The 138,173-nt window shown below is 47.6% G+C and overlaps 1 protein-coding gene, 3 long non-coding RNA genes, 1 other non-coding gene and 1 pseudogene across 5 annotated transcripts; 2 read left to right on the forward strand and 4 right to left on the reverse strand.

The window, feature by feature from the left end:
- Positions 1–10,029: 10,029 nt before the first annotated feature.
- ZNF703 (zinc finger protein 703) lies at positions 10,030–15,106 on the reverse strand. The gene is made up of 2 exons (XM_059156151.1): positions 13,982–15,106; positions 10,030–12,965 (listed from the first exon to the last, which is right to left on the reverse strand). The coding sequence occupies exons 1-2, from the start codon at positions 14,222–14,224 to the stop codon at positions 11,436–11,438; spliced, it is 1,773 nt and encodes a 590-aa protein (XP_059012134.1). The 5' UTR covers positions 14,225–15,106; the 3' UTR covers positions 10,030–11,435.
- A 7,564-nt stretch (positions 15,107–22,670) lies between these two features.
- On the reverse strand, positions 22,671–29,758 carry LOC131820553 (uncharacterized). The gene is made up of 3 exons (XR_009349690.1): positions 29,587–29,758; positions 24,981–25,264; positions 22,671–22,858 (listed from the first exon to the last, which is right to left on the reverse strand). It is a non-coding gene; the product is annotated as an uncharacterized LOC131820553 (long non-coding RNA).
- LOC131820552 (uncharacterized) lies at positions 28,567–68,875 on the forward strand. Its single transcript, XR_009349689.1, has 5 exons — positions 28,567–29,171; positions 32,785–32,867; positions 66,088–66,283; positions 67,391–67,475; positions 68,387–68,875. It is a non-coding gene; the product is annotated as an uncharacterized LOC131820552 (long non-coding RNA).
- LOC131820550 (glyceraldehyde-3-phosphate dehydrogenase-like) lies at positions 34,723–35,433 on the reverse strand (annotated as a pseudogene).
- A 27,445-nt stretch (positions 68,876–96,320) lies between the features above and the next one.
- LOC131820639 (uncharacterized) lies at positions 96,321–113,620 on the forward strand. Its single transcript, XR_009349733.1, has 2 exons — positions 96,321–96,510; positions 113,322–113,620. It is a non-coding gene; the product is annotated as an uncharacterized LOC131820639 (long non-coding RNA).
- An 8,578-nt stretch (positions 113,621–122,198) lies between these two features.
- On the reverse strand, positions 122,199–122,333 carry LOC131820703 (U4 spliceosomal RNA). Its single transcript, XR_009349741.1, has one exon. It is a non-coding gene; the product is annotated as a U4 spliceosomal RNA (small nuclear RNA).
- Positions 122,334–138,173: the final 15,840 nt, after the last annotated feature.

Here is a 138,173-nt window from a genome sequence, read left to right on the forward strand (position 1 = left end):
GGTAGGACACAGAGGACGGTGATGTGAGGTTAGCAAAGGGTGCAAAGGCGGTTGCCTCCGAGAACATTTCTCCAACCCTCCCGGAGAAGGGGACGGGGGTCAGGGAAGACAGGTGAGTCTCAGGAAGGGGATGGATGTGAAGCCTCCACCTGTCACTGCGACCACCTCTGTGCTCCGGTCCCTGATGCTGTCGCTGGGGCCAGGAAGGTGGGCCCTGGGGGTAGGGGCGCCCAGGGCAGGTGGTTGTAGTGGGATGAGCAGGACCAGCATATGGGATGAATATTTCCATTTCCAACCTTGAACTGGATTGTGCGGAGTCTCCTTTCCCCGCACCGCAGCCCCTTCACTGTGCTTACCTGTGTTCTGTCCATGCTGAGGCTGTTGTGCCTCCTCTTCGGGGGGTGGGGTTGCTGGGCTCCAAACCCCTGTGCTGCTGGTGGTCCCTGAAGCTCTGACTCCCTTAAGCCAAACTTGCCTTCATGCTCCCTGCCGATGGAAGGCCACGGAAGTCCGCAGGTGTGAGCTGGGGGGACATCCTCCCGCACAGGCCGGCTTTGGGCTTTGCTCAGGCCTCCCCACTGGCCTCAAAGACCTCTCCCCTTCTTCCTCTGGGTGCCCCGTGAATGGACGAATCCTTCCAGCTCCCAGGGTGCTCGGGGCGCCCAGCCCTTCTGTGAGTCGCCTTCATGGGTTGATGTCAGACCTTGTTTCACATTATCCGTACGTGTTTGTATGGCTTTCCCTACTAGACAGTAAACACTTTGATGGGAGGGGCCCCGTCCTACCCTTCTTCTGTCCTTTGGTAGCGCTTAGCACAGGTAACAGGTTCTCAGGAAATACTTCCCCAAGCACGAGCGCACTGCAAAGTTCAGGTGTGACCGTCAGGAGGTGAGCCTGGGATCAGGGGATTTAAAGTTCTTTTACAACCTGTAGTCTTTAGAGGAGGGGGCTTGAAGTTGGCTTGGCCTACCCTGCCCCCTACCCATGTGGAGCGTCTGGGAGATTTAGAGAGAGTCCCCCTTCGATGCTGACGCAGCCAGGCCAGGTGTCAAGACCTTGCTTGCTCTCGTACAGGGCACCAGCCTCACGAGGGTACGTGGAGGCCCTTGTGGCTGGAGTACAGGTTTGGGGAGTCGGAAAGACTTGGTAGGGCTCTTGCTTCTAGGGCTTATTGGCTTTGTGACCTTGGACAAAGTGTGTTCAATAATAGACTCACCGCAGAGAATTGCTGCCACAGGTAAATGTAGAAGGTGTTTAGCACAGTGTCTGGCACACAGTGAGCACTCCACCAGTGATGGAGAAGGAGAGGGCCATGTCGGGTCCCTGTGGCCAAGACTGTTTTCCTTTCAACGGAGAGCACGTACAGCTCATCAAACAGCACTGGTCTGCCAGGGACCATTGATCATTATCACGTTCAGTCAATCCTTACCTTTCTTAAGTTTCCCAGATGAAAGCATTCCTGGAGTCCGACACATGGGAGGTCCTTGCCCTTCTCGTAACGAGGGCTCATTCATTCGCTGCCTCAGTGCTCCAGTAGGTGGTTCTTTGCAAGCCACCTGGTGGAGATCTCAGGACTATGAAGTAGGCAGAAGGTCACAAACCTCTTTGAACTTCAAGGTCTCATAGCTCTGAGAGGCCCGTCCTACCTGGGGCCAGGCCACATTGTCCGGCAGGAGCACTCCATCCCTGGAGGCCCCTGTTTCCTGTGGGTTCGAGTGCACACTTTCTCCAGGTCAACAGGGCTCAGTGGGTTTGGAAGGAGTTTTCCGTTTGTTGGGGCCCGAGGAAGCAGGGTGGAGGTGAGCTGGAGGGAGGGAGCGGAGAGTTGGGCCTTACTCACGTGTGGCCGCGGGCAGTCGTGCATGCTTCCATCTCAAGCACAGACTTAGTTTCCCCCTATGTAAAAAGGGCACGGGGAGGGCAGGATGGAAGCTGGTCGGTGCTCCCAGGCAGCATCCGCGTGGCAACCCCCCTCCAGCTCTTCTCTCCTTCCGGGCATGAGGGGATGGTCAATGTCCTCCTGTCCTCGCATTTAGGAGGGACTGGGTGATTGGTTCTAGCCAGAGGAATATGAACAGATAAACAGAAGGAACATATGCCAATTGGACCTGAAACATGTAATTGTACAAGATTCTTCAGCTCTTCCCCTGCCATGACTGAGGATGTTCCTTCATTAGTCATTGGGCCCCACTAATTATGTGGGACCCCGTGATGATTTCTGATGTGTCACCTTGGTTAGACGGTCCCTGCTTATCTAACAAAATATGAATCTCAGTGCTTCTGTGAAGGAATTTTGCAGATACAATGGCAGATCCTAATCAGTCGACTTTAAGTACATCAAAAGGGAGGTTGTCTGGGGGGTGGGGTGGGTGGGCCTGACCTAATCAGGCAAGCCCTTTAGCAGAGGGCCTAGGCTGTCCCTGAATTTAGAGACTCCAGAGGGCTTGTGTCAGTAGTTTCAGCCTTGAGTTTCCCTGCCTGCCTGACAGACTTCCAGCTTCCTGAGTTAGCGACCCCAGTTGCATAAGCCAGTGCTTCACAGTAAATGTCTTCCTATACTACTGGTTTTGCTCCTCTGCTCAAACCCTGATTGATACAGAGATCTTTGGCAATGATGGAGGTGAAGGAGAAAGGAGAACTAAACCTTTGTTGTGCTACAAGCCCCTGAGATTTTGGCCTTTGTTACTTCAGCATAATTTGGCCTATACCGACCATCACAACAATATTAACAGAGCTAGCTCTTGGTCCGTCTTATATTTTAGCTGACGCATCTGTCTCCTCCCGGAATGAAGGATCCTTGAGGCAAGGCCCATGTCTCTTTCATCTTTCTAGACCCCAGAGAAGACCACAGTTCCCAGAATGCAGTGGGGACTCTGTAATGTGTCCCCAGTGAGTCATATCCCCGACACTGAGCAGCATCTGGGCCTGGAAGGGCACCCAGCACAGTCCCAACCCATGCAGGTACACTGGCCCAAATGTTCTGATGGGACAGATCCTTATCGTCTATCCATCTGTAGCATCTAGCCTCCCTTTGAAACAGTCTGAAGCCATTGGCTTAGGGCAAAATGTTATAATCAGAACCGTGTTCGAATCCTGGTTCCACAGCTCTTGAATTGTGAGACTGTCAGCTATTTGTTTAACCTCTCCAAATCTTGTTTTTCTCAGCAAAGGGAACTGGGGGTTCCCTTTGTAACTATTAAATGCCCAGCATATATGGGGTGCCTGGGTGGCTCAGTGGGTTAAGCCTCTGCCTTCGGCTCAGGTCATGATCTCGGCGTCCTGGGATCAAGCCTTGCACTGGGCTCTCTGCTCAGCAGGGACCCTGCTTCCCCCTGCCCCCTGCCTGCCTCTCTGCCTACTTGTGATCCCTGTCTGTCAAATGAATAAATAAAATCTTAAAAAAAAAATGCCCAGCATATATCATTATATTTAACCGTGCTACGGCACACTCAAAATGATGATCCTTGAGAAACCCTAGGTGGGCCTGGCCTATTGCTTCTGCATATTTGTTTAGCGGTCCTTATAATTAAAATGGTCAAAGATAAAAAGGAAGAGCATAATCACACCCTTTCCTTATGGACTGGGTAAAAACCTGTAACTCTCACTATGCACAGGCACTCATTTATAGGTACACAGACCCAGGAGCGCAAATGGGACACAGGGAATGGGCACTGATGTTTTCCAAATTACTGTTCTCATTCCAAAACCTGGCTCTGATTTAAACTCAGGAAGAATCATTTTATCTTATGTTCCAAAGAGCTGTGGCGATACTGAGTGCCCACTCAGAGGGAAAGCTCCCTCTCCACCCCTCCGTGGTTGGACTTTTATCTACTTATCAATTACTCTCTTGCCAGTTCCATCTTCCAAAAGCAATCGGCTGTAGGTTATGAAACATGCGATTCTTTTCATAGTTCTTGGTTTAACCTCAGAGGATTCTTCACATTATCTTTTTTTTTTTTTTTTAAAAGATTTTATTTATTTATTTGACAGAGAGAGATCACAAGTAGGCAGAGAGGCAGGCAGAGAGAGAGAGAGAGAGAGAGGAGGAAGCAGGCTCCCTGCCGAGCAGAGAGCCCGATGCAGGGCTCGATGCCAGGACCCTGAGATCATGACCTGAGCCGAAGGCAGAGGCTTAAGCCACTGAGCCACCCAGGCGCCCCCTTCACATTATCTTAAATAATAATTTCTGACCCACTTAAGCACCCAGGCAGCCTTTGAAATACCTGCATCACCAGAACCTCAGCATCTCCTCAAATTAAAAAAACAAAACCAAAAACATATTTTCATAATTCATTTTGTTGGAGTCCCTTCTCTGGGTGAAAAGTTCACAAGACAATATTTTTCTTCTGTACAGACCACCTGCCCCTCCTCCCCCAATCTGTGAGGTAAAGTCCCAAAGTTTCTTTTCCTGGATCTTTCACACTCCCTGTCCTGATAGGAACTTCAGAATTGTATTTGACTGGGGATCAGGGACAGAGAAACTCATGGAATATTCCAGTTAGAAACGGCTTCAAGATTATGGGGCCTGACTGCTTTATTTCAGACATAGAAAAACAGACACAGATTAAGTGACTTGCTCAAAGTGACACAGCAATTAAGTTTCAGAGCTAGAAGAAAACAGAAGAAGACACTCCCATGTCTATGGTCTTTCTACCAGATATGCAAGGACTAGACTTTCTGAAGTTTCCCGGACAGCCCTAAATAAAGTTCACCAAATTCTTCTTCTACCGTTTGGCTCTATTTTGAAGTTTATAAAATACTGTCAGATATAAAGTTTCTCTCAGCCAATAGGTTCAACTTCTTTCCTCCTCTCCCTCCTTCTTTTCCTCCCTCTTCTTTCTTCTTCCTTCCCCTTCTCCTCCCCCTCCTCCCCCTCCTTCTATTTTTAAAGATTTTCTTTATTTATTTTAGAGAGGGGAGAGAGAGAAAGAGAGAGAGAGAGAGAGAGAGGGAGAGGGAGAAGCAGGCTCTGTACTCAGCGCAGGGCTTGATCCAGGACCCCGAGATCACGACCCAAGCTGAAATCAAGATTTGGACGCTTAATGGACAGGGCCATGCAGGCACCCCTCACCTTCTTTTCTAAGAGAACGTTTTCCCAGTTCATCTGTGATCCAAATCCACTGACAGCTTTTCCTGTTCTAGGACGTGTTAATAATGCTGGTGATATATCACCACCCTGGGAAAACCTGGAAAGGCACTTCATTTAGGAAGAAGTACAAACCCTTTTCATGCTTGGAATGTTCTGTGGGAGATGCAAGTCAACGAGGGAGAAAGAGGCTGGAAGGAAATTCAGATGTGCTGTACACAGTGTGAGCGAAGCCTATTCCTTGGTCGGCTTTAGAAATGGAAATTACCGGCTCAGGGGCTCAAGTTCCAGCTCTTCTACCCCTATGGACAGGAGCTTCATCCATCTTCCAACCTTCAAAAAAAGAAGGGCCTGGAAGAATTGGGGAGCCTCCCAACTGATGGGAGCGCTCATGGCAGGTCCCCCTACATCAGCCCCAGTGGTCTCCCTCTTCAGCAACTGCAGCCTGCCCAACTGATCTTCCCAATTAGCACTGGTTTACATCCTGTCCTATTCTCTGCTGCCTGCACGGTTCGACTCTGCCTTTATTAGATCAGCATAAATGCGGTTATATGTAATGCTATCTTGTTCCCTGTCTCATGGGTGTGTCCTGTCTCCCCCAACTAAATCAGATGAGAATTTCGTCGGAGTTTTCTCCTGTGTCTCGTGGCATCCAGCGTTGTGCTGGGCACATAACAGGAATCCTGCAAATTCTGTGGCCTTCGATGACCCACTGCCCGGAAGTATAAGTCCTCAAATACTGGGATTCTAGTGCCAAGCTGCCATTTCTCTATTTTTGTCATCAGATACGTCATTTGTCAAAACAGTAAATGCACAGGTGGAAAGAAGTAGATATCACTCGACCTCTTTTGAAAAGCTGAAATCAACCTCTGGGCTCTATCAGTTTCCCACAAAGCCGCCCCGGCCTCACTCCCACCCCAGGACCTGGGCATAGGTGTGTGTGCAGGTAAGGGAGAGGGGAGGGCTTTGCCTCCTTTCTCTGTTTTAGGCCTGGCTGCACCCCTCCTCTCTGCAGCTCAGACCCAGTGGCCGACAGCTGGTCTGGGGAGCACTGGCGGAGGAAATGTGAGCATGCTGAGTGTCACAATAGGACAGGCTTTGTCCAGGGTCCATGGCACGTCTCCATTGACCTTGGAACCCAGTGACTGGGGACAACTGAGGGAAGGCAGCTTCCTTCCCTCTCCAGGCTGCAGGTTTTTAATGTCTCCTTTGTTGGCTTGGGCCCCTGGAGACTGCCCTGAAGGGAGAGACTCGAGGCTGTTCCCTCCCTCCTGGACAAAATGGTGCATGCTTTTCCTGTTTAAACAGGGCCCGGTTGTGGAGAGCCCTGACTCCGCACACACCAAGGCCCGGCAACGGCTGCAATAAATCAATAGGAAAATAGAAGCTGCCAGTTAGACTAAACAAGTGCATTTGCAAAGACGGCTAGCCCTCATTAATCACTCTGACAGTCCTAAAAACACATTTCCCCTTTAATGACTGTATTTGGATAATCAGTGCTTTTTCCTCCTCAGTCAGAGTTTGAGTAACAGACAGCTGGTGTTATTACAGCCATTGGGGAGGGAGGGCTGGGATTAGGGTCTACGCAGAGCCATCCACTGGAGGTCTCCTCCAACAGGGTTGGCTGCAAAGCCGTTGTTACACAATAATGAGGGGGAGCTCTGTGCTCCCATTGAATGCTCCTGGGCAGCCATGTGCGAGTTCCCCCCAAACCTTGACACCCACCTGCATTATGTGAACACAAAAGCCTCATGTTGGGTTTTATGAGCGTTGGCAGATTGAACCCGGGCTGGGCGGCAGGGAGGGCTTTCTCGAACGGCGAGGTAAGAAGATGGGTCGATGTGATTTGGCTTTGTTTCCTTTAGGTGACTTTGGCTTTCCGGAGAAAGTTTGAAACCCAGCACATTCCTCTTTATAAATGATGTAACACATTAATGCAGAGCACATTATGAAGATGGTAATTCAAACCCATAGTGCTCCAAATTAAACCATACATTATCGGATGCACTCAACCATCTATTTTGCAGAAAGACAGGATGAATGAAATCAAATCAAACAGAAAACTGGAGAGCAGCTTCCCCTACAAAATGATTAATAAAGTGCAGAGCCTCAGGATTATTGCAAGACGAATTCCACAGTCACCCAGACATACATCAGGCAGGAGTTAGCTCTGAGAGACACCTCACAGTGTGCTGGGGAGGGCCCAGGGGCAGTTACGGCAGCCCCACGCCTCCTCCTTGGGCTACAGATTTCTCAAGAGGTGGGTTTTGGGGGGGAGGCAACTGGTAAGTTAAAAACCCAGTACCATGCTGTTTTGTTTGTGTCAAACCTGGGTCTGAGAGTGAGCCCCTTCCCCTCCCTGTCTCCCTCCCTTCCTTCCACGGCTGCCCGCGGGGCCACAAAAATAACCAGGCGAGAGGTGTAAAAATCGGACCTGGAGCCAGGAACGTCCAGTGTCTCAAGTTGCAGCTCTGAGCTTCCACCCTTCCTGGTGCCTTGGGAACACAGGCCCCGTTTCTGGCGCCTGGGAGAGATTAGGAGGAAAGGGGAGGGGGAGGGCTAGGAAGAGAAGGAGGTGGTGAAATAGAAGGTGGAGGTGATTCTCAAAGAAAAGAGTTGCTGGATGAATTAATTATGCAAATAAGCAGTCAGTGGGGAGTATTATCTCTATTAAAACAGCAACTTTGTTTAATGAGAATTTAGCTATTGAAAGTAACCAACTGCCCACCAGCTAATTAAACGTTTCTTAGGAACTGGCACCCATTTCTGGTGAGGAGGGCTGACATTTCAGGGTGAGAACTGGGACACTCCAAACTCCCTTGGTTGCCCTTTGATGTCACAATGGTAGCTGGGGACAGCCCATCCCTACTAGGCAAAGGGCCTCCTTCCCAGTCTGCAAAGGCCACCAATACACTTTCTGGGGGAACTCAATAGCCTGAGGGGTTTCTAAGCCGCGGGTGAGCCAAGCAGCTCTATAAATGTGACTTTTGCTATACAGAGAGTTCAATCTTGGAGACTGCGAATCTATTCCTTTCTCTATCCCAACAAGAGAAACTCAGCTAGGGAGGTCTGAAGACAGCCAAGTTTAAGATAGAGAAAAGTTTAAGTCTTCCTGCAGAGGGAGCACTTTTCAGCAGTTTTAGCAAGGATTAAAAAAAAAAAAAAAAAGAGAAGGACTTGAGGGGAAGGCAGGATGGGAAATAACCAAAAAAGCAAAGAAAAACGATAGAAGATAGAAAAGAAGAAAGAAGAAAGAAGAAAGAAGAAAGAAGAAAGAAGAAGAAGAAAAACCAAAGCAACTCGTAACATTTCAGGCCTTTTAAACATTGGGGCCAATTCGAACCTGAAGAACATTGAGAATGATGATTCCCCAGGAACACCCTGACATGGTCCCAGGGCTGCTTCTCCAGCCCATTCTCCTGCCCTTCTCCCTGACTCCCCCTGCGGCCCCCACGTGCCCAAAGACACCAGCAGCCCAGGTCCCGACCCTGGGACACACGTAAGTTCTTCTGGCGGTCAGCACTGATATTTTCTGCAGAAGCCGCCTGAGGTTCTCTTGACTAATGAAGGAATTTGGGCCAGAAACAAAGATATAGTGGCAAAACTTCAAAAACCCCTAATCCAACTCCCCTACAAAAGCATCTGACATTGAGGTTTTGTCAAGTCCCCAGACCCTCCCTGATTCTCCAGGGGAGTGTGGTGTGGCCTCAAACCACCGGGCGGGGCGGAGAGCGCATCCCTCCCACCCGCCCTTCCGCACTTGACCTCGGATCTACCCACGTTTCAGAGACGCGCGGTTCGCGGAGCACCAATTGCCCTGTAAGTCGCAATCCTCACAGAAAAAGCCAAGTAAAACAGCAGCACAACAACAGATCCGGAAGCGGCACGGGGCGGACACCGAGGAGAGCCGCCAGGAGGAGGCGAGGGAGCCCACTGTGAAGTGCGCCCAACAGGTGGCCTGGAGTGTCCCAGGCGCTGGAGGCCGAGAGCCCCTGCGGCCTAGCCCGGTGCGCCCCGAAGCCCGCGGCCTTGGCCGCTCACCGCCCAAGGTGGACGTGCAGGAGGTCGGTCCTCTCTTCTGGGCGCGCCGAACCCCCGCGCCTTGGGGAGGTGCTCGGCCCTGGTCCCAGCTTCCTGATAAACGGCGCCCCATCCTCAGGAGGGTGGAGGCCCGAGGATGCCCAAGCTGGGTCAGCCGTGTGAGCTCAAGACAACAGGGCCCGAGAGTGGCTTCAAAGTCCCGAGTAATCACCGCGCCTTCTCAGCAAAACCCAAACCCTGTCCAGAGAAGTCTCTGTCGGCGCAAATGGCCGGGGTCGACAACCCAGCGCTGGCCATGGGGAGCTCCCAAGCCTTGCAAAGCACCAGTCTCAGCAGGGGCATTTACTCTTTGTTGTCAAGGTGTATGAAAGGCAGTCGAGAAAAGGAAATTACTCGCCTTTCGAGTGGAAAGCGCAGAAGGCGTCGTCGGGGCTGGCGCTCGTCACTCGTCTTTCTGCCACTAGGTGGCGCCAGAGGCACGTCGACTTTGCATACCTGCGAGGCTCCCGGGAAGGTGCTGCCGGCAGTACGAGCCCCGCGCCCTGGTTCCTTTCTCAGACCCTAGTACCTCTAGGCCCAGAGGAAAAACCGCATTTACACACTCCCTCCACCCTGTCCCCAGGAAATGTCAAGGACTTCGAAGGGAGCCTAGGAGCTAAATAACCGTTGGGGGGGGGGGGGAACCATAAAGGCGGTTTTATGTTATTTGTAATGCGTTGGCAGAAGTTTTGTGTTTTTTTCCTACCCCCATCCCCACCCCCCTTCTTGAGGAAGGCATTAAACTCGACCTTGAACGGAAATCTCAGAAGGAAACCATAAGGTATTTAAACAAGAATAAAAGAAGGACATCTCAGGTGTCTGGAAATGGGACAGTGGGTAGGCAAGAGAAAGACACCACGGTGTGAATATAGCCAAGTATTCCATTTATTAACAAAATAAGTCTTACCAAGGGAGAGCTCTATCCATCCCAAACAGGCCCCACAGCCCCCCCCCCCCCCCCCCCGCACTGCTGCACAAGACCAGGAGGGAGGGAAGGTGTGGGGAGAAGACCCAGGGGTCGGAGTCTTCCATCCCAGTCACTGAGGGAGCCCACGGAAGCCGATGGCCAACTTTGGGGATTCTGTTGGGTCAGGCCTGGGAGGGGGTGATGGGGCTACTGTGATCCGTGTACTCCCGGGCTCCCCAACTGTCCCCCAATGGAGCTACCGAGGTTGTACTGCCCTCTGATATTGCCACTGGTCTGCTTTGGAGGGATCTAGCAAGAATCACTGACCATACCCTTACCACCAGGGGACCACTGCCCCCCACGCCCAAAGGAGAATAAAACAGGACTACCAATGCACTTTGCAAAATATTAAGAGCAAAGTTTCACCAGCAGGGCCTCCTAGGACTTTTAACTGAGTGAGAGAAGCCCTACAGGTCCCCCACCAGCAGGCCGTGTGACTACCGGGTGTTTGGGGCCATGAGAAGTCTGGAAGGTAGAAAGGCTGTCAGAGGCCGCTTGGGTCTCTCACAGGGGAGCCTGCTGGTGGGGTCAGGGCTCTTAGTGCTTACAGCAAGACAGAGGAGCAAGGCTCTAATTTTGGGGGCCAGGGTGCAGACCAAGGACCCCAGAAGAAGAGGGTTGCAGGGGACGAGTCACAGAGCAGAGTTCTGGGTCAACAGAACACAAGACCTCTTGCCACCAAGGCGGATCCCTGCATCCCCGCAAACGAGTTACAAAAAATATCTCCTCTCTGTTAATTGTACAAAGGATAAAACAGAATCTCAAATGTAAGGAAACAAGAAGAAATGAAGGGGAAAGAGGGGGAAAAGAGAAGGGGGAAATGTAGTCTTAACGGTTAGGAAGCATGCAAGAAACTCCCCAGGAAGGGAAAACAAATAGAAGAACCCCAGAACCCCAACTCTCCCTCCTCCCCCTAAAACCAAACCAATCAAAAAAAGAAAGAAAAAAAAAAAAAAAAGAAAAAGAAAAAGGAAAAAAAGAACCTTACATCTAAGAAAAAGAACAAAAATAAAGGAAGAGGGGTGGGAAACATGTAGTTACTTGTGTGATTAATATTATTATTTGGGGAACACAGACTTTTTGCATACCATTGACTCGTGTGGGCCGTTAATGCACTTATATTCCCAGCTTGTAAGCTAACATTATAGTAAATAAATACACAGTCCGGTGGGGAGGGTCTGGGCCGGGGGGGATCCTGGCAGGGACAAGCAGAAGTGGAGGTTGCGGCGGCGGTGAGGGGGGAACAGGGTTGGGGGGGTAGGGAGAAAGGAGAAGAGGGTTGGGTAGGAGCAAGAGCTGTAGTTACTGGTATCCCAGTGCGGAGGCTGAGGCTAGTCTCTGTCCGTACAGCGCATACGGTGAGTAGTAGGGTCCGGCTGTGGGGAGGGAGGGCACGGCCAGGCCCCCGGCTGTGGATAAGTGGCTCTTGCCATAGGGGTGGTACCGGCTTAGCCCCAAAGTGTGTGGACTCCGCAATGACAGCGACCCGGGGCTTCCCGGGGCGGTGGGCGGGGGGAGGTGCAGGTGGCAGGAGGCTGCCGCTGCGGCGGCTGCGGCGGCGCTTCCCAGGCCCGAAGCCCCGGGGTAGGCGGCCAGAAGTTTCTCCGCGCCCGGCAGGGCCGTGTGAGTCCGTAGGTGGCTGAGCAGCTCCTCCGAGGTGGCGAAGCGCTTGTCACACGGCCCGCTGGCCGCCACCCAGTTGCAGCTGTGCGGCAGCGGTTCGTTCTGCAGCATGAAGCCGTAGGTGTAGAGCGGGTGGCCGGGAAGCGCGGCCTGGGCGGCGCTGGACGAGAGCGCAGCGGGCTGCAGCGGGTGCCCGGGGTATACCAGCGGGTATCCCCCCGCCTTCAGGCTGGGCCCTGCGGGGTCATGCGCGCTGCAAGTGGAGCAGCTGGAGCCACCGAGGTGCGAGGCGCTGTGGTAACCTCCCAGGCAGTAGGGGTCGCGGCATAATCCCTGCAGGAACGAGGGCGGGGAGGCCCCGGTGAGCGGGCTGGAGCTGGGGGGCTTGCCCGGTGGCAGGCCCAGGCCCCCCGACAGCTGGCCTCCTACGAGGCCGGACTTGCTAGGATCCAGGCCAGGCACGAACTGGGATGGGTAGCCGGCGTAAGCGCCCACGATGGAGCCGTGGTAGCCGATGCTGGAGGGTGGCAGCGGGAACACGGAGTGGCCCGGTTTGTAGGGGGACACCGGTGCCACGTGGCCGGCCCCCACCAGCGCCGAGGGCGGCTCGGACTTGCGCCCGGAGGACCCAGCCTCCGCGCCACCCCCATGGGCGCTGGGCTCCCCACCGCTGCCTCGGCTCACCGCCGCAGCCTCCGGGCTGGGCTTGGGCTCCTGGTCTTTCTTGTCCAGGTCCCCGCCGCCACCCCCACCGCCGTTCTTGCAGTCAGAGTGGTGCGGGGAGCCGCCCCGGGAGCCACCAGGCGACGACGACGACGACGCAGAGACCGGTGCTCCATGCGGGGGAAAGGGTGTGCAGGCGGCGCTGGGGACCCTGAAGCCCGCCTTGTCTCCCGGAGACAGGGAGGATGAGGAAGAGGTGGAGGACACCGAGGAGGATCCGCTGTCTTTACGGGAGTCGGCGCCGCCGGTGCCCTTGGAGTAGGGCTTGAAGCTGGACTTGTCCTCTGCAGGGGAGTCCCCCAGCTGCTTGAGGGCCGCAGACGCGGAGGCAGCTCCCGCGGCGGTGCGGCCAGGGTCCTTTTCGGCTCCCAGCCCGTTGGCCGCCGCTGCTACCGAGTTGAGCTTGGACGAGGGCGGTGGGTCTGGCTTGCCGATCTGCGAGCAAGTCTGGGCCAGCAGCGCCAATGGACTCTTCTTGGCGTCCAGCTGTGGGAGACAGCGGCAACGGAAGGGAGAAGGGGGTGAGACCACCAAACCGACGGAGCAAGCGGGGTGTCTGGGGAGCCGGGTGGGCACGGGGTCTCCCGGCGGCGGTGCGACGGGGCGGGAAGGCCTGGGGGAGAGGGTCTGAGAGCAAGGCCCTCAGAGAGCAAGGCGGGAGGGGCGGCGCAGTAGTGTGGAACTGCGCTCGCAGAGCCCGAGTGGGATCCCTCATTCCACTGGGTCCCAGAGTGCGGCACAGGCCTGGGCAAATGGGGCAGTGGAAGCTGTCCACCAGAGGCCGCCGCGGGTGCAGGTGACCCGTCTGGAGTCGGGGCTGGGGGAGGGGCTGTGATCGCCCCCTACCTTCTAATCTCCCCCTCCCCTGTGTCCAGGAGAAAACTTATTACTTCAGTTTGGGGAACTTCGCTTGGGACGGGTTTCTGGCGGTGGCGCCGCGAGGTAGGAGCCGGGAGAAACGCATTCGAAAGCCAGGGCGGCCGCGGGCGCTCTCCTAGTGGCCCCTCCCCCCCGGGGAGGGCACCCAGGGCGGTGGGAGGAAGAAAGACCTGGGATCGGGAGTGCCGGGGCGTAGAGCGCTCTAACCGGATGGGACAGAGGCGGAGTGGGACGGGGGCGATCCGGACCCAAAGAGCCCACACCGGTGTGTGTGTTGGGGGGCGGGGGCAAGAAAGGCCCAGGAGAGATCGTCTCTCCTCTGGAAACTGGGTGTCAGAGGAAAAGTAAAGGACCCAGTGGAGACTCCCAAGAGCAAACCCAATCCGAGAGAAAACACGTAGTTCCGAAAGGCGAGTGTGGAAGGCGAACCTTCCACGGAAAAGCCTGAGGAGAACCCGGTGGTCTCCGATCCCTGTTCCCTCGGTTCCTCCTCACCCGGTCCACCGGCGCGGCCAGACCTGGGCGTCGCACCGAGCCCCGGGACGCAGGGAGTGGGGCCGCGGGCCCGGCAGTGGTGGGCGGAATGGGGCCGGCGCTGGGCGGGCAGCGACCAGGAGACTGACCTCAATGGGGCTGACGGGAGTGGAGGACAGCGGCTGCAGGTACTCCGGGTGCAGGAGGTGGCCGGTGTGAGCGCTCAGCATCTTCAGGACCCTGATAGGGAGCCGGTTCGCCTGGCGCAGGGGGTCCGCCGGGGGCAAGAGGGACACCGCCGCCGGCACCGCCGGCCTCTTCCCACCGCCGCCGCTGCCGCTGCCGCTGCTTTCGGGTGTCCTTGGGTTAGATCCAGCGGGCGAATCGCTCATTTGGAGGAGGCAGCGCCACTGGGGGGGCGGGGAGGGAGGGGGAGCACCGGGGAGGCGAGCTCCCGGGGCGGGTGGGCTCGCTCCGCAGCGTCGAGCGCGGTGCAGCAGTCGCTGCGCCTCCACCCCTCCTCCACCGACGCCGCCGCCGCCGCCGCCGCTAGTCCCGGCGAGCAACACAAAAACCTTCGCCTTCTCGGAGCCGCACGTCAAATAGCCGCGATCGGCAGCCACACTTCAAAGGGATCGCCGCGCCCGCCCAATCGCAGCTCTCGCCGGGACCCCGGGGCGGGGAGAGCGGCGGGCGGAGGCCGGCGCCGCCGGTGGGAGGGGAGAGCCTTAAAGGGGCCTCGCCCGCGCGCCGCCGCCGCCTCGGCCTCCACCACCCGCCGTACTCCTCCCCTCCCCCCAGCTGGGCCGCCCTTGCCCCGGGGTCCCATAGAGGACGGGACTTGCCCCGGACCCTGGGCTCCGCGCCCTATCCCCCGCTGGCTTTCCTCTCTCCCCTCTCATTTCACGCCGCCGGAGGTGGTGCTGGCCGGGTCAGTCACCCGCCAGCCGAGTGTGCCTGGGGTGGGGCGGATGGGGGGGTAGGGGCGCGAGGCGCTGGCTCTGCTGCTGCGGAGTCCCAGCCTCTCCTGGAGGCCGCCTGGGGGCGGGCCACGCCTCCAGAGCGCCAACCTAGCTCGGGCCCTGCTCCGGCTCTGCTCCCGTCCAGCTTTCTTTCCCTAATTGGCTTCTCCCTGGTGTGCTCACGTGGAAGCGCCCGAGCCTTGGAGGCGTCCACGGCTCTCGGGACGCGGCGTTGCCGCTCCAACTATTTTGAGCCTGTTCTGTCCGAAGCCTGCAAGTTTGAGGACTCCCTTCCGGGGTGAGATGGTCGCGACGTAGCGCGGTGTCCCAAGCTGTGCCCACCGCCCGGATGCGCCTGGCGCGCGCTGCCTGCGCATTGATTTATAGGTTCGGTCTTGGGTGTGTTTCAGGTTTCTTACAGTGTCTGTTTAGAGGAGCGCGGTTGCCTCCCTGCAGCGCGCCTTTGAGGGGGGCGTAGCCAGGATCACTGGAGAGGCCAGTATACCCGGGCGCGGGGGTTGGGGGGAATCTCTACGTGCTGCGCGTGGATACAAACTCCAGAGATGCGCCTTTCCATTCCCATCTTTTCTTCTGGTGGGGGGAAATGCACTAGCTTTTCCCAGGGAAATTTTGGAATAAAAACTTTTTGTTAAAAACAACAATACCCCCCCCCCCCCCCACACACACACCTTTTAGATTAAGTGTGTATTGCCGGTTGCGCGCTTGGCAGAGATTTTACATAGTCATAAGTACTGACATTAAAGTTCCCGGTTGGCGGATCGTCAGAAGGTGAAGCTGGTCCTTTGTGCGCCGGCCTCTAGGGAGACCACTTTTCCGTGCTCTCAGCGGCCAGTGGAGGCGCGCTGGTGTCATTGCCTGCCTCCCAGTACCACTTTCCCAGACCCAATCCATCACACTGATTGTCAGGCCTGTCACTTGGGGCCTATTGCTCCGGGACTACCCATCCCTGACTCTGCCGCGTTGATCTACGCCTTGAAACAACATGAGAACCCGAGATGGGGATAGGTGATTTCAAAGGGGTTCTCCAAACGGAAAGAAATAACCATCACGGAAATAACAAATAGCAATCCCGTACATTTATCATGCTCACTAAAGGAGACAGCAGGCACCATTCCCAGGCCATATCAATCATACACTAAACTAAATGTACTCCCTGCATCTTTGCTGGGTTTTTTGGGTACTATGCATAGACCTCTTAGAAATTACACAGGCTCTGCCTACCCCAGTCTTAATCCTGGTAAAGCCAGGTTGAAACCAATGCTAAGGGATGACAGGGAGGCTGGGAGGTGTCTTCCATATTGCAGCAAGAGGGGTACAAGAGAGGGGGTAATCCCATCTATGTGGTGGTCTCTATGCCCCTCCTTCTCGTGCCAGCCTCCGTGCTTTCTGACTTTGCTGCTACTGCCAGCACCACATTTGAAAGTCCATTGCAGGGCTCCTGCGAGCTACAAGCCTATTTGGCCTTGGGGAAATTGCTTCCTAGACAGAGAACAGAAGAAAGCCTTATGGACTGGGAAAGTGTGGGCCTCTATAGGCACCCTGGAGAAGGACTAGCCGGGAAGAGAGGAGACCCAAGAGGCAGAGAGAGATGAAAGACTCCTTCTTGATTATTGTAACCAGCCCAGCTGTGAGAGCCAACCAAAAAAATCCTTCCAGGACCCAAGCAGATGTGTGTTAGGGATGATTAATGGGAAATCAGCTGGGAACAAAGAGGAGGGGAGAGAGAAGAGGAATTTGGAAGGAAAAGAGGGGTAGGAGGCAACAGAGAGGAGAGAGGGGAGATGAAGAGAGGGTGACAGAATATTTAGAGGAAAAGAGAAGAAAAAGATAATGATTGATTGAAAGAAAAGGAGAAAGGAGGGGATGATGGTAGAATGGGCAGGCTCTGGATAGAAGGTAAGCAATTTGCCTCGGTAGTATTATATTGTCCTTACACACACACACACCCACTCACCCACCCACACACCCACATTCTTAGCTCACAGCAGTGATCACCGATAGGAACAGTGGAAGCCTTGACTGCACTGAGGCCAGAACAGGCCTCTTTCCCCTCTCCTGGAAAGTGCCAGTAAGGGAATGGGACACCTTTCCTTTCAGGGTGCTGGTGAGAGCAGCAGCGCTCTTCTGGCTGAATCCATCCAATGGCCTTAGGAGAAAAGATGGGATACCAGACTTAGCCAGGCCAGAGGCCTGATTAAACCACGACTAGACGACGATTACAATTGCTATTCGACATTCACTTAGCTGAAGCGCTAACCTATAGAGTCCTAACTGGGGCCCTCCTCCCCGTGGCGCAGAGCAAGGTCAGTGTTCAGAGGAATGGCTTGCCACCTGGGAGAGAATAAGGATCAGTATTCAGCTGGGCCGTATTTACTGCAGGTTAGTGGCGCGCAGAGCATGGCGCTGTACGGATGAGGTTGAAAAGCCCACGCAAGATGTTGTACAGGGCGTACGGCCCATGGCCTGGCCTTGCAGAAAAGTGGCAGATATGGGGCGCCTGGGTGTCTCAGCGGTTAAGTATCTGCCTTCAGCTCAGGTCAGGGTCCCAGGGTCCTAGGATTGAGCCCCGCATCCGGCTCCCTGCTCTGTGGGGAGCCTGCGTCTTCCTCTTCCTCTGCCTGTTGCTCTTCCTGCTTGTGCTCTCTCTCTCTCTCTCTCAAATAAATAAATAAATAAAAAGAAAAGTGGCAGATGTGTGGTTAAGGAGCCTCCCTCTCTCTAGGACCTGCTCAGCTTGCTCTGGGTGCAAGCAGCCCCATTAAGACAGGACAGAGTGGAGGCTGCTGGAGGATGCCCTGTGCCATTCCATGTGTCAGACACTCCACAAGCCTTAGGTGTTCTTCTCTCCCATTTCCAGCTGAAGAGAGTGAGGCTGGAGAGGTTAGTCCCTTCCCCAAGTCCTTGACTGGTGAGTGGTGGAGTGGTTGCATGGAATCAGGTCTCTCAGAACCAGGCCTTTGAAACCATGCTGTTCCGGTGGGTCTGGGCCCAGACAAGTCAACCTCCCTTCCATTTTCCCCATGTGTGAGGTATAAGAATGACCTCCAAGGGTCAGGAGGCTGGAAGCAGACAATGTGTGTTCACATGTTCAGCCCTTGGTGCAAGGGGAGTCCCAGGTCGGTGAGGGCTGTGATACGTGCATCCTGCATCCGTGGGGCTGGCGTCCCAAGACCAGTCATGGCAGTAACAGCGTCCGGAGCCACTCAGCACTGGGGACCGCCCGCCCTCAAGACCCAATCTGTCGGGGCACCTGGGTGGCTCAGTGGGTTAGGCCGCTGCCTTTGGCTCAGGTCATGATCTCAGGGTCCTGGGATCGAGTCCCGCATCGGGCTCTCTGCTCAGCAGGGAGCCTGCTTCCCTCTCTCTCTCTCTGCCTGCCTCTCCGACTACTTGTGATTTCTCTCTGTCAAATAAATAAATAAAATCTAAAAAAAAAAAAAATACCCAATCTGTCCCCAGATTCCACCAGAAATGAGAGTATCCCTCACCCCAGCCTCCAGTCAAAATGAGTCTCTTTAAAAGAAATGCCCCCCTAATCCCCCCAAGCCCTCCGGAAAATCCTTTAGGAAATGCTGAATATTTATAGGTTTTTTTTCACTACTTGCATTTACATAAAATTCGCCACCCAGGAGAAAATGCCTGAGTCAGGCTGAGAGCTGGAGGTGGTGGATTTGTTGTGTGGGGTTAATGTGGAGTTTTCAGTCCTCGCAGAAGCAGAATTGCCTGAATGATCGCCTCTCTCTGCATAACACTCAAACCCTAATGGCAACAACATGAAATAATATCTCACTGGGTAACTATTTACATTTTTTTTTTTTTTTTTTTTTACAAGCTATAAGAACTCTGAAAAGTCTGCCTCACAGAGAACTTGGTTTTCCTCCCTGGCGCTTAATATCTTTCAGCGGCTGGCAATTACTGCCTTGGCCAGGAGCCCTGATTTAGAGCACCGCGCTCAGGGCCCTGGGAGGCCACTTCCTTTGCCTGCCCCATCCCTATCCCCAGCTTCAGACACAGCCCGGGCCGGAAAGGGCCCGAGGGGCAAGAACAGCTAGCCTGGCAGGGAGCCTGCGCGACCAGCTCCCTCCTCTGCGCTCTCCCGTCATCCCGTGTCCTATAATTACACTTATCACTCAGTATCTGCCCTCCTTTGTTTACTTGTCCATTGCTCCCATTGGACTGTGACTGCTTCTCATTGTCCGCTGCCTCTTTGTATTCTTAACCGCTTAGCAATAGCTTCCCGGGAGCCAGGGCCAAGAGCCAAGCACTGCGCTGCAAGCACTTTCCGCTTAATCCTAATCCTTACAGAAGCTTGCAGAGATGGGTCCTCTCTTACCCCATTTCGTGGCCAAGGACGTGGCAGTTCAGTCACTTGCCCAAAGTCCCAGCTCCTGAGACGTGGGCCTGGGATGTGAATCTAGGACGTCTGAGTGTCGTAAGTAATGTTTGTTGCTGAATAAAGGAGAATTTTACCTGTCATTGGCATCCCAAGAAGGTTCAAGGTGGATAACTTGGTGTTTTTCAAAAACGTCAACTGTATAAACATATGAAAGGATTGTTCCCCAAATCTGTGTCTCCGTGTTCATCCTTCCTCCAACCCCTCCACCTGCCCCCCCATGCACCCCCCCCCCCCCCACAGCAATTTTCTGAGTTATTTTGGGCAGGTGTTTTCATCCCTTTGGACACTGGGAGTTTTATGGGGGAGCCTGAAGTCACAGAGTGAATTGCTGGCAGAGCCCCCTCCCCCCTCAACCCCGTTCTCCTATCAGGGTCCGTTGCAGTGTAGAGGGGAGGTAACTCCTTTTGATAAAAGAAAGAGGAATTAACTGCTTTTCCTCCCTCTAGAATTTCCTTTGGAGATGTGGTGGGAAGGAATGGACGAAAGGAAATGCAGGCAGGAGCTTATCTTCAAGCCCTGGTGTTTGATCCCGGTCCTTGAGCAGGGTGCTTTGAAGAAGTGGTTTCATTTATCTCCTATCAGCCCCAGGGAGATAGGAGAGCTGGCCTGGGAGAGCTGTGGGAGTCCCTGTGCTTCCGATGCTCTTCCCCTCTCCTCTGCCCTGCCCCTTACGCCCCATACATCAGCCTCAGCCCTGGGTATTACCCCTTGACTTCATCGTTCCTTTGGGCCTTCAAATTCTTTAGGCATTCCTCTTCAATTGCAAATACTGCTGGGAGGAATCCTATGTTAATAGTCAGCCAATGTCTCAGTTATGATTAGCAGACACGGAGAGTGTCACCCAGGGCGATAATAACATTTCCTGATCACTTAGTGTGTGCCAGACGCTGTTCTGAGCTCCTTGCATGTGATAACTAATTTAGGTGGGCACCTATCGTGCCTGTGTGAAAGGTGAGGTGCCTCTGAGGCCCAGAGCTGTGAAGTAACTTGTCCAAGGTACATAGCTAGAACTTGGCAGAAGCAGGATTCGAACCCAACTAATTGTTTCCTGAGCCAGTCAACTGTGTGCAGGACTGAGGGAGCTCTAGCTGTGAGAAGCTGTAAACAAATGACTTAAATTGTTTTCCAGAGCACTGGTCTTCTCAATCAGGATTTCCCTTTCATCCCTAGGAAGGACAAGATGGTGGAGAAGAAGTGGAGGCAGAGGAAGAAGTGAGGGGAACATTCATTTAATTAATGAAACTGGATTGAATTAATTCATTCAATGACTGTTTTATTGACCACTTGGTAGGCACAGGCCTGAGGTGATCCCAAGGTGGGTGAGGACCAGAGCAAGCCAGCAGGCACATTCCACAGCTGCTGAAAGGCAGGGCAGCCCTTTATTCCTTTGAAGTGAAGGATCTGTATGCTTCTTTTGCAGATCAAAAAAAAAAAAAAAAAAAAAAAAAAGTCAGGAGGGCTAAACTTTAATTCTGCTTAGTGGCCTGTAGTATAGTTACCCACTGTTCTTAAGTGCATTTACTCAAAGTCAAATTGAGATCCACTAACATTTACTGAGCACCCTGTTGGCGTCAGTATAAACCATGGGAGGTGTGTTCAGGCTCTGTCTCTCCTTTAGGTATAGGGGAGTCCTGAAGGAGAGTGAAGGTCCTTGAAAGGGAAGGGGGGACTTTGTCTGCCCCCACGTCCTGCCCCTATACACTGAGCTTCCACGAGCTGGAACCTGTGTGCACCCCAGTCCCTCCAGAAGACCTCCCTTGGTAAGGGGCAGACTGAGAATGAAGTTTCTCTGATTCCCCCCTCCTGGCAGGTAAGCCTTTAAACTTGCCAAAAGCACACACCTCTCTGGGCTGGGCTTGCCACGGGCTGGCCTGTGCTGCTTCAGACTCATTTCAACGCAGCTGATTAGAGAAAAAGAGGAGAGCTGCTCCAGCAGTGGCTCAGTGATCACTGGTTGTATTCGATGAAACCAAATTCCAAGATGTCAGAACAATTTCAAGGAGTGTTTGTTTCCGTGGCTTTCTGCCAGCCTCTGCTCAGAGAAGGAAACCGAAGAGGCCAGGTCCCCACCGAGTCCTTGGCCAGCCAGAAGTATCCAACTCTAGCTGTCCGTTCAGAGTGGGGATTTACGTAATGAACTGCCTCTGAACGTGCTTTAAATTACTTTTTATTTTGTTGAAAAATTGTATTCATTTATTTATGACAAAGTGCATTCCCATGGCGCCAAATTCCAAAGCTATGAGAATGTACAGTGAAAATACCTCCCTCCTGCCAGCTCTTTTCTCTCCCCAGTGCACTGGGGCTGTGAGTTTATGGCCCATCTTTCCAGAGATCTTTCGTATATATATTAGCATATACGTGTATATTCTTTCTTTCTTTGATACACAGATAGTGACATATTAAAAAATCATTCTGCATTTGCTTTAAAAAAATATGTGTTGGAGATTGCCTCATATCTATTTATTTTTTAGTTTCTTGACTTTGTTACACAGATGTGTCACAGTTTATGTGACTGGTCCCCTCCTGGTGGACATTGGGATGCTTTTTCGTCTTGCTGATGCTGTGATTTACCAGATACGTGTATAAGGGTATATATAGGGTATATATCATTTTCTGTGTGGGCTAATAGATTATAGGGTGATATTCTTAGGAGCACATGGGCAAAAACTCTATGTGTTCAAAACAAACTCCCTTTAAGATGGTTGGGAGGAGGTACTTGGGGTGAACTAGAAGTTCCCCCAGGAAACCTGGGGGACACCTCTGGGACCTTCTGGTCACATTCATTTGGAGAACTTGAAAGATGGAAATGAAAAACAAAACAAAAAACAAAACAAATAAAACACGCATGCTTCTCATGACCCTGGCTTCACCCCTTCCAACCTTCTCCCTCATTTAGTAGGAAAAAAGGAGGAGAAGAATATTCAAGTCTGGCTTAAAAGAGTCCAAGATATTGGCAAGTACATCTTTTAATAAAGCCAACTTTCCAGTCAGTGAGCCCCAATAAGAACTCTGTAGCATCTACACTTTACTGGTTTATGCTCACTGAAAGGCAAAGGTTTGTGTCAAAGACAATGCATGAAATGGTTTTGGTAGCATTAAGTCAAGGTTCATCGCCAGACCCAACCAGAAGGAGGCTTGTGAAGGATTGCAAGACATCGAATTATGAAATCAACACTTACTGTTAGTCACGTGCTCACCAAGATAGTTTTCATTTTATTTTTATTTTTGAAGAGGTATTACCTGTAAAATTCAAAGGTACGAAACATCACGCGTGTGTGATTTCTCAACAAGGCTTGCAGCTTTGCTTTGCCAAGACTCCCAGCAGGAGCTGTACTCCGGTCCTCTCACTTCTGGTCCTAGGCCTGGGCCTCTGAGTCAAAAGCTCACTTTTCCTTCGTAACCTTGACCCTGGGAAGGTTGACCCTTGACCCATTCCCTGGCAATGGGAAGAACCAGGCAGAGTGTTGATAAGCTCTTGGAATCAGGATGGATTTACATTCCAGGATGTCTAAAGTAAAATTCTAACATCTTGAAGAACTTTCCTCAGGCATCCCGAAGCAACTCTCACATGTCTCCCAGGGCCTGTCATTGATAAGTTCAACACAACCGCTTTCTGCCAGGCTGTGTTCGTTTTTCTCATTAATTTCCTTAAATTAAGGAAAAAAAAAAAGAACAAATGATTGAGTAAAACAAAAAACAAGCAAACAACGCAGACAGCCACAACCAGAAAAACCACAGTAGTTCAAAACCATGACGGTGTCGTTTTCCTGTTGTTCATTCCTGTCCTGAGGCAGGCCTGAAGGGGCTCTCAGGGGTCCCTCCCCTCTCTCAAAGCTGGGTGAAATTTTCACCACTGCAGTAAAAATGCATGATGACAATCATATTTGTGACAGGAGACATGTTTTAAAACAGTTGTTTTAAAACAACTGACAGAGTTGCAAGATGGAAAACGACAAGAAAGTGCGATTTTTTTTTTGGAGGGGGTGGGGCGGGCGGATAGGATGCTGGCAAAGGAGACCGGTATTTTCCTTATTAAAAGTTGGAATTCATCCTTTATTTCTGGAGTGAGTCAAGAAAAGCCTCAAGGAAGAAAACTGGGGTAGGGACATTGCATAAGGACAGGACTCGGAGGCCTGGACCATTGGGCTTGCTTGGGCTTGCCCTTGACCTGCTTCTTATTGGGCTTTCCAAAGACACAGTGCTGGTGCCATATGCAAGGGTACAGGCAGTGTAGGGGCCAGGAGAGAGCCAAGTTGTGCTCCCCAGCCCTACCTCTCCCTGTGTGATGTCTCCAATCAACTCAACAGGTGTCTGTGAAGCCCCAAGATCCCCACCCTGGACATGATGCTTGGCGGTCCCAGCAGAGGATCCAAGTCGGATACCCTTCAAATGGGGAGAGAACAGTATGGGCTTTTGTACAGACGGCTCTTTTCCTGTGGGTTTAGGGAAGAGAAATAAAATGTTCTCGCCTTTGTTTTAGGAGAAACCTCTTTCCTACGGCCAACGCGGGAAACTGTGATCTCCTTCTTACAGCTGTCCCTCCCTACACGTTTGGAGCAAGAATCACAGAAGCTGAGACCTTACCAGGGTTGATTCTGACCCTACAGGAGAGGAGAAACAGAGAGCAAACATGAAGAGCAAAGAAGGGAAAGTAGGGAGAAGTTCATTCTGACTTGGAAGAGAAAGTACTTACTGCCCTCACTGTAAGAGTGAATTTTAAGGAAGTCTCTGGAGCTGAAGACAGGACTCAGGGCATGGAAAGGAATTGAAATACTCCAGGCACATCTTTTTGGAAGTTTTTTTGGGGTTTGTTTTTGGTTTTGCTTGGGGCCTACATGAGATGGGGAGCATTGAGGAGAAGAAGCTAAGTGTACTGAAGGATCTTTAACTCTTTCCTTCCTTGGTTTTTGGACCTGATCATGTTGACCTGGGATCCACTGGCTTTATTCAACCAGTTTTCCCTTTTTAGACTGGCAGTGATACAGGCCAGAAACCTGCTCATACCCGGTGGTAGGGCTGGGCTGCCTCTTGACCCTTCCGCCCAGACCTGGGCAGGATGCACAATTAAAAAAAAAACATTGACCACTTCTTCCTTGGGGACACTGATGCAGACCTTCTTAGAATACACTCACCACCTTAACCACTGTGCAAGCAAAGCAGGATATTGGTTTCTTCAACCCCGATGTGTTTTGCCAAATCAGAGTGTTAATACCCCTTCCTCCTGCTCTCTGTATGAATTGGATTACTTAAAGCATCTTTTCAGAGACGTCAGCAGTTTAATAGAAGCAATAAGTCAGGGCTGCCCTTGTGTTTTATTTTTCTGCCAGTATTTAGTTAATTAAAGAATGCAAATTAAAACACCTTAATTTATATAATATCAATACCAACGCCTTAAAACATTTGGCATAACTGCTCTGGCACGTCCCTTACATAAACTCTTCAGAGCAGTGCTAATAAAAATGAAAAAAGGTTGTAAATCAAATTTAATTTATTCATCTTTTGTTTGGTACTAAAGCATATGCCAAACTCGTTATTTATGAGCGTGTCATAATAATAGGCATTTTTGTTGGTTGCAAATGACCAAAAAGGTTTCTCCCAGGGATGTGTGTTTTAATTGTCTCTAGGTGCAGCTGTTTTCTGGGCTCTGATCTCTAAGATTTATAATCTTACACCCCTATCTTCAGAAAACTAAAATAGATTTAGATATTGAAAAACATAACGAGCCTAAAAACATGGCAACATCCACTCACAAAGACACCTGCCACCTACCGTATGTAGATAGACGTATGCGCCATCCGCCATCACCCGCCCTATGGAGGACGGATCTTCAGGTGAGATAAAAGGTTGGTGATTTATATCCGATTTCTTAAATATTCCATTAAGAGGATTATCTCCCAGGAGGCTCAGATACAGACAGCGTCGGAAGGGATTTGGTGCGCAGCTGCTTTCTTGGAAGCCTTGGAGATGAACTACACGTACATGAATGGATCGCTGAACAACCATTTTCGTCTTTCCCCGTCTTTGTTGATATATTCTTTCTTTATCTGGTAGATCTGAGCATAGAATACATTTTATTCAATCTTGGAGGAAGAACAGTAGGCTCCATTCAGGGGTACTGAAGGATGGCGTGTTCTCCCTGCTTCCCGTGGCAAAGCTCCCCGTGCCCTGTGCAGGCGTCCTTCTCAAACTGCCTTGCTCACCCAGCTTTTGATGTGGGAGAGTTGAGAGAAGTTTTGGAAAAGCCCTCTCCACCCAGATCCCATCCTTTAAAATCCAAGCAAATTCACAAATATGACTCTCTAGCCAGCCCCTGGCCTCCCGACTTGGGAAGCAAAACCTCAGTATGATACTATACCCTATTGTATCCATTATCTTTTAACGGGAGTATTATGAGCTGGACAGAAGAGGTAGAATACTGGGGTTCCTCATGTGGGGAAATGGTGGGCACAAGTGGCCAAGTGGCATCTTTTTTGGGACCGAGGCAGGCGGTACCAAGGAGAGCCAGAGAATGTCCTAGAAAAGTTCACTGCCTCCAGCCCCCAGAACTTCCCAAGATCCTCTGCCTTTCCACTCTGTAGTTCTCGTTGGGCTATGGGAAAAAAGTCTGGTGTGACAGCTACCCCAGGTGTAGGGGCCTGCTGAGCTCTGACCTGCACTGGGACACCTAGCATCAGATTCTCTCTGGGGTAGCACTGGAGGGAGCACTGTGGGCAGTCCCTCAGGGTGTCCACATATACATTCCCACGTGCAGTCGTGGCCATATGCCCTCTCACTTTTTCTTGCTGCATGTCATCTTTAAAAGCTGATCATGACCTTTATATTTATTTATACCCCCCTACCGCCATAAAAGATATGAGGTCGCTTACAATTCAAATCGCAGATACAGTAGAACCTGAAGCCATTAACAGAAAAGTAACAAGATCGGAGCCAAGTACAAAGGAGGAGGGGGAGGAAGAAGCAGAGTTATTATACCAGAGGGGGAAGAAATTTAGATTAAGGAAAGCTAATGCAATTGAGAACAAAACCCAGCTCCTAACTCCCGGGGAGCGTGGTGGGCGACTGCCAGCTATTGTAATAACTGTAGATTACTGCACCTCAAAGGCAGGTTTTAAATGCCTGCCATGCCTGCGGAGGGTTCATTGCCCTGCGAGCTCAGTCAAGCTCCTTTAGCAATCCGAATCTCTGTTTCCTCGTCTGTAAAAAAGTGAGGACTAACTCACTCATCATGGGGCTTTTGTTAGAATACATTTCAACAAGAGCAGTAGCTTTCACTTAGATAGCTACTCTTCTAAGTGTTTTTATTTTCATTTAATTTTCTTTATTTGAGAGAGAGAGAGAGAGAGAGAGCATGAGCAAGGAGGAGAGGCAGAGGGAGACTGGGACACCCTACTGAGCAGGGAGTCCAACGTGGGGGGGTGGTGGTGGGGGTAGGGGGGTGGGGTAGGGTCTTGATCCTAGGACTCTGGGATCATGACCTGAGTCAAAGGCAGATGCTTAACTGACTGAGCCACCCACACGCCCCTCTAAGGGTTTTATGTAGACATTTTAAACACTTTTAAACATCTCTGACATTGATAAAAAGCATTGTGTCACAGATTGTTTCACAGCCTTTTCTTCTTTCCTTGTGAGATCTAAAACTCTAGTGCATTGTGGATTAGATGACATAGGTTATTAACCCGTTCAGCCTTCACAATAACTTCACCAGGTAGGTGCTCTTTTTATCCCATTTTACAGATGAGGAAACGGAGGCATGCAAAATGGAAATGACCTCTCTGAAGGCTGTGTGGCTGGCAAGCAGTGGGGCTGGGAATGTGATCCCAGGCTATCTGACTTCACCCAGACACTATACTGCCTTTCGATAACCCTTTCAGCAACAAGAGTTTCTGCAACATTTCAGCGTTGGTCACGGGGGATATAAGATGAGAAGATGCATACTTGTCCCTGGACTCCAGGGAGGACACCGACATGTAAACAGACCACGTCTTGTGGTATTCAGTCCATCAGTGGAAATCCGTCCAAGGCATAGAAGCCAGAAAGGGAAAGATGATTAGTTTCTCTGAAGCCTCTGTCCCAGGGCTCAGCTCTGTAGTAGCAACTACCCTTCCAGCAGGTCAGGAGAAACATGTGTTTTGTTGGCTTTGAGATGATAGGCAATGGACAACTTGAGGGAATGTGTTTGAGTAGAGAACACAATGCACAGGGGCTTCGCCTATGACCATTTCATACACGGATGCTGGAGGAGAGCTGGGGCAGCAGGTCTTAACGGCGCATCATGGTCTCAGGGAGCCTTGGAAGTGTCTTTTGGGGCAGAGACTAAGGGACACATTTGGCCTCCCAAAGGTAGGTGGGATGCTCTGTCCTTGGACACCCAGACCAGGAGGGTGGAGGGCCAGGGGAGGGCCCGAAAAGAGAAAACAAGGGAGGGAAACAAGATTAACCACTTACCTGGAGTAAGAAAAAGCAGCTTCAAAAGGAATGGGAGACAATAGTCTCTGGGATGCAGTGATATGCGGTGAAGGAAGGAGCTGATTTGGAGGGAGTTTGGGACATGGTTTATGTCTTAATGTCCCTGAATTTGGGATGCGATTTTGTCTCTTGGGAGCACATTATCCTTTGAGTCTCAGTTTTATCATCTGTCTAAATGGGCAAAAGGACAGCACACTTATTACCTCACACAGTTAAAAGACCAATTAATATAATAGAGGCGAAAGTGTGTTCCAAACTAAATAGTGTTATGCAAATGTGAGTTATTATTGTTGTCTTTCTAGTTATTATTGTTGTCTTTTCTAGTTATTATTGTTGTCTTTCTTGCTCTCTCATTTCCTTCCTGGCTATTTGAGCTGGGACGGGTCACTACAGGGGGAAGAAGAAGAAAACGCAGGGGAGGGACCTTGCCCACAGTCTTGGGCAGTCACTAAAGCGGCTTGACTTAGAACTTGAAGCTGGAGCCTCCCTCAAGGGGTCCCACAGAACCACCCCGCCCAGGGAGGACGCTTGGAGGCCCCACCCTTAGAGGTCAGGGACTCCGCCCCCTGGGTGGGTGGGGTCCCAGCCTCCGCGACTCCCGGGTCCCCCTGTCCTGGACGCCAGCCCGGGCGCAGCAGGTGAGCAGACGTCACCGGAGAGTCCTGGGCGCGTCCTCCTCCTCGCCCAAGTCAAGTTCAGCAGCCAGGAAATCAGAACTTAACTACACAAAGCAAACAAACAAAACCAAAACAAATCCATTCTGACAGAACTTTCCCGATAAAGGACATTTCCTAATATTCCAAGCAGAGTGTTATGAAAGCCTCTTCTGGACCAAAGGAGAACGGGCTGGAAGTCCCGCTGGACCTTAGTCACGGAGGTCTGTGGCCCCTGCCCCTTCCCTGGAGGCCTGGCCTCCCAGGCCGAGGGTGCCCCGATCTGAAGGCGCGACAGGGGCAGCAGGGTGGCTGTCCGGGGACGGGACGGACCGGGTCACAGGCCACTCCGGGGACCGCAGACGCCGACTCCACCTTTTTCGGCCTTTCCCGAGAGGGGGCGAGGAAGGAGGAAGTGGGCGGAGGAAGGAGCAGGGTGCGGGGAGGCGGGAAGGGCCGAGCGGAGCGCGGGTTTGGGAAGGGGGAGGAAGTGAGGCGAGGGCGGAGGAGGTGGGAGCCGGGCGGCCCGGCGAGGGGCGGGGAGAGCCGGGCGGCCACCCGCGGCTCCCGGCCCTCGCCCTCCCGCGAGCCGCGCGGCCTGCCGAGCCGGGCCTGCCCCCCTTGGCAGCAGACAAAAGGCCATTTCTGAGTTACACCGAAAATGTGTTACTTTGCCAGAGGGCCGGGCCGGGTCCGCGGGGCCCAATCGCGGGCCGAGCCGAGCGTCCGCGGAGGGGGGCTGTCAGTCACCGGGCACCCTCGGTGCAAGGGGCCCCTTGTCAACTTCCCCTGCCTTTGAAGTGACTGGGATGGAGGTGCTCAATTAAAAGCCCATCAGTCTGTAAGTAAATCAACGCCTATCAGGCTTGTCACATCAAACAAACGATTATTACCCCAGCCCGCCCACCCCATTAATCTGGCTGCTCCTTCTTGACGGCTCAGGGTCAGGGCCCCGTAAATCCTGTCCTGGATTGCCGCCACCTGGATCGGGATGAAAGCGCCCGGCGCGGCGAGCCGCGCGCTCCGGCATTTCCCCGCCGCCCCGGGAGCGCGGGCGAGGCTGGGCGCTCCGGGTCCGGGGCCCCGAGGGGGGTGGGGAAGAGGTCTGCGGCGGGACGGACACGCCGAGATAGATCCACCGGGTGACCACGGCGCCCAGAAGTGGGGAGAGAGAGAGAGCCTGAGACGACAGGCTAAGATAGAAGTCACTGGATGGAGAGGCCCATGTGGTTGAGACAGGTGCCATAAAAACTCACCCAGAATGCTAAGAACGAATAGACGCCTTTAGAAGAGCGGGAGGTGTACTGGATGGCATTTCTGAGACACTGGGTTCTGAGTCTCAGGGAGTGAGCTGTTCCCCCAGCTCTCCTCTCATTCCCCCTGCTCCCGCACCCGCCCCGCCCCAAGTCACTTAGCGAAGGGAATGGTGGTGGGGAGGGGGGGGGGTGCAGAAGCTCAGGGGTTTTGCTAAGCGATGCCCTGGATCAGACATCAAAATACGTGCTGGTCAGAACTTGGTCTTTTGCAGTAAAAGGATATGAACGAACAAACTGGGCCGTAGTCTCCGGTTCTGATCACTCTTCTGAGCAAGTCGCTGAGAAACAATTTGTTCCAGAGCATTTCTGTTAGACTCTGTGGCTTGTTTTGTGGATTCTTTGGGCTCTGAGATCAAACTCTGGCATGCCCCCTCACTGCAGACCAGAAGGGATAGATGGGGTAGGGGGAAGAGGAGATGAAACAGATGTGTTGGGGGCTAGAAGGAGGAGCTGGGTAGGAGGTGAAGAGCGGGGAGGAGTCAGGAAGAAGGTCAAGCTTCCCACCCAGGAGAACAAGGCCTGCTTTTTCAAGGGCAGGAAAGAACAGTCTTTTCCTCAAATGGCTGTTCCAGAGCTACCCCAAGGCATAGCTCACTCTGAATGGTGATGTTTCATATTTAAGAAGGGCCATCACAGGCTTTCCCCATTGATAGAATGATATGCCAAAGAAATCAAGAAATGGAAGTGGAGCAGGAAAGACTGAAGAAGAGAACTTCCCCGATCCTATCATGGAGCTTGACGTCCAGCCTAGGCGACTTCTAACTAGACAAAGAAAATTCTGGAGAATGAAACAGGACCTCAACAGACACTATATACAAAAATCACTAAATGGATTAAAGATTGAAGACCTGAAACCTTAAAGCTCCTAGAAGAGAATGTAGGGAGTATGCTCCATGACCTACATTTTTTTTTTTTTATTTGACACCAAAAGTAAAGGCAATAAAAACTAAAATAAGCAAAGGGACTACATCAAACTAAAAAGCTTCTGCACAGCAAAGGGAACCACTAGTGAAACGAAAGGGCTCTCTACTGAATGGGAGAAAATATTTGCAAATCATTTATCTGATAAGAAGTTAATATCCAAAATGTATAAAGAATTCAGACAGCTTTATCACACACACACATACACACACACCCCACACCAAACCAACAACAACAATAAAAAATCCCAAACTATCCAATTAAAAAATTGGCAGAGGAACTGAATAGATATTTTTCCAAAGAAGACAAACAAATGGACAAGGGGTACACGAAAAGATGCTCGGTGTCACTAATCATCAGGGAAAAAAAAATCAAAACCACCATGAGAGATAACACCACACTCTTGTTAGAATGGCCATCATCAGAAAAGACAAGAGATCACAAGTACTGGTGAGGATGTAGAGAAAAGGGAGGTCTTGTGCACTGCTGGTGGGAATGTAAATTGGTGCAGCAAATGTGGAAAATACTCTGGAGGTTCCTCAAAAATTAAAAATAGAACTGCCAGGGGATCCAGCAATGCCACTTTTGGGCATGTATCCAATGGAAATAAAAACAGGATCACCAAGAAATGCCTATACTCTCCTGTTTATTGCAGTATTATTCGCAGTAACCAAGATGTAGAAACAACTTAAGGGACCATCAGTGGATGAATGGGTAAAGATGTAATTGATGTGTGTGTGTGTGTGTGTGTGTGTGTGTGTGTGTGTGTGTGTAGTGGAATATGATTTAACCATGAGAAAGAAGGAAATCCTGCCATTTGGGACACCATGGATGGATCTTGGGGGCATTATGCTAGGTGAAAAAAATGACCGAGAAGACAAATAATGTATGATGTCATGTATATGTGTAATCTAAAAAAAAATTGAATTCATAAAAACAGACTAGAATGGTGATTACCAGGGGCTGGTAGAGTTGAGGAATTGGAGAGATAGTTGACCAATGTTGGTCAAAGAGTATAAACTTCTGGTTATAAGATGATTATAAGATGAGTAAGTTTTAAGGATCTAATTTATGTCATATTAAAATGCTATTAGTTAACTATTGTTAATACAGTTAGTTAAAACACTATATTGTATGTCTGAAGTTTGCTAAGAGAGTTAATCTTAAATGTTCTCGCCCCAAAAGAAATGGTCGTGCTAGGGCAAGATGGAGGTGTCAGCTCTCAATATGGTGATATATGTTGCATTTTACAATAGATGAATCTATCACCTTAAACTTAAACAATGTTGTATGTTAATTATATCTCAACCAAGCAGGGAAACAAAAAATCTGAAAGACATTCAAGCCATGTACATTCATCGTCATCGTCTCTAGGATGGTGTAATAAGAATAGTTTGCTGCAATTCCTGCACAGGCCACCACCACCACTGCCATGTGGTTGGATCAGTGTGAAGGGTTTTCTCTCAAGCCAGCCACCCATCACTCCATTATAAACTCATTCATCCCATCATCAAGACCCAGCAGCATGTATTCCTTATTCCTCTGAGCTGATGGACATGTCGACCCATCCAGAGTGGGAGACCTTTCACAGAGATGAGGAATGGTTTACAGCTACTTTACAATGTGGGAGAATGATTTATCCTTCATATTTTCATTCATTCAACCAACATTTACAGATATTTAATATTTACAACTTAGAGGTTCTTTAAGCCCTGGAGATACAGCGGCAAATATGATGGGCAAGGTCTTTTTAAAGATTTTATTTATTTATTTGACAGAGAGAGAGCACAACCTGGGGAAGCAGAGGCAGAAGGAGAGGGAGAAGCAGATTCTCCACTGAGTGGGGATTCTGATGTGGGGCTCAATCCTAGGACTCTGAGATCAAGACCTGTGCTAAAGGCAGACACTTAACCGCCTGAGCCACCCAGGTGCCCCTTTTATTTATATTTTTAAAATATTTTATTTATTTATTTGACAGATAGAGATCACAAGTAGGCAGAGAGGCAGGCAGGCAGAGAAAGAGGAGGAAGCAGGCTCCCTGCTGAGCAGAGAGCCTGATGTGGGGCTCCATCCCAGGACCCTGGGATCATGACCTGAGCTGAAAGCAGAGGCTTTAACCCACTGAGCCACCCAGGCTCCTCTATGTGGAAGCTTTTATAAAGAACTGGGGTGTTTGACCTAATTTTTATTTATTTATTATGCATTCACTGATTACAGGGATATTTGCTAAGCACCTACTATGTCTAAGTAATGGGAGGCAAGGAAGAATCAGAAATGAATCCTATCATCCTGGAGGAGAGGTAAGATACACATCATGAATAAATCACATGCATCGTTTAAAGTGGTAGGGGTCATAAGCCAGAAAAGGACAGGAGAGAGTTCACAGAGAAAAGGTAATTTATCCGAGTTACTTCTTTCTTAGTGAAGGTCTGAAATTAGGAAACATGGTAACAGTTCAATCATGGCAACCTTTAAATCTATTCTGTAATGTAGTGCCATGTGGGCTTAATGTTTATTGTTATTGTTATTGGCGGTAATGACACTGTAATTCATTGTCGTTGTAATTATGGACACATCACAACACCCCTCTCTCTGAGGCAGGTATTATAAAACTCTGGAACTCGATTTCAGGCCTTGTCAGGAGTCGGGTATGGTTGAGAACTTCCAGAAATCAGGGATGTGCCTCTTATAAGAAGAGGCAGAGCAGTGCAGGGGTGAAACAAACAGGCTCTAAACCAGAGGGCAATTCAAAACCAGCCTTCAGAGGCTGACTCTCAGGCTTGCCTGCTGTGAGGCCATGGGCAAATCACTTGAACTCCCTGTGTGTGTTACCCCATCTGTTCATTTGAGGTGATAACAGTACTGGCTTCATAGGGTTATGTGACAATTAGATGCATGTAATGCATTCACAACAGTGCCCAACAGACAGTATATACTCAGTGATGCCCACCATTCTTAGTGCTCTACCCCAGACAGAGGGACCTCTTGAAAGTACAACCAGCACCATTATATTAATGCATTGTTTTCCTGTATTTAAATATCACTGAAAATAATTTATATTAATTTTACTTTAAAAATTCTTCCTGAGTTTAGCACATGGGTTTAAATTGTTTGAATAATTTGTTTTTACTAAAAGATTTTTTTTTCATGTTTAATGTGATATTTGATATATACAGAAGGGTATTTTATGCATCAGGAATGTAAACTTTAAGTGTCTGTATACTTCTTCCTTATCCCCTTCCATGGGCTCTCCTTCAGAAGTGGCCACTCTCCTGAATTTTGTGTTTATTATCCCTTTGCTTTTTAAAAAACTAAAAAAATTAAAGTGTAACATAAAAAAGAATAAAATGCACAAATCTTAAGTGCATAGCTTGACTGATTTTTACAAAAGTATACACTTATGTAACCATACCTAGATCAAGATATGGCATATGATTAGTATTCTAGAAGCTTCCCTTGTATCCCTTCCCAGTCAATTCTCTCCCTATTCTCCCTGCAAAGTAACCACTGTTTTGACTTATATCACCATAGACAAGTTTCGGAATTATTAAGTATGTATTCTCATGTCTGCCTTCTTTCAGTCAGCATTATCTTTGTAAGATTCATCCATGATGTTATACGTGTTAGTAGTTCATTTCTTTTTCATGGTTGAGTGGTATTACATCATATTTACTCATTTGTTCTTGTGTGTGTGTGTGTGTGTGTGTGTGTGTGTGTGTGTGTGTTGGCTGGGTACAGTATACTTTATTGATGGTACAAGATAAGATAGGGCTCCCCAAACACTTCCCCTTCTTTAGGGGGTCTGGGATGGGAACTGTGTAGAGGTTGGGAAATACTCAGTGTGTTGGGGGATGAGTTGGGGCAAGGGCTCCCCAGCAGCTCTCTTCCTCTTGCTCTAACTAGGGCTGGTGGTCCAGTGGGGGGCTCTTACTTCTTGGAGCCATGAGGACCATAAGGTCTACCACCGAACTGCTATAGTCAAATTCATTGTCATACCAGGAAAAGAGCTTACAATTGAAGACAATGCCAGCCCTGGCATCGAAGGTGGAAGAGTGGGTATCACTATTACAGTTTCAGGAGATGACCCGGTGTAGCCCAGGATCCCTGCTTTCCCACCTTCTTGATGTCATCATATTTGGCAACTCTCTCCAGGCATTAGGTCAGATCCATAACTGACACTTTGGGGGCAGGGACACAGAAGATCATGCCAGTGAGCTTCCAGTTCAGCTTGGGGTGAACTTAGCCTTGATTGCACCAGTAGAAGCAGGGATGATGTTCTGGGCATCCTCTTGGCTATCACACCACACTTTTCCAGAGGGACTGTTCATGGTCTTCTGGGTGGCAGTTATGGCATAGGCTGTGGTCACAAGTCCCTCCACAATGCCTAAGTTGTCATGGATGACCTTGGCCAGAAGGCTAAGCAGTTGGTGGTGTAGGAGGCATTGCTGACTATCTTGAGGGAGTTGTCATACTTCTCATGGTTCATGGCCATCACAAACATGGGGATATCAGCAGAAGGTCAGAGATGATGACTTCTTGATCCCACCTTCAAGTGAGCCCTAGACTTCTCCATGGTGGTGAAGATCCCAGAGGACTCCACAACATACTCAGCATTAGCATTACTCCCTTTGGTGTTGGTGGGGTCTTGTTCCTGGAAGATGGAGATGGGCTTTCCATGGATGGAGATGACAAATTTCCTGACAATACTACTGAATTTGCTATGGGTGGAATCCTACCAACACAGGTAGATCATGTAGTTTGGGTCAATGAAGGGGTCACTGATGGTGTCAATATCCAGTTTGCCAGGGTTAAAAGCATCCCTGGTGACCTAATATGGCCAAATCTGTTGACTCGGACCTTCACCATTGTGTATCGGGGGATGTGGCTGGCACTACACCAAAAGTGGCTGTCTGCCACATGGGGAGAAGCAGAGAGCCCCTTCATTCTACTGTTAATGGACATTTGTGTTGGGTATAATAGGAGTGTAATTGTTGTGTTTAGGGTATGTACATGTTATAATAAATACTTCTAAAGAATTTTCCAAAGTGGTTGTACCAATTCACATGTCCACCAACAGTGTGTAAGAATTCTAGTTCCTCCATATCTATCCTTGACAACACTTAATATTGTTAGTTAAAATTTTTTTAGGCATTCTGGTGGGTATAGTGGGTTGTTTCTCTATATCTATTTTATTGAATCCAACAATTTTTGATGTTATTTTTATTTCCATTCATTTGAGGGTATTTTCTAATCTCCATATGTATTGCAAATATCTATTCCATTCTACAATTTGCCTTTTTTCTTTATTAATGGTATTTTGTTGTTGTTGGCTAGAAGCTTGATATTTTAATGTAGGTTTTTTTTTACATTGACTTATGGGTCAGTTAGAAAATTATATTCTTTAATTTCTAAACATCTAGAGATTTTATAGTTATCTCTCTGTTTTGGATCTCTTGTTTGATTTCAGTGTTATCAGAGAATATACTCTGAATGATGTCTATCCTTCAAAATATACTCTAAGACCATGTTAAAATCTCCAACCATACTTGTAAATATCTATGATCTGTCAGTTTTTGCTTTATATATTTTGAAGCTATGTTGTTATGTGTGCACAAATTTTTTAAAAAAGATTTTATTTATTTATTTGACAGACAGAGATTACAAGTAGGCAGAGAGGCAAGCAGAGAGAAAGAGGAGGAAGCAGGCTCCCTGCTCAGCAAGAGAGCCTGATATGGGGCTCGATCCCAGGATCCCGGGCATCAGGGCCTGAGCTGAAGGCAGAGGCTTTAACCTATTGAGCCACCCAGGTGCCCCATGTGTACACACATTTAATACTGCTATATTTTTCTCTTGAACCAACCACTTTATTATTAGGAAATGTAAATTAATAAAATTGCTTGCTTTAAAGTTTACTTTGTCTGATAGTTGTCTAGATACAACATTTTTCTTTTGAATAATCTCTGCTTGGTGTATCTTTTTCCATCCATCCTTTTAGTTTTAGCATTTTCCAGTTATCTGCTACTATATAACAAAACACCCCAAAACAGTGGCATAAACCAACAACTCAGAGATGTTATGGGTCAGGAATTTGCACAGAGCTTAGCAGAGATGCCTTATCTCTGTTCTACAATGTCTGGAATTGTGATTGGAAAGACTTAAATGGTTGGGAGCTAGAGTCATCTGGAGATTTTTCACACACACACACACACACACACACACACACACACACACATCTTGTACTTGGACCAGGCTAACTGGAGACTGAGCTCAGCTAGGAGTGTTGCTGGAGTGTCTGCCCATGCCCCTTCTCTGTAACTCAGGCTTTTTTATAGCACGTAAGGCTCAGGGTAGTAAGGCTCTTACAAAGAGGGCTCAGAGCTCCAAGAGCAAATGCTTCATCAAACAAGGCATAAGTTGCCCAGCCTTTATGACCTGCCCTTGAAAAAAAGTGTTACTTCTGCCATATACTATTGGCTGAAGGAATCAAAAACCTGTTCAAATAAGGGAGGGGTGTTAAACCCCCACCTTTAATGAGGAGAATCAAAGGATTTGTGGCTATGTTTTAAACCTTCCACATAGCTTTTCATTCTGTAATCTTATGTTTAAGATGTATTGCTGTACAGGAATACCTCATTTCATTACTTTTCACTTTATTGCACTTTGCAGATATTACATTTTTTATAGATTGAAGGTTCATGGCAACCTTGTGATGAGCAAGCCTATCAGTGACATTTTTTTTTCCAACAGCATTTGCTCACTTTGTGTTTTGTGTCACATTTTGGTAATTCTCAAAATATTTTAAACTTTATCATTATCATTAGATATATTTTTATAGTGATCTATGACCCCTGAAATCCCAGATGATGGTAAGCAATTTTTGCAATAAAGCATTTTTTAAAATTATGCACTTTTTAAAAGATAATGCTATTGTATATTTAATAGACTACAGCATAGTGTAGACAACTTTTATATGTACTGGGAAAGCCAAAAATTCATCCGACTTGTTTTATTGCAATATTTGCTTTATTGTGGTGGTCTAGAACCAAATCCTCAATGTCTCTGAGGTATGCCTGTAACATACAGTTGGATTTTATTTATTTTTATCCAGTCTCACAATCCTTGTCTTTTAATTGGGGAATTTGGTCCATTTATATTTAAAGTAACTACTGGCAGCAAGGTTTAAACCTATCATTTTACTATTTACCTTATATTTGTTCCATTGTTTGTTAATTTTGTTCTCTTTTCTTTCCTTTGGCTTAATGAGGTATTTAAAAAAATCATTTCCCTACTCTATTAGATTGTTATTTGTACATTCTTTTATTATTCATTAGTGATTACCCCAGAGATTGCATCATGTATGATTGTTTTGTTATAACCTATCTTAAATGAACACGTCTATCACTTCTATCACTTCCTGGACAGTGCAATAACCTTATAACACTTTATTGTTTATTTTATTATTTTTAAAAGATTTTATTTACTTATTTGGCAGAGAGAGACACAGCAAGGGAGGGAACACAAGCAGGGGGAGTGGGAGAGGGAGAAGCAGGCTTCCTGCCAAGCAGGGAGCCCGATGTGGGCCTTGATGCAAGGCTTGATTCCCAGGACCCTGGGATCATGACCTGAGCCAAAGGCAGATGCTTAATGACTGAGCCACCCAGGCACCCCAACGTTATAACACTTTAACTCTATTTACTCTCCTTTTTTTTTTTTGTGGTATTGTTAACACATATTTAATTCCCCATATACTTTGAGCTCCACAGATATTAGTATTATTGTTTTATACAGTGAATATTAATTTAGATTTATCCATAAATTTTACCAAAAGTTGCTGTTCTCTCTTCTTGCGTTACTGTGTTTCCATCTGGAAGCATTTATCTTCTGCCCGAAAAAATCATTTTAGTGTTTCTTCTAATGCAGATATGCTAATGATAAATTATCTCAGTTTTTGTTTATCTAAAAATTTTTTATTTTGTCCTTTATTATGTCCTCATATGTGAAAGATATTTACACTGAGTATAGAGTTTTAGGTTAGCAATTGCTTTCTTGCAGTAATTTAAACATTTCCTTTAACTGTCTTATCATTTCCATTTTTTCTATTGCTTAGTTGTCAGTTTATTTTGTTCTTTAAAAAAAAATATGTGTCCTCTCCCCCTCCCTGGCTACTTTTAAGATTTTTCTCTTTAGCTTTGTTTTTTAGCAGTATTTCTGTGACTATCTAAACATGGTTTTCCTTGTATTAATCTTGCTTTGGTTTTGTAGAAGTTCTTTATTCTATGGCTTGATGTTTTCATCATTTTTTGAAAATTCTCAGCCAGTATTTCTTTGAAAACTGCTTCTATCCCATTATCTCTCTCCTCTCCAGCTGGGACTCCAGTGATAAATATACTGGATGTATTTAGCATGTGCTTAGACCTCTTATGCTCTCCCCTCACCCCTCATTTTTTCATTCCTTTTCCTCTATGCTTTATTATCCTCTCTTTGGAAATATCTAATCTGCTCTTGAACCCCTCTGTTAATTCTTAATTTCAATAATTTTATTGGTTTATTTCTAGGATTTCCATTTGACTCTTCCCTTAACAGATTCAGTTCTTTGGTAAAATTTGCTATCTTTTTCTTTATTTTCTTGAATATATCAATCATAGTTTCTTTAAAGTCACTATCTGATAACTCTAATTAATATGGATCACTGTTTTTTCTGTTATTTGGTTTTTCCCCTCTGGATTTTGAATCACTTGACACTATTTCTTGGCATTCTCGGTAATTATATTTCTAAGATTCAAGTAGCTGTTGCAAGTAGCTGTAATTCATGTATTTTTACTAATTTATAGTATTATAGTGTGACTTGACCACAGAATTGACCATTGTCTTGTTGATGGTCATGTGCTTAGTAGAGTAATTAAAAAATATCACTCATTCTAAGCTTCTTGAAATATTTAAAATTAATTTTAAATAAATTAAAATAAATTAATTAAAATTAATTTAAAATAATTAATTCTGTAGTTACTTTGAGTCTTAGAGAGCAAGCCAGTACAGTGTGTTTGGACCACACTGGCAATGGATGATTTCAATGATGCAAGTACTAGAATGTGCTGTGATGATGATTTTTCTATTATGGTCTTACTCTGTATCCCCAAAGAAGTCCATTAACTTTTCAGAGCTGTTTGTTTGCAGTTGCTTTGGCCATGTGGGTGGATAGTTGGCTTCACAAGCGGACACAAAAATCTGGAGCTGGACTGGATCAGTTCATTCTCAGTGGAGTGAAATGGAGGGAGCATGATAAGACCAGATTTATTTAGTCATTCTCTTGAAGAAGTCCTGAATAGAATTGGAATAAAAACTCAGGAAGCTGGTGCCTGTTCATGATTCCAGTCTCATGGGAAAACGTTCCAGCTCCAAAGCACATGTTCGTCATCTGAAGTCCTTGAAATAATTATTCAGAGTGCCCCTGGGTGTTTTGTTGGAGCATGGGCATATATAGTGGAAGCAGTGTGAGGAAATGGAAAGAATGTAAACTGCATTCACACTGACTTAGGTTTGAATCTTGGCTTTGACACCTATTATATTTTTACAAAAATGTCTATTTAACTCTTCATCTTCACTTTTCTCATCTGTAAGGTGGACACGCAGGACATGCTAGTACCTTCCTAACTAGATTCTAGGGAAGATTACATGCCAACTTGTATGAAAGATGCCCAAGATAATATCTGGTGATATTGGGTGTTCAATCAAAGATTGCTTTGTGGGCACCTGGGTGGCTCAGTGGGTTAAGCCTCTGCCTTTGGCCCAGGTCATGATCTCAGGGTCCTGGGATCCAGTCCCGCATCGGGCTCTCTGCTCGGCAGGGAGCCTGCTTCCTCCCCTCTCTCTCTTTGCCTGCCTCTCTGCCTACTTGTGATTTCTGTCAAATAAATAAATAAAATCTTAAAAAAGATAGCTTTGTGTCATTGGCATCACTGTCATCCTCATTATTATTACCACCACCATAATAAGGAAAGCTCTGGAAATGAGCATGGCTCTGGGCCTCACAGGAAGTCCTAACATCTTTGCTGTTATGCTCTTCAGTGTGGCAAGTTTGTGCCCCTGTATAAGTTCCTAAGTTATTGCTGTTTTCCAGGCACTGGCCATTACATCGGACTTTTTCTTCAAAGAGGGAAGGAGAAATGTTCTAACTAATTAGAAATGGGGTAGTCGGATTTAGGGCAAGACCTACTATAATGATTAGTCAAAAGTCTATGGAGTGACAATCAATTTGAAGGGAAGACAGGTTATATAGCAATCTGCACCAGGGAATCCACACATAGCAAAAGATTTTTATCAGTGCTACGGGGCTTAAAGCTGTCACTGAATTCAGCTGACTTTTAAATACACTGACAGCTGACATACACATAGGCTAAGAAGAGAACAAGTTTAGGAGCCAATCAGATCCTGGGGAGATAAACTAATGATGTGCCATCAGCTTGGTTTTGTGTTCCAGTTGAAGTTAGAGGTTCACAGAGCAAGGTCTCATCAATCAGATTTTAACATAACTTTTGTTCATTTGTCGGGTTGTTTATTTATGAAACATTATTTATGAATATCTCCCATGGGCCCAGAACACTATGTGAGGTGCTCTGGGGGATATAGAAAGGTGTCTGTCTGTCTATGTATCTATCTATCATCATCTATTTATCATTTATGTATCTATCTATGTACCTATCTATCATCTATTCTCCTGCAAAGGGGCTTTGAGTTTGGCGAGTTCCTTTATATGGTTTATATATGTGGAGGTAGCATTAAAACACAGATTAAAGTGGGGAGGTCACTAGGTCATAAGTGATGTGCCAGTTAATTTCAGGGGAGTTCAGAAGAGGAAGAGAACACTTCCAGTAGGTAGATGGTGTAAATCCTCTTGGCTATTCCTGCTGCTCCACTCTCTAACTTCTCCATGTCATTGCCACCCTAGTAATTCTAAAACACTACTTTCAGCCTGTTCAGCTTTTTCTTAAAACCCTTAAATGATTTTCTATTTCCCACTGAATAAATTTCAAAGTTTCTTTCAGATTGTTTTATTATCTCTAGTTCTGCAGATGTAATTTCTTCCCTCTTTTTTGGGATGGGTTTGGCAGTGTGGGGTTTGCTTGCTCTGTTTTTGGCCTTCCTCATATATTCTGTGATTTTGGTCTGAGTGCATCTTTCCTTGGGGATGTTGTTGGTGAGAATTTTTTTCCTTTTGGTGTCTTGGGTTGTGTGATCATCCTGTGCTTGCCTCTGCCTGGCCCCAAGAGTTTCTGTACTGAGCTATGAATGAATTAGGGTTTTTACCTCAAAGGGCTTCCACACATGGCCTTGGAACTATATTCTAAGCTGATAAACATTCTAATTTCTGGTTATGGCTAGCCTAAGCTTTATTGGTTCTTGGATTCATGTACAGAGCCAAGCTCATGCCGGTGAGGTTATGGGGCTTTTGATCTTGACTTAACATCAAGATCCCAGCCCCCATGGTTTGTGCTTTATTGAAGTACTACAAGCTTTATGTGGATCACTTTCTAAATCTGTATCTTTAGCCCTAACTTGACCCCTGACCAAACTCCAGAGTTATAGTCTCCTATACCCAACTGCCCATTTGTCAACTCTATTTGGTTATCTTATGGCCATGTTAACGTGGTCAAAACAGGACTATGGATTTGTTAATATACATATATGTTAAACACATCACCGTGGGATATATATGAATAAATATGTATTTTTTTTAAAGATTTTATTTATTTATTTGACAGAGAGAGATCACAAGTAGGCAGAGAGGCAGGCAGAGAGAGAGAGGAGGAAGCAGGCTCCCAGCTGAGCAGAGAGCCTGATGCAGGACTCGATCCCAGCACCCTGAGACCATGACCTGAGCCGAAGGCAGCGGCTTAACCCACTGAGCCACCCTGGCGCCCTGAATAAATATGTATTAAATGCCTATTATATACAGTCACTTTAGTGGCTGTTATCTCGTTTATGTCATTGTCTGTATGCATTATAGGTAAATGTATGACACAACATATATATATATAGAGAGAGCATAGTTATCTTGATAACTGAGATATGCTTTGCAACATTCTCAAGATTTATAAGTATATGCTTTTTAGATAACAGCAGTCCTACCACTAAGTGCCTCCCTTTTCATGAGTGCACAGTTCTGCTTTTCTTACTGGGATGAGGAGCAGCTCTCAGGTTTCCTTCCTGCTTGAGTTTGAAACAGTGTGGTCCACCCACTAACTATGTACATCAGGATTGCTGGAGTTCTTGTTAGAAAGATTGCTTTTTGGACTCTCTGAAGCTAAAAGTAAAAACATACTTTTAACAAGTTCTACTTATTCTTAAGTGCACTGTGGTTGAGGACCACAGCCCAACTCCCTTTTCTCCTTTGGCAATTCATCTAAAATATTTCTAGAAGAGACTGTTCCAGGGAGCCCAGAAAAGAGGCAGCTGAATCACAGCCATTCCTTTCCACACAGAAGATGCCATGAAAGCCAGGGGGACTTGGTTTGGCCACATTTACTGCCAGGTACATCTTGCTGAGTGGTAATATTGGACTCTCCACTTGAACTTTCCAGAACTACAATCACTACTTTAAAAAAGTTCTCAGCACTTTTCATCTTATTGGTCAAAACACATAAATGTGAGCAGAGGATGACACCTAGATATCATTATGGCTTGACCAACTGTCCTGGTTTGCCTGAGACTGAGAGGTTTGATGGGATCCATGAGTTTTAGTGGATGAGTTGGTCATCCTCACAAATATGTCTTCTGGGTCAGTTTATGAGTGGAAACTAAATGCTTCAGGAAATAATAGAATTGACTAGTATGGGATGAAATATATTTGGGGATTAGTCAGATTTGTGGTGCAGGATTGAACGGTTCATGATGTTGAAGAACGGGCAGTTTCTCTCAACCTTCAATAAAGGCTTTGTATCCACCATGTTGTATGGTGTGGGCATGTTTCTTCCAATTCATGCTGAGATTGAGAATAGTGGTGACAACACAGTTGGAGTGAGGAAATTTGTTTCTTAGCTCTGAAAGCAGGCTGCCCTTTCTGACCTAACAATGGGTTGTTACGTGCCTTGTTGTATGTCCCTAAGGTGTTGTGAGAGCAAATAAAGTGAACAATTTGTTAGGGGGAGGGGGACGTGGTGGGTATCGCTTCCCATTCTCTGATCAGAAGTTGTGATCAGATCTGGTGGCTGCTGTCTCTGCTCTTCCTTTTAACATGCTCTCCAGTTCAGATGACTTACCATTAAGCAAGGAGATCAGTGCCCAGTGTCTACAAACTTTTAAAGATTTTTTGAAATGATGAGAAAAAATTTTTTCAGTTGAAGAAAATGTTTTTATATATAATATAAATACATTGGTTTTTATAGCAATGTAGTCATAATATATAATTTTAATATAAACATCCAAATATTCATTTACTATATTAACATATATAATTAATATATTAATATATAACAATACATAACAATATATTAATATATAATAATAAATACATTAATTTTATAGCAATGTAGCAATAAAATATAACTTTAAATTATATAAAATAATTTATACATTCTATATCATATTATTAATTAATAACAATTATAATTATAAACATATTTATAATTATACAATATAATATGTTTAAAATTATAATCAATATATATTATATTTATGACAAATATAATTTATATTTATAATATATAAGTATTATTATAGAATATATCATATATTTAAAATTATAATTCTAAAATAATTACTAATTATATAAATGATATAATATACTATTATATAAAATTCATAAAATAAAAATTTAAACTATTAAACTATTAAGATGTACATTTAAATGTTTTTTTAAAAAGATTTTATTTATTTATTTGACAGAGAGAGATCACAAGTAGGCAGAGAGACAAGCCGAGAGAGAGAGGGGGAAGCAGGCTCCCTGCTCCCTGTTGCGGGCCTCGATCCCAGGATCCTGAGATCATGACCTGAGCTGAAGGTAGAGGCTTAACCACTGAGCCACCCAGGCACCCCTAACTTTTTTTTAATAGAGGAAAGGGCCCATGAAGGCAAAGCATGTAGGTCCCACAGAAGCCATAATGTGGCCCTACTTCTCAGGGTGGCAGCTATTTGCCACTGACTCCTGAGCAAAGGAAAAAGCCTTGGGAGTCACCTACCTCTGAAACGGGGCTGGGCTGAGGGGAGAACCATGGAGGGCATGTACAGATATGGATCTGTGGGAGAAGAACAGGTGACTGTGGGGGACACAAGACATGGGAACTGTCTAGAAAATGAAGGGTTTGCAGAGGGGAATGCTGGTTGGATTCACTTCTAGACTAACTAGACGAGGGAAGTGAGTTCTGGGTGGAGGTTCCATGATGCGGTTTCCCAGTGTACTGTGGCAGGCGTTCACCAGTATCCCCCACTCTCCTCCTCCTTCGACAGTAAACCCCTGTGCTGCACTGGATAATATGCTCCAGAAAGAGACGTCCTCGTCCTAACTCCTGGTGCCTGTGAATGTGCCCCTCTTTGCAAATAGCATCTTAGCAGTATAATCTCACATTACGATAACTGGTGTCTCTATACACCGGAAAGGAAAGGAAGGTTTGCATCCTGAAACACAAAGGCTGTGTGACCATGGTGTCAGAAATTGGAGAGATGCAGTCAAAGGCAAGAACACTAAGGGTTGTCAGCTGCCACCGGAAGCTGGGGGAGCAGGATGGGGGTGTTTCTCCCTCAGAACCTCCAGAACCAGTTCTGCCAACATCTGGATTTTGGACTTCTGGCTTCTTGAACCATAAAAGAATAAATCTCTGTTTATATCACTCAGTTTGTGGTACTGTATGATGGCAGCCCTAGGAAACCCAATATATCCCCCAAATTGTGCTACCCACATGGCCACTCACAGTAAGACTACAACTCCCAGCCTCCCTTGCAGCTAGGTGTTGCTGTTCCTTATGACTTGGTTCTAGTCATTGGGATGTGAACTCCAGTAATGTGCACAGCTTTCTAGCTGTACCTTTAAACACCAGGGTAATCTGGTGCCTTGCCTTGCTCTTTTCCTTTTCTTCTGGCTGGAATGTACTCAGAATGGAAGAGCCACAGTAGTCAGCTGAAATTACAAAATGGAAACTACATGTTGAGTCTGTGAGGACCATGTGCTTGAAGGACCTGGAGTCCTGATATGACGGCTCTGCCTTCCTGTCCCGGATTATTTACACTTCGCTCCTTAGGTGTGGAGGAAATGAGCTATCATGTGTGAACCACCATTAGTTTGACTTTTACTATAGCCATTGAATGTTTTCTCTGAGGAATACAGTTCTCTTTAGTCCAGAGTCTTTCTTTATTGCTGCCCCTGTCAGATACCGATATTTGAAAAGGACATCTGGCCTTATTGTCAATAGGACCAATGTTTTGAGGTTTTCTTTTTTTTTTCCTTCCTTCCTTCCTGATGATGGGAACAGATTGCATTTAGTTGCTTCTCCCAACCCCCAGACATAGCTCCTCCATCCATTGGGACACATGTATGCGTGGGTCGGACCAGGAGGAAGATTGTTGCCAGGAAAAATCTCCTTATGGGGCTTGAATATGCAGTCTTGACCTCATCATCGGGAGCTGGCTTTCCCTCAGCAGATTCCTAGCCGGATTTGGCGGCTCTGGCACCCCCTAATCCTGGTTCTTATCAGAACCTAGCCAGGCAGGGGAATAAGGTGACCCTTTGCTGCTTCCAGTAACCAGGTCTTTTTTCCTGGGAGCAGAAATGCCTGTTACCATGCTAATCTTGGTGTGTCTGTTTGGGTTTCTTAAGAATGGTTCCTTTCTATTTCTGCATGGGAAGTGCTGGCAAAGCTTCTCAGGGTAAGACCTGTGCCATGTGTGCGTGCACATAGGGTGGTGAACAGCAGATGCGTTCACCCTTTCCTCGGTGGTTTCTTTGTGGCAATGGCACTCTTTTATTCCCAAAACAATCCTGAAAGGTAAGAATTATTCTCCATATCTTACCCATGCCTAAGCCGGTACACGCATAGCTTGAGCACCTGCGAGCAGCAGAGTTCAAACCTAGTTTCTACATTTGCTTTCGATGAACTTTTCCATATAAACGAATCACACCATTTGTTATGACTGTAAAGCACAATGGGAGAGTAGAAATTCTGTCAATGTTTGCCTCATCTGATTATGGAACTGGCCACTCTGGAAATACAAGCAGAAGAATTATCTTTGGGGACCTGTGTTACTTTGGTTTTCCTTTGTACAGTTTATTTCTGCCTCCTTGCTCTTCCTCATCTTCTTGCACACTTAAGAGTGACAATAGCAACCAAGCACCCCTGGTTATGTTAGAGAAGGTGGATTTCCAGACTGATGAAGCTGGTGAAAGTTTTTGTTTCAACCCATTGACTGTGTTTATCATTTGTTTCCTTGTTTTCCAGTATGTCCGTTCTTTCATTAATAGCGCTGATTTTGAAACATTCTAGACTTTTATTTTTAATTAATTAATTAGTTAATTAAAAAATAATATCCATCAGTTGTTAATTAGATTTCTGGAGCTTCCTGCTGGAAAGAGTCTGAGACCAGACCCAGGCTAGGAGAGGAGAGAGTGTCTTGATCCACTCTTTTTTTTTTTTTTTTAAAGATTTTATTTATTTATTTGCTACAGAGAGAGAGAGGACAAGCAAGGGGAGCAGCCGGCAGAGGGAGAGGGAGAAACAGGCTCCCCGCTCAGCTGGAAGCCAGATGTGTGACTCGATCCTAGGACTCCAGGATCAAGATCTGAGCCGAAGGCAGATGCTTAAACAACTGAGCCACCCAGGCATCCCTCTAGGCTCTTTTTATCAGGAAAAATCGTATTTGCATTAGCATGAATTTCATTACACAAAAACTTGCATTTGCATGTGGACCAAGTAAAAAAGGAATTTTTTTTAGTAGCATTAATTTTCAAGTTAAAAATTAACAAAGAATAGTATTGGAGTGTACTGCCATCTTCTTGTTTCCCTATAATTAAAAATATGTAATATAATTGTGATGAAATTTTGGATTTTATGTCATATAAGCACATGAGTGTGTTTGTGTAGATGGGTTTATCTGTGGGCTCCCACATACATACCCACATGTACACACATTCACTTTCGGCTCCCCTCTTTTCCTCTGATCACTTTATGGTGCAGACTCCTCTCTTCTTCCTTCTTCAGGTTGCTAATGGGCAGTGGGAGAGTGAGGAGAAGCACTATCCCTCTCTCTGGGGCTGACCTCACTTTGCACCAGTGTTTTGATGTCCCAAGGGGAGCTTGAGAAACAGCACCTGGAAGTTTCAAAGGGCGATGTTGCCCTTCAAGTTCGCATTGAATGAAGAGGAACTCTGACTCCGCCCTACGTCTTCTTGATGCCTCAGGACATGGCAGCCCTCAAAGCCTGTAGTTCTTCCTTCTGGGTATCATTAGGTACTAGAGGGGACAATTTGATCTTTTTTATTTTGCCTCCCTCACCCTGGCAACCCCTCCTTGCTCACGTTCAGAATTTTAGAACAAAGTGAATAAAGCTCTTTGGGAAATATATTATGTGTTGGGAAGAATGACTAACACTTTTTTTTTTTTTTAAAACAGGGTTATGGAGGCACAATTTACATACCATAAAATTTATTCATTTTTAAGCGTAGAGTTGAATGAGTTCAGCAAACTTATATAGTTGTACAACCATCCCTATGCTCAGTTTTGGAACATTTTCATCACACAAAGTCTCCTGGTGCCCAGCTTAAAGTCAGCCTCCTCAGTCACCTGTAGGCTCAGTCAACCACTGATCTACTTTGTTTCTATAGATTTTTCCTCATTAGAAATATCATGTAAATGGGATCACATAACGTTTAGCCTGATTTTTTTGAGATTCACCCATGTTGTTTCAGGTAACAGTGCTTTGTTCCTTTTCATTGCTGAATAGAACTATTCCATTTTACAGCTATACTACATGACATTTATCCTTTCATTGGTTGATGGTTGGTTGGTACATGAGTATTCCAATGTCTGTTCGAGTTCTTGCTTTCACTTGTTTTGGGTATATACCTAGAAGTGGAAATGCTGGGTCACATATAATTATGAGTTTAATTTTTTTGAGGAATGGCCATACCATTTTCTGTAGCAGTGCACCATTTTACATAACCACCAGCAACGCACAGAGGTTCCAGTTTCCCTCTGTCCATGCCAACACTTGCTATTTTCTGTTTTTTAAAAAACTTGTATTTTATAATAGCCATCAAATGGGTGTAGAGCAGTATCTCATTGTGTTTGATTTGCTGATTAGTGATGTTGGGCATCTTTTCATGTGCTTATTGACCATTTGTAGATCTTCTTTGGAGAAGTGACTATTCAAGTCCTTTGCCCAGTTTTGAATTGGGTTTGTTTGTTGAGTTGTAGGAATCGCTTCTCGGCCTTTTGGCTAAGATCAAATGTTGAGTTGTAGGAGCTCTTTCTATATATTATGAATATCAATCTCTTATCAAATGTATGATTTGGTAATATTTTCTCCCCTTCTGTAAGTTCTCTTTTCACTCTGTTGATAGTGTGTATTGAGGCACAAAAGTTTTAATTATGAATGAATTAAATTTATCTATTTTTCCTTTAGTTGCTTGTGTTTTTGGTGCCATAGCCAAGGAAATGTTGCCAGATCCAATGCCATGAAGATTTCCCTCTATATTTTCTTCTAAGAGTTTTATAGATTTAGCCCTTTTGTTTAGGTTGTTGATCTGTTCTGAGTTAATTTTTGTATATGGCATAAGGTTTAACTGCATTAATTTGCATATGGATATCCAGATTTCCCATCAATGTTTGGTGGACTGTTGAATGGTTTTGGCATCTTTGTCAAAAATCATTGACCGTGTATGGTAGGGTTTATTTCTGGGCTCTGAATCCTGTTCTATTGGTCTGTATGTCTACTTTTATGTTAGTGCCACCCTGTTTTGATTGCCATAGCTTTGTAGTATGTGACAAAATCAGAATGTGTGAGAGACCTCCTCCAACATTGTTCTTCTTTTTCAAAATTGTTTTGGTTATTTTGGGTCCTCTGAGGTGCCATGTGAATTTTAGGATAGATTTTTCCATTTCAGCAAAAACATTGTTGGGATTTTGATAGAGATTGTGCTGAATCTGTAGAACACTTTGAGCAGTATTGATCTCTTATTATGTCTTCTAGTCCACGAACAGGGATGTCTTTATATTTTTGTGTCTTCTTTTTTTTTAATTAAAATTTTTTTTAAAGTAATCTCTACACTCAACATGGGACTTGAACGCACAACCCTGAGATCAAGAGTTGCATGCTCTACTGAGTGAGCCAGCAGGTGCCCCTATATTTTCTTTAATTTCTTTAAGAATGTTCTATAGCTTTCAGTATACAAGTCCTTTGCCTCCTTGGTTAAATTTATTCCTAAGTATTTTACTCTTTTTAATGTTATTGTAAACAAAATTGTTTTCTTAGTTTCTTATTTGGATTGTTCATTGTTAGTGTATGGATGTGCAACCGAGTTTTTTGTTCACCTTGTAATTTTAAGGTCTTGATCCACTATCATTTGACATCTAAAATTTCTTTTGAGAAGTCAGATACATTTTGATTCCCATTTCTTTATATGCACTTGCTCCCTTCATTTCCCACCCTGACCCATGGAATTTTTATGGATTATTTCTGTATCTTGGATGTTCTGAAATTTCACAATGGTGTTCCTTGATGTGGATCTCCCCGCTCCCCCATTCACTACACTAGTCACTCAGAGTATCCTCATGTCCTTTGGTTCTGGGAAATTTTATTTAATTTTTCCACGAATAATTTTCTTCCTATAAATGTTTCTCTTCTATATTTATTAAATTCTTATTATTTGGATTTTCATCCAGATATTCATATGTTTTCCATCTCTCTTTTGTACTCTATTGTCGTTTAGTTTTAATTTATAGGAGATTTCCTTAACTTTTAATTTTAGTTCTTTTGAATAATGTTATTTTGGTTCTCAATTTTAATTTCCAAGAGTTCTTTCTTATTTTCAAGCGGGGCCTTTCGAATAGCATGTTACTTTTGCTTTATGGTTGAAAAATCATCTCTCTTGAGGATATTATTGTTTGGTCTACTTTTTTCCCCAGATTCTTTCACTCATGTTTGTGTTTGATTGTATCTTCTTTGAGAAGGATTTCCTTAAGGCTCTGATGATCCTTGGCTCTGTTCACACTTAAGTGGAGGCTGTTTGTGAGGAGGGGGTGGGACTTCACTGGGGAGGGTGCAGATCAGGTTGCCATGACCCTTTGCACCACATCGCTCCGGTGTTGGTATGTGGGGGGTCTTTTTTCCCTACTGGAGAAGTGTCATTTAGTCTCCTGCTTCAGAGTTCTGTTGGTGTGTGTCCGGGTGTCCTTGATGGCTTACCTTGTAGAAACTGCAGCAAAGGGTGGAGGGTCTTTTGTCTCACCAGATAAGAAGTAGACGTTCACCTAATTCCCCTATTTTTACTCTGTCCCTAGCCCCTGTCCTTTGATGACCCCATCTTCCTGAATTCAGACCACTTTGGTGAAATTGTTCTTTTTTTAGAGAAAAAAATCCTGGTTTTCTTGAGTATAGGGAAGCTAGATAGATGCTTGACTGCTTGTGCTGGCGAGGACTCATGGGACGTCCATTGGATCCTAATACAGACTTCCAAGGGCTTCTCTTCTTCCTGCCTTGGTTCTCATATCCATGGGTTTGTTGGGTGAAAGCTTGCACATGCCACCTCATTTGGAACATCTCGGCTTTGTATTTCATATCTGGTGAGGCAAGTCTTCTCCCACACTTCTGAATTTACTTGGCTCTTCTCAGACATTAATTTTTTTTATAGAGATATATTTTTTTAAAAAAATCACCAAGTATTTCTATGGAATTGTACAAATCCATGCCTATTTTAGGATAATTTAATTTAGTTTCTCAAATAATCCTGTTGGGATTCTTTTTTTTTTTTTTTTTTTAAGATTTTTATTTATTTATTTGACAGAAATCACAAGTAGTCGGAGAGGCAGGCAGAGAGAGAGAGAGAGAGAGAGAGAGAAGCAGGCTCCCTGCCGAGCAGAGAGCCGGATGCGGGACTCGATCCCAGGACTCTGAGATCATGACCTGAGCCAAAGGCAGAGGCTTTAACCCACTGAGCCACCCAGGCGCCCCCTGTTGGGATTCTAATTGAATTCCTATTCATTCCTGCATCTCTAGTGCCCTCATACAGGGCCTGGATCATGTTAGGCTTTCAGAAAACCTCTGTTAAATAGAAATAAACCTCCGATCCCTGTGCCGACGCGTTCCCTATTATACCCTCCGTCTGATCTGTGTTCAGATCGCAGAGCCAGCTGGTAGCAGAAGCAGAAGAACTCAGGTGTCGTAATTCACCACTCTGTACTTTTTATACCATACTTGTCCCTGTAAAACAATTCTTAGCAGTTATACACAGTCGGGCATAAGGGCCATGCCAGTGTGAATGGAAGATGATAAAGTCATGGAAGTCAAAGTGTTTTAAAATCCCAAAGAAATATCTCTGCCTGGGTCAATCTGTCCTACTCCTAGAACAAGCTCCCATGTGGGAGGGCAGGACAGGCAGGTGACACCTCTGGGTCAGATGGGTACAGTTGTGGTGGGGCAGAGGGAATATTATCAAGCTTATTTATGTTTTCCCATAGGAAGAGCCATATTTCAATGGCATGAATATGAGTGCGAAAGTAGAATGGTTTATCTGCCACGTCTGATCCATGTGGAGTTTCAGTAATAAAGTTTATTAGTGCCCCTGATTTAATATGACACATTTCCAGTGCAAATTACTCTGAGATCATCATGTTCATAAAATAGGACAGAAATCTTTTAAGTGTGAGCATAAGTTCTGAATTAATTTAATAACCCAGTCTGGAAAAAGGCATGTGGTTTAAAGCATAACATTATGCACTGAGCTCTTACGTTTCTCTTCCACTCCCCCCATGCCACTTTTGAGAAGCCTTTGTTCATGTCTCAGGTCATCTGGCCTCTTGTCAGATCTCAGGGTTTTACTTTTCAAGGAGGTTTGAAAAAGGACGTGTTAGTGGGGCCAAAGCAAGAGGGTCCGTTCCTCCTTACGTTGGGGGCTCTTGAGCACAGCTGGTTTTATTTCTTAATAGTTCCTGCCCCCAGGGGGTGGACAGGGACCAATGTGAAAGCAGTGCTTCGTCTCTATGATTTACACCCTTAAGTGGGCTGGGAGGTGGGTGGGAGAGTGAGCAGGGCACAGACGTGACACTGGAGAGCTACAGTGGTGGGGAGCATGAACACACTCCCCCGTCTTTCCAGATGGGAAAAAAATCACAGCAACAGGGCTCATGCCCCAATCCTCGAATGCTCATAAAAACACTGCAGGTTGTGAAACATGAGTCATGGTTCTATTTATCTTGTGGCAGGGTACAAAACCAAGTGAACAAACATAATTTTCATCAAGATAGAAAATAGTAACGAAGACAAAGTATGAGCTCTTCGGTGTAGCTCAACCAACATTAGGCTTTCCATCTTGTGCACAGACCTGGGACCACCACGCCAAAGAAATCTGGAACCCGCCCTCCCTACTTCTGCTCCAATCTTTTAGGGCTTGGGATGGACTCTTGGCTCACCAACTAACTCACTTCTTGGGTGATCCTACCTTTTTGTGGGATTTTAGGATCCCCCTTTGTCCTGTCTGGATAGGCTGAGACACAGGACCAAAGGCACCCTGAGTCATCCTTAGACATGCCCTGGCGTAGTCCTCTTGTTTGTTTCCTACTTTGGCATCCAGATGGTGACTGGAAGGGCCACCTGAGGGCCTGGCGATCAGGCCTCTTTCTGACCGTGGTGCTTCCAGCCCTGAAACAGAGCAACACGCTCTAAGCAGGTTAGCCTCTCAGAGGTGGCTTCCCCGCACCTCAGAAGAGAGGCCGTCCCGCCACCTGAATTTTGCCCAAGAGGCTCCATGGAAGGAAATGTTCTTATTTAAGGTTCTCCTCATCACCTGCAGAAATTGCCAACAGCAGGAGTTCTAGCGGGTTTAGCAAGAGACCGCACATCATTCCTACCGGGGAGAAGCTGGAAGAACGACAATAGCCCCCTTCCACAAGACAGAGATGTTGGACGGACTTCCCTGGCCGAGGAAACCACGCTCCACCACCTACGCACCTGAAAGGCCATGGTGCTGAGCCACGGCACTCTCTATGCCTCCGCCCCTGTGAACCCCCTGCTTGGCTGCTTTCTGCCTATTTCCAAAGAGTTCCCTCCTTCAGAGAGTAGTTGAAGTGCCACCTGCCCCATAAACATTTCTCGAGAAAGCAGCCAGCAAGAATGCCTTTCATTGGTCTCCCAGCATAGTTATTAACTTAACATATGGCATTTGGCCCTCGGTGATATTCCGATTAGCTCTTATCCTGTGTGTCGTTTTGTTCTTACTATTTCCTGCCATAAGTCCTGTCTGACCAGCCTGGCTCTAAATGCCAAGCCCCATTGGGGGGCTCACAGTGCTGGGGAGGGACTGAATTCACGGGAGATGATCAAGGTCTGGTTGTGGGGTGAGAATTCTGGCTAGGGAAGTGCCAATCTTCTTGAGAAATGGGGTGTCCCTTCAGCTGGGTAGGGGCTGAGGAGCCTGGAAACAAGGAAGCGCTCTCCTGTGTTTCCCCACGCACACCTTTGCGCCCTCCACCCTGCGGAGAAACTGACCAGCACCCATTCCTTTCTCTTCTCAGGACCCCTGGCCTCCGGCCTTTTCTCCTGGCTTCCTTCTGCAACAGCACTTGGATCCCCCATGTCTTTTGTGTCAAAAACCTAAATCCTAAATCCAAAAATCAGTGCCAGGGCATCTTTTCCCTGATGCCAAAAGCTCCTTAAAGTTGCTCCATAAATATTTTTCATAATTCAATTGAGTGCCAGACTGAGAGCTGGCAGTAGGGTATCATCTCTACCTGGTGGGTGAGGCAGACACAGAAGCAGTGGCAATACCACGTGACAAGCAGGACAGTGGAAATGAGTGCAGGGGGCAGAGGTGGTCCAGAAGAGGGGTAGTGGACTCTTTCTGGAGTCAGTGTGGGCGGGGGCTGGTCAGGGAAGACTTCACAAGGAAGTGGCCGATGTTTAGGTTCTGAAGAACAGCCCGGGTTCACCAGGGAGATGGCCAGGTGGGGAGGAAAAAGGTATTCCAGGCGAGGAGGACCGGGCACGGGGTTGGGAGGGGGATCCTGTGTGGTTCAGGGCTGCCGTAGCATCGGGTATGGGGAGACATGGCAAGTGAGGGAGCTGGATCACAAGAGGTTTTTATACCAACAAGTGTGGGGTCTATAATTGTAGGACATGGGGAGGTCTTTGAGGGTTTAAGGAGAATTATGGCAGCAAGGTTGTGGAAAACTGTAAGGGAGTAGGGACCCACAAGAGAAGAAAAGGAAGAATTTCAAAAAGGAGTCATATGGCAGCAGCAAACATTTAAAGAAGGTCAGGTAACCCGAGGAACCAGGGTCCTATCCGTGGGTGTGACAGTGAGGAGATTCTGGTGTTCTCCAGGGGAACAGTTTCCATGGACAGGTAGGGGCCGAGGCAGCTGGTGGTGGACTGAGGGGTGACTGGGGGGCAGCGCAGGGAGGGCACCTGGTAAGACCAACTTGAGCTACGGGATGGTAGCTAGAGACCGCCATGGTGCTCTAGCACCATGGTGCTGGGAAAGTTTCATGGGCTGGGTCTCTATCTGCTCCCCCTCTGGAGGTCACCTGCTGCGCCCCAGTACCTGTCACAGCATCAGACGCATAAGAGATACTCAGTGATGGTGGGAAGAACGACGAAACGCCCCCCGTGCACATTTCCTGGAAAAGGCTCACGGATTCGCTCACTGAGGGTTCTTCGCTGTCTAGGGGCGTTCTGGGAAGCCGTTGAAGTCATGAGCTCTGTTCCCAATCACATGCTTTCCTGAAGTACGGAAGGCAGACAGCCAGGGTGTCAACACCTTGGGTCACACTGCATAGTGCAAAGCCTAATTTGACTTTCAGGCTGATGTCAACGTTTTGTTACCTTGCTGAGAAGCCCAGCTGGAAGACCACATTAATTCACATTTGCCTGTGCTCCAGCCCTGCGGTCCGGCTCACAGCCTCCGAGCAGACCTTGAGGGAGGCATTTCCGGGACGGAGGAAACCCCCTTCCTGGTATGCAGGAGTCTGGGTGCGCTCTCAGGGCTGCCTGGGAGAAGTTCCTCCAGCTCGCCTTATAGAGTAAACCCACTCAGAATCAGAGACCCAACCGTGAAAGGAAGAGCCTCTCTCCACCTGCCTTTCTCTCACCGTGAGGTGATGGCGTACTGATGAGGACAGCATGGATGTGGGCTCCCCCGCTTAAGAACCGCCCCTTCTCAGAGTTAAGATCATTTTCCATATAGGGGTGGACACGTTCGCCCAGACCAGCATGTGGGGGCACAGGATTCCTGCCAAGCTGGTCTCAGGGAGAGCTCACTGGGCTCAGTCGCCGGGACACCAACCTCGGTCCAGGGACACGGAAGAGCCCTCCTGAGAAGGCATGCACGTTTCTAGCCCTTGGCTCCCTACCTGTGAACTTTGCGTGGACCTGGGTGACAGGGAAGGAAGTGGAGTAAACAAGCGTGCTGTCGCCCACGCCCGCCCCTCTCTCCAGCGTCCCCACCTTGGTTTTGATGGCTGCCCTCCCTCTCCTGTCCCTCGAACACTGTCCTCCTGGCCTTGTCTCTTCTCTCCCGCTTCTCTTCCTGCTCTGTCCTGCCAGCGGCACAGACAGCTGCTTCTTTTGTGTCTCCTGGCCTAGCTTTGTTATTTTTATTCCCATCATTTTGTTTTAAAAGATTTTATTTATTTGACAGACAGAGATCACAAGAAGGCAGAGAGGCAGGCAGAGAGACAGAGAGGAGGAAGCAGGCTCCCCACTGAGCAGAGAGCCCGATGTGGGTCTCGATCCCAGGACCCTGGGACCATGACCTGAGCCGAAGGCAGAGGCTTTAAACCACTGAGCCACCCAGGTGCCCTATTCCCATCATTTTTTTATGCATCTGCCTCTATCCCTGAGCTGTGAGTTCCTCCCAGCGAGGCTCTGGGTCCTATTTAACTCAGCAGGCTCTGCGTCCAGCAGCGTGCCTGGGGCCCAGTAGGCTCGCTGACTAGACGGATGGATTTATAAACATTCCACTGCTACCATTCTTCAAGGCCCATCTCACTTTTTTTTTTTTTTTTAAACTTTGTTTTAGGGGCACCTGGGTGGCTCAGTGGGTTAAAGCCTCTGCCTTTGGCTCAGGTCATGATCCCAGGGTCGTGGGATCGAGCCCCATATTGGGCTCTCTGCTCAGCGGGGAGCCTGCTTCTTCCTCTCTCTATACCTACTTGTGATCTCTGTCAAAAAAAAAAAAAAACAAACTTTGTTTTATTTTTTTAGTGTTTTTAAGATTCATTTATTTATTTTAGAAAAAGAGAGTGCGAGTTGGGGAGAAAGGTTGAGGGTGAGAGAGAATTTCAAGCAGATTCCCACTGAGCACAGAGCTGGACGTGGGGCTTGATCTCACGACCTTGAGATCATGTTTTGAGCTGAAACCAAGAGTCCCTCACTTAACCGACTGAGCCACCAGGCACCCCATGGCCCACCTCACTTTCTGTGGCCTCTTGGACAATTTCCTCCAGACCAGTGATCTCTCCATTCTTACCATTTATTCAACAAACATTTATTGAGCATCTAATGTCATATTTGATGCTATGAATAAATTTGACTAGATTTCTGCCCTCAAGAAATTTTATGAATAGTTGAGAATAGAGGCAGGTTAATCAGCAGTTAAGTGAGATAGATGCTGTTACAGAGAAACAGTCACAGAATAATAAAGGCCGTTTTTAATAACCTTTGAAAATTTATTTTAGTGAAGGTTTTATCACTTTGGTGCTAGAATAAAATTTTAATGGAGCTGAATGTAAAACCCTGAATTTGCTATTCTGTTGCATCATAGATTAAACGTATTTTTTCTAAATTAGAAAATAATATGCTCATTATAGAAATTCAGAAAAACATAAAAGTATAAAGGAGAAATAAAATTATTAACCTACACTCAGAGATAACTACTGTTAACCTTTTGGTGTATATTCTTCCAGACTATTTATCATCTCTCTATAACTGTCCTTTTTTTTTTTTTTAAAAACAAAACATTAAACTGGCATCCTGAAAGTTTCAGTCTTCTTTTCCTCTTTTATTATGAACACTTTATCATGAAATATTATGAAAAATATGATTATCACTAACTATGCAATATGACTGTGCCTGATTAAAATGAAAACTATTCTTATAACTCTGGCTTTTAGACTGTTTTCAATTTCTCTTTATGATAATTAACAGGAAAATCTTTGTACAAAGTCATGCGTTATTTACTTGTTTTTTTTTTTTTTCCTTTTGGGGTATTCATCTTTTTCCTATTGATTGTATAAAGCCCCTTTACATATTAAGAGCATCTGTCTTCTGACATAGGTATTAAAAAATATATTTCCTGTTTGTCTTTTTTCTTTTAATTTTGTTTAGTATCCAGCTAAACAAAGCCAGATCTTTGAGGACTTTGACTCTCTCATTGGAGAAAAGAGGAAACTAAAACCAACATATTTAAGTGATTCTCAAATGACCCTTAGGGTTGGGAGCAGAGCTTGCCTAGAACCCAGGGCTCTGGGTTCTCAACGCTTCCTTCAGGAATGCACCCCTGAGACTGGATGTCACTGTTCTTTGCTTTCCAGTGGTGCCATCTGTGTTGGATTTGCCTTCCTATATGGAGGGCAGGCATTGTGTCTTAACCTGTTCTCTCCCCCATCTGGTTCCCACCCAACTTGCTTTCCATTACTTAGCTCAATTGCTAGTGATTTGGTAGTTGTTTAGTACATCTCTGTGTTAATACACGGGCTTTTAAAATGTTTTTTATTTATTTGAGAGCAAGAGTATGAGTGGGAGGGGCAGAGAGAGGGAGAGAGGATCTGAAGCAGATTCAGTGCTGAGCTCGAGCCCAACATGGGACTCGATTTCATGACCCTGAGATCATGACTTGAGGTTGAAACCAAGAGTCAGCTGCCCAAGTGATTGCCTCACCCAAGTGTCCCCAGTACACTGTTTTTTTTTTTTTTTAATATTTTATTTATTTATTTGAGAGAGACAGCAAGAGAGAGCATGAGCGAGGAGAAGGTCAGAGGGAGAAGCAGACTCCCTGTGGAGCTGGGAGCCCGATGCGGGACTCCATCCCGGGACTCCAGGATCATGACCTGAGCCCAAGGCAGTCGTCCAACCAACTGAGCCACCCAGGCGTCCCCCTGATTTTTAAAGAGTTACCAATAATAATAAAGGTATCTCTGATGCTCACAACAAATCCGTGAACAAGGCAAGACCAGCCTCACCAGCCCTGTTTTTTAGAGGAGGAAGCTGAGGACCAGAGAATTTAAGGAACTTGTTCAAGATCTTACAGCTGGACGATAGCAGAACCAGTTCTTTTGGCTTGAAACCCCTCCTTCTCTCTGCCATACTGAGCTTCTCTCCCATAGGCTCCCTTGCTCCTGCCCTACGTGGGACAAAAGGCTGGCTGTTGTTTTTGATGCTCGGATGGGTTGAAGAGGTAAAAGCTGGAGGCCCACTGGTCACCCCTGTCCATACAGGGAACCAGGATCATGGAGCTAGGTGTCGACTGAGTTTCCATATTGAAAAATCTGAAACCCATAAAGAGGAGCCAACTTCATGGATATAAAACCTTCATTTTATTATTTATTTTTTAAAAAAGATTTTATGTATTTATTTAAGAGAGAGAGAGAGCACGATGGGAGCCAAAGGCAGATGTTCAACCAACCGAGCCACGCAGGTGCCCCTAAAACCTTCTTTAAATAGTTGCTCTCTGTTCTCCCCTTCACCAGCCCCTGGCACCACTAATCTCTTTTCTGTCTCTGAAGATGTACCTATTCTGGATATTTTCTGTACACGGAATCACACAGTATGTGACTTCGAGTCCAGCTTCTTTCATTTGGTGCAGGCTTTTCGAGGATTACCCATGTGGTGGCATGGGTCAGTGCTTCATTCCTTGTTATGAGCTGCCACAACTCGGTCACCATTTATCTGCGGATGCGTTGAAATTTGGGTGGTTTCCACTCAGCCTGGGTTTTGAGGACAAGGATCCTCAGGCCAGAATCACTAAGTTGTCCTAAAAATCAGCCTTAGCTAGATCTTATTGGAAAAGATTCTTCTCTAGGTAAGAAGGAGGAACTTCTCTTGGCTCTTCAAGCGGGCTCCGGTGGACATTCTGAGGGCTCAGGGGAGGAGTGGAGGTGTCCCTGCAGCGAAGGGCTCCCTTTCTGGGTATTCGCAGGTCCCTGGTGTGGCCGGGACAGCAACACGGTGGAGACTGCAGGCTCCGTCTCAGCCCAGGGCTGCCCGTCTGGTCCCCGGCAGGCAGCCACAGTCTTTTCTCCCCTCCACTTCGTTAACAGCTTCAATTAGCCCAGGACCGGGAGATGCTTCATCAGCTGCCTCGATCAGCAGCCAAATAAAGCCGTCACGTTTATGAACTGCCCAGCGAGTTCTGGGAGGAACTCTGCATATTTTACATTTAATAACTTGCCTCTCGTTTTTATTTATAATGTTAATAATGATTTGGGGGGTGCTCTGGGAGAGCACAGGAAGAAATCGAGAGAGACTTTGACACAGATGGTGGGACCTGGGGCAGAGGGGTGATGGCTCTTAGCTCTGTTATCCTGCTCCTGACCCAGGCTCCCTGCAGGTGTGAGGGGCAACACTTGCCCCCCCCCCCCACGACCCTTGCATGTGCTTGGCAGCCTCTTTGGGCCTGCTCTTGCTGTCTCCATGCTCTGATGTGGGACCCAGGGGCGCTCTGGTCTTACGGGCTGGCCTGTATTGCGAGCTCCTTCTCCCCCTGTTTCCCACCTCAGACCTGTCTTGCTAGTCTCTCCTATGGCCTGTCCATGGGTGGAACAGGTGTCAGACTGGGTGAAGGAAATAGGATTTGCCCTAGGAAATCTTTCACAGGGTGCCTGTGTTTTTGGAAAGTCCCTTAGCGTCTTTCCAAATGAGTATTCTAGTGATTCCTTTTTCCGGATATGAGAAAAAGGTCCGGGGGTGCTAAGTGACCATCCCAGGGGACTGGCTGGTGAGCTGTCACACTGGGCGGCAGAGGGTGTGTGCAGATTGTGAAGGAGAGGGCCGTGGGATGGTCAGGAAGCTTGGCCTCTTAGATCTGCCCAGCCTGGGTTCAGTTCCCAGCTCTGTCTCTGGCTCTCTGTATGACCTTGGGCAAATTATTTTCTTCTCTGAGTCTGAGGATGTTCCTCTGAGCCATTGGGAAAATCAGAATCTCTATCTCACAGGTGATCTCACAGGTGCTGGGTGATTTACCCAAGATCATGTTTGTGAAAGATTTTGTAAACTGCAAGTTGCCTTACAGATTGTAATTATTGATTGCCTTCTACTGGGAAGCTCCCTCTGGCGCGTGGCCTTGTTGGGTAGACTCTAGAGAAGGGGTTTGTAACTTCTTTCAGAAAGGGCTAGTTAGTAATGATGTTAGGCGTGGCATACCTCACGGTTTCTGGCAGAAAGACTCACCTGGGCAGGTGTAGCTGAAAACAGCCTTTGACAATATATAATTTATATAATCGAATGGGTGTGGCTCTGGGCTCCTGAAACTTTATTTACAAACAAAGGCTGTAGCCAGATTTGTCCTGCAGGTCCTAGCTTGTCAACCTCTGCTCCAAAGAGGCATGTCCTCAGAGCTGGGAGCCCTGAATTCAAGAAGGCAGAATTTTCTGGAAGGGATACTTGCAAGAACCGCCCACCCCCCACTGTGTAGTTCAGTTTCTTCACAAGAGCATTTTTTTTTTTTCTTTTAACCTGCAGATTTTCCTTACCAAGAATAGAGTGTTAAAAGCTCAATTACCCTTGTCGTCATGTGGGTTCCTCCAAAGGGAATTGCACAGACCCGGTCTTCATGCTTTCCAGAGCTTGGCTCCGCCTCTGCGTAGAGAGAAGGAAATAATTGCATCCACCTCAGCTGCCTTCATCCGTGATGAGTGAGGAAATGCCTACGCACCAGAGATTTTTTGTTTGGGAAGATTGGCCTACTTTCCTCCATAGCTGGCTCTTGCCTGGAAGTTTCCGTGGCTATTGTCCTGGAGGATGAGGGGGGGGAGCAAAGGGCAAGGAAGAAGAATCTAGAAAATGCCAGCGATAGGGCAGAAGGTCGGCCAGTTACTTTGTGCTTGGTGTCCCCCAGACACCAGATCTAATCTTCTCGGCCACATTTCAAGGTAGACTGTGATTGCCATCTTACAGGTGGAGAGCAGAGACCCAGACAGGTTAGTTACTGCTCACAGGAGTGGGAGGGACGGGGAATGTAGATTCAGTCCGGTTTTATCTGATTCTCAGGCCTGTCATCTTCCCACTACGCCTCACGGCGACGCAGATTTATTGGGTCTGCAAAACTCATCAGAAATGCGTCCACCTGCTTGTTGCACGCCCTCTTCCTGCGGGGCAAACATGAGATGGGGAGTGGTCGACTGGGGAACAGGGTGCCCTGAAAACCAGGAATCCCCGAGTCCGAGCCCTTGCTCTTAAATCGCCTTTTGACCTTGGGCAAGTCACAGACACTTGCTGGGCCTCAGTTTCCTTATCTGGGTCCTGAGGTAGTCTTACTGGCCCCGTCCAGCTCTGTGATTCTCAGAGCTTTTCTGCAGATTGCCGGTGGCGGCCAATACATTTTGTTTTTCCCCGTCTGACCGCTCGGCAGAAGGGAGGGAGGGAGGAGGCAGCAGGAAAGCAAGGTCAATCAATTCTAGCCCAGACCAAAGCCTAAGAGATAGGGCGTGGCATGCTGAAGGATGATGGCTGGCAAAAATCATTAGAAGCATCTTTCAACAATCTATATGCCGTTATCGATCTTGTTATAGATCATCTTCCATTCCTCCCCTACCTTTCTTTCTCTTTCTTTTTTTTTTTTCCCCAAGATCTTCTGGATCAATACAGCAAGTGCATTGAGACTGTAGCAACACATTTAAAACCTTATAAAAGGTTATTTAGTTGCTAACAGTGCAGTGGTTTCTGCAAAGCCTGCCAAAAGGTTACAGCTTTTTGGGGATCATAAATTACAGACGACAGGAAAAAAGTAAGTGCGGTTTTCTTTATTGTCTCGATGATGGATGGACTCCTGAACAGGGCAGAAAATACATCATATCACCTTTAATGGGTGTGCATTTCTGCAGCCATAACTCACAATTTTAAAATAGAGAATGGTGAAATATGGCGTTGTATATTCCACTTGTGACATATTTATGAGTCCTTGCCTTCTTATAAATACAGTGATTGCTATTTCAAAGCACCATGTCAGGTATGAGCTGAGCACAAACAGCTGGCGCGGCTGAAAAATTATAGCCAGAGTGGACGTTTTCAAAAACTCTCTCTCACAGCAGTAAATTTACAGTGTTTGCACTAACTGTTATTAAAACCAAATCCATATCTTGGCAACAGGAATCCATTGCTCAGTAACAGCTGGAGTGATAGTGTGCCCCAGCAGCTGGGGTGAGCTCTAAACTTGGCCGTGGTGCACATGGAGGAGGGAAGGTCATGGGGGTTCAGAGGGAGATGGCAGCGGGGGTGAGGGGGGGCGCTCTGTGGCTCCCGGGTCCAGAGCCCAGGCTGGGGCCCCTTTGGGTCTGCCTCTGTCTCCTGTCTGAACGTGGTATGTAGGCTTGCTGCTTCCAGCTCTTTCCCCTGCTGGCCTGACCAGGGAGCCTCTCCCAAGAGTTTTCTGACTAGCACTTTGTGCCACTCATCCCTGTTCCTCCTCGCTCTCTCTCTCCACTGGGTGAGTCATGCTGGTGTCTGGAAAGGCAAGCAACTGGGCCCAAACCAGGGACACGCTCTGTGCACAGCCCGAGGAGGGGAAAGACAAAGGGCAGGGTCCGGAGCGGGGTGGGGTGGGGGGAATTGCACGGGGGAGATGGGGCTGCAAATGGGTTGTGGGTAAAAAAAAAACACACAGCAACCTGAAGGCCAGATGGTCTACACTGTCATAACAATTTTCAATTCAACCAAAATGTGGCCGGCCCCAATTATGAGCTTGGCCTAATTTGGATGGCTGGAAATACCAAAAAACGAAGAGGACATCATTTTCACTTTCAGGAAGCTTACGGTCTACAGACTGCCTGAGACTCAGCTACTGATACTACGCCTCACATGCTTTTGTGTTTTATGCTTCCCCAGTTCTTTTCTTCATTGATGTTCTATTTGGCTACTTCAAGAAACTAAGAAAACGTACAAGTGCATGGGCTAAACTCCAAATATTAAATAAAAGGAGATGGTCTCTAAAGAGTACATACTGAGGATTCAACTTAGATGAAGTTTACAAACAGGCAATACTAATCTGTGGGAAAGAAGTCAGAATAGTGCTTCTTTTCATCTGCAGGGTTGGGAGGGACATGTGTGAACCTGGAGGTAAGGAACCCAGAGGTTCTGCTCTGTGCACAGTGGGTACGTAGGGTGCCCTGTTTCTGGCTCCCATGATGGCCATCCATCTCCAGAGAATGAGGTTTGAAAACCAATGGTCCAGTGATTTCCAACTCTGGCTTTGGCAGCCTATTCAGAATTATCATATTGTTATGAAGGGGTAGGTGTAAAATTCACACAAAGATCTGGGATTAATTGTCTATGCTCATTCATTTATTCATTCATTCTTTCTTTCCACATTTGCTGAGATCCTTCCGCTTGCTGGAAGGATGTATTTGCTACAAATGTGCAGGAGGCTGAGTCTTGAAGGTGGCCATGATGTGGTCCCTGTTTTCAGGAATCTGCAGAAGAGTGGGGTGGGCCCTCTGTTCATGTTGGCTGTGAGGACAGATGAATTCTGCTGGAACAGGGTGGAAGAGGACCTTGTGAATGGGGTGATGTTGACTCAAGATCATGAAGGACAAGTAAAGTTCACCGGGGACAACACTGAGGGGAAGGTAATGGGAGGAACAGAGTCCAGGGTGCTGGGAGCATCGTTGGTGAGGGAAGGGGGCCTGTGAAACGTAGGGTGGGGCCATCTTTTGGGAGATGCTCACTGTCTCCTTAAGGATTAGGCTCTACCCTGTCAGCGAGAGAAGTCCTAGAAAGTTTGGCACAGGAGCTAGACATCGTCCGGTCTGGCCGAGCTAGCTGCCCCTGCAGCACCTGGGAGTGAGGGACAGTGGAGATGGGCAGAGAGCTGTCCCCATGAGGAACTTCTGAGCGCTGGTGATCTCAGGGGAGGCCGCAAGCCCCGAGATCGTCTACACAACCAAATAACAATCAAACAACAACCACTATTCAAAAAGTTTGGGAACTATTGGGAGGTTCAATCCAATATTGCTACCTACCCATATCTTCTTCCCCAGGGATGGGGAACTCATTGATTTTAAGAAAAATGTCTGTTCAATCATAAAACAAATACTTGCTTCTTGTAAGTATTTGATGAATATAAGATGAATATAAGAATAAGTTTGAGATATGCTCAAGGCTAACTCTGGCCTTGGTATTTGGTCCAAATCTGATATTTGGTGTCAGCTTTGGACTTGGCCTTTGGAGGCCCGATAGTAGAAAGTCATTTCTGGCATCCCCGACCCTGTGTGTGATCAGCGGTTGGGGGATTGCGTTGTCTCTAAACCCAACAACAGTGGTGCTAGGAACAAGGCATGGCATTCATATTTATTAATAGTGATGCTCTTGTTTTGCAAGAGAGGCAAGCCCTCTAGATGCAACCTGGAGTGGGAATCCCTTTTGCGCTTTTTATGTTGAAATATTATCGATCAGTTGAAGTACAAATGTGCATTTATTATCGTAAGAGCCAAGTGCTACGGTAACCATGAAAATGAAAGTTGTTAATTGTATGCACGAATTTATAAACTTTCCAATAGTTAAATAAATAGGGGAAGAGCTGACCCTTCCTGTGCAGGGTAGGAGACAATAGGCTAGCTAGATGATTTGGGGGAAAACAAACAAACAAACATTATATTCTTATATCCTTTGAGGAACCAGCAATTTTATGAAAATGTACAAAATAACAAGACAAAAAAATCAGTTAGTGTTATGACCTGAATGTTTGCATTCCACCCCCCCCCAAATTTATACACAGAGACCATGACCCCCAGTGTGGTGGTATTTAGAGGTGAGGCTTTTGGGAGGTCCGTGGGGTCACCAGGTTGGGGCCTCATGTTGGGATGAGCACCCCAGTTCTCTCTTGGTGCTGAGTGAGGACACTGCAAGGGGGGGTTGCTGTCTGCAAACCAAAAGAGGGACCTTCTAAGACCCAAGATCTGCTGGCACCTCGCTCTTGGTCTTCAGCCTCTAGAACCGTGAGAAAGAAATGTTTGTTGTATAAGTCTAGGGTAATTTGTGATAGCAGTTGATAAAGAAAATTAGATTGTCTTTAAGTCTCATTTTTTGGAATTATTTGTTGTAATACCATTCATGACATTACACAAAACAACCTTTCAGAACAGCTTTAACTGGAAATGTTTATTTTTCTTGAAGCCACGAATCTCTCCAGAAAAAGCCTGATCTGAGAAGGCAGCGTGTTTTGTGAGGATGAACAAGGGATAGGACGGCCGCTTTACCACCTTAACGTTCAAAAGGAGGAAACACGCCAAAACACGGAGAGCATCTGTGATCCACGATCCTTGATGCAGACATAGCAGAGAGTACGAGAAGAACGAAGAAAAAGAGAAAAGTAAGATGCTCTCTTCGAAGCATTTTGCTTTTCATCTACCTCAGTTGAAAGTGACCGTCTCCTCAGTGACAAAAATGGTCAAGTGACGGGTTAGCAGACATCCCTCTAAGCTGATGGGCCAGAAATAGGCTTTCTGCATTCCATGAGAGCCCTTGAAATTTCATGGCAGTCTTAATCAAAATTGGGATAAAGCTGTAACATAAAATTATGTGTAGGGTTTGGCCTGAATTTTAACCCTTTGACTGCTTGGCATTTGGGTAGAATATACCTCTAGATATAATGCACCTCCAGATATAAATTGAAAATCTTTTCTGTCCCCAGCACCTAGGTAACCAATGAATCTAGTGTGTTTTCTTTCAGATATGTGAAATGTAGTCATAATTTTTTTTTTGGCACCACAATGGGGATGTACCATAGTTACTACTGTCCAATAATTGGCCATTTACCACTTAGTGATCTCATCTACACATCTTTCCATGAGATTGCATATAGCTCTATTTTATGTTTGGTAATGACTGCCTATATTCCAATAAATAGATGTGGCATTATTTATTTAACCGAACTCCAGTTAAAGAACATTCAGGCCATTCCTAATTTTTATCCATTGGAAGGAAAGTTGCAATAAACATTTTTGTACAGTATTTTGTAAGTACTAAATTATTTCCTTTATATATATATATGGGTGTGTGTATATATATATGCATACATACATATAATTTTTGGTATGTCTTGCCATATTGTCTTCTAGAAATATTGTATCAATTAATATTTCCACCCACAGTGTTTATATATAAGAAGACTGTTTCCCTCACCAACACTGAGCCTCATTTGCCTTTTGAATCTTTGCCAACGTGTTATATGAAAAATGGTCTCTTGATATTTTAATATGCATCTTTTATTATTAGTGAGCTGGAACATCTTTCTGTATGTTTTTGCATTGATTACTTTTAATCACGGAGGAAATGATGTCATCCTAAGTGAAGAAGAAAACACCGACCTATGGGGATGATTGTCTAGCTGTGTAGGCTTCTCCGTAGATGACATGTGTGGGGGATACTTTGTACTGCTCCTTACAGCAGGCAAATCACTCTCGGTTCCTAATTTCAGGAATGTTCAGGAACATTCTCAGGTGCAAAAGGACGGAGCTCTGAAGAGTTGGATTGGCCTAACTGATTGGCCCAAGACATTACAGGTAAAAAAGTAGATCTGGGGTTTGATAGATTTTTCTAGAATTCAATCAATCTTCATTCCACTTGACCCCACTGTGTCTGCTACCGACAAGTTCAGATCCAGATTCTTGGGCTAACAGTTCCTAAATAGTGAACATTGCTTTCCTTATCGAGCACAGCCCTGTAAACACATTAGCTCACTGACCCCTCGTGACAAGCCTGTGAAGGAAGAGCAGGTGCTTATCCACATGCACAGATGGGATGCTGACCATGGGCACCACACCCGAGGAAACAACCTCTCTATGACTGCCATTGAGTCCCCCCCCCCCCCCCCCGCCCCGCCCCACCACTGCAGGGCACTGTGTGAGGCTGTGATGTTTATTTCAGGGAGACAAGGCTGTGAATTTGGGCTGAGCGAGGGCAGGTGTCGGCACTACGGGCAAGACAATTCTCAGCGCGGTACTGTCTCCTGCATTGCTGGAGGGTTCACATCCCTGCTGCTTTCTCTCTAAATGCCAGTCGCATCCCTCAACCCAGACTCTGCTCCCCAAATTTCCAAATGGCCCCAGGAGGGTATGGCACACCTCTGCTTGAGAACCCCGGACCAGGGGACCCCTGCTGGATGGTGGTTCGTGTTTCTGTTGGCTGATGGATTTGTGCTGTGTCTGGTAGGACTGTGAGGTTTAGGCTGAAGCCCTGGCACAGGCTAGGGTTTGAAGAATGTTCAGCACAGGTAACGTGGTATTTCTGGGCCTTCCTTTGAGGCTGATGGTCGGTTGCCCCCAGAGCCCCTGATGTAGCCCCCGTCTGCAGACAGTCAATAAACATCAACACCTGCTCCAGACAGACGGCTGCGTGTCTGCCGTTCTGGGCTGGACTCTAGCTCACAGCAACTACTTTCCCAGGTCTGGATTTTTCTTCTTTTTGATTGCAGAGGCAGAAGCAGGCAGTGGAATCACCAGCCCACGGTTACCTTGCTATAGGGAGGACTTTCAAAGGGTTGGAACCCAAGCTCCGTGGTTTGGCTCCTTTGAAAGCCAGCCTTTCCCGGTTCTCCTGACCACGGGAGCAGGCCCACTAGTTCAACGGGGCCTTGCCTGCCAAGTCCGTGGCATGCCCAGGGCTGCTGGGTGAGTTCATGCTCCATCCCGGAAGGGTCGGGGCCTCTGGGACGCAATCAGAACTCCAGGAAACTCGGCGCGGGAAAGGCTGTGAGTGGCTACTTGGGGTTTGGCTCCTGGCCTGGCCAACCCCAGCCAGCCGGCCATGCCCAGCCAACGGACTCTGTGGGCAGACTTTTCAGAGTTGTGCGGACAGCCCAGTAGCAGCGATATTGAAAACATTGCCTTGGGGCGCCTGGGTGGCTCAGTCAAATGTCTCTCTGTCAAATAAATAACATATTTAAAAAACAAAAAACAAAAAACATTGCCTGTCTCCAATTTGCCCCACGAAGAGAGCTGGTCCTGGGCGGTCAGACCATGTGTGCCACAAAAGGTAATCCTGAAAACGGGATGTCCTTGACAGCAGCTGGCTTTGAAACACAAGGTAGAGTGTTTGGAGTTCCCCTTCTTCAACCATGTAAATGGCAGTGTCTTTCACCTTAGTTGTTGTTTAGGGCTAGACTGGGAACAAGAAAGTCCACTGTTAAAAAGCAATTGCTTTTTGCATTGATCCACACACCACATATTATAAATTCCCCGTAGGCCTCCCTTGTCCCAGGGCGGGCTCCTGCCACTGGAGGGTGCGTGGTGATGGGGTGGGGGAGGGGGAGGGAATTCTTCACGGGCTCCTGGTGGTTTTGCTTTTCTGTTGCTGGGAGAAACCTGGGCAGAGAATTTTCTGGTCTGAGACACTACTTAGTCGGCTTCTCCTTGGCAGGGCTCTGAGGTGTTCTGGGGGAGCGGTGGGGAACTCATGGGACCTTCCCATCCCTTTCCTGGACAGGACTTCATCCTGGACCTGTGGCGTGTGTGTGCTCACTGCCCATGTTCTGGGACATGCTTTCCAACTGGCATGCCCTGTGGCTTCACGGGAGTCAGCCCGGGAGCATGGTGGGGCCTTTAGTAGCTGTGGATATTGGCATTCTGGGAACAGCATTTGCGTCTACTGAGAGAAATAACAAGGGATGTGAGGGTTACATTCTTTATGCAGATCCCACTCGCTCTCCAATCACTTAGCAATGTTCTTAATGCAGAGCAGGGGGGCCACCAAACTGGGTCAGTCCCCTGAAGGGGTTAAACCTTACTGACTCAGAGGGTGGACCAAGGGACACTCTGTCCAAGCGCAGCGCGTTATGGATACACGGGCGCTCTGCAAAAAGCCACCGATGTTCAGTATGGAAACAGCCAGATGTGGGCTAATGTGTCCCTCTGTTGGGTGTCTCGGAACCCTATTGCTCTCTCGCTCCAAGGCTTCTCGAGAAGCAGTGATGACACATTGCAGGTGTTTCCACTGAGCAGGACATGGTTTATGGTGTGGAGTGTGGTGGGGTGGAAAGAGCCTGGGATTTGGACTCAGCCAACCCGAGACCAATACCAGGAGGAGACCACTTAGCCATTGGGCAAATGGCCCGGGTTTTTATTCTCTCGGTGGGGGTGGTGGTGGTGGTGGTGGTGGTGAATAACACCTTTCCTGAAAGGACTGCCTAGAGAATCAAGAGAGACACGTGAAGAGTCTTCAGAACCTGTAAAATGCTCTCCATGTGTCGTCTTTATCATTCTCTGCTCTTAGAAGATGAATTTAAAAGTTTCTTTCAACTGCAATAAATTCCGTGATATTAAGCTCTTCTTGGGACAAAGCTTTCTGTTCTTTTTTCCCCACGAGACACGACAAACTCAAGAGGAGCATGGAGTCCGGGAGCAACCCAGTGAGTGAATGCTTTGTCCTTTTTTGATTCTTTGCAGTTTTACATTTTTTCTCTCTCTTTTCTCCTTTTATTTTTGTTTTAAGTTGAACCTAACCGATCCTTAAAGCGACAGAGGCTCTGGGAAGAGCAGTCCTGGGCTGTGTCCCGGCCGCCATCATCAGACATGAGGTCAGCAACCCAGCAGCTGTCTGGGCAGGCTGTTGGAAGGGGGGCCGCCTGGGTTTGGGACCTTCTTGATGAGGTGTTGCTGCAGGAATGACTTATATACGCAAGGCAAAAAGATTGAGTGTTGAGTTTGGCTAATGCCCGCTAGAGAGCTGTCATTACATCAAGGTTAGTTCACCACTCAAAGGATGTCTTGAATATCAATTGTTTCTTCTTTCTGTGAGGTGGGAGGCATGTTTCATCAGTCTTGCCCGGAAAGGGGGTGGGGTTGAGGCTTTGCTATATAGTGGGAAATGGAGTGTCATAGAAAGACTATTGACCTTGGAGTCTTAAAGTCTGGGTGGCCTTGCACACCACTAATGACCTGTGTGACTTTGTGGAAATTACTTTACCTCTCTGGTCCACAGGAGTCATATACATGTATGGGAGATGATACTATTTGGGGACAGTTATGTGTATCACATTGTACAGTAATTACCTTTGTAAACAATGAATATTCAAAAAATTGATGCATAATATCCATTCATAAGACTGCCCAGAGTGTAAGCATAGAGCTCCTTGAACTCTGCCAACATGAACCCACTCATGTAACTACCACCCAGATGAGGAATTATGGTATCCCCAGATGCTCAGAATCCACTCTTTGCCCTTTCTCTGCCACTCCCCAGCCTCCTCCTCCAAAAGGACCACGATCCCGTCTCCTAACACCATAGATGAGTTTTGCCTGTTGTTGTACTTTAGGAAGTGAAATCATACGACATGTACTTTCTGGTGTCTGGCTTGTTCGGCTTGTGAGAGTCATCCCTGTTGCTGCCCGTCATCGTAGCGGATCTGTTTGCATTGCTATATACTATTTCACGGTACGATTATAGCCCAAGTGTGTCCACCAGTTGCTGATGGAGATTTCGGTCATTTCTAGTTTTTGGCACTTCCACCTGGAGTTCTGTTGCCTGGATCTCTGTCTAGCATACACCTAAGGGTGGAATTGCCAAGTCCTATAGAAAGTATGTGGCTCTGCTTTCATAGGTATCATCACGGAGCTTTACGTGATGGGTGCCTTAACTTCCTCTCTCAGCACCAGTGCGCCAGCTTCCGCCTCTGCCGTCTTCCCACACTTGGTCCCCGCGGTTGTTTCGTTTTGCTCTTCTGATGAAGCACAGCGCAGTCTCACGGTGTTTTCTTGTTCTCATTTCCCTGGTGGCTGCTGAGGTGAAGCACATTTCTGTACACTCCTAAGCCATTTAAAAATCCTCTTTCATAAAGTTCTTGTTTAAGTCTTTTGGTCATTTTTCTGTCGCACTTAGAAAAATCTGCAAGAGTTCTTCTTATATTTTAACTGCAGTATATTGTTAGATATATTTATTGTATGTGCCTTCCTCCTACTCTGTAGCTTGCATTTTAACTCTCTATTATATTATCACGGACAGAAGTTTTTAATTTTAACATAGTTGAATATATCAACAATTTTATTGTTCATGCCTTTTTCTGTGTTGGGGTGTGAGATGAGTATCCCGGGGAAGACTCGAGGTAGCAGCATGCCTGTCTGGACACCCTCAGTCCAATCCCAAGGTGCTTGCAGAGCACCCTTGAGCTTGAAGATTAAGATAGGTCCTGGTTGATTTGCAGAAAGTACTGGTGGATCAAGGCTCATGACTGGAATCAGGGACTCACTTAAGGGTTCCTAGGGCTTATGATTTCCAGGGACCATGTTATTTGTTTTGGCCTGATTATGGGAAGAGAGAGCCTTAGTTGGCACTTTCCAGAAGACTGTGTTTCTAGAACCTCTGTGGAAATAAAATCTCTGACTCAGTGTATGGTCTTTGGTCTAGGAATTAGACACGGGAGCTTCTTCTTCTTCTTTTTTTTTTTTTGAAGATTTTATTTATTTATTTGACAGACAAAGATCACAAGTAGGCAGAGAGGCAGACAGAGAGAGAGGAGGAAGCGGGCTCCCTGCTGAGCAGAGAATCCGATTCGGGGCTCGATCCCAGGGCTCTGGGATCATGACCTGAGCCAAAGGCAGAGGCTTTAACCCACTGAGCCACCCAGGTGCTCCTAGACACAGGAGCTTATTATTGGCTCAGATTCCCTTTCAGGGGATCTATGGTCCTCCCAACGCCTTGCTGAGTGAGTCGGGTTCATGTGATCCTGCTTTCCCCACCACTGCTGATTGGGAGCCAGGAGTAGCCTGACTATGGGCTGGTTAGAGAACAATCAATGGCTTATGTGGATCCGGACATGATGTGCTTCTCAGCCAGTATGATTCCCCCTTTGGGGAATCTGAACCAGGGATCAGAAGGATGTCGTGAGCTGGTGCTGGGCATGTGTGCTGAAAGGTCACATGGAGGTGACCACTTGCTGAGCGTATAAGGAACTGGGACTCAGAGCAGCCAGTCAGGGAGGGGGCCCTGGAGGGGGCTGGAGGGAGCAGAGAAGAGCAGAGAAATCATGGGTGATTAAAGAGAGCTGGAGAGCAAATCCCTGCTTCCTGACCTTCTTGAGGCTTGACTCAATACTTCCTGGTTTCCTTCAGGACCTCTGCGTACCCTTGCAATAACCCCAATCTTTCATTTGAGCTCGTTTGAGTGGTTTCTGATCCTTGCAATCAAGAGTTTGGGACTAAGATAGTCCCGATCAAAGGTAAGACAAAAAAGAAAAGATTTATGGGTTGTATTTCATTCAATAAACTTTATAGAATTCTAGTAAAAATTGATTCCCCTACAATTCAGATCACCTATCTTATTGACTAGAATTATGTACGTGAGAATCACAGTACTGCTCTTTAGTCATTAAAATGTTAATTCAGGAAAACCGGGCAAAGAGGTGGAAGGGAAGCAGCTTCTTGGTCTTCATCCTGTAATTACAGCACAGCCCCCACCATGAAGCAGGGGAGGGGACAGAGGCACCTGAGGCCCCTAGGCTATAGATCCTTCACCTCTGGGCTGGGACAGTGGACCTCAAGGTGCTTCAGAGGTTGTTTGGGTTTAAAAGTGGTTACAACCTAAATGGCCAAGAGTAGAATGGTTAAATAAAGTCGTGGTTTCCAAATGAGGGAGTATTTATGGATTCATTAAAGGTGATGTCATTAATGGAGCTTCTAATGATATGGGAAATTAATTGTATAATAATATGTAACATTAACTGGAAAACAGATGTAAAATATTTTATACAGGTGGATCTCAGCTATGTTAAAATAAACGAGTGGGAACTGTTAACAGTAGTCTCTCTCTCTCTCTCTCTCTCACACACACACACACACACACACACATACACACATACTAGTTACACTAGTTATATTTGCTTTTGCCCTTTGGCATTTTCTATGATTACTTTTATAATCAAAATGAGGCTTAAAATTAAAACACAAATGAATAAGATCTTTACTCCGATTCTCAAAGTGTGAAGTGAGTCTGTTCTGGAATTTTCCTCCGACATCGATTCCTGGTTCTCAAATCCCAAGCTCCTGCCCTCTATGGATGAGGGCATTGGAACCCTTTGCAGTTAAGGGCCTCTTCGACCACCCCTCCCCATTTCACCCATGGCTGGGGCCGTCCATCAGATCCTTGGCACAGTTCCACCTACATTCTTCAGGATGTGTTGAAGACCAAAATGGCCATTTCTCCAGGTTGTGGTAGAGGATGGAACTTCAGCTCTGCAATTACATGGCCAAGCTGGGATCTGGTTTGTAAAAATGTGGGAGAAGTGAGTGGTAATAAACTTTAAAAACATTTTGAGATCTCAGAGAGAGAGGAAGCTTGTCTTCAGCAATTCTGGCCAGGGAGGGCATTTTTGAGGATTTGGTCCTGGAATGGCCTGGCTGGGTTTCAGTGGAACAGGGGCAGGGGAAAGACAACAGGGGACAGAGGCAGCAGCAACAGCTGGCGGGAACTTCAGAAACCACCTGGACAAGCGCCACTGCTTTACAGATGAAGCCAGCTACTACCTTGACTCAGTACCTCCTACGCTAGATGCACATGCTGTGGAGAACTAATAGGTGTGGCACAGTTGAAATTTTATTTACCTTTTACAAGAGCCCAGTGAAGCAGATTTTATCATCTTCATTTCACCAGTCCCCAAACAAAGCAAGGCAACCAGCTAACAGGGGTAAGGGGATAGTCACGGGTAACTGACCGCAGCTCCAGGACTCAAAACCACTCTTCCTTTTTATTTGGAACTCTGATGGTAATCATCAGGTAACGGTTGTGTATTGGGTCTCTCCTATGTGCCAGGCCTTGTGTGGAATGCTCTTCCCTCTTTATTTCTTTTAAAGCCCACAGCAGATCAATGAAATAGATCCTATTAATATTCCCAATTCATGCTGAAGAGAACTGAGGTTTAGAGGAACTTGCTAGTGGTCACAAAGGGAGTGACAGAGGTGGCCATGGAATCCAGGCTGGTCTGAGACCAGGTCAGAATTCTTACTGTGACTTCAGTGACTTCTTCTGGCTGGGGCCAGAATAGGGTATCCAAGGAAGGGCCCTAGAGCCCAGGACCCCACCCAAACGCCAAGGACAGGGTAGCAACTCTAGCATGACCCTGCAATCCATAAATAGCTGTTCCAATCCTGCCAGTCAGCAAATGCATCAGTCAGCAAATGCACCTATTCATCCATGTACCCATCCATCCACCCATCCATTCATCTATCCATCCATCCACCCATCCACCCATCTATTCATCTGTCTATCCATCCACCCATCCATTCATCTATCCATCCGTCCACCCATCCACCCATCCACCCATCCATTCATCTATCTGTCCACCCATCCATTCATCTATCCATCCGTCCACCCATCCACCCATCCATTCATCTGTCTATCCGTCCACCCATCCATTCATCTATCCATCCGTCCACCCATCCACCCATCCATTCATCTATCCATCCATCCACCCATCCACCCATCCATTCATCTGTCCATCCATCCACCCATCCACCCATCCATTCATCTGTCTACCCATCCACCCATCCATTCATCTTTCCATCCATCCACCATCCATTCATCTATCCATCCGTCCACCCATCCACCCATCCATCCACCCATGAATGCATCCATCCATCCATCCATCCATCCATCCATCCATGTATCTATCCATCTGTCTATCCATCCATCCCTGTATCTAGTTTGGAGTGGGAAAAACAGGAAATGTGGTGATCTCTGAGACCTCTCTCAGCTCAGTGATCTAAAAAATTTGATTTGCTGAACTTTATGCCTTAAGTCTAGGTCGCTTCTAAAAGCTGTGGGGTGAGGGAGGGATGGAGGAAGTATATGGCTTTGGCTTGCCTTCATGGAGTTTCAGGACAGAGTTAGGGGAAGGTATATGTGACTGCCACACAGAAAACATTTATAAAATAATGAAGTAGACAGTGTGGTACAGAGTTTCAATTCTGAGATCAGCGTGCATGGAGCAGTTGGAAAAGGCTGCTCTATGTGTGATTATATGTGAATCAGTGACTGTGTGGTGTGTGAGTGGGCATGAGTGTGAATGTGGGAAGTGCGTGTGTCTATGTGAATGAGCCTGGGAGTATGAGTGTGCACGGGCATGGGTGTGGGTGTGAATGTGTGTGTGTGCATTTGTGAGTGTCTGGGTGTGTGTGACTGTATGTGACTAAGCCTTAGAGAGGGAGAACATGAGGACTTCCCCCGTCTCCTGAGAAAGGAGGGAAGGAGGAGGGATGAGGAATGGAGAAACAGAGGGGCCCAGGGAACCCCAAACTCAGAGGGGTTGGGGAATGGCTCAGACTCTGGCAGAGATAAAAGATGGGGGTGCTCACTCTGGAGGTGACCAGGAAGGAAGAGAACTGAGTGTGTGCAGGCATGGAGGGTGCTGGCGTCTGTGGTCTCCTCTGACTTAGTGTCCAGGGAGGCTGGTGCCCGGTTTCCAGTAGGGAACCAGACTTCTGGGCCTGAGGGCTAATTGCCTCCATCAGACAAGTCTGGGCCTAGATGAAGATCGGATGCCACACCTTGCTCTGCAGGTGAGGTCTGAGACCACCCGGAGTGAAGGGAAGAGGCCACTGATAAAATGGCGCCAAGGTGAGTGAGTCTCCTTAGCCTCAGGCGGAGGGACCTCGTCTGCTGGGCCAAAAGCGAGGGCCCTTCCTGATTTACTCCAGTCAGGAAAATAAATTACATATAGCTATATATTTAGTTAATTATCTTCATCAAGAAACCAAATTAGACACAAATGATAGGCCGCGAAACCAAGGAAGTATTAACTGGGGTCTTTGAGGTAGATTCTTCCTGCAGTCTGGGGGGGTCTTTGAGAAGCACCCCAAGGGAGGTCTCACCAGCATGTGCCTATCAAAAGGTCCCATTCAAGATCCTAAGCCCGTGGACTCTCCTGGAACAACGGAATAAAACTCCAAACCATTAGCAAGGTGGACTGGCCTCCCAGCCACAGATTCCTTAACCTCGGGAGGCTGGTCCTGGACAGTTTGGTTTCACTGGGGTGGATGATTGTGAAGTTAGCACTGTTCTCCCCCGCAGAGCACTGGGGCTATAGTCTTTGTCCCTGGGCCAGGAAACTGGATCTCCTGATTTCTTCTCTTCCTGTCTCACCCACTCTCTGGACCTGTGTCCATAACATCTGTGATCATTTGCAAAATACAAGTTCCCAGGCATGGAGCCGGCACTGTTTTCTTTCCTGCACACATGCAAAGACCTTTGAGTCGGCAGCTCTGTTTTATAAGGTTGCTACTTCCTGCCCTTGCTTTATTACATCTGTTCTTTGGGGCATGGTGTTATAAATTGGGTATGTGATGATGTGTAATCACTAACTGAAAAGCCAATACATTTTCACTCTACCGGCAGCAAGACAAATAAAAGGCAAAATGAAAGGCTTGTGCTCTTTTGACAAAGGGAAAAGCACACAACACACATATTAAAGGAAAAAAAATCAGATTGCAAATTGAAAATGTTGTCATCTTAGGGGAGTTGTTTTCTTGGGGCAGTCTGGTTTGTGTTTGCCTGCTGGGAGTGGGGAGTCTGGTGGCTGGGAGCGGGGGAGGAGGGAGGATGGTGTTTTCTTCCTCTTGGGAAACCACATTATTCTTAGACTTTGGGAACCTCAGGCGGGCTCCCCAGGTGCTTATGAGATATGATCTGGCAGCCTTTCACCGGGAACAACTGGTCTGTGGGCAGAGGACATGGGACAGAAAGAGACAGTGGAGAGAGAGAGAGAAAGACAGAGAGAAGAGTGCATGTTTGTATTTTTTGGGTGTGTATAGCGCAGTGATTTTGTTGTAGCAGAGGTTCAGGAAATTGTCCTGGCTGACGCTGGTGTATATCAGACAGTGTGATCCATTCAATCAAGGTTTGAAATAAGTGATTCCTCCCATGTCTGATCTGATTCAGTGCTCTCACACAGTAGGGATCGGACAGGCTGCAGTTGAGAACGTTTAGGCAAGAAGTCCTTCTGCCTATTCATATTCAGTGAATATGAGTATTCATTCATATTCAACTCCATGACCCTGCTGAAATAGACTCTGGAGTTTTATTCTGCGTTGCTTTTTTCTTCTTCAAAGACCTGAGGAAAATACAATAGAAACAGGGCTTGGGTGGGGAGTACTTTTTTGAAACTGACTAAAGCAAAAGATAATAGGAATAATATATATTGTCAGTCTGTGAAAGGTTTTGCCAGACCAAAAAAAAAAAAAAAAAAAAAAAGAGAACGAGATAGAGAAATCTGTAGGCTTGATAACTAATTATCTTCATGAAGTTAAGATGAGTGTGAATGGCAGTAAGGGTTTCCCTTTTGTAAAGAGAATTCAACCATGTGAGCACCCTAGACAATTGGGCTTCGGTAGTTCTTCCAACACACGGATGTAATAACACTAGTATAATAATAGCAACACAGCGACCCTACATTAGAGACTGCGGGTATACAGTCCTAACCGAAGGTGAGAGCCCAGTGCAATGAGCAGGCTATGTTGCATATCAGTAAAAATTTGCCCTCTCTGGTGGTTTCCCCCTCTTTTTTCCCTCCTGGGGCCAAACTGGCTCCCAGCAGGTTAATTAAAAAAAAAAAACAACAAAACAAAAAAAGTCAAAACCCAACAAACTCACCATTTATCTTATTTGGTTCTCTTAAGAGTTCTGTGAGGGAGAGGGGAAACACAGTCCTGTTTTGGGACTTACTGATCCATGGGGACTGACTAATCCACGGCCCCAGGGGCAGAGCCAGGAAACCACCAAAGCCTTGTAAGGTCTCCTTCGGGCTTCTCAGGGCCACACGGTCAGGAGCTGTGAAGGACATAAACAGCAAAACAACAGCCCAGCACCTGCTAGGTCACGTGCGTGGACCACGTCGTCCTGGCCACTTTGAGTTCCCATGCGCAGGCACTTTAACCACATTGGCGCCCAAGGAGCCCAAGCGGGAACAGCTCGGGGTTCCTGATGGGTTGGTGAGCAAGGCTGGCTCCCGTGAGAGCTCCCGTGACCTGTCCTCCCGCAAAACACAAATAAGCAACCCTTGCCTGCTGTCGGATTCCTACAGGAAGGACACTGAACGCTGCCCTTGGGATGATCCTTTGTAATCGATCATCTTCTGTGATGATGCTGGCTTCTAAAGTTATTTAATATAGACCTTCACTTGATTTCATTACAACACCACAACTGATGTATCCATATGTTATTTGAATTTTTATCATCTGTCTCTACTGCCCACTCCTCAGTCTGAATGTAGGATCTGTGAACGCAGGCCCCCCCCCTCCCTTTTTTCCCTCTTCTTAATTGAAGTATAGCTAACATAGTATATTAGTTTCAACATAGAGTACAACATAGTGATTTGATAATTACATACATTAGGATATGCTCACCACGATGAGCGCAGTTACCATCTGTCACCACACAGAATTATCATGGTGTTATTAACTGTATTCTCTATGCTGTATTCTTCATTTGCGGGATTTAGTTTAAAACTGGTAGTTTGTAATCTCGTAATCCCCTTCATTCATTTCACCCATCACCCCCTACCACCATCCGGCAACTCTAATATGAGTCTGTTTCTCTCTCTTTTTTAAAAAATTTATTTTCAGCATAACAGTATTCATTATGTTTCTCTTTTTTGTTGCTGTTTGTTTTGTTTTGTTTTCCAGATTCCACACCTAAGTGAAATCCTATGGTATTTAACTTTCTGTGTCTTATTTCACTTAGCATGATACCCTTAAGTCCCATCCATGTTGTTGCAAATGACAAAATTTTATTCTTTTTTCGAATTGCTAAGTGACAGTCTATTACACCGCCCCCCTATCTTTATTCATTTATCTATCAGCAGACGCTTGGGTTGTTTCCATAACTTGGCTATTGTAAAAAGTGCTGCAGTCCACATAGGGATGCATGTATCTTTTCGAATTCGTTTTTTCTTTTCCTCTGGGTAAGTACACAGAAGTAGAGTTGCTGGATTGTAGGGTAATTCTATTTTTAATTTTTTGAGGAATCTCCCTACTGTTTCCTACAGTGGCTGCACCAGTTTGTATTCCCACCAACAATGCACGAGCGCTCCCTTTTCTCCACATCCTCACCAACATTCCTATTTCTTTTCTTTTTGATACTAGTCACTCTGACAGCTGTGAGATGATATCTCGTTATGTTCTTGATTTGCATTTCCCTGATGATGATCATGTTTGAACATCTTTTCATGTGTCTGTTGGTTCTCTGTATGTCCTCTTTGGAAAAGTATTTATTCAGGTCCTTCACTCATTTTTAATCAGACTGTTTTGGGTTTCCGCCATGTTTATTTATTTATTTATTATCCAAATAAAATTAATATACAGTGTTACATTTGTGTCAGGTGTACAATATAGTGAATCAACCATTCTATATATTACTCTGGGTTCATCATGATAAGCTATATGCATTCTTTACCTATTTTGGATGTTAACCCAGTATCAGATATATCATTTGCAAATATCTTCTTCTTCTTTTTTTTTTTTTTAAGATATCTTTTATTTATTTGAGAGAGAGTGAGAGAGAGCATGAGGGGAAGAAGGTTAGAGGGAGAAGCAGATGCCCCACAGAGCTGGGAGCCCGATGCGGGACTCGATCCCTGGGACTTGATCCCCGGGACTCTAGGATCATGACCTGAACTGAAGGCAGTGGCTTAAGCAACTGAGCCACCCAGGAGCCCCTGCAAATATCTTCTTCAGGCGGGCTTCTTTGGGTCTGTTTTTTCTGTTTAAGATCCCAAGTGCTCGCAATATTCACGATAGCCAAACCGTGGAACGAGCTGAGATGCCCATTGGCTGATGAATGGATATAGAAAATGTGCTATACATATACAACGGGTATTACTCAGCCATCAGAAAGGATGAATACTTACCATGCACATCAACATGGATGGAACTGGAGGTTATTATGCTGAGTGAAATAAGTCAGAGAAAGACAATTCTCATAAGGTGTCACTCACATATGAATATGAGAAACAGCACAGAGGACCATAGAGGAAAGGAGGGAAAACTGAATGGGAAGTCATCAGAGAGAGACACACCATGAGAGACTCTTAACTCTAGGAAACAGATTGAAGGCTGCTGGAGGGAAGTGGGTGGGGGCATGGGGCATCTGGGTGATGGGCACAAAGAAGAGCATGTGATATGATGAGCACTGGGTGGTATATGCAGCTGTTGAATTATTGACCTCTACATCTGAAATGAATGATGTACTATATGTTGGCTAATTGAATATAAATAATAAAAAAATAAAATCTTACATACTTTAAAAACATGAAAAAAAGTCCCAAGTGCTCAAAATAGCACCTGATATTTGTAGGTGCTCAGTCATTGTTTTTTGTTTGAATGATGGACTGGTAAAATAAAGAGGAAATAGTAGAGGCTGACTATCTTAAATAATATGTTCGTGTCCAATGAAGGTGAGAGAATGTCACCATTTGACGTCCAATCAGTAATTCAAATAAAGAAAAGAAGTGAGAGAAACAGCTGCTGCATGGTCCAAGGGACTTACAGGAACACAGAACCCAAGAATGCCCATGCCCACAGCGGGAAGATGATGTATTTCTCAGAACCTGCCTTTTTTCATATCAGTTCTTTAGCAGTGATTGAGTAGTAAGCAGGCAAGAAATCATTTCTGCTAATTTTTTTTTTTTCAGGGTTGAAATTTTGGAGTGAATTATTGAATTGCCTGGTCCATTAAAAAAAAAAAATCAATAGTTAAAAGTGAAATTTGTTGGTAAAAGGCAAAAGGCCAAATGATGACATAATAAAGATGATGGATGAAATCAGGAGTCCGCAAACTATGGCCCTCAGGCCAGATCCCGCCTGGCACCTGTTTTCGTAAATAAAGTTTTATTGGCACATAGCCAGGCTCATCCATTTACTACTGTCTATGGCTGATTTCATGCTACAGTGATAGAGTTGAGTAGTCTTTGACAGAGCCCATATCGTCTGCAAAGTTGAAAATATTTACCATTTGGCCTTTTACAGAAAATGTTTGCTGCCCTCTGGATTAAATGATGGTCTATCATGTTAAAGTCCAAAGAATTGGGCTGACAATAAAGTGACAGGTTAAAACAATGATATCTCTCTGCTGGGAGGCCCAACATCAGACATTTAACTTCTGCAAAACATCGTTATTCGTCACAGTAAAGTAAGGTGTTCATTTGAATTTGATCAGTTTGGTAGTTTAAATTGTGTAGTTTAAATTTATTTCATAGATTTGTTTTTGTTTTATATTTGCATAAGAGTTAGAAGCATAGGGATTTACACCTAGGTTAGTGTTTGTCTGTATCAACTTTACTGCTAAATAACTTAGGTCTATTCCATGGGGATTGTGAGATTTTTTCCCTTTAAATGTGTTCTCATCCTTCACTTACTTCAGTTTGAAAATTCCTAGTTTAAAGTATCTGGTAAGAGCTTGTGTCTAGGTGTTGCTAATTTATGCTACGGTCACTGTTAATCGTCTTTAAACTTGTTTGGGACAGGGGAGTGACATATCTAGAAATTCTTCTCCTTTCTAGTGTGATTCATTAAGTGTTTTTGTCTTAGAACTTGGGGAATTTGAGAGAGAAGACACTTATCAGGGGGTTCATTATCTGAGCCTGCTTTTTTTTTTTTTTTCCTCAGTCCTTTTATAATTTGGGGACGACCAGATTCTGATCACGACCCCATTTCTCCTCATCTCTGACAATGTGACAACATCTCTGGAGTTGGACAGACTATAAATTCCTGGAGCTTGAATTTGACAAGCATTCACTGTCTGATATAAATGCATGTCACTTATAGAAACTCCGTATGCCATAGGGGCATAATATTTTAGAGCTGTGGAAAGACTGAAAAGTTCAGAGCAGCCAAGGCTTCTGCCCAAGGTCACAAAGCTAGCAAGAGGCAGAACTGGGATTGTGCTAGATGCATTAAGGAGACAAAAGACAGGAAACAACAAAACAAAACAAAACCAACCAGAAAAACAACCTTGACAAAACAAGCAGCTAAAGTTATCTTAGCCCTGAAGTGAGAAGCGTAAGAACACATAGCACCAGAGAGCAGAAGATTTTGTTTATGACGTTAACTTTGAAAGCCATCTATTTTTATTTTGAGAAACTGTCTTTGATTTTAGCCCGAGTTGGTGTTTATGGCTTATTTTATAGAACATGTTCTATCTACTCTTTGTTCTCCAAGTCTTACAGCTGCCTTTGATGGTGAGCAATAGAATTCTGACCTCTGGTTTGTAGAATGCAAATAGTCTTATAAGGAGACGGGGCCCACAGCCTGAAGACAAGCTCGCTGTCTGCTCCCAACAGTCCCTGAATCAGCTTTTAAAATACAAATCTGATCCTGTCCCTGCCCCCGCCCCCCCCTCCTCCCCTAGTCCTTGCAGTGGCTTTCCATAGCTTTGCGAGGGCACTCCGGGATAGCCATCCCATCTCTCCAGGCTCCTCTGACAACTGCTTCTCTAACCTCCTCTCCCTCTCCAGCTACACGGGTTGTCCTTTTCCCGGTTGGCACCACCTCCTCCTCGAGCTCTTTGAAGCCTCCTTTGCCCCTCCGGAGGGAGGCAGCTTTCCCATAAGGTGGGACAGTGTCACGCGTGTCCCCACGAAGCCTGAACTCCCTATTGCGATCTTTCTTTCGTTGTGTGCCCCACCCTGCACTTGACCGTGAGCTCTGTGAGGCAGAAATAGCGTCTTATTTCCCACTGTATCCCCAGCCTAGGGCCTGGTACCTAATAGATGTTCAGTAAATGCTTGCTGAGCTCTGAATGGACGAGTGGGGGCGGGGAGCAGATCTCAGCAGCGCCAAGCCAGCAGCACGTGTGGGGAAGAGAGTCCAGTTTACAGTACCCGCCTTGGGCAAGTCGTCCTCTCTGAGGTTCAGTTAATTCACTGAAAAGGAGAGCAGGTAATGACATCCAGCATCCGGGCAACTGTGAAGATGAAGGTGACCAGGGACAGCAGCTCTTTTCTCCCTTCCTCTCAGACATGGACACAGACATGGCCAGGGAGGCCCCATTCCATTTCAGACAGGAGCGAGGTCAACGTCTGACCTCTTGGCTGCCCCTGATCAGACCCGGCCCCTGAGAAGCTGCTGGTGACCCACCTGGGCAGGACCGACCTGCTAGAGCCAAGTCTCAGCCCAGCTTCAGAAGGCAAGCTTTGTGTCCCCGGGCTCAGAGAGCGGCGGGGCCGGGTGGGTTGTCCCTAGGAGGCACTGAGCTAGCCCCGGCAGGGCAGGGGTTAAGCAGGAGCCACTTAGGATGGGCCCATCCAGGGGTACATCCGTTCATCATGATAAGTGTCATAGGAAAATCAATTCTCTGTGTACTTTTGGGAATTACAACTATCACTTGGGTGTGATTTATTTGGTGTATAACACGAACATGGCCATTTGTTTTATCATTCTGAAAGTTCATCTGAAATTGCTTTGAGTTTCTGGTTTTCGGGAGTGACATGTCCAATTGTTATCGCCTCTCCCATGAAATATGGATCGAGAGACCTATTCCCGCCGGCCACGCTTCCTCCCTGGTTTCCGGCCTGTGGTGGCTCAGGAAGTTTTATTGCTTTGATTTCCCTTCTCCTCTCCCTGCCCTCCCTTTGCTGGAATCTGTCTTCCGACCAATGCAGGGTTAAAGCCCTCGGGAACTTCTCTCTCCTGCAAAGAATCTCTGAAGTAAGCACTGGACTCTCCACCCCACCCTGCAGCCCTCCTGGATGCTTCATCTCCTTCCCCCGCAGCCCCAGAACTGATGGGAGGCCCGTCTTTAAGCCCATTTGTGCTTGGGCATAACAGTTGCGGGGGGGGGAGGGGGCGGTTGAGGTTTGAATGGACTGGTTTGAGAGTTGCCCCTGTCACTTCACTGCTGTGTGACTTTGGGCAAGTCCCTCAATCTCTCTGTTTTCTCACCTATAAAATTCCGGTTATAATCAGGTGAGGATTTCCTGCACTCCTGCACTAAGTGCCTAGTGTGTATCCTGCACAGAGCGGGGGAGCCGTAATCACTACCCATTACCATGAGCACAATGCCTGGTTTCTGCTTGGAGCTAAACTGTGTGACGGGGGTCTTAGTTTGCCCCAATTGGAAAATGGCCTCATGCGGCAAGTCGGAATCAGTGAGAAGACCGGGATGTCACGTGTAGGGTGAGTAATGAAACAGCCCTGGCCGGAGACAAAGGGTCTATTTAAACTCTGGGTGTTGCTGTCTTACTGTTTCTCCTTCTCTGTTCTGCTGACAGAAGCACATGTGTCTCGGCCCTTTGGGGCAGGCTTCGGGAGAATCCTGGGACGCAGGGTTCAAGTAAGGTCAAAATACTGCCAGTCTTCCCATCTGGCCGTGGCATCTGTGGGGAGGCCTGTGGTTTATTCCTGACATCTTTGTGCAATAATAACACCACCCACCATGTATCACATGCACAGACCCCTAAAAAATCAGCGTCGGGTTTTGCTTTTTTTTTTTTTTTTTCCCTGGGACACCTGTTCCATTTTCTTGAAATGGAGCAGCTATCTTTGGATAAATGCCGCCCGACTTTTAGGTCAATGCGTGGCCCATCCAGGGCATGAAGTCATCGGGAACACTCTGTCACACCTTCCCTCTACATAGACCTTGTGTTCTTTCTTCTTTCCAGGGGCAATGTGCTATTCCTATTGCTTCACATCGGAGTCTTTCCACCTTTTAAGATCCAAATGCCACCCCTTCCAAGAAGCCTTCCCTCATTCTCCCTGCGGGTTATGGTCTCTCCCTCCCTTCTGCTCCCATGACACTACTTGCACCTCTATCTTGGCGTCTTTCCCTTTTTCTTTTGCAGAAAGGATCCTTAAATACCATCTTATCCACCTGACCTAGTTGGGTTCCCTTCCGGGGGGCCGTGTCTCTTGCCTCAGTCTAGCTCAGCGTCTGGCACAGGATAGACCCGTCACACAGTTTTCTCATCTGTTCAAGGACGAGAAGGAAAGTGATCATGTCTTGTTGTTTGTGAAGAACCCTACGGAACCTTCACAGTCATCACTGGCGGCTGTGGGCACTTTGTCCTGCTTAGAAGCCTCAGACCCGCCTCTGGGAGATGATTTCTGCTGCAGAGGAGACTTTGTTTGAAATCTCTTCTGTTTTCTGGAAGTGACGAGCTACCTCCAGGTCCCAAGATGGAGACAGGTGGGCTCTTCATGGGTGGCGGGGGCTGGGGAATGCCGCAGGGAGATGCCCTTGACCAAGGAGAGCCCAAGGGGAGACGGTATGCCCGAAGGAGCAGCTCGGGGCTGGCTTGTCCTGGGAGGTGAGCAGAGAAGATGGTGGGTTTGACCGTGCGCAGTGATCCTGGGCTTACTTCACGGTTAATAGAAGGAGGACATTTCCAGGAGCGATGGTGTTGGCTTCACCTCCCTCCCTTCCCCACCCCCAAGCGCAGAGGGAGATCAATAGGAGGACACATGTGTCCTTCTCTCCCTCCTCTTCCTCCCGCTGCGGGCTAAGGGGAGAAAATCTCCCCGAGTTACTTCACTTACATGGATGACTGGTGTGCTTTAGCACAAGTGACAGAGTCACCAGCTTGGAAGGGAGGGTGACCAGTCCCCCTCCCCCTTCCCTCAGGCTGCTTCAAGGAGCACAGTTGACCTTCTGCAAGGCACGTCACTAACGCAGGTGTTAACCTTAATGCCATTCACTTGGACCTATCATTAGCACTCAGGCCTGTGACAGGTGTTTGCTATGGCCCCCGCAGAAAGGTCAGCACCTTGGAGCTGCTGAGTTCCCCAACCTAAAGGCGACCCTTGAGGGTTGGCAAAGGGCCAGGCTCTCGGTGGCAGCCACTTAGCCCCAGGGGGGGCCTGGTGGAGTGGGGTTGGCGCGGGCTTTGGGAGTGCTCAGAGCTGGGGGAAGGATTTAAAGCCTTGCTCCTCTGCTGGCCCTGAGAGTCTTTCTTCACCCTCCTTCTCCACGTAGGCCCTCCCCTGGAGGGTCACGGAGATGACCTGGGCCTTTTCGCTGGGGGACAGCTCTGGGAGAAGCCCGGGATGCACTGGCTGCTGGCTTCGGCCCCGGCTTTTGGTCTCCTGCTCTTCGGAGATGGGCCTCGGGCTGGCCTGGGGGTCTCCGGGGGCAGCTGGCTGTGATTTCAGCCTTGACTCTGACCATCCCTCATTGGTGCTGCCTTAGGACTGTGCCTTGCCTGCCTGAGGACCTTGGCTGGACTAGCCTCCGGGAGAGCCCAGATAGCATCAAGAGTTGTCAAGTCCACGACAGGTGGGGGAAGAGCTGTTTTTTTGTTTTCTCTGTACCTTGGTTGGGGAGGGGGGTTTCTGGGAGAGGCTCAATCCCTTGCGCTGAGTATTAGGGATAAAAGAAATTCTGGGGTTCATTTAATTTATTAGTTCTCAAGTTTTTACTACCTACTCCTGATGTCTGTCATTCCTGTGATAGCAGCTATGGTTGGAATTCTCTGCACCTTCTTCACCCTTCACTCTCGGGATTCAAAGGAGGAATAATAACCAAAACAATGGCAACCTCCGCCACCAGTGGGTTCATGGTATGGTCACCTCACTCTAAACTCATGCTCAGAGAGGATGTGTGACCTACCCAAGGTGGAGCCAGGGATTGAACCCAGGTCGGAATGGCTTCCACTGATGCACTTAGTCACCCCACTTCGCTACCACTGTTGAGTTGAGCATCTGTGGTGGGTTGATCCACTCCCGGCTCAGGGTCAGGAGACCCTGCTGACCTCCAGCAGATCAGACACCTGAGGCCCAGAGAGGCAAACTGGCCCACCTGAGGTCGCACAGTTAACTTGTGACTGAGCTGGGGTTTACCTTTGTCTAGCTGGTGAATGACTTGCTTGTCCCCAGCCTCTTTGGTGGGGGGTGGTCCAAAAAAAAAAATAAGAATAAGAATATGTCTGATTCTCCATGAACTCCTGTTTACTATGTTCCTAAGTGACATTTATTGGCCTTTCACTCTGTGTCAGGCACGAGTTTCACATCTGGCTCTCACAACTCTGATCTATGTTCTAGCATTAGCCCTCTTTTATAGCAAGAAGAGTGAGGCCCAAAGATGCGAAGCAGCTTATCCAGGGCCACACAGCTCGGATGGATGAGACGTGACTCGAGCCCATGCCTCGATGATGGCAGAGCCCTTGGACTCATTCTTCAGACGCAGAGAAAACAACTGGAGAACCACAGGGGCTAAGACTGAGGACGCAATGTATGACGGGACATCAGAGAAGGGAGAGAGATGTGTGGGCAGTCCGTGGGGGGAAGGGAGGCGTTCAGAGGACAGGGGACTTGAGCTGGGCTTTGATATTTGATGGGGCTAGAGGGAGTCTGGGATGGGGCCCGGGTAGAAAGAATGTCCCAAATAAAGGCTGGGGATTTATCAGGGTACAATGAGAGGCTGTGTGTGCCTGCCCGATGGTGGAGGGACTCTTCTTTATCTGACTCTCAGCTTCTTTATCTATAGCTACTCTCCACTGGTGGGTTGATATCAAGCCTTCTTTTGGGCAGCCAAGAAATACCCGTTTGCCGCTGAGGAAATAGGAGGGTTTCTACATGTGTGGCAGAGAGGAAAAGCACACAGTTTAGAACTGGATTTGAGTTTAACGCTGTATGGTACTAACTGTATGTCTTTGGGAGACTCTGAGCCACCCTGAGCTCAGTTTTATTGTTTGTAAAGGCTGGATAATAACAATTAGCTTATCTACCTCACGATGTAATTCTTGATAATCAAATGAGATAGGTTCAGGTGAGAAACACTTTGTAAGTTGCAAATTGCCCTAAGTTATGATTATTAATTAGATATGAGTGTTAGTAAACAGGTTGTGCATGTTTATGTGTATTTAAGTGGTTATAATTAGGGTTATGTCTTTAACTCAGAATGTGAATATTGACACTTGTGCATATGGGGTGGTGTGTGTGTGTGTGTATGTGTGTGTGTGTATGTGTGTTTATCTCCTGGTCTCAAGAATAACACCTGGGAGGCATCACTCAGCAACAGACCCCAGGAGAGCCCCTTTACTGTGAGTAGCTGCAGGCCGGGCATAGTGGCTTCCACTCGCTGTGTCATGCCTCCCTGTAATCTGGAAGTCCATGGCTTTGACCGTAATCATTTTTCACTTGTCATAGGGCCTGGATTTGAGCTGAGGTGTGCTATCTCTAAAGCAACTGCTGATCTTTCAAGAAACTAGAGGGGACCCCTGTGCAGGCAGCAGAGGCAGCTGGTGTCCCGGAGAAGCCCTCACCAGGCACACCCTCTTCCTAGGGTTACCCCAAGCCCCAATCTCATTAGCACCTGCCTGCTGGCCCATTTCACGGGAGCTCGCTCCGCTTCCCTTGGGCTTCTAGGGGTACCTCCTGGCTCATGCCCTCAGCTGAGCCCACCCAGCTCCTGACTCTTGGACCAGGAGTCACCCGGCCTTTTCAAGTCTCTTGTAGACTTTGTTCTCTGAATCCTGATCCTGTTCTCAAGGAGGTGGAGTTAGAGGAATGGCTTGTTTCATTCTTTCCAGGCACTTTCTCTGGGACTTACCCTCTGGCCTACACTCAGGATAGCCTACGCTACCTAAGGGTCCATCTGTCTGGAGAGGAAGCCCAGCAGGGGGTTTGCAGGACACTTAGAGCCCCAATGGGAGACTCTACTGCCGTCAACTGTGGAGGCTATGGGAGGATTCATTCCTTACTCTGCCACGGTGTGCTTGGTTCTAGGTCCTTCCGGACTTCGGTCACACACTCCTCTGCAGGCAGAGGTCTGGAATTCCTGGTGAGATTCTACTTGGAATGTCTACCCTTAGGCTCAGAATGGGGCTTTGTTGGCTTCAGGCTCTTGGCTGCCTTTGAGGAGGCTGGGGAGAGCTCTGAGCCCAGCTTGCGGAAGGCTCACGGTCATTTCCTACATGAGATTGACACTGTGATGGTCATACACTTCACACTGATGAACGGGCCTACAGATAATGCCTGATAGTCTGTGCCCATGTGTGGTACATTCAAAGGTATACATACATTGATGCATAATTTGGAGGTCTAATTAATTTTACTTTGGTGATGGAAATAATGTACACCTATTGTAAGAAATTAAAAAAAATACATGTGTGTCAGGAAGAAATAAAAGTAACCCTTCAGCCTTTTATTGAATGATAGCCACTGTTATCATTTTGTTATACTTCCTGAAATTCCTTCTCTATTATGCCCATATGGTATATATATTTCTGTGTGTATGATATGTATGTGTGCAGTTGGCCCTTGAATGAAATGGGTTTAAACTACGCGAGTCCACTTATCTGCAGATTTTTTTCAATTATACGGTACGGTAGAGTAAATATATTTTCTCTTCCTTATGAGCTTCTTGATGGATTTTTTTCTCCAGCTAAGTTTATTATAAGCACATGATATATAACACAAATAACACACAAAATATACGTTAATCAGCTTTAGGTCAGTGGTAAGACTTCTGGTCAACAGTAGACTATTAGCAGTTAAGTTTTGGTGGAGTCAAAAGTTACACACAGTTTTTTTTTTTTTTTAAGACTTTATTTATTTGACACGGAGAGAGAGAGATGATCACAAGTAGGTGGAGAGGCAGACAGAGAGAGAGGGGGAAGCAGGCTCCCTGCTGAGCAGAGAGCCCGATGCGGGGCTCGATCCCAGGACCCTGAGATCCTGATCTAAGCTGAAGGCAGAGGCCTTAACACTCTAAACCACCCAGGCGCCCCATATACACAGATTTTTTTTTAAAGACTTTATTTATTTATTTGACAGACAGAGATCACAAGTATGCAGAGAGGCAGGTAGAGAGAGGGGGAAGCAGGCTCCCCGCTGAGCAGAGAGCCCAATGCGGGGCTCGAACCCAGGACCCTGGGATCATGACCTGAGCAGAGGCTTTAACCCACTGAGCCCCCCAGGTACCCCTCTATATACACAGATTTAAAAAAAAATTTAAATCCCATTTAATGAACATATAGTGTATGATTAGTTTCAGAAGTAGAACTTAGTGATGCATAGTTGCATATAACACCCAGTGCTCATCACATCATGTGACCTCCTTTATGTCCATTACCCAATTATCCCATCTCCCCTCTAGTACCCCTCAGTTTGTTTTCGTAAGAGTCTCTTATGATTCGTCTCCCACTCTGTTTTCATCTTATTTTTCCTTTCCTTCCCCTATGTTTATGTTTTGTTTCTTAAATTCCACATACGAGGGAAATCATATGATAGTTGTCTTTCTCGGACTTATTTCACTTAGTACAATACCCTCTAGTTCCACCCACATCATTGCAAATGGCAAGCTTTCATTATTTTTGATGGCTGAGTAATATTCCGCTATATGTATATACACCACATCTTCTTTAATCATTCATCAGTGAGTGGACATCTGGGCTCTTTCCGTAGTTTGGCTATTGTGGACGTTGCTGCTATAAACATTGGGGTGCATGTGCCCCTTCATATACACAGATTTTTGATTGGGGGTCGGAGCTTCAAACCCCAAGCTGTTCAAGGGTCACCTGTAAATATATCTAACGTTCTTCTTCCTCAAATCAGAGAAGTGCACAGAGAAGCCTAGGAGTTACTCTTGACCCTTTCTTCCCCATGCCTCCCAATCCCACCCCTTCTCCAAGCCATCACTAAATCCTACTAATTATGCCCCTCTCATTGCCCCTCAACCACTCTCAGCTACTTTCCTCTCCCACCTGAGTCCCAGCAATAGCTCCTAACCAGCCTGCCACAGCACATGAGCCCCTCCCTGCAGTCGCACAGACTGCCCGGCTCCGCCTCCTAGGCTGGCTCCGCCTCCTCGCCTGGCTCCTCCTCCTCGCCTGGCTCCGCCTCCTCGCCTGGCTCCGCCTCCTAGCTGTGCACCCTTAGGTAGGTCACTTCACAGCTCTGAGTCTCAGCTTCCCTCTCTCATGATGTGGTTAGGATTCAATAAGGGAATACACAGAAAGCACCTACACTGACTTCTGCCTGTGGCACACCTTCTCCACGGCAACAAGAGGCTCTTTAGAGCCACAGATCTGATCGCGCTACCCCTCTCTGGGAAATCTGGTAAAGGCTTCTTTCCCATGGCCCTCAGGGTGAGAGCAGAGCCCAGAGCTGCTGAGTTGGTCTGGCCTCTTTGCTCTCCTCTCCGGGTTTCATTCTCTCTCTCTCTCTTTCTCCCCCTGCCCCATCTCTCCCTCCCACCAGCCAGCAGTGGCCTTCCTTCAGTCCTTGGAGCTCCTTGGACCACAACCTCTCTACATACGCTCTTCCCTACCCATTCTTTCACCTGTAACGTGCTTATTATACGTATGCGTTGTTCCCCATATTCTTCTCTCTCTCTCTCTCTCTCTTTTTAAAAAGAGTTTATTTATTTATCAGAGAGAGAGTGCACAAGCAGGGGGAGTGATGGGCAGAGAAGCAAGCTTCCCAACCAGGGAGCCTGATGTGGGACTCGATCCCAGAACCCTGAGATTATGACCTGAGCGGAAGGCAGATGCTTAACTGACTAAGCCACCCAGGTGCTGCCCCACCCCCCACTATGTTCTTCTCTTATAAATAACCTGAATATGTCTTTGTGCAGAAATCTGCATACAGGGCTCTGATTATGTCCTCAAAATAGATCCTTAGCAATAAAACCACTGGGTCAAAGATTACAGACATTTGCAAGGCTTTAGATGAATATCACCAGACCCCTTTCCAGAAAGCAAACATCTCTTTCTTAGTCTTCTTCCTTAGGCTACTTAGTTCCTTCCTTAGGCTACTGTGACTTTTTGTTTGAAGCTCTCATCTTGCATTGATCATATCTGCTTTATATTAGCATTGTCTTTTACCCTCGGTCTCATTAACTGGACTATAAACTATTTGAAGGTAAGGGCTATATCTCACTCAGCTTCATATCTCCCTGGGGACCTGGCCCACGGCAGGTGCCTAGCGAACATTTGCTGAGCTGGACTGAGCTGAACATATGAGTTGATATGAGTCCCTTTCCAAAATAGGATGAAACTCAGAAATCCAGATGTTTGGAAATAAATCAGCGGGTCCACAAATGTCTAAAAATCAGTGAAAAACCCAACATTTGCTGCACACTGGCAGTGTTTCTTTCCCTCTCCCTCACTTCTCTCTGTCCCTCTCTTGTGCTCTCACCCTCTCTTTCCAGCCTCATGGTTGAGTGAGAGAAAAACCCAATTTAAACGTTGTGTTTCTAGGGCATCTGGGTGGCTCTGTTGGTTAAGCATCTGCCTTGGGCTCAGGTCATGATCTCAGGTTCTGAGGATGGAGCCCCACCTCAGGTTCTCTGCTCAGCGAGGAGCCTGCTTCTCCCTTCCCTCTGCCCCTCTCCCTGTATTTGTGCCACCTCTCTTTCTCCCAAATGGATAAAGAAAATCTTTTTTTAAAAGATTTTATTTATTTATTTGACAGACAGAGATCACAAGTAGGCAGAGAGGCAGGCAGAGAGAGAGAGAGGAGGAAAGAGGCTCCCTACGGAGCAGAGAGCCTGATGCAGGGCTCCATCGCAGGACCCTGAGGTCATGACCTGAACTGAAGGCAGAGGCTTAACACACTGAGCCACCTAGGCGACCCTGGATAAATAAAATCTTTTAAAAAAACCCAACCCTGTTTTTCCTGTTTCAGAGTGGAGAAAGGGGAGGTGTAGAGGAGCAGCCCCTCAGGTGGGCAGGCTGCGCCCCCAGCCCCGCTGTTTCCTCTGGGTGTGGGGAGGTGCCCCCAGGACCTTGCTTACCTTCCTGAGGGCAATGTCTTCCCCTTGCCCCTCCTGTGTCCTGCCTCTGGAAAGGGTGGGAGAAGTCAGAGCAGCTGGTTCTCCTTACTGGTTTCACTGGGGGTGTCCTGTTCTCTTGCTTACCCCCAGAGCCACCCGTGAGGGCTCTGGCCACAGGGGACCCTTGGGGCACGTGGAGGGCAGCACTAGCTCCTCTGCAGGGGTGACTTAATTGGACTGCCTTTGCGTGGGACACTGTTGGCTCCACTTTTCTTAAAAAGCTGAGAAATGTTCCCCAATGGCCCATTGGCCTCTGGGATGTGTTTCCTGCCTGCTCGGGAGTCGCCTCTACCCCAGAGAAGCACTTAGAGCTGTGGCCTGGAATATTTGACTTGGAAGAGTGGCGAGGCTCCGTCTGGGGCAACCTTCCTATTTTGAGATGGGAACTCGGAGACATGGATTATCCCCAGCTTGACCTCTCTCGGCCTCTCTGGGCTCCTTGCTGGGCTCACATGTGTGCGACTCACACTCTGTCACTGTTCTAAGTGTGTTTCCAATAGTAACTCATGTTATCATCCCACAGATCCTGTGAGGCAGGCGCTCTTATCCTCATTTGACAGACAGGGAAGCCGAAGCTCAGGGGGGTCGTGAGCCCTGGAGAGGCTGAGCCGGGAGCTGAACCGGGTTCTGGTTCTGAGTCCCGCCCCTCAGGCTTTGGGGCCCTATGAGGCTATGCATGTGCCCACAGGTGTGTGTGTATGTGTGTGTGTGAGTGAGAGAAAGAGATAGAGACAGGGAGAGACAGGGGAGAGAAAGAGAAGGAAGGAGAGGATATTTGTTCAGCCTGACGCAGGGGCTCTTGGCGCTCCGGTAACACAGAGGAGGCAGTGTGACCTGGCCACACCGTGGGAAGTGCGAAGGGCTTAGCCGTGAGTCAGACCCGAGTCTGGTTTCTGGCTCTGCCTCTTATTAGCTGTGTGACTTATGTGTGCTGCTTGACCACGCTGAGTCTTGACTTCCTTCTTTGCAAAAGTTGAAGGGTATGGACGGCTAGTGTTGCCTCAGAGATTACACGTATTCACTTAGGTCCGTGGTGAAGGGCAGTGCCTAGCACATGGCAGGTCCTAAAATAAACATTATTTATCTCCTTTCACTCTGGGCTGGCTGAGAGGTAGGAAGCGTTTGTCCTTTCCTTCGTTTTCCAGAATATTCTCTCTCCCCAGGCTCCCCATCCTGTCACATACCCTCCTGCAGCCTCAGTTTCATCTGCACCCAAGTACAGCAGATGTCATGCAGAACCCTCCCTTTGTTTTTTTTTTTTTTAAGATTTTATTTATTTATTTCACAGAGAGAGATCGAAAGTAGGCAGAGAGGCAGGCAGAGAGAGAGGAGGAAGCAGGCTCCCTGCCGAGCAGAGAGCCTGATGCAGGACTTGATCCCAGGACCCTGAGATCATGACCTGAGCTAAAGGCAGAGGCTTAACCCACTGAGCCACCCAGGCGCCCCCCTCCCTTCGGTTTTTACGTTGAAAAAAAGGAATAGAAGCAGCCCATGGTGCAAGACCTTAAAAAGAAGCAGGAGATCTTCTGGTGCCTCCCAGATGCCCCCACCTGTCTATTCTGCCTCGGTTAAGGCAGATTCTGGAAAGGCCTCTGCCTTGCCTGTCTTTGGACATGTGTCTGGAGGCTTTTCTCAGAACCTACACTCTCTACTTTGTCCCTGGGCACCACCCACTTGGCTCTGGGCCACATGGTGCCTGGCTGAGCTGCCCCCGGAGCTGTCAGCACGGGTGTGCGTGCTGGTATGCTGCCTGGGGGCTCCGGAGAGGAAAGGTGCGGGAGGCAGGCAGGACTGTGCCAGGCTGGTTAGCATTACCTACCAGCCTGGGAATGGCCCGTAAATCAAGGTGCACAGCTGAGGGTGCCCAGAGTGAGGGTGAGGGTGTGTGAGTGAGAAGGGATTATGAGGCCCGGCTGTCATGTGGAAGGGAGCAGGCTCGGGGATCAGGCCAGTGGGTAGAAGCCCTAGACAGGCTGCTTTTAGCTCAGGCTGAAAACAAAACAAAACAAAAAATCGAGTTGAAATTGCTCAGTGCTGGGAGGGTCTGTGGTAAGGTGATGAGCTCCCTGTCTTTATGGTTATTCCGAAGGTTGATTTCACCCTTGGGTACCATGGTCATAAGGACCCTTGTCATTGGAAGGGAGATGGCTCCTTCCAGCCTTGAGATGCCTCAAGCCTGGGTCTAGGATCCTGGTCTGTGATTCTAAAAGTTCAGGCTATAGGCATTTGCTTTTGTTTGCTAATGTTTATGCTGCTCAAATCTCAGGCCAGGGTCCCTTCTAACAGCTTACAAACATCAGTGTCTTTCCTTCTCATGATAACCCTCCCAGGTTGGTACTCACATTTCTGTTTTGTGGACAGAAGCCCGAGGCACAGAGAAGGGACTTGCCCAAGAACTCCCAGCTAGTCTGTCTGACTCTGGAATCTGTTCTTCTACCCGCTCTGGCTACCACGGTTCTTTCTGGGGCGTTTCCAGAAGGTCTGGTTTCAGTAGCTTAGTCTGGGCACAGCTGGGGGGCACCTGGCAAAGGTCAACAGCAGGCAAGCAAAACATTCTGGGATGAGTGGGTTTTGGGAGGGGATCCTTTGGGCACAGCAGATAACCCGAAGGACGTGGCTGGTGGCAGGTGTGATAACACCCAGGTAACAGAGGGAGGAGACAGACCTTCCAGAAAGGCGGGAGGCTCCCAGTGAATCTGAAAACCTGAATGTCCAGACAGGCAAGTGACTGCGGGGGTGTTTGTTATTCATCATGGAACTCCTCCAGGACCTGGCGAATAGAAGACATGGGATTTCACCAAGAAGGGGACTCCATCCCAGGGCAAGGTGAAGGCTTTGGCATTGAAAGTGGTAAGCCATGTTAGAAACATTCAGAAAGGGGCACCTGGGTGGCTCAGTGGATTAAGCCGCTGCCTTCGGCTCAGGTCATGATCTCAGGGTCCTGGGATCAAGCCCCGCATCGGGCTCTCTGCTCAGCGGGGAGCCTGCTTCCTCCTCTCTCTCTCTGCCTGCCTCTCTGCCTACTTGTGATTTCTCTCTCTCTGTCAAATAAATAAATAAAATCTTAAAAAAAAAAAAAAAAAGAAACATTCAGAAAGAAGGACATGATGTGGAGACCCAGGTCTGAGCTGGGAGTAGCTTTCGCCGGCAAGGAGGGCTGGCTTCAGAACCTGAAGGCTGGGGCTTAATCCCTAGATTTGCTGCTTTTGCTCCTTGTGTGATCAGGACCACTTGGTGAATCTCTCTGACCCTCCGTATCTTATCTTGAAAGGTGGGTGATGATCACTTTCTAGCAGGATGCTTTGTGGGTGATCAAATCACATATTTGCTTACATGGAGATTTACAAACAAGAGGAGCTTCCCAGATGTCCTGTGTGTCTTTTAGTGGCTCTTGCCTTGGGTAGAGATGGATCTTAGGGTGCATCTGAGAGGGGTGTGGGAAGGAGGGGGGTTAGGGTGGGGGCTGGGGCAGGTCAGAGGCAGAAGGGCTCCAGAGGGAAGGGCTCAGAAGGCCCAGCCTTGGCATACATCCTGCCCACCCTGGTGTCAGCCAACCCCACACTGGGTTCATCAAGTCAGCCAGTAGTTTTATGGGACCCTCAGGGTGCTGACCCCTGGATCAGGTAACTGGGGGCTGTGGAAGGGAGGCTACTAAGAAGCTACCCAGAATTCCAAGTTGAAACTCAAAGCCAGGTCCAGGGAACAGGTGGGATTTGCAAGCACCAGGAGGTCCCCAAGCTTACTCTCACGCTCCCTTCCCCTCCCGACCCCTTCTAGCACGTTCTTGCCTGTCTTTCTCTGAGGGCCTGTGGGCACCCTCTATCTCTTCATCGGCAGAATGAGCGGATTTGGGTAACAGGATGACTAAAGCTAATTACATACCTTCCCTGGTCTTAAAGATCAAACATTTTATTTTTCTGTTAATCTGGAAACTTGGGAGAATCACCTACAGGTTAGAGGTCGACAGTAAAGGCAGCTGGAGTAACAGAAAGGGTCACAAATTGAGAGTGATAATAGTGAGAGCAGTCACCTTCGATCCAGAGCGCTCTAGGATTAATGATGTCGCCCTGCGTGTTCCATTTACTGTTTACCACAATCCCATCCTGTAGATGAGGCTACTGAAGGCTTGAGCTCGCACTGCTGGTTGGTGACAAAACCAGACTCCTCACCAGGTAGTTCCAGCCCCAACTCAGGTTCAAAGAAATTGCGTGAAGGTGCTGCCCATTTCTAGGTCTCAGTCTCCCCATCTGTGAAGTGGGTACATTTTTCCCCTGGCAGTAAAATGTTATGATTTTATGACTTCTCTGTCCCTGGGGGCACAGGGGCTTCTCTTGGTGCTGGCTGGTAAATATCGGTATTGGTCTCAGAGGGTTCGGAAGTCACCCCACTTCCCCCTCATTGTTAATGGTGACCACTGCTGCCAGAGTAAGCGCTGGGAGTAAGTCCCAGAGGGCAAGCCCTGGAGGGCGGCCTCTGGATCCTCTTCTTACCTTGTGGGGCAGCAAGAAGAGGTTCAGAACCACTCTGGATTATTAGGAGCAGTTGAGGCTGTCCTGTGTCCAGAGACGTCTTGCTTGGTGGGTGTTTAGTCCAGGCCCTTGTCTTCAGGACGATGGGCCAGATGACCTAATAAAGTCCCTAATAAAACTGCCTGGGCAGATCACCAGCCTCCTGCTTTAAAGTCTTATTGAAAAAAGAATGTCTATGCAGTCCCTGGGTAACACATTACAGAGTTTCACGACCCTCCTCGCCAGGAAGCTGTTCTTAATGTTTAACCTTAATCCCTCCTGCTGTAATTTAAGGCCCGTTCCTCTTGTTGAGTGCAAATGGAGAACAGCTGCTCACACTCATCGTCTGACATCAGCTATTTCTCAAGATGACCCTGTGAGACAGGCCAGGGTCATTACACCCAATTTGGTGCTCGGCAAATATGTATTTATTCCTGCGTGCTCGGGCTGCAGCCTGGTTTGTTGGGTATGGGGAGGGGCAGCGAGTCTCCCCGGGTGTCTCCCGATGCCTGGGTCACCCACGGCCCCCTGGAAGGCCCCACCGACTTTGTCAACGTTCCTCTAGGGTGCTCGGCGGCAGAGGCTGCTTCCTGGATGGGAACGGTTTTGTGGAGGGGGCTGACACTTGAAGTCTGAGAGGCATCCTGATGACACTCTCTGGCTCCTCCAGAGACTTGGACGTGGCTCTGTTGCAGGGAGCTCACTTTCACCGGCAAAGCTGAGGGTGTCCCTTGACAGTATATGGATTCCCTGTCCCACTGAGGGGCCAAGTCCAGGGCAAGGGGAAGGGCCAAGGGGTTTCTGAGACCACGCGCAGGTTGTCCTGGCCTCGTGTCCTTTCTGAAGGGAGGCTGGGGTGAAACACAATCCAGCTGCTCACCAACCCCATCATCACTAAGAACAACAGTATCGACAACAAGAACGGGAACAACAAAGCCCACAGGGCCTGCTGGACCAAACTTGTCTTTCTCAGTTCAAATCTTATCTGGTTCGTTCTCTCTCCCTGGCCTATTTATGTCTGGAGGAGCACAGGTAACGTGTGTGGAAGGACAGGTGAGCAAGTGTGAGGGAATTTTGGAGGCCCAGGCCAGCGCCTCCCCACTTCCTGGTTGAGACTTGGACAGGCTCTTCACAGCGTTGGTTGTGGCTGTAGAGGCCCTGGACCCTACAGGGGCTACACCCTTCTCCCCAGAATGGGGGTCTCTGTTTGGTGACAGGACTTTGAGGCCCCACCTGTCCCTGGGCACCCCCTCCTGGGCTCTGCTTCTCTGGGAGGCTGCATTCCCATCGAGCTGGGCCTGATGTTTATCAGAGGCCTGGATCAAAGCTGCCCAGGTCATAAATCTTGCTCTGTGGCTGACAGGCCCCAGGGCAGCTGAAGAGGGTTGACAGCCTTTGGGCCTCAAAGGAAAAAATTTGCTTTACCCCACCCACCCCCATCTCTGCCAAGAAGCTGTCCTCTCAGGAGCCACTGCTGGGCCATTCCATTCCTGGGAGCTGCTTCTGGAAGCCAAGAAGAGCTTGTCTGTGGTGGGGGCGAGAGGGCAGAGCTGTGGAAAGGGAGCAAGGGGGAGGGGGACAGACAGCCCCTGCTTGTCTGAGTGTGTGAGTGTGTGTGAGTGTCAGTGTGTATGTGTGTGAGGACGGCTGTGCGCTATCACCTGTGTGTGGTTGTGAAATGCCTTATGGGTTCCTTCGTGAGGGGAAGTTCGGAGGTGGGGGAGACAGACTCAAGGCCAAAAGCGTCCTAAGAACTTTGGGACCCAAACCTCTCATGTTAAAGAAGAAGAAACTGAGGCTCAGAAGATCATATGAGGGGCTTGCTCAGTGCTCACGGAGGCGGTGTCTGTGGGTTTCCAGAGATTCCTCAGGGACTGTGTGACTAAGGAAATGCAAGGCTGGTGCAGAAGTTGAAGGACGCTGGAGGGTCTCAGGCAGAGCTGGATTGGAGTTGGGGGGCTGGGGTGCCGGCAAGGGTGTCCCAGCCTGGACAGACTTTCCTGGTGATGGCAGGCTCTAGGAGCTTCTTGTACTGATACGTGGGAAGCTCTGAAGCGCCTCGCTTTGCCTCTGGCCACAGAGAGACTTCGGCATTAATTATTTTAGCTCTTCAGGAAAGAGCAGAAGGACCACTTAGACAGACTGTCACCATTCCTTCTCCTCTCGAGAGCTTCCCGAGGAGTCAGAAGTGCTAGTGAAGGAAGGGGTCATAGAAATAACTTAGCTTAAGACTTCCATTTGTTCATGTGGAAAATGAGGAAGGAAAGAACCAAGAGTGGAAGGGGAAACCATGGGTGCAGGGCGGCCCTGGTCTGGTGTGCAGCTCCCAGGAACTCAAGCCCCAGCTGCCTCACAAAACAAACACACAGCAAGCGTTGGTGTAGGTGTCGATCAACTACATCTGTGCTTATGTAAAGCACATCAACATATAGGGCACAATTTCAGGAAAATGTCCTGCAGATAAAAGTAGCTTTAAATCCCCTATAAAATGTTCAATGCCCAGGGCTTAACTCCTAGCAGCTCAGCAGATCCTCAAAGGTGGCAGCCCCACAGTGACAATCCAGGAGCTACACGTGAGAAGAGGATGTGGAGAAGCAAGAAGCACGAAGACTGGGATTTGGAGTCACGAAGACTTGGGGGCCGGGCCATGCTGGGCTGTTGTAACTGTTGACCTTGGCCAATTGAGCATCTTGTTTGTAGTTAATCTCATAGGGAGTTGGAAATGATGTCGGTTCCTACAGTGGTGCTGGGCTTATAGTACGTGCTCAGTAAATGTCCACCTTTATTTTTTAATTAAATGAATGAATGAATGAATGTTTATTAGAGAGGGACAGAGAGGGTGGGGAGCGCAGAAGGAGAAGGAGAGAGGTTTTTTTTTAGATGGGAGAAAATAAAATTTAATTATAAATGCACAGGGAATTAGTATAAACATGAGAGATTCCAAAGACAGCCAGGCGAAATGGAGTATATATGTTATTCTGGACTGAGGAAAAGAAGGTAGGTGTCTGGGGCTTTAAAGGGAAGGAAGGAAATTCATAAGAAAAACTTCAGAAAGAATAAATGCTTAGCAAGCAAATGTTGGCTGGGGCCACACAAACAAACTTTGACCCAACAGGCCTTGCTAGCTTCGAGGGAGAGACAATCTTAAGCAGGCTCCATGCCCAGAATAGAGCCGGATGCAGGGCTCGATCTCATAACCCTGAGATCAGGACCTGAGCTGAAACCAAGAGTCACACGCTCCACAGACTGAGCCAACCAGGTGCCTGTAAATGTCCACATTTAGAGACACCTTGGGGTCTCAATCTAAGTCACATTGAAGCGGACTTCATTCTGGGATTTTCTCCCCTTGCATAAGATATGGACATGCGGGGTCTATTGAAATCTAGGGACAAGTCACCTGCGAGGTGAAGGGGACATGAGAAGGCTGGGTTCAATCAATTCAGAAGATTGATCTCAGTTTCAGATGTTGCCAGTGGATTGGTGGCTTTTAGGGTCTTTGTTCCAAACTCGGGGGCTCATCCCTATGTTGAGTTTTAGGGCTCTGTTATGCATTGGATTGTATCCCCCCCGCCTTCCCTGCCGAATTCATCTGTCCAAGTCCTAACCCCTAGTACCTCAGCAGACTGTATTTGGAGATAGTATCTTTAAAGAGGGAATTAACTGAAAATGTGGTCATGAAGGTGGGCCCTAATCCAGTTTGATTTGTGTCCTTGTAAGAAGAGAAAAATTGGGCCCAGACAGGTCCCCAGGACAGATCATGTGAAGGCGTGGGGAGAAGACGGCCATCTCTAAGCCAAGCCCAAAGTCTCAGAGGAAACAGCCCTGCTGGCACTTTGCTCCTGGACTTCTAGGCTCCAGAACTGTGAGACATCTGAGTTGTTCAAGCCACTCCGCCTCTGGTACCTGGTTCTGGCAGCCATGGCTGACTAACTCGGGTTTCGCCATCTTCCTCCTGAGACCTGGAGTGGCAGCAATGGCTGCCCTTCCAAGGCTCCCCGGTTCCTCTCTGGCAGAGGGGAAGGGCTTATGGACCAGTGCTTCTCCCACCTGTGTGTGTCTGAGACACCCTTCTAGGGGAACCTGTTAAAGATGCCGAGTCCATGCCCAGACCCCCTCCCCCCACAGAGTCTTATCTAGTTATGTCTGGGGAAGCCCTCGGGGGCCATTCCTCTCTCTGGTGACTCTGATGACAGGGTCCAGCCTGTGAGGGGCACTGCCTTAGCCCTCAGGCTCACCCAGGTCTTCCTTCTTGGGGGTTGGTCCTGCCAGGAAGCTGGTGGATGTCACTCCTCAGTTACCCAAAAGGCTAGATTGTAGGTGGTAGTGGAAGCTCCCGGATCTGCCTGGACATGAGCCCTCTCCCTGTGCACCTCCCCTGCCTCCTCTCCCTCACCAGCCTGCCAGTCCTGCTGGCAGCTGGAGGCCTGGCAGCCTGTCTGCCTTTCAGACCTGTGGTGGAGTGAGTGGAGACAGGCCTGGCCCCCAGGCGACGGTGGAGCAGGAGTGAGTGGGGTGCTTCATGGGCTCCCTATGGGGCTGGGCGTGGGGAAGTTAGGAACTGCCCGGCTTCTTGCTCTGTCAGCTTCCAGCATGACATATGCACAAAGGTACCTTTTATAGGTGGGAAATTATAGGTGCTGCCACTTCAAAGGCCTTGGCAACCAGAGCTCCTCTTTGATAGATGACAGTATTATTAATGGTGATTTATTGCTGGGGCCATTTTGACAACAGAAATAACCAGTTTCCCCACCTTCTCGGCCCCCTCCCCCCACACCTTGTTGTTTTGTGTGTGTGTTGGGGTGGTGTGTGTGCCGTGGGGGTTACCTCCCTGCACAAGGAGGCTGGGGCATCTGTTTAACGCACACAGTGAGATATCTGGCTTATTAACTTGTCATCATGTGTCATAAAGTTTAGTGAAATGCTGGCAGATTGTAATCCTAAACAGGGCAATTACCCTATTATTAAAGCGGCTTTCTTTCTTTCTCTCTCTTGAGTTTTCTTTCTCTCTTTCTCCCCCCCACCACCCCCCTTCCTGGTTGGGTTTGTTCTTAACCTCTGTCTTACTTGCTTGATTAGTCACGGGCAGGAGCCTCCTGCTTTGCAATTATCCCCGAGTAAACCTGGCCTTGGCTGGGCAGAGCTCACCCGGGAGCACGCCGCAGGAGAGGGAAGCACCTTGCCGTCGGATGCCACCAGCTAGCCCAGGTCATGGGAATGTGAGCTGAGCCAGCCCCAGGCAGCAAGAAGCAGGAGGTGGTGGGTTGGTTTCTGGCTCCCCAGCCCTGGGTGGCTTGAGGGAAGGGGAGACAGAACTTGCCGGGGCACCGGAGTTCCTCTGTCTTGACAGCTTCCCTGGGTCTCTCTCCAGAATTTATTGCCCTTTGCCTTTTATGAGCTCCCTTTCGGATCTGGAACTAGAGGTGGAGCACAGAAAAGGCAGGAAGCAGTGGGATGGCGGTGGAGTGGGAGGCGGGCTGCGTGGAAGGAGAGGAATCACGTGGTCTGAGTCCTGGCTGCCCCTTCCATGCCAGAGACTGGGTTTCTCAATCTATAAAATGGGGTGATGAATCTTGCCCTGTGCACCTCACGCAGTTCTAGAGAGAATCAAACTAGACAGCGGGCAGGAAAGAAGACGGTTGGTGGTAAATCGCTCTGCAGATCTGAGGGGTAATCATTACTTCATTTGCACCATGGCGGGGTCTCTTTTCCTGGCTGATGGAGCCTCAACTCCTGTTATTCCAAAGGGTTGTAAGTACATCAAGATTCAGTCTCCTAGTTCTCATTGTGTTTCTCAAGGTCATGATGACCTTGGTTTCTGGCTGTACCTGGAAGGCATTGTTTGACTTGTGGTTTGGACAATGGGAATTTTTAGGCCTGATCATGACAAATAGTTGTTATATGTCCCCAGCTGCGTTAAGGATATGAATGGAGTAGGCTGGAGGCAAAACTGAAATAATCGAATAGCAGTTTGCCAAACCTTGACAGGACTTTAGAGATAGGCCTGTTCAATTAACCCATTTTATAGATTTGTAAATTGAGGCTTTGAGAGGTAGATCAATATTCCTAAAGTCACCGGGTGAACTATAGGCAGAGCTGGGACTAGAATTCTTTTTTTTTTTTTTTTTTTTAAGATTTTATTTATTTATTTGACAGACAGATCACAAGTAGGCAGAGAGGCAGGCAGAGAGAGAGAGAGAGAGGAGGAAGCAGGCTCCCTGCTGAGCAGAGAGCCGGATGTGGGACTCGATCCCAAGACCCCGAGATCATGACCTGAGCCGAAGGCAGCGGCTTAACCCACTGAGCCACTCAGGTGCCCCTGGGACTAGAATTCTTAGTTCTGACTCTGGTCCAGTGTTTTCTCCACTGGGAGAAGCACCTCAAAGCTTTGAGTCTGGCTGCTCTTTCTCTTCCTTTGTAAGGAGACCTCCACCTCCCTTTGGTGCTCCCCTCATCAGGAAAGGATCTGCTAGCAGTCATTTACACGCTAGTGTGAATTGGAGCCAATATTTAGTTCTCTTGGATGTATTTGCTTTTGTAGCCTCATCCCTGGTCATATAGAGCTGGGCTTTTCATCTGTCAATGAAGAGAAGAGAGGCAATGGCTTTTTGAGGCAAGGACTCATGATTCTAATCCCTTGCAATCACACCAGTTGCCTACTCTGTAGGGCAGCAAGGGCCGGGCCCTGCTTCCTGAATTGCACTGCTCTGGACCAAGATCTCTGTGTTCATATTTCAGAGCGTGTTTTTCAGGACCTGTCAGGGAGGAAGGTTGCAGAGATGAATGGGGTCAGGCAGGTTTAAAAATGGAAAACCAGCAGACACAGTTAAAAATGGGAAGAAGCCAGACAGGGTGAAGTTAGTCCCTATACACAACACCTGCCCCTTCCGTTTGTTTCCTGCCTTCTTTTCCAGGTTGGAGAGCCGCGGCAGGCAGCCTGGGGTTAAGAACTCAACATTCCGAGTTTCTGGTACAGGGAGAGTTTGTGTGCCCAGTTGTGTGGGAAAGAGTCCCCACCGAACCCCGCAAAGCTCAAGTTTAGAATCAGCGCCACAGGAAAGGGAGAGGGAGAAACTTACTCTGTGGCAAATATGCTGGGCCTCCCTGCTTTTGCCCACGAGGTGAACAACAGTGCTCTCTCTGGAGGTCACCTTGAACCTCTGGTAGAGTGTGATGCGATTTAACGCTGGTAAATGATGGATGGAACCTTCGCTGCTCGGGCAAAGGGGGCAGAGGGGATCTGGAGATGAGCCCAGGTGCGGAGCTCCAGGAGAGAGAATGAGAGCGAAGGAAAGCGGAGACAAGGAGGGGCCTGAGGGGAACTAGGATGACTCTGATTTTAGGCACATAGATGGCAGTGAGACCAATCAGCCACATGTAAATGTCCCACATGTAGGGGTCCTGGAGCCTAGGGATGGGGCCAAGACGGACACGCAGGGCCACAACCTGGTGGACACAGGTGGAACTTGAAGCCATGTGAAGAGAGCTTGTCTCTGTGGGGAGGACAGGGGCAGCCCCCAGCGGGGCAGGTACCCTGGAGCTGGGATGGGGAATGGCATTGCTCTCTTCACTCACTTCCTCACTCAGCGGTCACGGGAGAGCTTCCTGAGGCTGACCAGCTGACCCCTAGGTCCTAGAGCACTGAGAGGAGTGGAGGATGAGGAAGGACCATGGTGGAGATAGATCTCCTCCCCTCCCCGAGTCCATGTTGGGACCCCTGGCTTGGCTGGCTGTGGACCTGCCGCAGACTCACTGGCTCCCACTGCTGGGGGTGGGGGTGGGGCTTTGCCAGAGTAAGACCTGTCTTTGCTCTCTGAATTCAGAGGAAGGAGAAGACCTGTGGTCCCCCTGCCTTTCCTGGCAATTTCAGATGGCCTGAGCTAATCTATGTCATTAACCGATGGTGCGATCCTGGACGGTTCACCTCATCTCATGGAAATCAGGTGACGAATAGGGGTATCACACTTGACCTTCTGACCTCATTGGATTGCTGGGGCATCAGGGCTAACCAGATAATGGATGGCAGGTGTTTTGTAAACTTTAGGGATACAGGAGCAGGTTAGTTCCCATGCTGATGACTCGTACTCTGTTACCAGGCCTACTTTCCGAGTTCTTGTAGAAGCTCTCTTAGACCCTCCTCTAAGGAAGCTCCAGAGGCAAATGCTCCTGAACCTTGCCTGGAAGGACCGGATTCCCAGGTTACAGGGTAGGGTGGGCTCCTTTTTCCAAGGATCAAGGAAGTGAAGGGACATCCCTTGCTTTTGGAGGGTCTTCTGAAAGCTACACCACTCTCCCCTCCATTGGAGGAGGCTGTGAAGCACCCCCAGGGTCAGCCCCACCTAGCAGGGCCTCAAGGATGTCCCACATGAAAGGCTGCTCTCTGGCTCTGTTGGCTCGAGTTCTGACAGACAGTTCCAGAGCCTGGAGTTAAGTAAGATGGGCAGGGTGAGAGCTTTCCTCCTCTTGCAGGTAACTGCTGTTTCTGAGGTGCTCTGTAATTGTTCAATAAAACTCCTCCCTGCCCATGACAGATTTATGGGTGAAATCCTTCTTCTTTTTTTTTAAACTTTATTTTATTTTTTCAGTGTTCCAAGATTTATTATTTAAGCATTACACCCAGTGCTCCATGCAATATATGCCCTCCTTAATACCCACCACCAGGCTCACCCAACCCCCACCTCCCTCCTCTCCAAAACCCTCAGCTTATTTCTCAGTGTCCACAGTCTCTCATGGTTCATCTATCCTGAGAGACTGTGGACACTTGTAATGCTGGACAACACCAGGGTCCCCATTTCACAGGCAAGGAAAGTGAGGAGCCCAAATGACAAGAAACCGAGTCAGGATCCCCTGAACAGAAAGTGGCAGAGCAAGGATCCTGCAGGTGCCCGACTCCTGCAGCCCCACACTCCCCACCCTCGCCCCACTCCCACCCAGCCAGTGTGGCTGTGTCCCGACCCCCCAAGCTTCTAAAGAACTGGTCCTATATCATCTCTTTTTACCTTCTCCAGGTCTTTTCCCTGTTCCCCACCCCGTAAATAATAATAGCTTTCCTAACCCCCAACAAGAACAGGCACTGACTAAATAGTTGCTGAATTGAACTAAATTCAACTTGTCCAGGCCACAATCTTCCTCATCACTACCCTCCTCACACACAGATGCTACATGAGGCGTCTACACAGCTCCAGGTTCAGGAGAAGATCCACCATATGTAAGTTCTGGCAGATCTAGAAGGAGCTTCCAGACAGTACTTCTGGGAAAGGAGCAGGTAGGAGTTGACTGAGCATCTCTGGAAACCTTCTCCAGATTGCCTCTTGTCCCCCACCCGAATCCCACACACACCCACGTTCACTCAGATAAAGTATGCTTAGTTCAGATCAAGGATTTCAGCCATATGATATCCAAGATCTATAAAGAACTCCTCAAATTCAACACTCAAAAAACAGATAATCATGTCAAAAAATGGGCAGAAGACATGAACAGACACTTCTTCAAAGAAGACATACAAATGGCTAACAGACACATGAAAAAATGTTCATCATCATTAGCCATCAGGGAGATTCAAATCAAAACCACATTGAGATACCACCTTACACCACTTAGAATGACCAGAATCAACAAGACAATAAACAACAAGTGTTGGAGAGGATGTGGAGAAAGGGGAACCCTCTTACACTATTGGTGAGAATGCAAGTTGGTACAGCCACTTTGAAAAACAGTGTGTAGATTCCTTAAGAAATCAAAAATAGAGCTACCCTATGACCCTGAAGTTGCACTTCTGGGTATTTGCCCCAAAGATACAGATGTAGTGAAAAGAACCCCAATGTTCATAGCAGCAATGGCCACCGTCATCAAACTGTGGAAAGAGCCAAGATGCCCTTCAATGGATGAATGGATAAAGAAGATGTGGTCCATATATACAATGGAATATTATGCCTCCATCAGAAAAGATGAATACCCAACTTTTGTATCAACATGGGTGTGACTGGAAGAGATTATGCTGAGTGAAATAAGTCAAGCAGAGAGAGTGGATTATCATATGGTTTCTCTTATTTGTGGAGCATAAGGAATAACACGGAGGACATTGGGAGAAGGAGAGGAGAAGGGTGTTGTCCAGATGGGAAGGTGAAATGATTTGGTTTGTGAGGTTGGCACCACATTGGGTCAATCAGTAACTCAGTAGGATAAGATCACCCACCTGGCAAAGAAGATTGGGAGCTGACACCAGCAGGTGGGGCCAGGCTGGAGGGGACCAAGAGCCGAATGACTGTCAACTCTGGGCTCCATGACTGCTGGTTATACTATTCTACAATTCTTAAAAATTTTAAATTAGTTTGATAGGCATTAATTCCTATACATATGGATTAATTCCTTTTCCTATATATAACATATTAATTTATTTAATCCTCAAAACAACAGCTTTTAAGGTAGGTACCATTATTATCCCCACTTCTCAGAACATCTAACATATGACTAAACACCTTTACTAAACACTCCTCCCAATCCCAATGGATAAGAAAAGACCCCTAGACAACAGTGATAATTGGGGTGGGCCATGGTGATTTGGGGAGACCTCACTAAGAATGGGCTGGGAAGGATGGGGAAGGATGATGAAGAATATGGCTTGTACTGTCTCACATCTACAGAATACTATGCAAAGAGTCTCACATACCTCACTCCATCCCCTTACTACAGCGGCATGAGGTAGGTAATCTTACCTTCATTTTCATAGAAGAAAACGAAGCAGAAATATTAAGGGCTAAGCAAGCAAATCTCACAAGTCCCAGGCTGGCACTTTACCATGTCAGTGCTCCTGACTGACCTTTTGCCTCGCACTTTTGTCATTACAAAATGGTGGGGTGGGGGACAAGCATGAGTAACTGTGCTTGAGAGAGAACAAGGAGGCAGCGTGGAAACCAGACTGCTGAGCAGAAGTTCATGGGCAGGGAGAGTAGGAGAGAGGCTGAGACAGGATGGGTGGACCCCATAGGGCTTATCTTTAGCTTTAGCTTTCTTGAAAGAGAAGGCCAAGGCCAAAGTAGGGATGCTATGGTATCTTGTCCTTGGGGCAGGGGTTGGTCTCCAAATCAAGGCCCAATAGGGACCCTAGCAGATGTGGGAGTAGAACTTCCATACATTCTTCTCAGATGGGTCTCGAAAGATTTTGGACTTCTTTTGGGGGACAGAGAAGTGGTCCTCCTTTGTAAAGGGTACAGATGAAGGGACACACTGGGTTAGCATTGACCAGCAGCCTAGTTAGATCTGGCAAACCAACCCAAGGGACAAATAGGTGGCCCAAAATGCAGGTATAGCGATTTCACAGCAAAGTCTTCATTTTTGTAGATATTTATTAAAATCTGCCACATGTCCCTCCTTTCTTTGAAAGAAAAAGAAACATTTATTAAGACTTGGTGATACAACAGTGAGCAATTCAGATCACACTTGAATACATCTTATCAAAAGGGATGTAATGAAGACTGTTGTTGGGAATGCAAGGTGGTGCAGCCACTCTGGAAAATGGTATGGAGGCTCCTCAAAAAGTTAAAAATAGAGCTACCCTGCAATCCAGCAATTGCTCTACTGGGTATTTATCCAAAGAATACAAACAGTGATTCAAAGGGGCACCTGCACCCCAATGTTTATACCAACAATAGCCACAATAACCAAACTATGGAAAGAGCCCAGATGTCCAACAGCAGATGAATGGATAAAGAAGATATAGTACACACACACACACACACACACACACACACACACACACCATGGAATACTACTCAGCCATCAAAAAGAACGAAATCTTGCCATTTGCAACAACATAGATAGAACTAGAGGGCATTATGCTAAGTGAAATAAGTCATCCAGAGAAAGACAAATACCATACAATTTCACTCATATGTGGAATTTAAGAAACAAAACAAATGAACATAGGGGAAGGGAAAGAAAAATAAAATAAGGTGAAAATAGGGAGGAAAACCGTAAGAATGTCTTAACTCTAGGAGACACACTGAGGGTTGCTGGAGGGGAGGTGGGTGAGGGATGGGGATCACTGGGTGATGGACATTTAGGAGGACACTTGATGGAATGAGCACTGGGTGTTACATGCAACTGATGAATCACCAAATTCTAACCTTGAAGCTAATAACACACTACACATTAACTAAATTGAATTTAAATAAAAAATTTTTAAAAAAGTGCTGTGATGAGGAATGGATAGTGGTGTTTGTGCACACTGGAAGAGCCACAGAATCTAGGGTAGGGGGTCAACAAAGGCTGCTCAGAGAAAGCCATATTTAAATTGAGACCCGGCAGAGGGAATGAGAAGGTGTTGGTCAGGCAAGGTAGATGAAAGAATCATCTAAACAGATAGAACCTAGGGTGAGAAGGATCACATTTCAGCAACTGGAAGAAGGCTATCATGGCTGATGATAGACGTCAAGTGGGAGGGGCACAGTGACTGGTAGGTACAGGGTAGTTGCTCAGTAATTGTCCGCTGGATGGATTAATGAGATGTGGCTGGAGAAGTAGGTTTCAACTGTGCAAGGCCTTGAAGGCCGTGGTAAGGTTTTCGATTTTGCCTGAAGGGCAACATGAGAAGCCAGTTTATACCCCTGTAGGAGTTCCTCCATCTGTGTTTGGTGGTTCCATTGTGGCAATTGTGGGGCCAGACATTTGGGTTCTCTGGCTTGGAGTCTGGCCAGTTGTGCATGCAAGGACCTTGGATAAAGCCAAGATGTGCCAGTTAAGCATGTTGGCAAGAGAGGGTGAAGTGACGGCCACGGGATCGGGGTTGGAAAGAGAAGAACATGAAGACAGAAGGGGCTCACAGGAGAAAATAGAGTCGATGTGATTATGGACTGATGAATTTGTTGGGGTCAAAGATCCAGAGGCTTTGGGAGGGGTCACTGAGAAGGTGGTCAGGAGAACGGGCTGTGAATTTATGACATCAGGGATGTTGCCTTGGAAAGGAATGGCCGAAGAGGAGTGGGCGTAAAGGTCACCACCACAGAGTCAAAGAACTAAAGGGCGGGTTGGAGATTGGGTCATCCAAAGAAGAGATGGATGTCACTGTGGATGATGGCGGCATTTTGGGTGGAGAGACACTGGAACTGGGGCCCAAGACTTCATGGGATGGAGCACAGGATGTGAATGCCTAAAGGACAGTGGTTGACAAGGACAAGGAGGGGACCATGACACAGGGGCTAGTCATGGTGGGAGATGCCGAGATGCCCAAGGTCCAGTGCTTATGCCCAGGGGGGAACACCATGTACTGAGGGGAAGCCCATCTGCCTCATCTGGGGTCTCCTGAAGAGTCACTGCAGGTACCAGGCAGCCAAGTGGTTCACAGGTTAAACAGCACCTCAACACTCATCATGGCAACGGCAGCTGCCACTCAGTGGAGGCCTGCTCGGTGTCTGTAATGCCTGGCACTGTCTTTCAGTATCCATGAAGGTAAGGGATGGGGGTCTGGGAGTCCTGCTGATCTGGGTTTGAATTCACGCTGTCATTGACAGGCTGTGTGACCTTGGGCAAGTCTTTTCTCCCCTCATCTGTAAAATGGGCAAACACACTCTCACCAGCGTTGTGGGGAGGATTCAGTGAGCTTATTGCTGTCAAGCCCTGGACCTAGACACATGTGCCTAGGTGCTAACAGTTGTTCATATTATATAACTGAAGAATCTGAAGTTTAGAGAGGTTAAGTGATTTGCCCAAGGTCACACATCGAAGAAGTGGCAACTCAATTCAAAGCCAAACTCTGAAAAATGCCTTGAGGATGATCTCTCCCTGTCATCACGTTCCCCTGGAGGGAGAACCCGTGTTTGCTCCCCAGGGATCTGTGTCCCCCCTCATCACCCAGCTCATGCAGGCAGCATTTACTTTGACACAGAGGCTCTGGCCTGGGAATCACACTACCTCTCACACAGTCTCCAGGGAAACTGAAGCTTAGGGGAGGTCACTGGCTTGTCCTAGATCCCCTGCTAGTGAGTGCTGGTACTGGAGCCTGGGTCTGGGTGATGGTCACTCTACTGCTTTTTCTGTGCTACCTTACCTGGCTTCAGAGGGAACGGGGTGGGATATGGCCCCTGGAATGTTCCAGGGTGCCTCTGAAAGCAAGCACAGGGCACTCCTTTACTCAGGGCTTCTGACTGCTTATTAGTTTTATCTTCCCAGGGTTTAGAGTGGAGCCCCTTAGAGGAGTGGGAAGGGCACACTGGGCCCCCAAAGCCATGGGCTCTGGTGCCAGCTCTGTTCTGTGTGAGTTGTGTGGTCCCTCGCAGGACACGTATCTTGATTTACAGATCTGTAAAATGGGAACCATAATTGCCTTGAGTATCTCATAGGATCACAGTGAGACTCAAATTAGATGATGTAAGGAAACAAGCTTTGAAGATGAAAGCACCCAGTCATCAGGTTCTCAGAAAGATGTACCACGTTTACCTGGAGTGTGAGAATCGGGGTTTGACCCCTGAGGTCTGTCTCTCTTCTCACCATTCCCTGCGCCCAGCTCATGTCAGCAGCCGTGGTAGCTGAGGCCCCTCCTCAGTGCCCTACTGGGCACCACCTGCCCCTCCAACCCCTTGGTCCCCGGCTCTGAAGGTGTGTGTTGAGGGCTCAGCCAGGTGAGGGGGGGACAAAAACTCTGATTCACTGGGCGAGTGGTGAGCTGTCTTTCTCCCTGTGCCCCTTGGCACAGAGAAGGCTTCTGCTGAAGTATGAGAGGAGCCCACATGCTCACTGGGGAGACTAATGGGCTGCTGAACATGGAGATGAGATTGGCTCTCTCAGGATCACTGTTGGGATCTGCTAGGCCTCTGATCTCACCCTGTCTTTTTCTGCCCCAGGCCTCGTGAGCTGAGGGACACAGCTTTGTCAGGCCCTACAGAGAAACAGAGCCTTTGCCCTGGACCTGGGGGAGCAACGGGAAGTTTTTGCTGGGTCCTTGGGGCCGGGAGCACACAGACTTTCCTGTCCCCCATATAGCTACTCTGTTGTCTTCAGAAGGGTCTGGCCCAGGTTCTCTGCAAGAGGACAGGCATCTCGACCTGTTCAGTGAGTGTGGTATTACTTTCTTTTCTGTTTAGGTTTGTCTTTTCTGGTACCTGCTGTTGGGGCTTTTCTGAAAGCCCCTGCTCTTTCTCTGTCTTCTGTTGTTTAATCCAGGACGAGGAATTGGACACCGAGGACAGCCATGGGAATGGAAGGCAACAGATGGAAGAAGGAAGCTGGACTCATCTGAGTGCCTACTCTGTGCCACTTCCAGGCAAAATGTCAGCAGTTCCAGCAAAATCATCAGGAAGAAACATGGTCTTGAATCTGAAAACTTTCAAGCCGGAAGGGAAGCTAGAAACCACGTGGTCTAGTCTTCTCTTACTCAACTTGCCCAGAGTCCCCGAGCTTTGGAATAGTTTTTCTTTCTAGGAAAGCCATTGTCCTATAATAAATCTCCTTTATAGACTAAATTGTTTTATGATACACCTGCCTCACTTGGGATGACTGTCTCCATGGACTCGTGGGCCATCAGAGGCTCTGGGCCAGCTTCGTCATTTCACACCAGCCTGTGGGTGACCTGGCTCGGCCCCCATCGTCCCAGCTCCCTCGCGTTGCATGTCCTGTCCCCAGTCCCGAGGACCTGTCGTTGTACTTTTTCTCCCCAGCTGCCTCTTGGGACCTTATCCCTCTCAGCACTCATGGGATTACTAGTATAAGTGGGCATTCAATCCCTGCTGGTGCCAACAGAAGAGGTTTGGGGAAACTTTCCCAGTCAAGGGGGACTCTACCTGGTATTATGGGATGAACTGTGTCCCCCATAAATTCACAGGTTGAAATCCTAACTTTTGGTACCACAGAACGTGACTATTTGGAGATAGGATCTTTAATGAGGTCATTAAAATGGGGTCAGTTGAGGGGGGGCTCCAATCCTGTATGACTGGTATCCTTAGAAGAAGAGGAAATTCAATCACAGATGGATGCACAGAGAACATGTGAAGACAAGGGGAGAAGATGCCATCTACAAGCCAAGGACAGAGGCCTCCGAAGAAACGGCCTCTTTGATCCTGAAGTCATGGCCTCCGACCCATGAGGCAGTACCTTCCCCTTGTATCAGCCACCCTGCCGATGGTGTGTTGTCATGGCCGCCCCGACCAACAGATACAGCCGGGGTTTTCTGCGGTCATGTGGCTCAGGAGTGACTACAGGCAGGAAGTTCCAAGGTCAGGTAGGGGCTGTGAAGCTCCTGAGAGAGAACATTTTGGGCAACAGGAGGTCTAATATGGCTCCTCCAGGCCCCGCCACAAGAGCCTGGGCCATCCAGTGTGCCAAAGGGATCTGGTATGAGTTAGGCAGACGTAGTGCCAGGAATCCTGGGCTCTATAGATGTCCGGTCCTTCCTGTTGTGGGATCTCATGCAGACTCTTTCTGTTTTCTGGGTCTCGGTTTCCTCATCTGTGGCATAGAGAGGCTATGCTGACTTACCTCACAGGCTGTGGGGCAGATGGTGTGAGACAATGTGCAGTGCTTTGCCCGGGTTAGTGGTGGTGATGAAGGGGATGGCGCTTTCTCTCCCCTCTGAGGATGTTGCTGCCCATCCCTGGTGTCCCATTGCTGGGGAGGAACAAACCAAGGCTTTCCTGGAAATAGGGGGAATGTCGGTGGGATCTGGGAGAGAGCCTGTGGAGAGGTGAGGTGCCTCCTGTGGGACCATCTCTCCTAAGTGAGGAGAAATCTCTAACCCTGGGGCATCACAGGGGGACAGCAAAGCATTTGTGCAACTGTGTCCATTTCGCTGAGTCTTAATTTGTCTAAGTTATACATGCAATAATGCATTAATGCATTTTGTGGAAAAATTAGAAAATGATCTTACTTTCTGCCATCTCTACCATTGTCAACACCATATGTACATATCCTTCCAGCTTCTTTGTGTGTTTGTTTCTCTATGGAAATCAAGTCCTGTTGTGCACAATATTTCTGAACTGATTTTGAAAATCAACAACACGTCACAGACATTTTTTGCATTGACCCAGATTCCTCTCTGCCACCATTTTTGGTTAGGACTCTTCTGGCAGGCAGTTGGCAGGACCCCTCAATGTGTTGGAGGGGAGGACCTCCCTGGGTTTGTTCTCAGGCCTGCGGACCCCTGTGCCTCTGTGGAGGCGGGTGAGGTTTGGAACACACAGAATTGGAGACCCTGGCAGGGCAGGAGCCCAGTGGCAGGCCTGCCTCTCACAAGCCATCAACGCAGAAGGAAAGGACCTCAGGCCAACAGCTTCCCATTTCTGGGGCCTCCATAAAGGATTGATGGCATGGTGTAAGTGAAAGAGCTTTGTAAACTGGCAGCGACTATTAATACAAACTCATGGATGAACAAAGGATATCTTGTTGCCTTTGCGGGAGAAAATCCAATGTCTTGAGAGCCATAAAATACCATAAACGGATGAGGCTGGCCTGTGGGAGGGAAGAGAGCTGGAGAAAGAGAAGTCGTATTTTAGTTTTGAGAAATGATTTGGACTTTGAAAACTGACTTCTTCGTAAATGAGGAGGTGGGGAAGCTTGATTTGGAAGCAGATAAAAAAATGATCCATTTCAAGAAAGCCAGAAGCAAGGGTTCCCAACAAGCACTTAATAGTGATTATGATGATGAGGGCTGACATACAGAGCATATATTATGTGTCAGACGCTGCTAGGATCCTCTGAACATCCCCAGGAAGTAAATACTGTCATTATTCCCATTTTATAGATGAGGACACCGAGGCACAGAGAGATTAAGTAACTTGTCCCAGGTCACACAGCCAGTGAGCAGGGGAGCCAGCCTCTGAGCCCCAGGACATGTGTTTCTCTAGACTGAACACACCTGGGACCAGGTAGGCTGGGCTGCAGAGCAAGAGTACTCTGGCCAGATGGGATCGAAGACACGAGTATTAAATTGATGTGTCATTGTCTACTTGGAGACAACTTGCTGTGAGTAGCTTCATCGATCCTCAGGGAGACCAACTGGAAGGCATTTTGGTCTGTGACAGCTTGGGAAGTGGAAGGTCAGGGAGTAAGGGAGGTGCCTGCCTTCATTATTTCTCTGGGGCCCTGGGGAGGTGACCAGTGGGAGGGAGTGGTCCTCTGGGCTGCTGAGCCATGACATTCTTGACCCTCAGCCTCCCCTATGAGGAACTAAGGCTGGTGAGAACTTCCGTATGGTTTAAGGTGGGCTCTGGGGTCAAGTTTGGGGCCCTGCTGTGGGTGCACCTTTGGCTGCTGTCTCTGTGGTCATCCAGGAGTGCCTACACTGTCTCCCTCTCAAGCATGAGCTGGTGACACAGCCACAGGAGGTGTCAGTGGAAGGGATGCCGAGTCACCTCTCTGTGGGGGTGTTGGAAGACCCATGGGAGTTTCCCTGAGGCCTTGGAGAAGTTTGGAGAAAGTTCCGCATTCCTTCCCTTGCGTTATCAACAGAGAATGGAGCAGCCATTGTGGGGGGCCTGGCCATTCTGTGGCTGCTGCTCTCAGAAGCCACGCTGAGAGGCCGGCAAACGAAGGGTGCGTTCCCACTGGTGGCGGAATGGTGGGGCTGCTCCGAGTGTGTGCCTATCAGAATCAGCAGGGCCTGCGAGGCAAAAGCGGGGGCTTCTGAACACCTGAGTGTGCTCCTGCCACGGGACTGATGCCCCGGGAGTCATGGTGTCGAGGAGGCTGTGCTGCAGGGAAAGCAGCAGCAGGACAGAAGGTGCTGGAAGCTGGAGCGGGGAGGTCCCCGCATTGAGAATCCAGCAGAGTGCCTGAGTGGTTGTGAGGAGTGGTTCTGCTGATCTCGTCCGCAGTGGGTCCTGTGATGTGACGGGTGAGGGGGACCAAGGTCACCACCACACACTGGTGCTGTGTGGGAGGGAGCAGGGAAGCAGACAGACTGTCATCGTGAGCACCCAGTGACTGCTGGAGACCAGCCGGGGTGCTGGGTGCACGCAGAGGATGTCAGGTGGGCTCTGCATGGAAGAATCCTCACAGACAGGGAATCCCTGTGCACAGAGCTCTACCCCTTCCCACTAGGATCCCTTTGCAGGGAACTGTCCCTTTCCTGTATGATGTAGGACCTTTTTAAAAAAACCAACAATATATCACGAAGGCCTGTGCATGTTGATCAAATTCATCTCATCTCCATGTTTAAGCTGGCTCCATTCTGAGGGGCAGTTCTCAAGACCCTTAAATGTGTGAGAAGGGAAAGCTTCCCTGGGGAATGATTTCTTGTCTCTCTGTGTGCATGTGTGTGCATACACATGTGCGCACACATGCGCGCACACACACACTTCCAAACTTACGTACTTTATGTCTCCACATATATTGTTTAAAAGGGCACCTTTTAGTTTGTTGGGGCATCTGGGTGGCTCCGTTGTTAAGCGTTTGCCTTCGGCTCAGGTCATGATCCCAGGGCCTTGGGATCGAGCCCCGCATGGGGTTCCCTGCTCAGTGGAGAGCCTGCTTCTGCCTGCTTGTGTTCCCTCTCTTGCTGTATCTCTCTCTCTCTGTCAAATACATAACTTAAAAAAACTTAGAAAAAAAAATTAAAAGGATTTAGTTTAGAAATTTTCAAACATACACAGAATTAGACAGAAAAACAGAGTGGATCTTTCTGTAGTACTTATCTCTCAACATCTGCAATTACCAACATTCTGCTAATTTCGCTTCCTCCTTCTCCTGGGGGTATTACAAAAACGAGTCATGATTCCCTGCTTTTCAACAGTGCTTTACAAAAGCATCACCTCACCCCATCCTTAGAGCGGTCCTGTTATTACACAGCCTTACAGCAGAGTGGGCATTATTCATTTCACAAAGAGAAAACCAAGGCTCAGACAAGTTGAGGAAGTTTTCCAAGGTGACACAGCTAGTGAGTAGCAGAGCCAGGCAACACAGACCTTCTGATGCCTGATCAGGTTCCCTCTTACTGGATCATTCCAGCTGCATTTTAGGATGCAGGCAAGCTACCACCAGGGTAGCTCAGTTGGTGGAAGTGGTTGGGGGGGGCGTGGGGGGTGGTGGTGGGGAAATCCCTGGACTCTTACCTTACAAGGTTGCCTGGTCTAAGGCCTTCCTTTTAACCCTGTTGCTTGTTCCACCCTGCTGGTTTGAGGCGCTGGGGCAGGAGAGGGGCAAATTAAACTCTCTCAGGTTTTTCATCGGTGGCTTCCTTGGATCGTGGCTGCAGGATGTTTATAAAACTCTGAATCAATTTGAGGCGCAGAGATTTTCAATCAGGGAGGCAGATTGCGCTGATAGGGTCAAAAGGCCTGTCGCCAGCGAGGATCATAGCATCTGACATATTAATTTGAGCTGTCAGAACCAATATGTGTAACAGAGGCGTGGAGGCCCAGGTCCTGTTTCTGAAAAAAGAGTGGGAAAAGAAAAGGGGGAGAGGTGCTCCCCGACGTCAAACTAACATTTCACAGATTCCCGTAGAGCCAGTGCCGCCAGCATGGGACCAGCGTGCCCTCCATTCCTGGGGGGCCGGCGGGGGCGGCCAGCCCGGAGCCTGCTCTGCGGGGGTGCTGGAGGCATCCCAGCCACGAGGGCCCCCCTGACCGCCCTGTGAGTAAACTTTACAAAAACACCCACTCTCTGTCTCTTTCCTTGCCTCCCCAACACCCTTTGAGTTCCAAGGCTCCCTTGCTGGCAGGGGAGGCCTCTCGGAGCCTGGGCAGGAAGTACGTTTGTTATGGAGAACCCTTTGATATCCAGTATGTGAGCCCTCGATGGCTGGGCTTCTCCAGGAAATCACCATGAATCCCGCCTCTCCCGAGGGTCACACACAACACACCTCCTGCCTAAGACCCCTCCCACGGCTCTCCAGTTCTCCTTGTCCCCCTCAACCCTCCTAATCCTGACCCTCCATTCCTTTCAGATCTCTCTCTCTTTTTTTTTAATTAAATTGATTTATTTATTTTCAGAAAAATAGTATTCATTATTTTTTCACCACACCCAGTGCTCCATGCAATCCGTGCCCTCTATAATACCCACCACCTGGTACCCCAACCTCCCACCACCCCCTCCACTTCAAACCCCTCAGGTTGTTTTTCAGAGTCCATAGTCTCTCATGATTCATCTCCCCTTCTAATTTCCCCCAACTCCCTTCTCCTCTCTAACTCCCCATGTCCTCCATGCTATTTGTTATGCTCCACAAATAAGTGAAACCATATGATAATTGACTCTCTCTGCTTGACTTATTTCACTCAGCATAATCTCTTCGAGTCCCGTCCATGTTGCTACAAAAGTTGGGTATTCATCCTTTCTGATGGAGGCATCATACTCCATAGTGTATATGGACCACATCTTCCTTATCCATTCGTCCGTTGAAGGGCATCTTGGTTCTTTCCATAGTTTGGCAACTGTGGCCATTGCTGCTATAGACATTGGGGTACAGATGGCCCTTCTTTTCACGACATCTGTATCTTTGGGGTAAATAGCCAGGAGTGCAATGGCAGGGTCATAGGGAAGTTCTATTTTTAATTTCTTGAGGAATCTCCACACTGTTTTCCAAAGAGGCTGCACCAACTTGCATTCCCACCAACAGTGTAAGAGAGTTCCCCTTTCTCCACATCCTTTCCAACACATGTTGTTTCCTGTTTTGTTAATTTTGGCCATTCTAATTGGTGTAAGGTGATATCTCAACGTGGTTTTAATTTGAATCTCCCTGAGGGCTAGTGATGATGAACATTTTTTCATGTGTCTGATAGCCATTTGTATGTCTTGATTGTAGAAGTGTCTGTTCATATCTTCTGCCCATTTTTTGATATGTTTACCTGTTTTGTGTGTGTTGAGTTTGAGGAGTTCATTATAGATCCTGGATATCAACCTTTTGTCTGTACTGTCATTTGCAAATACCTTCTCCCATTCCGTAGGTTGCCTCTTTGTTTTTTTGACTATTTCCTTTGCTGTGCAGAAGCTTTTGATTTTGATGAAGTCCCAAAAGTTTATTTTCGCTTTTGTTTCCTTTGCCTTTGGAGACATATCTTGAAAGAAGTTGCTGTGGCTGATATCGAAGAGATTACTGCCTATGTTCTCCTCTAGGATTCTGATGGATTCGTGTCTCATGTTGAGGTCTTTTATCCATTTTGAGTTTATCTTTGTGTATGGTGTAAGAGAATGGTCGAGTTTCATTCTTCTACATATAGCTGTCCAGTTTTCCCAGGACCATTTATTGAAGAAGACTGTCTTTTTTCCACTGTATATTTTTTCCTGTTTTGTCGAAGATTAATTGACCATAGAGTTGAGGGTCCATATCTGGGCTCTCTACTCTGTTCCACTGGTCTATGTGTCTGTTTTTATGCCAGTACCATGCTGTCTTGGTGTCTTTGTAATAAAGCTTGAAATCAGGTAACGTGATGCCCCCAGTTTTATTTTTGTTTTTCAACATTTCCTTAGTGATTCAGGGTCTCTTCTGATTCCATACAAATTTTTGGATTATTTGCTCCAGCTCTTTGAAGAATAGCGGTGGAATTTTGATTGGAATGGCATTAAAAGTATAGATTTCTCTAGGCAGTATAGACATTTTAACAATGTTTATTCTTCCAATCCAAAAGCATGGAATGGTCTTCCATCTTTTTGTGTCTTCTTCAATTTCTTTCATGAGTGTTCTGTAGTTCCTCAAGTACAGATCCTTTACCTCTTTGGTTAGGTTTATTCCCAGGTATCTTATGGTTCTTGGTGCTATAGTAAATGGATTGATTCTCTAATTTCCCTTTCTGTATTTTCATTGTTAGTGTATAAGAAAGCCACTGATTTTTGCACATTGACTTTGTATCCTGCCATGTTGCTGAATTGTTGTATGAGTTCTAGTACTTTGGGGGTGGAGTCTTTTGGGTTTTCCATATAAAGAATCATGTCATTTGTGAAGAGAGAGAGTTTGACTTCTTCATTGCCAATTTGGATACCGTTTATTTCTCTTTGTTGTCTGATTGCTGTTGCTAGGACTTCTAATACTATGTTGAACAAGAGTGGTGAAAGTGGGCATCCTTGTCTTGTTCCTGATCTCAACGGGAAGGCTGCAAGCTTTTTCCCATTGAGGATGATATTTGCTGTGGGTCTTTCATAGATAGATTTGATGAGTTTCAGGAATGTTCCCTCTATTCCTATGCTTTGAAGCGTTTTAATGAGGAACGGATGCTGGATTTTGTCAAATGCTTTTTCTGCATCAATTGAGTGGACAAGATGGACCTCATAGATATATACAGAACATTCCACCCTAAAACAACAGAATACTCATTCTTCTCAAGTGTACATGGAACCTTCTCCAGAATAGACCACATACTTGGTCACAAATCAGGACTCAACTGATACCAAAAGGCTGAGATTATTCCCTGCATATTCTCAGATCACAATGCTTTGAAACTGGAGCTCAATCACAAGGAAAAGTTCAGAAGGAACTCAAACACCTGGAAGCTAAGGGCCACCTTGCTTAAGAATGCTTGGATCAACCAGATCAAAGAAGAACTGAAACAATTCATGGAAACCAATGAGAATGAAGACAGTTCAGTCCAAAACCTATGGGATATAGCAAAGGCAGTCCTAAGGGGGAAATACATAGCCATCCAAGCCTCCCTCAAAAAAATTGAAAAATCCATAACACAGCAGCTGTCTCTACACCTTAAAGAACTGGACAATCAACAACAAATCAAACCAACTCCACACATAAGAAGGGAAATCATCAATATTAGAGCTGAGATCAATGAAGTAGAAACCAGAGATACAGTAGAACATATCAATGAAACTAGAAACTGATTTTTTGAAAGAATCAATAAGATTGATAAACCATTGGCCACACTAATCCAAAAGAAAAGAGAGAAAGCCCAAATTCATAAAATTATGAATGAAAAGGGACAGATCACAACTAACACCAAGGAAGTAGAAACAATCATCAGAAGTTATTATCAACAGTTATATGCCAATAAACTTAGCAACCTAGATGGAATGGATGCATTCCTGGAAAACTATAAACTACCAAAATTGAACCAGGAAGAAATCGACAACCTGAATAGACCGATATCTAGTAATGAGATTGAAGCAGTGATCAAAAACCTCCCAAAAAACAAGAGCCCAGGACCTGACGGATTCCCTGGGGAATTCTACCAAACTTTCAATTAGCAATAATCGCGCCTCGGATAAACCTCATTGGCTACGATACTGCCACTGCGCAAAGCTCTACCAAACTTTCAAAGAAGAAATAACACCTATTCTCCTGAAGCTGTTTCAAAAAATTGAAGCAGAAGGAAAACTTCCTGACTCTTTCTATGAAGCCAGCATTACCCTGATCCCCAAACCAGGCAAAGACCCTACCAAAAAGGAGAATTTCATACCAATATCACTGATGAATATGGATGCTAAGATTCTCAACAAGATCCTAGCCAACGGGATCCAACAGCACATTAAAAAGATTATCCACCATGATCAGGTGGGATTCATTCCTGGGCTACAAGGATGGTTCAACATTCGCAAATCAATCAACGTGATACAACAAATTAATATGAGAAGAGAGAAGAACCACATGGTCCTTTCAGATCTCTTTGGGGAGTCCCACCACCGGCTCTGGATGCTCCTCCACCTCCCCTTCCTGAGATCTGGAGGCTGGCTCGTAAGTCAGCCTGCAGGAGCAGGGGGTGTGTCCCATCTGTGAGGGCCATGGGCATGCCAGGTAGAGGAGCTCCATCCCCGGGAGCCCCTGCGTGCCGCTGGGCTATGGCCGGGGGTGTTGACCTCCCTCATGCAAGGAAGAGTTACTTCTCATCCAGCAGAAACAATTCACAGCAGACACTTAGCCATCTTGAGAGGTGGACAGTGTCTTTGTGGTCACACGTGAGCACACGTGTACAAAAGCTGGGGTCACTTGCAAGTTGCTGAGGTCCCTCCAGAGAAGAGGTGAGAGGGGGATTCAGAGTTTGTGACATTCCAAGGCTTATGCTGCTGGGTTCAGTCCCTGTACTGTGACACCCTTCAGAGGTGGAAGGAGAAGGGGGTTTTCTGGGTGGGAGTCAGAGGGAGGGCTCCCTCTGGGACTCAGGAACGGACCCCACAGCTCCTTCGCAGCCTGAACCCCCCACCTGCTCACACTCAGCTTGCTGGATGGTCGCTTTTTACCTCCAGCCACTCTCTGCACCGCCCCCCAAACCAGCGGAGATCCCGGTTTTAAATACTCCAGGTTTTTCCTTCTCACAGCATTTTGTGCTGTGCAGAGGATACAGAGTTTTGAGGGAAAAAAACTAAAAAGTCTTGCTTGAGTTGTGTTTAAGAAATACGGAAGGCCTGGCTTTGTGGGGGCTGATGGTTTGAAGGGGAGGAAAGTGGGGGGCCACAGTTGTCAGCCCCCAGCTTCTCCCCCTTCCCTTCCCTCCCCTCCCCAAGGCAGGGTCAGTCTGCTTGTCTGCTTGTCTGCCCAGGGGTGTGGCAAAGGCTGCTTGGTCTTCTCATCTGACCAGCTTCTTGGGTCCCTTACAAGGGATGACTTTTCAGTCAGTTCCTCTCTCTGGGTGGAAAAGATACTGAGATTTGCACAAAGGAGCGCATTTCTTGTCTGGATCAGGATTTCCCACTACCTGCAAGGTACAGGTCAAAGGAAATGATGCAGAGGGAGGGAGGGTGGGCAGAGGCAGAGGCAGAGGCAGAGGCAGAAGGGTTTGGGTTATAGCTCACAGATACGGGGTTTCCTGTCAACAACATGGAAATGATCTAAGATGGGCTGTAGGATGGAAACACATATCTGTGAATATACTAAAACCATTGAATTTTATACTTTAAAGGGATGAAAATATGGTATATGAGTTGTATTTCCATAAAGCTGTTAAAATGAAGAAACAAAGAATATTCTTCGCCCAGGGCCTGGCCTTGGAGGGGCAAGAGGGAGTCCCAGCAGTGGGGGCATCTGCAGAATCCATAAGGCAGAGGAGAGGCTGGAAAGGCGTTCCATCTCTCAACCCAGCCACGCTCGCGCCCAATGGATGCAGTGAAGTTCGACGTCTGTGGCAATCTGGCTCGAGGATGTCGCTGCTGGGGTCACTGTAGTTAGAGTCAACTCTGGGACCGGAGCCCTGCTTTCTGATGCTCATTCTCATGTCCTTCCCTTCTCCTCCCTTTGAAGAAGAGCTGAGACGAGGGCTGGGCATGGTTTGCTACCCATCAGTCCTTACAGAGTATCTAGTGTGGTGGGGGCGGGGTGGGGCAGCCAGCCAGAGGACGGGGGACCTTGGAGTATCGGCAGCATTAAGAAGATGTTTGGTACGATCACCAAAGACTCCATAAAGGGAGTGAGTGGAGAATGTGGAGAAATAAAACGAGAGATGTGGGCTAGACTTCATAGGACCTTTGGAAGCCCCCCGAGGTGTTTAGGCTGTATCCTGAGATAAACAGGGAGCCATCCACGAGTTTTCTGCAAGTTATTCTGGCCTCCAAATAGAGCCAAGGAGTTCTCCTGGGCTCCAACACCCGTGAAGCCCTTGGGTTAGCTTCCTGACTGCTTCCTCCCTGAGCGAGTTCTATGTGCCTGGCTGTGGGCTAAAGTGAGTATTTAACACTGAGGAACTCATTTGATCTCCGTAACAACCCAACAAAATACGTACCAGTATTACCCACACCTAGGACACTTAGCCCTCGCCGTGTGCCAGGTGGCTTCTCAGGGCTTTACACAGAACAGCCAACTTAGCGCTCCTGGACACCCTGTTTAATAGATACTATTATCATCCCTACATTATAAACTGGCAGAATGAGTACAAGGAAGATAAATAACTTGCTCCAAGTTGTACTAGCCACTTGCAGTTACACTCTAGAGTGGCTCTTCGCTTCTGCACCGGATGGCTCAGGCTACACCACTGTTTGCATCAGGCATCACCTGCTCCATTTCTCTGAGCCCCATAATAAGAAAAATAAAAGAAAGACATAAAATTTAGAGAGAAATTAATATTTCCCCTTTACTGTTAAATTCTTCCCTCTTCAAACAAACAAACAAATAAACAACCCTCCCAAACCCAAGGTGGGAACTTCCTGGCATAGGAAGGAGGGGAGGGTTGACCAGCAAGAGGCCAGAGGGTCACACAAGAGGGACAGGTCACACTTCTGGTGGGAGGGTATGGCAGGCAGAATTCTAAAGTGGCCCCAGTGGCCTTTGCCCCCTGGTGTTACTGTTATGACTATGTTACTGGTCATAGCAAAGGCAACTTTGTAGAGGTTGTTAATAATTAGTTGTTACTAATCAGATGACCTTAACATTGGGAGACTTTCTAGGTGGGGCAAACCCAGTTGTGTTGACACTTTAAAAGCAGAGAATATTCTCTAGCTGATGGTGGAAAAAGATGTCAAAGGGATTGACATGTGAGAGGAAGCTCATGCCAGGGGAATCCTCGGTTGATGATTTTTTAATCTTACTATTCCTCTGCACTTATTCATCGGAATTCTTCTAGAAAGAAGTGCTTTTTCTTACAACTATTTAGTTAACTTGACATAGAGTTCATATAGGAAAGGCAGTGTAATGGTTTGATTCTTCCCCCTTATTTATCCAGTTTCAAAGACATTTTTTATCCTGTTAGACCAATCAAAGTGTCAAAGTCCAGAGAATGGATAGATCACAGAGTGCTAGAGCCAAGATGTGAACCTAAGCTTCTCCTGGTCCAGCTTGTGGGCTTAACGTCGATACCTGATCACCTCCCACAAAGAAGGAAAATAGTCTTGAGATAATCAGGCAAAATATAAAATCATAGCTCTGTCAATCTATGGGTACATTTGTAAATACATAGAGAAAGATGGAGGAGAATATACCACAATTTTTATAGTGGTTGCGCCTGAAAAGATCGCAAATAAAAAGCATCCAGAGTTCTTGAGTTCTGCTGTTTCTGGTCCTTTCCTACAGGCTGCTAAGAGCCTATTGAAGAGGGATGCCTGGGTGGCTCAGTCGGTTAAGCATCTGACTCTTGATTTCAGCTCAGGTCACCATCTCAGGGTTGTGGGATAGAGCTCCTCCTCAGGCTCCACGCTCAGCACGGAGTCTGCTTGAGATTCTCCTTGTCTCCTTCCCTCTGCCCTTCCCCTCCTCTCAAATAAATAAACCTTTTTTTTTTTTTTTTTTTTTAAAAAAAAAAGATATTGTAGAAGATACTGCGTTTCTCTTGTGTGACCAAGCAGGGCACATTTCTTGTTTGTAGAAGTCTTTGCTCTCTTTGTCCCTGAATGCTGACATGGGCCATACGGGGGAGCTTGGAAGTATCTTTCTTTAAGGAGAGAGGGGATGTGGGGCTCCTGGGTGGCTCAGATGGTTAAGCGTCTGCCTTTGGCTCAGGTCACGATCGCGGGGTCCTGGGATCGAGTCCTGCATCAGGCAGGACTCTCCTTCTGCCTCTGCCTCTCTTTCTCTGTCTCTCATGAATAAATAAATAAAATCTTAAAAAAAAAATTAAAAAAAAAGGAGAGAGGGGATGTATCACTGTCCCTTGCTTCGAGGTTTCCTGTGGACTTTCTGTAGCTATAGTACACATGGTTTGGCAGGGAAGGGTGCATGCTCTTGAGTCCAGTGACTTAGGCTGCTGTCTTTGCTTAGTCACTTCCTAGCTGAGGGATCTCGGACAAGTTACTTAACCTCCTTGTACCTCAGTGCACTACTCCTCTCTGATGGGGAGCAGAGTCATAGTCCTGGCCTCATCGGGCTTTAGAGGGTTAAATGAGTGAATGCGATTGAGATGCTGGGCTTACATAGTTACTCTTGAGCAGGAGAGCTGGGAGAGTCACGGGCTCTGATAGTTTTGTAATTATGAGATTGTAGAGGGGGACCTCTTCCCCAGGTGCTGGGAGGATTACAGCCAAGCCCAGGTTCTGCCTCCTTGACACATACTTTTCCCCTTGCCCAGTTTACCTTGGCACAAAAGGATAATTCATTGGTATGTCCACATCCTGGTCCTCGGCATAAATCTCCCCTCCTGGCGCGTGTGGTGACAGCTCCCCACGTCTCCTGCACTTTCTTCGCCCAGTTTCCCATTAATGTTGCCCACACGAAGAAAGGCCTAGTGTGCCTTTCTTCCCCCGAAGCCATTCTTCTTTGGAGAAGAGCAGGTAAGGGTGAGGGGCGGGGGCCTGGAAAGACCATCCTGGGCAGAGGGTGACCTTGAGATCCCTGGCTGGTGGCTTTAACAGTGGCCTGGCCTAGAAACACGCAGGCCAGCCACTGTCCCACCTGCCCCAGCTGCACCCTGCCTGGCCCTTGGGGGTGGACAGGTGGAACAGGAAGCTGGTCCCCGCCCTGGAGGTGGGGGAGGTGGGGGAGGCGGAGAATGGTTATTTGCGAGGCTCATTCTTCATTCGATTTTCTTCTCATGTCCCACATTTTTTTCCTCTTTCGCCAAACAAGCGTACACCCCTTGGCGGTTGCCAACTGTACTGGGCCCTCATAATACATCAGATGGTCTCGCATACATAACTCTCTCCTTTGGGTCCCGCTGAAGCCCAGAGTCTCAGTTGGGATCCCCCAGGAGTGAGGACAGCCATTCCGTTTCTTTCACAAACATTTGGATTTGGGGCCAGAAGCCACTGTAGAAAGGACAAAAAGAGAAAACGGTTCTTAAGGAAGTGTCTTTCATTTTGGGGCACAGCTCAAGGTGTATCAAGAACGTGAATGAACTTTTCTCATTCACTCATTTCATTCGCTTTTTTATGCATTCATTGCAAGAATATTTATTGATTCTTTAATATAGTGCTTTTCAAACTTTTTTTTTTTTTTTTTAAAAAGAGGAACTCCTGCCTCTTTAATAAAATTGTCATGAAACTCAATATGCAAGGGTCAGAACTGAAATTCAGAGAGATTTGGTACTTGCCCCGGGCATTTTAGCTAGTTAATGGGGGTCCTGGGTGGTATCCAGACATTCTCATTTCTAACCCTTAGGTCAAATATGCCCTGGTTATTTGGAGCATTTATGGAGAAGTACAGGCAGTCCCAGACTTATAAATGAGTTCCGTTCCAAAAGTTCATCTGAAAGTCAGTTGTCTGGAACTTGGAATGTATTTTTCTATAGAAACAGAGGTACTAGGTGGCTAGGTTCCCAGACTAGCCCACAAAAGCCTTTTTAATCCATAATGTGTTGGAATTCTAGAACTAATGGCTCTCTGTTAGCCCGGTGCCCCTAACAGTGTTGCAGATCTTGTGTGCATCCCATCAACTGGACAGTGAGAGCTCACCTGTGGGCAACGTGGCTGTCTCTCCACCCCACCCATGTGGGACACAGGACGGAGTTAGCAAGGGTGGGAAAGGGGCCTGTGCGTATTTGGAATAGTCACAGCCAATGTTCTTGGTCCCAACAGAATGTAAACTTCATGAAGGAGGTGATTTTTCTTTCTTTTGCTTCCTGCTGTATCCCCAGGTCATAGTGGCCCATAGCAAGTGCTGCATACATCCTTGTGAAATGACTACATGCACTACTCGTTCGTAATTTCTCAGAGAATAGACCCTCAGTCACTTGCTTAGGCTCATTATTATTACTATTATTATTAAAGATTTTATTTATTTATTTGACACACAAGGGGAGCAGGGGCAGAAAGAGCATAAGCAGGGGGAGTGGCAGGGAGAGGGAGAAGCAGCCTCTCCGCTGGGCAGGGAGCCCAATGCAGGGCTCGATCCTAGAACCCTGAGTCACCCAGGCGTCCCTAGTTATTTCACATACAACTCCTGCAAGCCTGGTTACTTAGTTTCCAGGCCCACTCTATTTAGAAACAGAAGTAAAGGCTGATCTGTTGGCTGATCCCACCAACAACAGTCAGAGGTGACCACCATCACGGGAGGAGACAGAAAAACTCTAAGAAGCAGACATGCATGAATTACAAAAGCACAAGAGTCTGGGTCATTTAGCTCAAGGAACCTTGGGAGTCATTATTATATAATAAACATTAATTAATGCTCTATAATTTATCACCCCTATTTAAGGAGGTAGAAAAGTATGTGTGGATACTGTGTAAAACTTAATAGAAAAATAACATTTCTTAAGGAAACAGACTACCCTGTTACCTGGAAAACCAATCTAGATCACAGAGTGAGGACACTGCCAGTTCTGAGTACTTGTGTGTCCTAATTCATAAGACTAGAAAACGATGGACTGTGTGCTTTAGTTACTACAGGGGCTATCTGGGGCTCCTGCTGTGCTCTCAGTCTTTCCTTATTGCAGATCTAAGTGTATTTTAGAGGACGAGGACATTTCACCCGTATCACATCACACGTGGCCCAGCATGGTCTTCCGGAAGACACATAATGGAGAAGATGGAGGCAGCGGTGGTTATCTCTGCAGAGTGGACATCTTTGGGGGCACTTGGTTTGAAGACAGAGCATGGGCTTCAGAGTAAGACAGACCTGTCCTCAAATGGAGGCTCTTCTGCTCACCAGCTGTGTTACCTTGGAGTGGTCATTGACCACCCTGGGCCCTAGTGCTCTCCACCTCTGAAAGGTAATGCCTTCTTTACAGAGTTGTGAGGTTTGATGGAACTAGTATATTTAAAGTGCCCGGTGTGGGGTATTATAGATAAGATATTCAGTGAACGTAATTCCTTCTCTGTTTCCAGGGGGTGTCCTCCTCTCCTGTTGCTGGGTTTGAGTGTAGAGTAGTATTTGTGTGTGTGTGTGTTGGAAAGTGTGTGAGAATGTGTGTGTGCGCGTGGGCTTGCCTTTCTCACTCAACAACTCTTCCCCCCAGCAGTTCTGCTCATTTCTTGCCCTGCTCCATGTCCGGGTGGGCAGTCGGGCAAAGGGGTATAGTCTAAGAATGCTTTGCAAATTTTTGGGATCTATTTGACCCCTCTGCTATAGGTTGTGATTTGATGTTGGGAACCGGTAATATGGCATCATTTCCAAGAACAAATGTTCTTGGCATGGAAAGATGACAAGAGAAACATACTGTCTGTTCCTCCCTCCTGCCCTCCTCTCTCCTGTGACCATGATATCCATCAGGATGACAGCGACAGGAGTGAAGACAGTCAGATACGAGACCACTCGTCGTCCAACTGTCACACACTGAGGCAGGGGGTTACTGGCCAAATTTGTATATAGAGGTTCTTCAGATGCTCATAAGTGGGCCAGGTCAGGGGCTCTAGTGAAATGTCACTGTCAAGTGCTCAGATTCCCCTTGTGGACTAAGGCGCTGACTCTTCCAGTGGCTGGAAGCTTGGATACTGATGGTGCTTCAGGGTGTCCCCCTCCAGGCACTGCCTTGAAATGAAGGGAGGGGCCTCCCTGAGGTCATGTTCTTTCTCCACAGGCACCCCATGTCCAGTAACTGGGCAATGTGGTATATAAAGATGTGGTCCCCTTGCCTCAATGTGGGACAGCTCTGACGGCCATCCCAGCTCCAGAGCTCTTGAGGGGATGGGCTAAGGCCTCTGATTCGGCTTCACTGCAGCTGAATGAATGTCAGCGTCTGCCTGGTCTTCCTTCCTCATGCCCTCTCAGGGACACTCCTCAGTAAATCACCTCAGGCAAAGTCTGTGTCTAAGGGAGACGGACCTACATACAGCACTTGGTATGGCAAGAGGTGCAAGGAAGCACACGTTAAAGTAGGATCTGGAAGCCAGGTCGCCTGCCAGCTGGCTGGCAACCATGACCCCCTCTCTGTTGGCTGGGGATGAGCTAACTGACCTGGGCGTGCGGTAGCAGTTCAATTGTTAAACCTCTCCCTGGTGGTGAGAGGCGATGGGTTACTGATGGGAGGAAATGTCTCAGATGTAGTATCTCAGGTGTCTGAGAGGTCTGGGGTCTGCGGTGATTCTGACTCAGAAACTAGTTCCTGGGAGCAATGGATGCACTGGAGAAAAACTAGATGCTGGGCATAATTCATCGCCAACTTAACACCTTGGACCTCCTTGGAAACCCAACAAGAGAATCTTCTTGCCTGGAGCTAAGGGGGAGAAAAAGGTGAAGATTAGGGCTAGGATTTTATGATAAGGACCACAGAGCTCCAGAGAAGGGCAGACTCTCCAACCCAGCAGGTCTGTCATGCCAAAACCAAGGTCCTGAGATTTGGGAGGGCAACATTGAAGTTGACACACTAAAATATATTGAGTCCCCACATTCCTCTGTCCCCTCTTAGCCTGCCAAAGCAGCGCACTCTTTCCTGTGTAAGGCTCACACTTTCCCCCAGCTTGAAGACGGTAGACAGTGGACAAATGGATGGGGAAGCTTAAAGCAGTGAATACACTAGAGCAAATACACTGTGTGAGACTAGAAAAGCTATCGGTGTTCTCTAGGAAGGCCAAAGCACTCCCCCTACCCAACCCTCCTTCATAAAAATGACAAGCGTTGTAGAGAAACTTGGCGGGGTGGGGGGCTGCCCTCTGTAGGCTAGGGATGACCCTGGGAGATTCTCATACAGACCTTCACTCCCTTAAAGCAGTGGGGATGATAGGGTCCCAAATAGGAGAGGCCCACTGGCATTAGAAGCAAGGTGGGCACAATTATTATGAAGAGTGAGGACAGAGTAGTCACCAGGGGGCCTGGCCTGCAGAGAATGGTGAACATAGTTAATAGAATGTAGTCCCTAGGGACACACTAGATGGACAGATAATAGAGGTATTGCTCATCTATTCAACCAAAAAAAATTATGGTTGAATGCACAGGAAGCTGAGGGCAGTTGTCCCCACAAGAAGTTATTCCTTTCCTAGTTTCTAGACCTGAGTCAGTATTTAGATCAGGGCCCCATACTGAAGGAGGGGTCAGGTCTCCAGAAGAAAGGGGCCTGTATTGCCATAGCAAATAAATAATGGCAATCATTTCTTCAGTTTCCCCCTACAAGGACATGTGGCTGTTTACCTGGGTAATCATTCACAGGGGAGAGGGGAATATTCAGACTTGTCAAGGACTTCCGGACACAGGATCTGTGTTATAATTAACACCAGGAAGCTGAAGCTTCAGTATGGTCCTTGGGCTCACAGTGGGTCCACTAGGATCTCCCTGTCACCCAGTGGCCATTTCCCTGATCCCTGAAGGTATAATTGGAAGAGACTGAGTCATTGGCAGAACCACAGCATTAGTTTCTTAGCCTGTTGGGTAAGAGCTCCTGGAATAGGAATCACCCAAAGATGATGGGAGAGGGCCGTCTGTGGGTGGGCCTGGGAAGTGCCGGAGGACACGAGCAAGCTGCTGGTGCAGGGGGGTCAGACTCTCACGCCTGCTGTTTCTGTGTGGGTGACCCTTCCCCTGCTCACACTTGTGGCTGCAGGGGACCAGCGGGTTCCTTTAGGACCAGGGACAGAGGAGGAAAGAGCTGAGCTTGGTTCATTCATGGGGTTAACCTGGTAGGTGTGTGAGAGCCCAACCTGGGTGGCAACTAAATTACTCCTCCACTCAGGAGGAGGCCCGAAAGATAGCAGCCGAGAGGGGTTCTCCCAGTGGGCGGGCCCTGGGCAGGCCACCTGGTGACTCACCCAGTGTGGAAAGAGGAGCGCCCTGAAGGGAGAATATGTACAACTCTTGGGCATGGTGAATGGCTTGGCTGCTTGGTTATGCACCCAGCAGGAGAAATACCCGGGCGACGAGGGGCCAGCAGTTCTGGGAAAGAGATGTGTGGACGGGACGAATGGAAGTAGCATGAAGTGTGATCTTTGTATCACATATTAAAGCCCATTAGGGAGTGCCCATCATGGAAGAAGCACTTAACCAGGTTGACAGAATCACTCAGCCACTTGGTCCTTTCTTATCAGCTCCCTCTCTTGACCTCATTTTCCATGCTAGCACTGTGGGGGGCATACACCAAATAGTCACAGTGGCAGAGACGGAGGCTATGCCTGGCCCAACAGCATAGGTTGCCACTCATTGAAGGTCTAACTTGCTATTTCTGCTGTTGAATGCCTACACTGACAGCACAGGGTTCCAACACTGAGGCCCAGCCCTCCAGGAGACCAACTATCCCCTTGGTGGCATGCTGATTATATTGGATCTGTTCTACTACAAAAGGGACAGTGATTCATCTTGATGAGCATCGACATGTATTCTGGGCATGAGTTTGGCTTTTTTGCCCAGGAGATGTCATCTAATACGGGTTTCTGAGGGCTTGCAAAGTCTGCTTCCTATGGTATCCTGTACAATATGGCATTAGGCCTAGGGACCCACTTAGAGGAAAGGAGGGGTGACGGTGGGCATGCGACCGTAATACCAGCTGGTCCTATTAAAGTCCTGCAGCCTAGAAATTGTTGGCCTGATAAAGAAATGGAAAACACCTTCTGAAGGCATGGTCGAGGGGCCAGTAGAGCCGATCCCCAGCAGGATAAGGCACATTCTCTAGGATACAGAACATACCGAAATTAATGACGTGCATGTCTCCGGTAGGTAGAATACATGGGGCCAGGACATGAGGGGACAGAGAAGTGACCCTGCTTGTTGCCACTTCTCACTCATAGCGACCCATTGAGGGAATCTGCTTCCCATCCTCACAGCCTTAGGCTACGTGGGACTCAAGGTAGTGCTCTCTAGAGAAGGAACGTTTCCACTGGGAAGTGAAGCAAAAGTCTCATTGAGCTCCACTGATGGCTGCTGCCTGAGCATTTCCCACTCCTTGTATCAAGAGACAAGAAGGCCAGGTGGGAAGTCACTGCCTGGTCAGGTGTACTTGACCTTGATCACCAGCCGGGGCAGGGGTGCTAATACACAATGAAGACAGAAGGACCCGACTGTCCCTTGGGTATCTCATGCTATTTCCCTGTCCAGTTTTGACAGAGAATGGAGAAGTATGGCAATCATGTCCTGAGAAGGGCATGGTGACCAGGGGCTTAGACTTCTCAAAATGAAGGTTTGAGTCACCCCATCACATAAGGCTCCTAAACCAGTGGAAGTACTAATGGGGGGGGTGGGGGAGTCAGTGAATGGGGAGATGATGAGTGTCAGTGGCAGCCCTAAGACCAGGTACAGTGGTAGGAACTTTAGTTTGGCTCCCCTGGGAGAGGAGACCAGCCAGAACCCCGGGGGTGTGAACTTATCCTGAGTTAGTGAAAGCTAGCGGCTGAATGGCTGGACTGTGGAGAGTGCTATGGCGTGCACTCGGCCTGAGGAATACTTTACCTCCAGCCACTGGCTTGTTCCTCACTGCTGCTGGCTCATAACCAGGTCCCACGCTCCAGAGTCTGCCCTCTGCGGGAAAGGGCTGCTTCGCGGCCTGCATCTAAGGACTGGTTGAGTCAGGGTTACGGAGCATGAACACATTGCTTCAATGCAGGACCTCACCGAAGGCCAGCCCAGCTTCAAAGCTCCTGGGGCTTTGGATCAGGTGCCTGCTGTGACTTAAACCTTGCACCCTATTCTCAGTCTTGGACTTTTCCTGGAAACCCTGGGCTATGACAAGGGTGCCTATAGGCTGATTTTTCACTTGACACCCAGCAGACTAACAGTGCCAAAATCTTGGTGGCTTAACACAAAGGAGAATTCTGATGAGCGTCTTTATCACTAATGGAAAATCTGATGAGGTTGCTTCGGTTGTTTGGCTCCCTTGAGTCCTTGACTGTTGGCCCCAGCCTCACTGCCTGGCCTCCACTGTCTCTGCAGAGGGGTCTCTACCCAGGAAGCACACGGGGTCCTTAACCACATGGGCCTGGACGTGATGGCAGCCCTTTTGCTCATGTTACCACTGGTGAGTCACATGAATTGGCCTAGCTGTGTGGGGCGGGGAGGAGGTGTTGGACTTGAACACCGTGGTCCAGAAGACCACTCCCCAGGAACGCGACACTATGTTGAAGGGGGCAGGAACCTTGAGGGGTCAGTCGTTGTCTACACCGTACCATCTTAAGCAACACTGTGGAAGATGGGCGGTCTGTCTTGACTTCACTCAGCCTCCCAATGCTGTTCTCCCCTTCTAGGCGCTGGCCTCTGACTGTTCTTTGAAGACTCGCCTTCAGAGAGCAGTTAAACGACCGCTTAACTCATCAGCCAATAACCCAGCAATGGGCTTACGACCCAGCCCTTCCTTGAAGTTTCACTTCCCTTCCTTCCCACTTCCGCAGTCTTTTCCTGGACCCTGTGTCTTTGCCAGCGCCATGACCCCCGCCTGGAGCACCATTACCTTGTAGCTGGGAAAGCAGGGCTTTTCTCACGCTTTAGGAGCCAGCTCAGAAGCCTCCTCCTCGGTGATCCTGACCTCTTGCACACATTGGGGTGACAGCATTTATCTCACCGTCGTGCCTCTTCTTTTCCAGGGGCCAACGTGGTGCATAATCATGAGGCTGTAAACGTCAGAAGAGCCGCCCTGTGGGGTCAGGGATCCTTCCCACTGCTCTGTGACCAACCCCTGCCCCTGGGGGACCTAGGACAGTGCTGGCACTGCAGTAAGCACTCAGTTAGCACTTGGTGGACAAACAATCTGTTGTAATCTTTCTGCCCCGGCACGTTGCCTGGCATGTCGTGGGCGCTCTGCTGTTGAAGGACAGTGTTTGCAAGGTCAGAAGTGTTTGCGATCTCAAGTCGTTCTTGCTCGTGGTGGAGTTTCATGACGGATAGTTCTGAATGTAAGGAGTCCTTCTAGGTCATGTTCAAATTATTCCTCCCCCACCCCCTCCACACAGACAGATGTGCACACACAGACGTGCACACATGCACTCCTTTATTCCCGGAGCCCTCCCTCCGAATCCTTTTTGAAAATGGAGGCCCAAGGAAACTAGTTCTTGTAAAACTGGTTCTTGTAAAACCATTTCCTTATTTTTCTACCCAAAGAGGATAAACCCTAGTGAGAGGAGCCGTTGGAGTCCCTGCCTCCGCCCAGCCCACCCCTGTGCCGTGGGCCCCTACCTCCAGGGCTGGCTCGTCACCAGACACGATTGTTCCCACAAAGGCACAGAACTTGAGACTTAAATTGGATTTGCCTGTGGCTTTGTGCTCTTCGAGTCCTCCCTCCTTTGTTTTTGATTTATCGTTTTAATCAGTGGTAGTCAATCATTCCCTCTCCATCTTGCTCACCATAAACACAACCCCTTGCCAAAAAAATTATGACTGTATTAAATGATTTTATTACAGTAAACTGCAGATTGTACAGTGTAAACACAGGTGCTGCTCAAACTCTACACCCTCCAGCTCCGTCCAGACCGGCATGGGTGCCACGGAGAGAGGGGGAGCCCTCTGGGAGCTGGAGGACAGGAGGTCATTCGGTTCAATGCTTTGGCACCGAGAGAAAGGAATGAAGGTCTGGAAGGAGAAGCCTTCGTCTCAGGTCATACTGATGCCTCATGGCAGAGCCGGGATTGGACCTGGGGTCATCCGACGTCTAAAATCCCTTCCACGACACCTCTCCTCTCCTCGTCCAAGTTCATGTTAAGCATGTGTCACTATCGTCGACGGTGGACGATGAATTTGTGTCTTATAATTCCTCCCAGGCTTCATCTTTCTGTCCCACGGTTGGGGTGACAACAGAACACAGGACAAAGGGCAGGTAGGTCTTCCTGCCTCCCGAGCTGGCACGGGAGTGGCAGAGACTTCCTCTTCTCTTAGGCTTGGTGTCTCGGGCATTGTTCTGGGAATAGGAATGGGGAAGTCTGTGGGAAGCCCACACAACAAAAGGAGGCTTTTCCTGGGATGAGGCATTGGGGGAGCTGCCCAGCCCCGCGCCCACTGCTCAGTGAGCAGGAGAGCTTTATCCTGCCACAGTCTGACCACCTCGGAAGGTTTCTAAAACGGCTCACCCAAGATCCTCGGGAGCCATGGAGCTGGGTTTCTTTTGGTACAGGGATGGATTAAAGAAAAGTAAGAAACACTCTGGCGTGAATTTTGCCAGGGGAATGATCCCAAATATTTTTCATCACTAACCATGCAAAAGGCATTGTGCAGACAGGAGATTTAACAGAGATCTATCAATTGGCTCTTGGAGGAGTAGATTCTGAAGATGGGACTCCTTGGGACAATCCATGGACACTTCCCACGGGGACACTTCTTAGTCTTGGGGAATACCATGCATACACACACACACACACACACACACACACACAGGCAACGTATGGATACTCCACAGTCCTCTACATTTTGTCTTAACGTTGGCTGTTTTCCCTCCTTCCTGTTTGTTTCTTGGTTTTGGCACATCTGGGCCTCTGTAGTAAACAGACCCAATGTTTACCAAGTAGCTCCAAAGGTTACATTGGCTTCCAAAAGTTTTTATTCCTGGTTCGTCTGGATAAGTTTCAGCTCACAAGAGAAGCTGTTTTCGCTGAGCCTGGGCTGTTCGAGAGAGAGAGAGGCAGGAACACAGGCCCATCTGTTGGAGATTGGAACATAAATAGCCCCCTTTAAAAATAAATCTCCGCTTTTAACTCCGTAGATAAAAATATCTGAATAAAGGACAATTCTTAATCTCCACCTTCTCCCCTGCTTGACTCAAGCGTTTCTAAGTGGAGTTTTTTCCCTTCTCCTTTTACAGGTTTCATTTTGGCTTTGATTCTAGCGAGTTTACTGACAGATTACTTCATTTTAACTATATGGCTTTTCTGTCTAGTGGGAGGCATATTTCTAAGTATCATATTTATCAAAAGAGCTCTGCAAAACAAGGGCCAGAATTACTCTTTTGATGGTTCCCCCTCTAACTACAACCACAATAAATTTTGTGAGAAAGAATGCTCAACTGGGGACCTTTTATGTTAAAGCCGAGAACCGGGGTTCAGACATTGTCACTCTCAAACCTCCACCACTTGGGCTGTTTTTCCCCCTCCTCCCCCCCTCCCCGGGCAGAAATCTCACATCTGGTCTCACTTGCAAGGCTGGTCCTGGGCTCCCAGGGGCTCCATATTTTTCCCCCTATAACTTTAAATCAGAGGAGCATTTCAGTAAATCACAGGGAAGACTTATTTATTGGACATAGTTTTGGGTCTCTTAAAGCATGGAAAATAAATTTAATGGAGCGTTCGGAGCATTTCTCCAATCTTTTGAGGGATTACTTGGGGAATTTGTCAACTGCGCCAAGCCCAGCAGCCTGATCCAGAGAGATGGGAAGGAAATGATGGGAGAATCTTCTCGGGGGACCCAGGTGGGTCCTAAATCACCCCCCGAAAGATTAATAGAAGGGGGCCTGGTTG

This window comes from Mustela lutreola, chromosome 18 (assembly GCF_030435805.1).
Source record: "Mustela lutreola isolate mMusLut2 chromosome 18, mMusLut2.pri, whole genome shotgun sequence".
Lineage (NCBI taxonomy): Eukaryota > Metazoa > Chordata > Mammalia > Carnivora > Mustelidae > Mustela > Mustela lutreola.

Excerpts from the sequence above, each read along its gene's own strand:
- ZNF703 (XM_059156151.1), bottom strand. The coding sequence starts at position 14,224 with ATGAGCGATTCGCCCGCTGGATCTAACCCAAGGACACCCGAAAGCAGC. Across the intron at positions 12,966-13,981 it reads CTCCCGTCAGCCCCATTGAG|CTGGACGCCAAGAAGAGTCC; the intron begins GTCAGTCTCCTG and ends TGTCTCCCACAG.